The following is a 141846-nucleotide window of genomic DNA, read 5'->3' on the forward strand; positions in this document are numbered from 1 at the left end:
ATGATGAACTCTAAAACCAGATCAGCAACAACTTTAACTACAAGTTTAGAAATAAAGGGAAGGTTGGAGAGATCCGGGTCTGGGTCTGGGTCCGGGTCTGGGTGTAGGTCTAGGTCTAGGTCTGGGTCTAGGTCTAGGTCTAGGTCTGGGTCTGGTTCTGGGTCTAGGTCTGGGTCTAGGTCTGTGCCCTGGGTCAGGGTCTGGGTCCAGGTCTGAGTCTGTGCCCTGGGTCTAGGTCCAGATCTAGGTCTAGGTCTAGGTCTGGGTCTAGGTCTGGGTGTGAGACTGGGTCCAGATCTAGGTCTAGGTCTAGGTCTGGGTCTAGGTCTGGGTCTGGGTCTAGGTCTAGGTCTGTGCCCTGGGTCTGGGTCTAGGTCTATGTCTGGGTCTGGGTCCAGATCTAGGTCCGGGTCTAGGTCAGGGTCAGGGTCTAGGTGTAGGTCCAGGTCTTAGTCTAGGTCTGTGCCCTGGGTCTGGGTCTAGGTCTATGTCTGGGTCTAGGTCTAGGTCCAGGTCTAGGTCTGTGCCCTGGGTCTGGGTCTAGGTCTAGGTCCAGGTCTAGGTCTGTGCCCTGGGTCTGGGTCTAGGTCTAGGTCTGGGTCTAGGTCTAGGTCCAGGTCTAGGTCTGGATCTGGGTCTAGGTCTAGGTCTGAGTCTGGGTCCAGATCTAGGTCCAGATCTAGGTCTGGGTCTAGGTCCAGGTCTGAGTCTAGGGGGAGGTCCAGGTCTAGGTCTGTGCCCTGGGTCTGGGTCTAGGTCTAGGTCTGGGTCTAGGTCTAGGTCCAGGTCTAGGTCTAGGTCTAGGTCTAGGTCTGAGTCTGGGTCCAGATCTAGGTCCGGGTCTAGGTCAGGGTCAGGGTCTAGGTGTAGGTCCAGGTCTGAGTCTAGGTCTGTGCCCTGGGTCTGGGTCTAGGTCTATGTCTGGGTCTAGGTCTAGGTCTAGGTCTGTGCCCTGGGTCTGGGTCTAGGTCTAGGTCCAGGTCTAGGTCTGGGTCTGGGTCTAGGTCTAGGTCTGAGTCTGGGTCCAGATCTAGGTCTGGGTCTAGGTCCAGGTCTGAGTCTAGGTGTAGGTCCAGGTCTAGGTCTGTGCCCTGGGTCTAGATCAGGGTCTGGGTGTAGGTCTAGGTCTGAGTCTGGGTCCAGGTCTAGGTCTGGGTCCAGGTCCGGGTCCAGATCTAGGTCTGAGTCTAGGTGTAGGTCCAGGTCTGAGTCTGTGCCCTGGGTGAGTTCACAGTCAGTGTTTGTTTGTCCTCACACATGCCTCATATGTTTTTGTCTTGTAGTTCTCACCTCCCCCCCCCCCAGGTCTTTGTGGTGTTCTGAGCTCAAACCAACTCGTGGTCGCTCTGACCTTTCACTCAGCGCTATGAGGCTCTGAAGCTGAAGCTGGAAAACATCTGTGTTTTTACTCATCAGCACTTTGAGACAAAGTTTCTTTGTTGTAGAAACGTATGAGAACGAACTGGTTCCTCACGGTCCCTTTATAAAACAAACCTCCATCTTTAATCTCTACTGAACAGACTCCAGGAAGAAGAGAATATATCTGCACTGAACGTCTTTCTCTGTCCACCATGTGTCCACATGAATGTGTCCCTGTTGCTACGGAGACAAACTAACTTGTGGACATTGTCCAACCAGAGGAGAGCTGACGCTTCTTATTGAGAACAGTGTCTCCCAGTGAACAGTGGTTGCAGGAGTGGACACATATTAGCAGCAGCATTGGCAGCTTGTCTTTGTCTTGGTTTGTCTTGGTTTGTCTCCAGCTGTTAGCCGCGTTAGCCCAAGTGCTAGCAGAATCCCCGGCTAACGTATGCTTGGCTTGGTTCATGTGCTGTTTGAAGGACCAACGTGCTGTTTATGGGTTGGTTCTGCTGCCTGTCACTACTGTGAGCTCGATAAACAAAGTTGAAACCAAGCAACTGCTGCAGGAACTCGCCCCCCCCCCCCCCCCGCAGGGGCCCGAGGGCACTGAGGCAGAGACCCAGAGACCCAGAGACCCAGAGACCTGCCGGGAGCTGCTGCCTTCAAACGCTGCGTGTTGCAACGCTTCGATGTGTGAACGCGTTGTGGTTTAGAGGAGGCGTGTTACACAACAACGGCCCTGCACTGAACTTTAACATGAAACCGGGTCACAGCCCAGACCGGGAAACCAGGCCCAGACCTGCCATCTAGACCCAGACCAGATCCACCTGTAAACCAGACCTGGCTCTGTCTCTGGGCCTCAGGAGGATCCGATCAGACCAGAACCAGCACCGGTCAGATCCTTATTACAGTGTTAGATCAGAGAAGAAGGGAAACATTCACCAGGTTCAGGGGCATAACACAATACTACAAGTACTACCAATAATACTACTACCTTAATACTACAAGTACTACCAATAATACTACTACCAGCAATACTACAAGTTCTACCAATAATACTATTACCATAATAGTACTACCAGTTATATTACTATTACCACCATTAATACCACTACCAGTTACACTACAAGTACTACCAGTAATACTCCTACCAGTAGTAGTAGTAGTACTAATAATAGCAGTAGTGGTGTAGATCAGCCAGCCAGTGGAACCAGTCTGTGGCTGTGGACCTGTTGGTTTTGATGCCCCCCCCCCCCCCCCCGTCTAAATGATGCGTCTTTAATCCATCGATCTTCTCGTCTCATTGACACAAACCACTTCACTAAACTTCACTACTTTACGTTGTGATTGAAACAGGATGTGGTGCGGCTTCGTATTTCTTGTTTTCAGTTGATTTATTATTAAATGATGTGATGCAGGGAGGAGGTGAGGAGGTGGTGGTGGTGGTGGAGGTGGGGGGGGGGGGGGTGATGCTCTCCACCCGACCAGTCCTCTCTCACTATCAGTCAGCGCTTCACTCAGTTTCCTGTCAGCCCGACACCGAGGCTGTGGTTACCAGTGGAAAATGTCACTGGGCATTTCAAAGACAGACGGGGGGGGGGGGGGGGGGGGGGGAGGAGGGAGGAGGGAGGAGAGAGGAGAGAGGGAGGGGGAGGGAGGTACAAGAGGTGAGACAAGATGTTGATGCAGACGTAGAGTGGAGAGACATCGTCGTGAGTCCAGAGGACGAGGATGAGTTTCCTCTCTCAATGACCTTGTTCCAGAGTCTGTGAGGTAACGTTTACTTTACATCTTATTACTTTACTGAACTGATCCTGGTTAAACTTCAGACTTAGTGGAAGATCAGTGGAAAACGCTAGAAGTTTCCTGATCGAACACTGAACTCACCTCACTTCAACTTGACCCCTGTAGACTCACGGCAGCTTGGTTACTCCTCCTAACTACATGTACTTATATTTATTATACTGCTGTTTTACTTCGTCTGCATCCATGTGTCAATATATACATAGATTTATATGTAGAAGCATTTTCCATATTTTCTTACTTGAACTCTGCCCTGTTTGTTTGTAATGTATCTTTTTATATTCTTTATATTCTTATATTTTGTTCTTTAGTCCAGTCATATATGTGCTGTGTGTGTGATGCTGAATGTCTCTGCTGCTGTTAACAATCAGGAGGCAGATATTAACTTGTCTCATCTTATGACTCTGATCTATATCAGATCTAAACCTGATTAATAATTAATGATGTAACTCTACCAACATGACTCTGACTGAAGTGAAACACTGAATATCAAACTTTATTTGTATAGAACATTTCATCACACGCGCACTGAATAATGTTCATGTTTCATGTGTTCATCTATTGAATGGGTCAGAGGTTCTGGAGTCAGGGTTCTGGACTCAGGGTTCTGGAGTGAGAGGTTCTGGAGTCAGGGTTCTGGAGTCAGGGTTCTGGACTCAGGGTTCTAGACTCAGGGTTCTAGACTCAGGGGTTAACTCAGGTTTTGTGAATGAACCGTCTCGACGTTCTCATTGACTCATGTTCCTCCAGAGCGACGTTGACATGGCGTCCGTGAAGACGTTGTCCGTGAAGACGTTGTCCGTGAAGACGTTGTGTTGCGTCTTCGTCCTGATCGTCTCAGTCCACTCCCACAGACATCCACACGGTACGAACTGCAGACCCTGGACCACCCCTGTCCTCTGATGAAGACACAGGTCCTGACGTCTTCCTGCTTGTCTCTGCAGGACTCTCGTGTACCAGCGACCTGGTGGACACTGTGACCTGTACCTGGGACAACTCCTCCCTGGGTCCTGGAGACGACTGCTGGGTCTATGGGGTGAAGAGATTCTGGATCCAGTACGATCTGAGACACCTTGAACGGAGCTGCAGACTGAAGCCACACAGAGACACTCCGCTGGGCTGCAGTCTGGTCTTTGAAGGGAAGGTAAGTTTGACCCGTCCTCAGGACTCGTGGACAGAACCTGATACCTTTGTCTAAATGTAGACTCCAGGTCCTCGTTGGACCCCCTCACAGTCTGTCTCTGTTTCATCCAGAAGTTCCACCCCTATGAAGTGATGCCCAGTATCAGCATGAACTGCAGCGGGACGGTGGTGGGGCAGCTCCTGGACTACGACCCGTGGGAGCACAGTGAGCGCCCCCTATTGATCATCATCTGTTAGAGCGTTAGAGACATGGAGGGGGACATAAGTGTCCCTCTGTAGTAACTGGCTGGATGTTGTCTCTGTTTGTAGTTAAGATGAATCCTCCAGGAACTCCCAGCGTCAACAGCTCTGCCAACGACACCTGGGTCTCCTGGAGTCCAGGGGAACCCCTCTCCGAGTACCTCACCTCCTTGGACTTCCAGGTTCAGATCAAACAGACCCATCAGACCTGGGGGGTGAGACCTGCTCACATGTACATGACCCAGCTTCAACATTACTGTGCTGAGGCTGAGACACGTTTAAATGTTCTGTCTTCAGGAGGCCGTCACCATGCCCACGCAAGAACCACGGCTCAGGATACCGGAGTCAGAGCTGGAGGGGTGGCTGGAGGCCAGGGTCAGAGTCAGACCAGCAGAGCGTCACAAGAGCACCTGGAGCACCTGGAGCAACTGGAGCCCCTCAACGTCCTGGAGGACGGACCGGGACGACCGGTCAGGAGACCAAGGTACCAACAATCCAGTCTAAAGAAAACATAGACATGGAGTCCGGGTCCCAGACAGGAGGTCAGGACCTCAGGGGCCGGACCAGTAACCGCATAAGGAACGATGAAAACCTCCTGGCTGAGGAGCTGGGGGCCTCATTAGACCCTCTGGGGGCCGGCTAGGGCCCGGGGATCATACGTTTGACACCCCTGTTGTTTCTTTGAATCTGTGTTCTGATGTTCTGGATGGGCGGGTTCTTGTTCTCTGTCTTCTGGTTTCAGAGTCGGGTCTGGATCAGATGTCTCAGCTGGTCCTGGTGCTGGTGTTCGGCTTGTGTCTTTTCATGTGTGTGGTTCTGGTTCTGGACTGGAGCTGCAGGACCAGGGGGTGAGTTCTCCGTGTCCTGCCGTGGTTCTCAGGACGTTCTCCTGCCTCCTCTAACAGAACGTGTCTCCCTAGGGTCCTCAAAGGGAAACCAGTACCCAGCCCCTCAGAGTACTTCCACTCGGTCCATGGAGGAAACCTGAAGGTAAGAAGAACCAGCAGAACGCTTGTTCTCCAGACCAGGGAACCTGGGGCCGGGGGGCCTGTCACCACCACAGAAGATGTTCCATACGTTTGTTCTGCTAATTAACGCAGCTACGACTCAGATCGGGATTTGATGTATTTTGTTGTGTAAACGCCCAGTGAGTGCGCTACATGTTGTGTCGTCATGTCTTTAATATTCAGGTAAAGATACAGATTCTGAGGCTACTTCTTAGAAGTTGGACGTTTTTATTTGGCGGTTGTTCCTGCAGGTTCTGTTGAATCTGTTGAAAAGGCTGAAGTTTAGAGAACCTCTGGTCTAGTCTCTTAGACCTGCTGATGTTCTGGGTCCTAATCAGGGTCCAGATCTGGAACCAACGTTCTTCTTCCTCTTGTTTCCTAGATATGGTTGAATCCTCTGTCCGAGACGTTCTTCACGGCCCAGCCTTGTGAGCAGATCTCCCCGGTGGAGGTGTGTGATGTCTGGGATGTGTCCCCCGCCACCTCGCCCTCCTCCAGCTCCACCAGCGCCCTGCTCCACTTCCAGACCTTTGACTCCTCCTCCTCGTCCTTCTTCTCAAACATGGGTTATTTCATGTCCAGCTCAGCCCCGGTGGACCCTAGTCTGGCCTACTTCACCTACCAGGATGATTTCCACCACCCGTCGCCATCCCCCCGCCCCTCCCTCGATCCCTCCTTCAACCCCTCCTTCGATCCCTCCTTCGACCCCTCCTTCGATCCCTCCTTCGATCCCTACGAGAGTCTGAAGACGGAGCCTCGGAGCCCAGACTCTGGTTTCGGCCTCAGACAAGACGATAACAGCGATGAAGATGATAGGAGCTCTCCTTTGATCATCCTCCCTCTGCAGCTTCTTTCTCAAATGTGTCCCCCGTCCTTCCTTCCTCCCCCTCCCCCCCCTCCCAGCGTATCTCTGGTGTCTCCCGATGGTCGACAGGTGGAGGGACCCATGTCAGCGGTGGTGAGCCGAGCCTCGTCCATGCCCGTCAACCCTTGTCAAAGCGACTACCTGACTCTCAAAGAGCTGCAGACGACGTTCAGCAATAAATCCATCTGAAAGTCAAACTACAACTTTAGCCTTTAGCTTTAGCTGCTAACTGCTCCAACATGTGAACAGATTCATTAACATTAACGAGAAAAAAATCAGGGCTGGAAAACCAAAACTAGAAGATAAACGCTAAAAAGCTTCACGGTTATTTCTTTATAATGAGTTCAGGTCCTGAAAAGAAAGAAGTGACAGAACTTGGAGGGTTATTAACAGTTTTAATTAACAGCAGTTATTAGTAACAGTTATTATTAACAGCTATTAACGGTTATTGACCCGTCACAGTCTGATGCTTCACCGCTGACTCATAACTTTAACTGATCCTGGTTTTAGTTTCATTAGTGGAAACGTCTCTATAAGAACACAAGTTAAATTCCCACCGACTCATCTCGTACTAAATGAAACGTAAAATCTTTATTGAGCTTTGATTTTGTAAATAGTGACGAATACTTCGAATGAAGTGAATTAAAGCATTAAACCCACAGACTTCAGTCAGAGGCTTCGCTCTTTCTGTCGGTGCATTAAATGTTAAGGTTATCATGTTTCTAGACCACAGGAGTCAAACATAGACCTGTGGGCCAAAGATCGGCCTCTCAGACGGTCTAACCTGACAGCAAGTGAAACAATGACTGGAATTAATCACTGAAAATAGCTTCTATTACTAATTTATCCACTGGTTTATTCAGACAAGTGGACAGAACACAACACTGAGACCAGGACTAGACCCAGGACTAGACAGACCAGGACTAGACCCAGGACTAGACAGACCCAGGACCAGACAGACCCAGGACTAGGCCCACGAACTAGTCAGACCAGGACTAGACCCAGGACTAGACCCAGGACTAGACAGAGCCAGGACTAGACAGACCAGGACTAGACAGACCCAGGACTAGACCCAGGACTAGGCCCAGAACTAGTCAGACCAGGACTAGACCCAGGACTAGACCCAGGACTAGACAGACCCAGGACTAGACAGACCAGGACTAGACAGACCCAGGACTAGGCCCAGAACTAGTCAGACAGACCAGGACTAGACCCGGGACTAGACAGACCAGGACTAGACCCGGGACTAGACAGACCAGGACTAGACCCAGGACTAGACAGACCAGGACTAGACCCAGGACTAGACAGACCCAGGAATAGACAGACCCAGGAATAGACAGACCAGGACTAGACAGCAGACAGACATAAATCCAGGTTACTCTCATTTATATTAAGACATTTCATATTTTAAAGGATATTTTATTAAATCTAAACATTCTCTTCTCTAATCTCCTTGTTCTTCTTTGCCCTAAAGCTAAGTTCTAGTCTGGAGTTGTTGTTGCTTGTAGGTTATTAGTCTGTTGTCTTACTGGTCTGGTCCCCTCAAAATTAAATTCAAATGTGGAAACTAAGTGAGTTTGAGCCCTGGGTCTAGATCCATGTTACTGTGTTATCATGTTTGTAGCTTCATGTGTGTAGCTCTGGTTTCTGGTGTTTTTCCGTTGTGTACAGAGACCAAGCTAAATAAAAGCTCTGGTAGAAATGGGTCACCCTCTGACTTCCTGTGTGTTTGTGGGATGAGGGCGGGGGGTGTTTACGTGTCCTGTCAGGTGGTCCTGGTGGCGTCTGTAACACAGAGCATGTGTATTAGATTGTGGTTTGACATTTAACTCTGACACAACCAGCAGCATCCGCTCACCTCACACACTATTTACGATATTTAGCCATGGCAGTGAGAAACCACACGACACTTTCATTTCTACACAACCACGGGTTTATCATCACACGGGACGCTCTGGTGAACCTCTTCATCATCACACGGGACGCTCTGGTGAACCTCTTCATCATCGCACGGGACGCTCTGGTGAACCTCTTCATCATCGCACGGGACGCTCTGGTGAACCTCTTCATCATCGCACGGGACGATCTCATAAACCTCTTCATCATCACATGGGACGCTCTGGTGAACCTCTTCATCATCACGAAGGACGATCTCATAAACCTCTTCATCATCACATGGGACGCTCTGGTGAACCTCTTCATCATCACATGGGACTCTCTGATGAACCTCTTCATCATCACATGGGACTCTCTGATGAACCTCTTCATCATCACATGGGACTCTCTGATGAACCTCTTCATCATCACATGGGACTCTGATGAACCTCTTCATCATCACATGGGACTCTCTGATGAACCTCTTCATCATCACATGGGACTCTGATGAACCTCTTCATCATCACACGGGACGCTCTGGTGAACCTCTTCATCATCGCACGGGACGATCTCATAAACCTCTTCATCATCACAAGGGACACTCTGGTGAACCTCTTCATCATCGCACGGGACGCTCTGGTGAACCTCTTCATCATCGCACGGGACGATCTCATAAACCTCTTCATCATCACAAAGGACGATCTCATAAACCTCTTCATCATCACAAGGGACACTCTGGTGAACCTCTTCATCATCACATGGGACTCTCTGATGAACCTCTTCATCACAGAACCCTCTGGTGAACCTCTTCATCATCACATGGGACGCTCTGATGAACCTCTTCATCACCACGGGACGCTCTAGTGAACCTCTTCATCATCACAAGGGACCCTCTGGTGAACCTCTTCATCATCACATGGGACGCTCTGGTGAACCTCTTCATCACCTCTTCATTGTGTAATCCTAACCCTGGGAAGTGTGATGAGGTTCAGGTCTGATACGATGCTGATTGGTTGGTTTGTGTCCAGGTCGTTTAAAAGGATCCAGTTCCAGGATCCTCAGTCTCTACTTCTGTTCCCTGCTTTATTCTCGTTATGACCTGATTATCGGAGATGGGTGGATGAAGCCGTGTGAAGCGTCTCCTGATTGAACTGAATAAAGATTCAAAGCCTCAAACAGTTGCAGTGACATCTAGTGGTCACCCGCAGTTATAGCAGGAACAAACTGGCACCAGTCAAGTCTTCGGGAGCCGTGTCTTCGTTCTGACTCCGTCTCCGCACTAGTAAACATTTGAATATGTCGGCTGTTACTGTTTACTTTTTCAAAGTGAATAAATATTTTACAGGTTCAACGTTGACTCATTCCAATCTGTGTGTGCTGGATAAACACAATCTATTATCATTTTTATTATTATTATTATTATTATCTAGTTTCAGACTATTGATCAGCATATTTGTGAGAAATAAACTTGGAACAAATGAAGGAGATGTTGGTGACAGGAGGACGTCACTGAACTGCTGGTTCTTCAGATTATAGGAGCTTTGATCAGAAGTCAGGGTCAACATGGACACCCTGAGATCTGGTTCAGCCCCCCTTCCCACCCCCCCAGAGAGACTGGATCTCCTGTGACGTTCACGGTGACACGGTCCATCCCACCCACAGACATTATGTTAGTGGTCATAATGTTGTGGCTGATTGGAGTGTGTCATCCATATATAAGTATGGACATAAGTCATAAATATAAATATGAATAATAAATATATTTGTGTTGAGTTGTTCTTTGTTCTGAATGAATGAATGAATGAATGAGCCTGGAGGATGGCGTCAGCTGATTCCAGATTTTCAGTTTTTCAACCACTGATGTGAACTCAGATTATTTTTGTTTAAATTCTAGTTTTAGTTCCTCTGCTGCTTCTAGTTTCTACCCTCCTCCTCCTCCTCCTACTCCTCCTCCTCCTCCATTAACCTAATGGACAGTTATCATTGCTGGAGCTCTAGACAGGACGTCCTGTCTCTGACCTGGTCTGTGTCCATCCTGGGATGAAGCCCAGGAAACTGTTGAGGACTAAAACAAAGACTGAGAGTAAATCATTTTATTAACATTTAGCCCAGAGTCACATCCTCCTCCTCCTCCTCCTCCTACACACAAACAAACAAACTCACGTCTCTGGTCACATGGTTCCTACCTGTGCCGCTACGTTAGTTCTTAAAAGTGTTAAAAGTACTAGTATTACCCAGAATCCTCCACTCCAAAGACACGTCCCTGAGTCCTGAAGGAGACACAGGGTTCCTTTCATCACCTTCATCACCTTCATCACCTTCATCACTTCACTGGAGTCTGATCTCCTCCACCCGGAGTCCTATAAAACGTCTCTGTCCTCCATCATGTCCGAGGAGGAACCGCCACAGAGTCAGAACCTCCAGAACTGTCCTCAGAACCGTCTCCAAAACCTCCTCTAGAACCTCCAGAACCAGAGGGAGTGGTTACAGAAGAAAAGGAAGAAGAAGAAGAGGAAGTAGTTCACAGTTTGTGAAGTCCCCGGCTGAGGCTCCACCGTGGGCTGATGGGAGATGTTTGTGGTCCAGCACTGAAATCAGTCCATCAGGAACACGAGCCACCGCCTCAAGAACTGAAACCACAAGGGACGGAACCAGTTACGAGCGGGACGCGATGTACATGAAACAAGAAGCAGTGGCAGAGAGTTGGTGACTGAAGCCACCAGAGGGCGACAAACACAAGAACCTCTCAGCGTGTTTACATGCACAGTTTAATGGAGTTATGCTTTAAACTCTCCTTTCTGACCACGTCCTTGTCGCAGCGGGGAAAATAAGATAACCGACGGGAACATGTTCTCCTCCTCCACACTAGGGGGCGATATGTGTCTCTTCAGAGGGTTAATACCACGTTAATACAGCTCCTTTCTGGTTGACCTATTACATCATATAATAAACAAGAGTGATTCATGTGTGAGACCAACATTTAAACAACAACCAGACGGAGAATAGTTCAGTTCTCTTATTCTCCTACGTAATGTGGAGCTACTTCTGGTGCAGATAGATGGCGCTATCCCTCAGAAGGCTCTTTTTACCTTCTTCTTCTTCTTCTTCTGCGACCGGCTTTCTTCGATGTTTTTGTTCTGGGGTCACACGCCAGCGCAATTCCAGTCAGATTATCAGGACGTTTCAATCAGACAATGAGAACTTTTAGTCGGAGTAACGTGTTTACATGCGCTTAAGTTCTCCAGTTAGAGTCCGATTAAGGCAATAATTAGTTTTTTTCACGTGCAGGTAAACGCACTAACTGATGCCACCTGGTTATTTTCAGTTGAAACCAGGAACCGTTTTCCTAAAGATTCAAAGAGTTGGTCCTAAAAGGTTCCTAAGGAAGGTTCTGCAGTGAGATGTGCTGAGAGCAGGGAGGAGAACTTTAAGAGGCTTAGAGAGGAGAACATGGTGGAAAGAAGAGGAGGAGAGATATTCTCCTGGAGCAGGAATCCAACCCCTGAGACATTTTACCTGGTTAATACCACATGGATGAAGAGCAACAATGGTTTTAAAGTAGATCTGCTATTTATTTCTCTTCCTGGTCTCTAGAGTCCAGGCGTGGACCCTGGGACCTGGTCTCTAGAGTCCAGGCGTGGACCCTGGGACCTGGTCTCTAGAGTCCAAGCGTGGACCCTGGGACCTGGTCTCTACAGTCCAGGCGTGGACCCTGGGACCTGGTCTCTACAGTCCAGGCGTGGACCCTGGGACCTGGTCTCTAGAGTCCAGGCGTGGACCCTGGGACCTGGTCTCTAGAGTCCAGGCGTGGACCCTGGGACCTGGTCTCTAGAGTCCAGGCGTGGACCCTGGGACCTGGTCTCACCTGTTCAGTTGATGAGGAGTCCCGTGGAGCGTCCGTCCTCCTCCTTGATGTTCTTCAGGTTGTTTTCAGCCTCATCCACCGTCCTGCAGGAGACAGAGGACAGAACCCTTCAGACCAGATCCAGATCCAGATCCAGGTCTGGGGGGGTCAGAAAGGAGCAGAGTGTACGTACGTGAGGAAGTCTCTGACGTCCTCCATGGTCAGTTCTCCAGTCGAGTCCAGGGTGAGGTCCACACAGCTGAGGGGGGAGTCCAGGGGGGAGGACAGGAGGCTGGGGGGGGAGTCCAGGGGGGAGGACAGGAGGCTGGGGGGGTCCTCAGTTTGACCTATGGGGGAGGAAGGAAGAGAGGTCGCGTCTATTCATAAAAGACTCACTGGAAGTGTGTGTGTTAGTGTGTGTGTGTGTGTTGGTGTGTGTTGGTGTGTGTGTGTGTGTTACCCTGGGCCTGGTTCTGGTGTGTGTGTGTTGGTGTGTGTTAGTGTGTGTTAGTGTGTTGGTGTGTGTGTTGGTGTGTTAGTGTGTGTTGGTGTGTGTTACCCTGGGCCTGGTTCTGGTGTGTGTGTGTTGGTGTGTGTGTTAGTGTGTTGGTGTGTGTGTTGGTGTGTGTTACCCTGGGCCTGGTTCTGGTGTGTACCGTTGGTGTGTCTCGTGGTCTTCGTGGTGGAGCTGTAGACACAGAAACAGCAGAGTCATATATCAGAGAGAGTCTGTCCAACCAGGGAACAGAGCGTCTGATCTGTCCCTCTGTGCTGATTGGTTCTGATCTGTCCCTCTACGCTGATTGGTTCTGATCTGTCCCTCTACGCTGATTGGTTCTGATCTGTCCCTCTGTGCTGATTGGTTCTGAGCTGGTCACGTGTTTCATGGGCGCCATGTTGGATCCATCTAACCAATATTCACCCACAGAGAAGTGGCAACAACAGACAATAAAGTTGGATTAAAAGTTAAAATATGCCACAGTGCTCAGCCTACGGCTCCAGCACAGGATCAGGAAAACACGGAGGAAACTCCATCGTTTCCCCAGTGAACAAAAACAGAGAAAGTTATGGAGCAGAAGATTAAAAGGAAGAACCTCAGTACATTATTATGGCTAGCGTGCTAATGCTATAATGCTAATACTAAATAACAGTAAGACTAGTTTAATTTTCACTGCTTCTGAGTATTTATCATTTTAACTTTTAACGGTGATGGATGAACACGGAGGCTGAGGAGAAGGTAAACACAGCTCCATGACTGATGAGGTGATTTTACAGAATCATTTGAGATATTTAAAGGAAGGAGACGCTGGATATTTAAGTGAGGACCTTTTACATATTAATAACATTTATAGGAACGTTAATGGTGGAAATAAGACATTTATTTACACTGTAGAATCAAACCTCTGATGGAGCAAACATGGTTTGAGTTGGACAGACTCTCATATCCGGCTCTGAGAAACACTTTACTGTCTGAACCGGGTCTTGTTACCTGACAGGGGCGGCCTCCAGGGGGCGGTCCAGCTGAATGAAGCAGACCGGTTCCGTCAGGACTTTGGCAGAAAGAGAGAACCTCTGATACTCGGAAGGAGAGACCAGATAGAACCCTGGAGAGACAGAGACCAGAGACACTGTCCTGGTGGAGCTTCTTTAAATCAACGGTTCCTCTCCTCCTCCCCTCTCCTCCTCCTCCCCCCTCCTCCCCTCTCCTCCCCTCTCCTTCTCCTCCTCCTCCTCCCCTCTCCTCCTCCTCCTCCTCCTTCTCCTCCTCCCCCCTCCTCCTCCTCTCCTCCCCTCCTCCTCTCCCCCTCCTCTCCTCCTCCTCCTCCCCTCCTCCTCCTCCTCCTCCTCCTTCTCCTCCTTCTCCTCCTGCTCCTCCTCCCCCCTCCTCCCCCTCACCTTGTCCACTCCTGGTGAAGACACAGGAGGCGATCCCACTGATGTCCTCTTTGCGGATGCAGTCGTACCGGACCTGGACCCAGAGAGACGAGGAGGAGAAGTTAGAAACACTGACCCTGGTTCAGGTTCAGGTTCTGGTTCTGGTTCTGGATCTGGATCACCTGAGGCCTGAGGCCAGGTATGTTGAAGAGGTGCATGTCCCCCAGGTTGGTGAGGCAGACCAGGGTGTTCTCGCTGTAGTCCTCCTGGGAGCTGGATCTGAACTCCACCAGAGAAACCTTCCTGACCCGGCAGCCCTCATGAGCCGTCAGCTTGAACTTGGTCCTCGCACTCACCTTGGGCAGAGAGAACACCTGGGCAGGGAACACGGGTTCTTTAAAGGAACGGTTCCTTTTCATCTCTACACACGACATCATTGACGTTAAATTGTTCCTCCATCTCCAGCTGAGATACAGTAGCCCCCCCCCACCCACCTTCAGCTGCTCCTCGGAGGCGATGAGGACCGAGTGGGCGCTGCTCATATCTGCAGCGATGGCGAGGTCCTGGGACGCCTCGTACGGCTCCGGCAGCGGTTTCCCACGACCGTCCAGGACACAGATGGACACCACGGGAGCTCGGTGCATCAGCTGGATCTCTTTACCCAGGACCGCCTCCACGCTCAGCCCGCCGTCGCTGGCTCCGCCCCCCACGCCGGGCACCTCCAGGGCGTAGGCGTACACGCTGCCGGAGTTGGTCCCGGCCCAGAGCGTGGGGCCGTGGTGAGAACCTGGAGCAGGGACCAGAGTATCAGAGCATCCGTCATCATCCGTCCTGTTCTCTTCTCCGGGATTCATGAAGACGTTTCAGACCCGTTCACACATTCACACCAGATGAACACATTAACTCCACCATTACTGTGTTCATCTGGTCCTTGGATCATCAGACTCTAATGTAGAGTTTATTATCCAGTACAAAGTAGAACCTGGACCACAGGACCAGGTCCCAGGGAGAACTGGTCCCTGAGAGTCTCCCCTCTAACTCCTCTACCTGAACTAGTCCTGACTCTAGAGGACAGAGAACGTCCTGGACCTGTTGGGACTAGCCCAGTAACTCTTGGACCAGGCTCTGGTCTGGCTCAGCTCGGTCCAGGAACCCACCGTCTCTCAGGAAGGTGTCGGCGAAGCAGAGACACCGGACGACTCCGGACAAAGAGTCGTCTGCAGAACGAGGTTCGATCCTCCTCTGTACCGGGGCCACGTCCTCCTGCTCGGCCAGAGCAGCGTTGGCCTCCTGGACCTGAGGGACATTCACAGATACCAGAGATACCAGAGATACCAGAGATACCACAGATACCAGAGTTACACAGATATCACCACAGATATCACAGATACTGCAGATATCACAGATATCACAGATACCAGAGATACCACAGATACCACAGATATCACCACAGATACCAGAGATATCACAGATACCACAGATACCAGAGTTACACAGATATCACCACAGATATCACAGATATCACAGATACCAGAGATATCACCACAGATATCACAGATATCACCACAGATACCACAGATATCACAGATACCAGAGATATCACCACAGATATCACAGATATCACCACAGATACCACAGATACCACAGATACCACAGATACCAGAGATACCACAGATATCACCAGAGATATCACAGATATCAGAGATACCGAGGCCTGATAGTTAGTTGATAGTAGCTTCACAACAGCTACACAACAACAGCTACACAACAGCTACACAACAAGAAAGTTGTTGTGTAGCTGTTGTGTAGCTGTTGTGAAGCTGTTGTATATTGTTGTGTAGCTGTTGTGTAGCTGTTGTGTAGCTGTTGTGAGGCTGTTGTGAAGCTGTTGTATATTGTTGTGAAGCTGTTGTGTAGCTGTTGTGTAGCTGTTGTGAGGCTGTTGTGAAGCTGTTGCATATTGTTGTGAAGCTGTTGTGTAGCTGTTGTGAAGCTGTTGTGAAGCTGTTGTATATTGTTGTGTAGTTATTGTGTAGCTGTTGTGAGGCTGTTGTATATTGTTGTGTAGCTGTTGTGTACCTTGCTGGTGGGGGTACTGACGGCCCGTTTCTTCCCAGATACTCGGCTCTTGCGGATCCGTCTGAAACTCTGTCTCAGAGACTTCTTCAGGGACTTGACTCTGGACAGAGGCCCCTCCATGGCCAGCGAGTCGTTGGGGTGCAGGGTGATTAACAACACGACCATCAGTAAGCGGTGGGTGGGGGGGTTGACATGTTTAATGTGTGAAGTGTTAATAGAGTTTGTGACGTTGACATGTTAAGTGTGTAGCTGTGTAGACCCAGGGGTCTGACGGGGTTTCTGTCCCGAACCCTCTAGGCGACCTCTAAACCTACCGTCCAACAGACGTTTCTTCAGGATTTGACCGGATAGTCCAGTCGAGCCGTGGCTGGTCCAGACAGGACCGATCAGGTCCACTGGCTGCAGGTGCCAGGGTGACGGAGGCCGGAGGACCAGACCACATGTAGACCAGGCCAGACCAGGGGCTAGGAAGCCGGGGCGGCAGACCCAGGGACAGGACCCAGCAGGTACTGAGGCCGGGAGCACCAGACCGGCTAGACCGGGACCCTCCAGCCGTCGAAGGACCCTCCAGAACCTGTCCTGCAGCAGATCCACCACCGACACGTCCACCAGGTGGTCCGAACGCTCGTCACTCAGACCCAGAACCAGCACCTGGAGACAGAAGTCAACCAGCGGACTGTAATCGGGTTCAGACCCCACCTTTCAAACTCACCCCCCCGTCCTCCCCAGTCACCTGCCCCGCGGTCCCAGACACCACCAGCTTGTTGCTGTATTTGCACAGACTGATCTTCTGGATCCCGAGTCTGGGGTCGTCGCTGTACGGGTCGAAGCAGCCAACCTGCAAGACACACAGCACATCAAACCGGCTCTCACACAGGCCTCGGCCCGTTCGGTTCCTGGACAGGAAACAGTAGCCGACTGCAGGACACAGACACTCTAGTCTGCTCTAGTCTACTCTGTTCTACTCTAGTCTGCTCTGTTCTACTTTAGTCTACTCTAGTCTACTCTAGTCTACTCTGTTCTACTCTAGTCTGCTCTGTTCTACTCTAGTCTGCTCTGTTCTACTCTAGTCTGCTCTGTTCTACTTTAGTCTGCTCTCGTCTACTCTGTTCTACTCTAGTCTGCTCTGTTCTACTCTGTTCTACTCTAGTCTACTCTGTTCTACTCTAGTCTACTCTGTTCTACTCTAGTCTACTCTGTTCTACTCTAGTCTACTCTGTTCTACTCTAGTCTACTCTGTTCTACTCTAGTCTACTCTAGTCTACTCTGTTCTACTCTAGTCTACTCTAGTCTACTCTAGTCTACTCTGTTCTACTCTGTTCTACTATAGTCTACTCTAGTCTGCTCTGTTCTACTCTAGTCTGCTCTGTTCTACTCTAGTCTACTCTAGTCTACTCTGTTCTACTCTGTTCTACTCTAGTCTACTCTGTTCTACTCTGTTCTACTCTAGTCTACTCTGTTCTACTTTAGTCTACTCTAGTCTACTCTGTTCTACTCTGTTCTACTCTAGTCTACTCTGTTCTACTTTAGTCTACTCTAGTCTACTCTGTTCTACTCTAGTCTGCTCTGTTCTACTCTGTTCTACTCTGTTCTACTCTAGTCTACTCTGTTCTACTTTAGTCTACTCTAGTCTACTCTAGTCTACTCTGTTCTACTCTGTTCTACTCTAGTCTACTCTGTTCTACTTTAGTCTACTCTAGTCTACTCTGTTCTACTTTAGTCTACTCTAGTCTACTTTAGTCATTACTCTGTTCTACTTTAGTCTGCTCTGTTCTACTCTAGTCTGCTCTGTTCTACTCTAGTCTACTCTGTTCTACTCTAGTCTACTCTGTTCTACTTTAGTCTACTCTGTTCTACTCTGTTCTACTCTGTTCTACTCTAGTCTACTCTGTTCTACTCTAGTCTACTCTGTTCTACTCTGTTCTACTCTGTTCTACTTTAGTCTACTCTAGTCTACTCTGTTCTACTCTAGTCTACTCTGTTCTACTCTAGTCTACTCTGTTCTACTCTAGTCTGCTCTGTTCTACTCTAGTCTGCTCTGTTCTACTTTAGTCTGCTCTCGTCTACTCTGTTCTACTCTGTTCTACTCTAGTCTACTCTGTTCTACTCTAGTCTACTCTGTTCTACTCTGTTCTACTCTAGTCTACTCTGTTCTACTCTAGTCTACTCTGTTCTACTCTAGTCTGCTCTGTTCTACTTTAGTCTACTCTAGTCTACTCTGTTCTACTCTAGTCTGCTCTGTTCTACTTTAGTCTACTCTGTTCTACTCTAGTCTGCTCTGTTCTACTCTAGTCTACTCTAGTCTACTCTGTTCTACTCTAGTCTACTCTAGTCTACTCTAGTCTACTCTGTTCTACTCTGTTCTACTCTAGTCTACTCTGTTCTACTCTAGTCTGCTCTGTTCTACTCTAGTCTACTCTGTTCTACTCTGTTCTACTCTGTTCTACTCTAGTCTACTCTGGTCTACTCTGTTCTACTCTAGTCTCTGTCTACTCTAGTTCTACTCTGTTCACTCTAGTCTACTCTGTTACTCTAGTATTTCTCTATCTGCTCTCTAGTTCTACCTGTTCTACTCAGTTACTCTGTTCTATCTAGTCTACTGTTTACTCTGACTCTGAGTTTCTCTAGTCTATTTTAATCTACTACTCTGCTCTAGTGCTCTGTTCTCAGCTTATGTACCAGGAAGGAGCAGCTCTCGTTGGCTGGATTCCTGCTCCGTCCAATCATTCAGTGTTTGGAGAATATCTCTCCTCCTCTTCTTTCCACCATGTTCTCCTCTCTAAGCCTCTTAAAGTTCTCCTCCCTGCTCTCAGCACATCTCACTGCAGAACCTTCTTCAGGAACCTTTCCTCTCTACCTCCATCTAGGAACAACTCTGAGAAAACACCAGGGTTCTAGTTGAATGTTCTGGGCGTCTGTCCTGTAGGAGCAGCTCTTTGAGTCTTTAGGAATACGGGTTCTGAACACGTTTCATCCAGATCATCCTGATTTAAGGCCATGGATGTTTGCTTTAAACCAGACGCTTTAGTCGAGTGTATCTACGACGAACAAGAAGCTTTTACTTCTAAAACCTTCTGAATATTTGGTCTGAAACTCTTTCCTCCTCCTCTCACACATGCTCGGTGAACATTAATCTCTCCCTCTCTCTGGAGGAATTCAGACTCTCTGATGGGAGGCTGTGTCTCGATAAAACAACGAGTAGTGGAAGTCGGTCACAGAGAGGGAGTGGGCTGAGGTTCAGGTCTGGTTTTCATTACAGAGGAGAAAAAAGGGAAACGCTCCTCATCCCATGTGAGGCTGCATTCCTGAACATGCAGCTCTGTTACCACAGGATCCACCAGGAAACGCTGAGGGCTGAATAATGTGCAGAGGAGGAGGAGGAGGAGGAGGAGGAGGAGGAGGAGGGAGAGAAACTCCTCGTCTATGTCTTCTCTGAATGTTCATCCAAAACCAAACTGGATCAGTTCATTTAGAACCCCTGTCCTCTACGTTCTTATCTACTACTGGTCATGTAGCTCTGGGCTACTCCTGTGTAGCATGTTAGCTGCATGCTAGCTGCATGCTAACCCTCCTCCTCCATCTTCTTGTGGAGCTCCATGAACTACATGTGTAGTCCTGGTCTCATTGACCTGCCCAGGATTCCTCTCATACCCTCAAAGGTCCTGGATCATCATCACATTCTACATCTGGTATCTACTCAGGAAGATGGAGCCCTACATATGAGCTGGTTCTAGTTCTGGTTCTGCTTCTGGTCCTTGTTCTCGTTCTCGTTCTTGTTCTTGTTCTCGTTCTTGTTCTTGTTCTCGTTCTTGTTCTCGTTCTTGTTCTGGTCCTAGTCCTGGTTCTGGTTCCTTCCTGTTAAAGGAAGTTCTTCCTTCCTGCTGCTCTGGAGGGTTCAGACCAGATTTTGCGGAGCGTCCTGAGACAGTTTGTGTTGTTGATGCTTTATAAATAAAACTGATTTGAAGTGAACTGAACCAGGAAGAATAAAGATTCCATATATAATAATGAACAACATGGAGGCATCTGCTGCTGGAAGCTGAGCTGTGGTTCAGCTGGATAAAGGAGGGGAACACCATTAAAGAGTTGAAGGCCAAACACATGAAACCCATCAGGATCCAGATGTGAAGCTCCAGGAGAAAGAGGCAGAGTTTAACTCCTCACCTTCCTGAAGGGAGGCCATTCGTCCTCCTGCTGCAGGTCGGGGTCGTCGCTAGGGTCCCGGGGGTCGTCGCTAGGGTCACAGTCGGTGTGGAAGACGTTGGCTGTGCTGAGTTTGTAGACGGGAGTCAGGGCGACACCGGACGCGTCCCAGAAACGCACCGTCCCGTCCTCATGTCTGAAAACACACAACCACACACACACACACACACACATGATCTGACGGCTCTGAGCTAACAGGCTAACGCTAGCTTAGGAGGTTAGAACCAGATAACAGTTAAACGTCTACTTCTAATTTTTGTATCCAGACCCAGATGAATCAACCACCACAATAACTTCATGTGGCAATAAAAGACAAATGTGAATGTGACCGACTGTCTGTCTCAGTCTGTTGTGGGTTGTTGTGACACTGACTGTCTCAGTCTGTTGTGGGTTGTTGTGACACTGCCTGTCTGAGTCTGCTTTTATAAACGTCTATTGTGTGATTTGTGAGGCCTTAAATTCTTCTGTGTTTGTGTTGCTGCTCTGGGACTACAACTGAAACTTAACATTTGTGCTAAGTCCAGCTCATTTTGATGTGTGTTAGTGTGTGTGTTTGTTAGTGTGTGTGTGTGTGTGTGTAAGTGTGTGCAGATACCCCGTCAGCAGCAGCTCTTGTAGTTTGGGTGGAGCAGCCAGATTCCTTCCTCCACATATCGGCCAACTCTGCAGAGACAGACGAGACAGTTCAGCTGTGAGGGCCTGATTCACTAAGATCACAAATAGGGGCTGCTAAATGCTAAATGCTAAATGCTAAATGGCTAAATTGTGTGTGCAGCCTGATAGATTACGCTTGGTGATCTACGGTTTCGCACATAACTGACAACAGGTGCAAACATGGTGGAGGCTGCTCTATTTAAACGTTTAAATGAGGATTTAACCAGAGAGAACGTGGGAGAACAGACTGGACGAAAGCACTAAATGAATCTGAAGCCGTGGAACTGGAGGCAAATAAACACTTAGGCAAAGACATGTGAACATAACCAGGAGAAAGGCAACATGGGAGGATATCTGAGACAAGACGACATCAGAGGAAGAACAGAGGAAAGAACGTCTCCTAATAAAACTCAGCAAAATGTAGAAATCACTTATTATAGTTACAGCTTTGATTCACTGGACTTTAAATACGTGATGAGACTTTGGAATAAATCCTGCTTCTCTACACACATACTACTACTATTACTACTATTACTACTACTAATTACTACCACTTCTACTCTACACACATCCTACCACCACTACCACCACAGGTGGTGAAGTGAAGGTGTGCGGACTCAGAGAACAGGGGGTTCTGACGGACCCTGGTGGTGGTCTGGCCGCCCTGCTGGGCTCTGCCGGCCTGGACCAGCCTCTCCCAGAGCTTTGAGGGGACGCTGGAGATGTGGCAGGAGCAGGTGATGGCTGAGGAGTGGAGAGGAGCCAGGTAAGGAGTGGGCATCGTGGGCCAGCCGGGGGTCAGCAGGTCCACCACCACCAGCTCCTCCTCCAGCAGCACCACCACCGCAGACGGCTCATCGAACTCTGTGAGGAGGACAGGGAGGAGGTCATCCACCCGTTCACCTGTTCATCCGTTCATCTGTTCAACCATCCATCCATCCGTTCATCTGTTCAACCATCCATCCATCCATCCATCCATTCACCCATCCATCCATCTGTTCATCTGTTCAACCATCCATCCATTCATCCGTCTATCTATTCATCTGTTCATCCATCCATCCCTCCTCCACCTGTCTCTGTGTTGATGCTGTGGATGGTGAAGAAGTCGATGACTCTGGAGGTGAAGTCCAGGGTAACGTGCTCCTTGTCCTGTTGGATGGTCAGACAGTGGCGGTCGCCATAGCTGGCTCTGGGCATCCCTCCACTGTACAGCAGCACCGGAGCCCTGCATACAATAAAATAAAATAAAATAAAATAAAATAAAATAAAATAAAATATCTACAGCAGCACCGGAGCCCTGAATACAATAAAATAAAATAAAGTAAAATAAAATAAAATAAAATAAAATAAAATAAAATAAAATAAAATAAAATATCTACAGCAGCACCGGAGCCTTGAATACAATAAAATAAAATACTATAAAATAAAATAATATAAGATAAAATAAAATATCTACAGCAGCACCGAAGCCCTGAATAAAATAAAATAAAATAAAATAAAATATGCCATGTTGGGGGCCATGTTGGCCAGATTGGGGCCTGTTGGCCAATTGGACCAAGTTGGGCCATGTTGGGCATGATGTCAGACTCACCTGACCTGGTTGTCTCACAGATCTTACAATGGCTTTAGAACGACCTGAATCACAAAACACATCGTCATCTCTGTACCAGTCTCAAGAACCCTCCTCAGACAGTTCTCACCGTAGGGGATTGTGGAGGACGCCGCCTGGTGGTTGTAGGTGTTGCCATTGGTAACCGTCCACACCGAGTAGCCGCCGTCACTATGGGAACAGACAAAAAGGTTCCCAGATCGTTCCCAGACCAGGCTCTCCAGCTGCTGTAGTTTCATCAAAACATCACAACAGGGCAACATGAGAAGCTTTAGAACACTAGAACACGAGACCATTAGAACACTAGAACATTAGAACACTAGAACATTAGACCATTAGAACACTAGATCATTACAACACTAAAACATTAGACCATTGGAACACTTTACCACTATAACACTATAACACTAGAACACTGGACTATTAGAACACAAGACCATTACAACATCAGACCATTAGAACATCAAACCATTAGACCAGAACATAAGCTTTAGAACACTAGACCATTATAACATCAGACCATTAGACCATTAGAACACTAGACCATTAGAACACCAGAACATTAGACCATTAGAACACTAGACTATTAGAACACTAGACTATTAGAACACTAGACCATTAGAACACTACAACACTAGATCATTAGAACACCAGAACATTAGACCATTCAAAGACTAGAGTATTAAACACTAGACCATTAGAGCACTATAACACTAGACCATTAGAACACCAGACTATTAGAACAGTAGTCCATTAGAACAGTATACCAATAGAACACTAGACCATTAGAACACTATACCACTACAACACTAGAACGCTAGACCATTACAACATCAGATCATTAGAACACTAGACCATTAGAACATTAGACCATTAGAACACTAAAACACTAGACCATTGGAACACTATACCACTATAAAACTAGAACACTAGACCATTAGAACACGAGACCATTACAACATCAGACCATTAGAACACTAGAAAACTAGAACACTAGACCATTAGAACACTAGACCATTACAACATCAGACCATTAGAACACTAGACTATTAGAACAATAGACCATTAGAACACTAGAACACCAGACCACTGGAACATTATAACAGTAGACCATTATAACATTAGACAATTAGATCATTCAAACACTAGACCATTAGAACACCAGAACATGAGAAGCTTTAGAACAGTAGACCATTAGAACATTAGACTATTAGAACACTAGACCATTAGAACACCAGACCATTAGAACAGTATACCACCAGAACACTATAACACTAGATCATTAGAACACTATACCACTAGGACACTATAATACTAGAACACTAGACCATTACAACATCAGACCATTAGAACACTATAACACTAGATCATTAGAACACCAGACTATTGGAACACTAGACCATTAGAACACTGTAACACTAGAACACTAGACCATGAGTACACTAGAATACTAGACCATTAGAACAATATAACACTAGACCATTAGATCATTCAGACACTAGACTATTATAACACCAGAACATGAGAAGCTTTAGAGCACTAGACCATTAGAACAACAGAACATCAGAACACTAGACCATTAGAACACCAGAACATGAGAAGCTTTAGAACACTAGACCATTAGAACATTAGACTATTAGAACATTAGACCATTAAAACACCAGAACATTAGAGAACTAGGACATGAGAACATGGGAAGCTTTAGAACTGTAGAACATGAGAACATGTACCTGCTTCCCCAGGAACATCTGTTCAGCTCGCCGGTGCTTCAGGTCCCAGAGAACCACCAGACCTCGGCTGTAGCCAATCAGAACCCTCCCTGGCTGCTGAGGATGTTCCTGCAGAGCCTCCACCGGCCCCAGAGACTTCCCACACCTGTACTCATCTGGAAGACTGGGCGTAACAGAACATGACCCGGTACCATCACCACCACGGGGAACCCAGAGGATAAATGAGCAGGAGCTAATGCTAATGCTAACGCTGATGTGGACAATCAGCTGATTAATTGGATTAATTAATTTGGGGTGGAGTCTCACCTCTGTGTGATCTGATCCTGGAGCAGCGTGTGGTCGTCCTTCAACAAGAGGCGGGGCATCTCCAGGAAGTAGACTCCTCCCCCTTCTGTCCCCACGCACAGGAGGTCACATGACCTCATCAGGAGGAGGACAGTGACCCGGGAGGCGCTGAGAGAACCGAAGACAAGTTAGGTACCTCAAACGCACCGTAGAGATTCCTGAACCCTGAACGCCCGTAGAGTATCTGACCTGAACGCCCGTAGATTCGTCCTGAAGCCGTAGAGATCCTGAACCCTGAAGCCGTAGAGATTCTGCTGCATAGAGATTCGAACCTGAACGCCGTTGAGATTACCTGTCTGAAACGCACCGTAGAGATTCCTGAACCCTGAACGCCCGTAGAGATTCCTGTTCCCTGAACGCCCCGTAGTGATTCCCGTTCCCTGAATGCCCCGTAGAGATTCCTGAACCCTGAACGCCCCGTAGTGATTCCCGTTCCCTGAACGCCCCGTAGTGATTCCCGTTCCCTGAATTCCCCGTAGAGATTCCTGAACCCTGAACGCCCCGTAGAGATTCCTGAACCCTGAACGCCCCGTAGAGATTCCTGAACCCTGAACGCCCCGTAGAGATTCCTGTTCCCTGAACGCCCCGTAGAGATTCCTGAACCCTGAACGCCCCGTAGAGATTCCTGAACCCTGAACGCCCCGTAGTGATTCCCGTTCCCTGAACGCCCCGTAGTGATTCCCGTTCCCTGAATGCCCCGTAGTGATTCCCGTTCCCTGAATGCCCCGTAGAGATTCCTGAACCCTGAACGCCACGTAGAGATTCCTGAACCCTGAACGCCCCGTAGAGATTAGAGATGTACCTGCAGCTCTCGATGCCGGGCCTCCCTGGGAGGCTGTAGGTCTCCGCCTCCTGCAGCGAGACCACGTCCTCTTTCCTGGCCCCGCCCACCTCCCTGGAAGGCGTGGCCACCAGTTCCCACAGGTGGATGGTGTTGTCATCCAGCAGGGACAGCAGACGCCCCTAATATCACACATTCACTCATTCATTGGTTCATTCAGGATCTGACCTGCATCCAGGAACTGTGAGTACAGCACAGACTCTGGACCGGATTCAGATGAGCTCCAACATGTGAGCCAACGGTTTGGCACCATAGACTCTACCCAGAATGCACCTGTCCTACTCCACTCACCTGTCCAGGCAGGAAGTGGATCTGAGTGACAGCCGTGGGGTCTCGGTGTCGTCCTGTGAACTCCACACCAGGAGCTCCATATCTGAGAGGACGTCGTCAAGGAAACATCGAACCAGTGACAACTACTTCCTGATCGGTTTCCATGGAGATCACATCTAATGATGTCATCAGATACGATGCGTTTACATCAAAGGAGGAAGAGGAGGGAGGAGGAGGAGGAGGAGCCAGTTTAATAAACCTTTCCTCTTCCTCTTTCCTTCCTCCTCCTCCTCTTCCTCTTCCTCCTTCCTTCCTCTTCCTCCTCCTCTTCCTCCTTCCTTCCTCCTCCTCCTCCTCTTCCTCATCTTCTTCCTCCCTCCCTCCCTCCTCCTCCTCCTCCTCCTCCTCCTCTTCCTCCTCCTCCTCTCTCCTCCTCTTCCTTCCCTCCTCCTCCTCCTCCTCCTCCTCTTCTTCCTCTTCCTCCTTCCTCCTTCCTCCTTCCTCTTCCTCCTCTTCCTCCTCCTCCTTCCTCCCTTCCTTCCTCCCTCCCTCCCTCCCTCCTCCTCTTCACTGAGTCATACAAAGCCTCGGTGTAATTGCCCAGTGATGCAGAGACAGAGCGTTAACGAGGATAAAGAGATTTCACGGTCTGAATACAGACAAACACAGGCCATTGTCCTCCACGAGGACAGAGCAGGACGGACAGGACGGACAGGACTAGATACAGAGCTCACTATTAGCCTGTCGCCAGGCTGATTAGTTCAGTCATGAACGCTGCTACGTTCACGTGAAGATCGCCCTCTGGTGGTGTGTTCTTGTCTTTACCTGGTTCTAACGATGGACGGATGGAACCCGGCGCTAGTTTACTGGGAACCCTCTGCACTTTAACGCTAAGAGAGACTGGACGGACCAACAGGATGCATCCTGGTTGATCTATACCTCATTTATTTAGAACTTTATTGGAAAACAGCTGTTTATATAAGTTGGTTTATGAAAACAAAGTCTAAAAGTAGAATGGATTATGGCCCATACATGAAATTAAGATGTAAGTGTGTTGCACTTTTTATTCCTAACACCAGGTGGAGCTACAGACTTGAACGAAGCAGCATATCTACAAAGCTCAGGGTCAGTCGGAAAAGAAGAAACACAAGATTGTAATATTCATCGATTATCGGTGGATAAATGAACATATCGTCATAGAAACCAGACGGTGACTTCATTAAACAATGTCTCCCATTTTATTCCTATTTAAACTGACTATCGACGGATCACTTTTAAAAATGTCTCATTCATCTTTTATTGAGTCAGTTCTAACTTTGTGGTGATTTTCTGGTCCAGGAACCGTAGCGTCACTAATAAAAATCAGCTGTATCTTCAAACTCTGCAGCATCTTGATGATGTTCATTCAGAGGTCAAAGGTCACCTCAGCTAAAACACATCACCCTCTGGATGCTGAGGTTCCTAAAAGGTTCGGGTTCTAAATTAGCTGTGGACGTGTCTGTGGGCTACATATATGGTCAAGATCACTCGCCTGATTTATTCATTTATTCCTTCAGTCTATGTAATGTCATCGAATCTAATTACAGATGAATAAATTAAATAAATTAAAATTCATGACAATTTTTAACAAACATTAGTTGATGTGTTAACAAACCCAATAATTTTACTGTTTAACATCCAGATCCTGTTTCTTTCCTCACCATCCTAAGAAGCAAGAAGAGAGAGTGACCCTCCAACGTTTTTGTCAAAAATAAAGTGGAAATCCATTAAGGGAGAGCTGCCCTCAGGGAAAAAAGGGTTACGGGTCCGAACCTTTGCAGAATACCAACGTTGTGGGGACGTATTGAGGGTAAGAACCGGTTCAGACCTAGTTTTAGGGCAAAGGGGGTCTGGGAGGGGCTTTATGTCAATGGATGACCTGTTTTGGCTCTGACCGATGGTCGCGATGATCCGAGCTGCTTCAGTCTGCAGCCACTGCTCATCCAAATGAGCTGGTCGCCTTGGAAACCGCTTGAAAAGCTCCTTTTATTAAGACTCGGCAACAAAGCTCTCACACACAGAGAGGGAGACTGGGGAGGAGGGTTAAACCAGGGCAGCATTCCTCTCCAGGAGATCTCCCCGAGCCCCAGAAACCAGCAACACCATCACTCAGTCAGGACTATTAATCTATCAAGCTGCTATCAATTCAGTCAGGATTATTAATCTATAAAGCTGCTATCGATTCAGTCAGGATTATTAATCTATAAAACTGCTATCGATTCAGTCAGGATTATTAATCTATGGCTCTGCTATCGATTCAGTCAGGATTATTAATCTATGGATCTGTTATTGATTCAGTCAGGATTATTAATTTATTAATCTATAAATCTGTTATCGATTCAGTCAGGATTATTAATCTATGGCTCTGTTATCGATTCAGTCAGGATTATTAATCTATAAATCTGTTATGGATTCAGGATTATTAATGTATTGCTCTGTTATCGATTCAGTCAGGATTATTAATCTATAAATCTGTTATCGATTCAGTCAGGATTATTAATCTATAAATCTGTGATTGATTCAGGATTATTAATCTATAAATCTGTGATTGATTCAGGATTATTAATCTATTGCTCTGTTATAGATTCACTCATTATATCCTCCCTAAAGTTTATCCGCTCTCTCCCTGGATTATTAACGTCTATGCTCTCTCTGAATTCGTAGGATTTAATGTTAATGTGCTCTGATCAGATCTAGTACAGGATTTATTAGACTATCAGAATAACCTGTTATGGATTTATTATATTAATTATTTGCTATTTTATCGTTTCAGCAGTGTATTATTGAATTTTAGCTCTGTGTATCGATTCATCATATTTTAAATTTTAATTGTTATCGAAACCAGAATTAACTCTAAAAGGATAGCTCTGTTATCATTCAGTCAGGATGATTAACTATAAAACTGGTTATGATTAGTAGATTTTTAGATGATAAATTGATTATGGATTAGGATATGAATGATGTTGTTATGAAGTCGAGAAGTATTAATTGATGAAATTGTGAGATACATTCAGGATTATTGATCGATGCATACTGTTTGGGTCAGGCCAGACACTGGCTATAAACTGTTTAAGTTCAGGATATAACTATAAATCTGTGATTAAATTCAGGTATAGAGCTCATCCATCAGTCAGATATTAATCATAAATCTTATCGATTCATCAGATATTAATCTATAATCTGTGATTATCAATTATTAATCTATAAATCTGTGATTAATTCAGGATTATTAATATTCTCTTTCATTCAAACACCCTCTATTCATCCCTCCCTCACCCTCCATTTATCTCACCCCCCCATCCCCAGTCCATCCATGTACCAGTCCTCTCTCATCTCTGAACTCTGATTCCACTGTATGAATTCGGCCCATCACCATAACATTATCCATGGTCATCGTCTCACACTCAACCTGGATCCAACTAAACCTATTTACTTTTACTTATATTAATTAATTCTATCTTATTAACCGTTCCATCATCTATCTATGCAGTCAACATGCATAACTGTGACCATAACTGTCTTAAGCCATATCTATCCATTTAATTCGAACCCACCCAATCCAGAATACCTTGAATCTAAAAGACACCTTTCCCATTTCATACTTCCAGTCATCAAGAATTCCACTAAATCAAATACATCCTCCTCCATCATCATATCCATCCATAACATCATCATCATCATCATCAGATGAAACCATGCATCAACTGATAGATCATGATCAAGATCATATCTACGCTCCTTCTTCATCCATCCATGCACTCCCATCGTCCAAGGCCAGAGCCACGGGCGCATGGGAAACCATGTCCATACCTAGTCAATCAAACCATAATCACATTCATATGAACCATCCATCTCACCACCAGTCCATCATCCATCCATCCATCCATCCAATCAACATCCATCCATCATCACATCCATCCATCCATCCATCCATCCATCCATCCATCCATCCATCCAACATCCATCCATCCATCCATCCATCCATCCATCCATCCATCCATCCATCCATCCATCCATCCAACCACACATCCATCCATCCAACCATCCAACCATCCATCCGTCCATCCACCCATCCATCCAAACATCCAACCATCCATCCAAACATCCAACCATCCAACCATCCAACCATCCATCCAACCATCCATCCATCCATCCATCCATCCATCCATCCATCCAACCATCCAACCATCCATCCGTCCATCCATCCATCCACCATCCATCCAATCAACCCTCCAACCTCCATCCATCCATCCATCCAGTCAAAAAACGACAAGTAAACAAGTTCAGGTTTTAGCAGAAAAAAACTTTAGATGAACTTAGATTCACATGTTAAAGATGAAACTTTCACCTCATTAATCCTTTATATGGATAGAAAACACATTTACTTGACTCTGTTAAGTCAGAGGAAAGTATCGATAATAAATTCAGATTTTCTTCCAACACAAAGTAAAAGATTAACTCAACCAGCAGCAAAGCAAATAGAATCATGAGTCCACACAGGTCAAACTCTAGGACGACGTCCCTACAGGGGACAGGCTCTCTTTATGGGGACATCCCTAGTTATAAAATTAATTTAAATTTAAATCAGATAACTGACAACTGATGAACTAGTGAACTTTAATCAATCATTCAACTAAAATTATTCACTTTCTTGACAGATCAGCACCAGAGAACTCAACTAACCAACCAACTAGCTAGTTAGCTAGCTAGCTAACTGGACCTGGGAACAGTTATCAGGTCCATCAGCTGATCAGAGACAAACACTTCAATTAATCAATCAACCAACTGCCTCCATCAATCAACCAATCAGCGAGTTCCTCCTGCAGCTGCTGATCGATACGTGTGATCAGACTTTGATGCTGAAACCTGACACCGTCCTCCAGGATCGATACAGGCAGCGTCAATCAATCACTGATAATCGATCAGCTGATCACATCTGAATCGATCTGGTGCATAAAGACAAACCCGTAGTTTGGAGTGAACGGGGAGGAGGGGGAGGAGGAGGAGAGGAGAGAGGAGCAGCGGAGCCTCCCTCCCCGCCTCCAGCCTCCTCTCGTCCCGTTACTTTTACCTTGTTGAAAGCGAACAGCTCCTGCTTGGTCTTCTCTCTCTGCGGGTCCGCTCCCTGCCGACGGAACCTGAACTTCATCATCTTGGAGCGGGGCAGGAGGGCAGGAGGGCAGGAGGGCAGGAGGGCAGGAGGAGTCCGGACCGGGGCACGGAGAGAGGACGACGAGGCGGAGAGGGACGACGCTACGCTTAAAGCTAGCGGACTAGCCCGCGGAGGCTCTCTGACCGCAGCCCCCCTCCCTCTTCCGGGTTCACACGGACCCCCGTTACCCTTCAGCCAATCACAGTCATGGACCCCCGTTTCCCCTCAACCAATGAGAGCCGAGGAGTCTGCGCTCAGACACGCCCATCCGCAGAGAGAGGCTTGTTTTGTAGTGCGGGTTACACCGACGGGACGTCCGAACACACCGCGCCCGTAAAGAGGAGGCAAGCGGCGAGTCCAGAACACAAAACGAAACACACCCTAATAAAAAGAAAAATAACAAGTAAACAAGTTCACGTTTTAACGGAAAACTTTAAGTGAACTTTACATTCACACTTTAAAGATAAAGGTCATTAAGTTTCACTCATTATCCTTCATATGGATAGAAAATACATTTACTGATGTATAGTTTTGCTCATAGGATTTTGTACAATATTTTATACTAGATACTATTATTTTAATTGCATGTTAATCTTTTATTTTTGTTTTATTTTCTCTTTATTTTTACTTGTAGTTCTCAGTTTTGACCAATAAACTCTGTCTAAGACTAATTTTACTTTAAAAATTAGTTTAAACCTTTTAAAAAAATTAACATTTTAATTCTCTGACATTAATTTTATTTTATTTTAATTTCAGGTACCACTGTTTACTTTCTATTAAACGTCCTCTTTGGAAATGAATACATCAATGTGTCTGTGAAGGTTCTCAGTCATCCAGGTCATGGTAATCCAAAAAAACGTTGAATAAGGTCAGCTGGACTTGTAGAATTTCTTGAAGACATTTCGCCACTCATCCGAGTAGCTTCTTCAGTTCTGATAAACTAGTGGGAAATTGAGGTTTAAATAGGAAAAACTCTGTGGGTAACACCCACCAGAAACTTGCTTGACCAGAAACTGGGGTCACTAATTACCATAATGGCTGATACTTACCTGTCCTTGAATGGGGGGAACTGTGTGCCTAGGCTACTTATCCTATGAATAGAGCTCTAACGAGGCTATTGTCCATGGGAACCTGGAGGCTCAATGTGTGAATGTTGTTGAAACTTCTTGGGGACAGAAGTCAAAACTGAATTATAAATAGTTGGTAAATTAAATCTCAGTCCACCTCCTCTGTTTAGAGAAGGTTTCTCCATTTTGACATAGATGGCTTCCTTAACTCCTCTCTCAAACCATCTGTCCTCTCTGGCCAGGACTTTGACGTTGTTATCCTCAAAGGAGTGTCCTTTGTCCTTCAGGTGGAGGTGGACTGCTGAGTCATTTCCTGATGAGCTGGCTCTCCTGTGTTGGGCCATGCGCTTGTGTATGGGTTGTTTGGTTTCCCCAATGTACAGGTCTGTACATTCCTCGCTACACTGAACCGCGTACACTACATTGCTCTGTTTCTGTCTAGGTGTTTTGTCCCTACAGAAACTGGTCCACCCCAAGGACAAAACACTACAAGCTACTCGGATGAGTGGCAAAACGTCTTCAAGAAATTCTACAAGTCCAGCTGACCTTATTCAACGTTTTTTTGGAATACATCAATGTTCAACGCGTTAATTTTTCTATAAAGAAGAATACAACACATCTGATGTTTATATCGCAAACTTTAATGTGCAGAGTTATTCTCTCTGTACAGGTTATAAAAACATTCACGGTACAAATGAATAATTAGTGCAAACAGCTCGTTGACGTGGCCTCAAACTTTATGTGCCATAATAATTTACTTTTTCTAGAATCTTGATTAAAAAAATAAAGGGAAAACTAATTTCTCAGTGATTTCCGATGAATAATTCTCTTTAATAACCAGTAGCTGCGTCAGGACAAGACACAGTGACTCAATGACTCTAAATGAGAATTAAATTACATCATGCTTCTAAAAAGCACGGTTAGCCTAAGTCTCAGGAGACCTGACAGATCTTAAAGGACCACAGTAGGATTCACCTTCACCTTTAAGGAAGAGCTGTTCTCTTATAGTCATTTAAAACCATCATGTTTCTCATCTGAAGCTCCACATGGTTTGCTCAGAGACAAAGCACAGACTCTGAATAAATACTTGGCAGCTGACCGGACAAACCTGTCAGGGACTGACTTCAACCAATCAGATCCATGAACCAGACTGTGAGCTAACGCAGAGGAACAGACAATTAATTAATTTTTCCAATGAAAGTATCTGCTATTGAGTTTCATACAATTTTAGAGTCGTGGATATAACACAACTCTGAGACCTGGAACCAAACACAACCTCCACTTCCTTTTCTTTAGAAATGTCTAGTTGTTTTGTACATGTTTTATAATAGTTCAGTTTGTTAAATGGAAACACTTTCATAATGTTCTTCTTTAACCTAAAACAAAGGGAAGCATTTGGAGTTGTCTTAATTTATAGGTTATTATTCAAACTGGTGTGAATGTGACCTCTGAACTAGAATGAGTTTAAATATTCAGTTAATTTATTAACATTTTAATTTAATGTCTGAGGTAAATTTTGATATTCAGCATACTTGTTCTTTGATTATGTCGTTACCTTTCCTACATTAATTTAGTCACCTGGGGATCGTCCCTATGTTCCCCGGGTCCTATGTTCCCCACTGTGACCGGGGAACATTGGACACTTTTTTAAAAAAAGGGTTAGGATTAGAGTGAGGGACACGGTTAGGATCCCGGGAACAAAGGTGTGCTCCCGCCACCTGTTAGCAGGCTAACTGTTAGCCTTGTGGCTGATGTTAACTCTTTTACGTTTATTGAAGGCTCTGGGAAGAGAAACCAAACCCCGAGTCTGCAGAGGACAGTCCCTACGGGCCGTAAACTGGGACTGGAGGAGCAGTGAATCCAACGCTCTGGTCCTTTAAACAGTTCTGCTCTAAGACGTTAATGACTGAGAAACACAAAGTAATGAACCAAAGAAAAAACTGACATGTCAGAGGCATGTTGTGAATGTGGAGGTAGATGCAGGTTAATTTAAAACCTATCAGAGTTACAGCAGGGTGATTTCACTCGGCGGCAGCGTGAGTCTCTTCTCTCTGACCGACAGCATGTTCTCCATGTGCATGGCCACCACTCTGCAGAGCTCCAGGCCCTGAAACACAACATGTATACACCTGGGTTTAACTGAGCTCATAGTCCAGCGCCTCCTGGTGGATCATTATTCATTATTCATTCATGGTGATTATCTTCAACAAGTTCTTTAAGACCAACTGATGCAATAAGGAGCTTCTCATTGCTTCTCACAGAAGATGATAGTCTGTCCAGAGCAGCCTGAGGGAAAAACTCCCTTTTAACAGGAAGAAACCTGGAGCAGAACCAGCTCATATGGAGGAACCATCTGCTGAAGACCAGCCGGGTAGAAACAGAGAAGATAGAGAGAGAAGAAGAACAGGAGAAACAAGGGGAGGACAACCGGGAAAAAAGGCTCCAATCTGATAGGGAGCAGCACAAAGACCTGAACCCCAGAGAGAATGTTTGGGATGAGCTGGAGACTCAGACTCTGACATCATCAATACAAGATCTGAACTAAAAACACTGGATGGAAGAAACCTGGAGACACTGGAGAAGCTTCTTATTGGATCAAAGCTGGAGGACCTCCGCCCACAGACTAGAGTGTGTGACTGTTACGTCAGGTTGTGTACATATACGCGTAGAAACTAAATTATATTCTGTATATAATAAACACACCTGCTCCAGCTGCAGCTGGATGACGCGTTGGTTCACCAGGTCTCCGATCATGATCTCCACGTACGGGTAACTGGAGCCGGACGTTGGCCTCTGGGTACGAGTTGACTGAACCTCCTTCAGAGGGAACCGCACCATGGCCTCCTGATCACAAACAGGGAACACACAGATTAAAGAATATAAAATATCTTCACAGCCTGGAAGCCAGACCCAGCTAACTCCGACCAAAACATACTGCAGCAGAGAACTGGTCTGGATTCTGGAGCTGGGAACTGACTGTGTTCCTGAGGTCCACTCTCCATCTGGACATTAGGATCAAACCAAAGAACCTCTTACCTCTTAAAGTGAATCTGGCTCCAAAATGCTACTGATTCACTACAGGAGGCAACGTTCACACAATTCAACCTTTGGACATTTTATTTCTCCTGGACATCATCACATTCTACCATTGAGCTCATTATACGATCCAGAGGAAGATGGAGATTTACACATGGAACTCCCCAGGACCCCAGCCACCAAGGCTACATGCTACATAGCAATGCTAAGCTACCAGCCACCAAGGCTACATGCTACATAGCAATGCTAAGCTAACAGCCACCAAGGGTATATGCTACATAGCAATGCCAAGCTAACAGCCACCAAGGGTATATGCTACATAGCAATGCTAAGCTAACTTTCACTACAACATGGCTGCATTACATTTTTCGTATGCAGGACCACCATTAGCCCACTAGACGGGGACAAAGGACCACAGGACCAAAGGACCACTGGGCTCAGATTCTATCAGTCCAGTCTCCATGTGGTTCATAGCTGATGTAGAATCATGTGGATAGACTCTAAATGACCCCAGGAGATAATAAAAACTAGATCAGTTACATGTGTTGTCACTTACTTTGGAATTTGATTGAATATAAAGACAGAAGAAGAAATTCTGAGATGCTGTTTGGCTGCTTGTTTTCTCAAATACATAAAATACACTGGGAGAGTAGTTTTTACAGTTTAAAGCCTGATGTTTAGAGACCCTGTTGTATGAAGTGAAGTGAAGCGAAGTGAAGCGAAGTGAAGCGAGGTGAAGCGAGGTGCAGCATGACGTACGTGGGTGTCCTTGTTGAGGAAGTGCAGTCCGTTGAGGTTGACGGCCAGGATGCAGGGAGTCTGAACTGAGGAGGAGCTGGAGCTCTGGATGTAGAAGAAGGAGGAGCCGAACATGGGGAAGGCACTGACCAGACCTGGAGGAGACGACATGTGTTACAGGTCTGGGGGAGACTCAGAGGAGGACGTGATGCTGGCTGGTCAGAGACAGCGTCTCACCCAGGAACTGTGCTCGGGCCTGATGGGGGTTCAGAGGCTGGACCTGCTGCATGTGCTGCATGGTCATGTTGACCCACGGCTGAGAACCCTGTTTACTGTAGAACTGAGGGGGGACGCACTCCTGCACCTCACGCCTGAACAGAGGAGACCAGGTCAATAAGAGGAGGTGACGGAGGTAAAGGTGGGGGTGGTGGGGTTGGTGGGGGTGGAGGGGTGGACCTACATGGTGGGCAGGTAGACCGTGTCCTTGGCACGATGCTGCAGAGCAGCCAGTCTGGATATCTGCTGCAGATGCTGCTCGCTGGCTTTACCCTGAGGAACCACACTGAGCAGAGCCTTCAGGTAGTCAGGCAACACCTGGACAACACACACACACACACACACCTGGGACCTAGGTCACATTTGGGGGGGGTACCTTGTGTGTGTACCTGGTATATACCTGGTGTATACCTGGTGTGTACCTGGTGTATACCTGGTGTGTGTACCTGGTGTGTGTACCTGGTGTGTGTACCTGGTATATACCTGGTGTGTGTACCTGTACCTGGTGTGTACCTGGTGTGTACCTGGTGTGTGTACCTGGTGTGTGTACCTGTACCTGGTGTGTACCTGGTATATACCTGGTGTGTGTACCTGGTGTGTGTACCTGGTGTGTGTACCTGGTGTGTGTACCTGGTGTGTACCTGGTATATACCTGGTGTGTGTACCTGGTGTGTACCTGGTGTGTGTACCTGGTTGTAGTGCATGGTGACGTAGAGCTCGTTGTCCAGTTTCAGGGCCAGACTCCAGATGACCCTCCTGAACCAGAGGCTGTAGTTGGGGTCGACCGGCTCGGCCTCGGTGGCGATGTCCAGGATGTACTCACGCTTGTTCAGGGGACGGACGTTCTGACCTGGGACCAGACCTCGTCTGTTTATCGTCTGGTTAAAGCCTGTCGGTGTTTGTGGTGCGGATCACCGTTACCTACCTCTGTGAGTTACCAAGAAGACGGCGTACTCGTCCAGAGCCTCCACCCTCTGGAACCCCATCTCGTAGCACAGCTCCTCGATGGCGTCCAGAGCGACCTGGAATCACAGCGTCCCGTCACAACCTTCCTTTCTACCTGTGGAGCTTGAAGCCGTTTGACTCACAGAGCAGGTCTTGATCTTCAGGTGCCTCTCGATGCCTCCGGGGAGCAGGAACAGCTGCCTCTTGGAGCTCCGCCCAGCCTGCACAGACAGCCAATCACAGCGCAGAGTCAGAGAACAGCTGTTACCGAGGGACAGCGCTGACTGGCTGAACGAGACACTCACCAACATGGCTTTCAGCTCCATGCTGTTAGGATACTGCACACGGCCGCCATATTGAAACGTCCTCCTCAGGTTCTGCTCACATGCACTGGCAATGCCTGGAAATATTACGTATATATACGATAAATAAATACGATAAATATATATATACATTTATATATATGATTAATAATTATGATAAATACTATATTGATATCCTGTCAATACCTGGAAATATTAGATATACTGTTTATGATCATTATGTACAATCAGATGAGTGTATGAGTGGATGAATTGATGAATGGGTGAGTGGATGGTTGGATGAGTGTATGAATGGATGAATGGATGAGTGGATGAATGGATGAGTGTATGAGTGGATGAGTGGATGGTTGGATGAGTGGATGAATGGATGAATGGATGAGTGGATGAATGGATGAATGGATGAGTGGATGAGTGGATGAATGGATGAATGTATGTGGATGATGGATGACATGGATAGTGGAGATGATACTGTTATGTATGATGAAATGGATGAGGGTGATGTATGAGTGGATGAATATTGATGAGGGTGAGTGGATGATGGTTGGATGAGTGGATGAATGGATAAATGGATGAATGGATGAATGGATGAGTGGATGAGTGGATGAATGGATGAGTGGATGAGTGGATGGTTGGATGAGTGGATAAGTGGATGGTTGGATTCGTGGATGGTTGGATGAATAGATGAGTGGATGAGTGTATGAATGGATGAGTACCCTGGTACTGTAGTCCAGGACTGGTTGAAGCTTCCTGCAGGAACTTGAGCAGAAACGGCTTCATGACGTCGGAGCAACGATGGAAAGATGTGATGATGTAGAGCAGCCTCCATCCTCTCTGACAGCTGTCCCTGAACGCACCACACACACTGACATCAGACTCCTCCCTCCTCCACCTCCTCCACCTCCTCCCTCCCCTCCCTGAGGTCTTACGGTTTGGAGCTGGTGTTGGCGGTGACTTGCTTCATGACCTGGCAGTAGGCTTCATCCTTCATCAGACCATGGTCATCACTCAACTACACCAACAAGAACAAATATGAGTCTATCTATCTATCTATCTATCTATCTATCTATCTATCTATCTATCTATCTATCTATCTATCTATCTATCTATCTATCTATCTATCTATCTATCTACCTACCTACCTACCTACCTACCTACCTACCAACCTACCTACCTACCTACCTACCTTCAGGATGCTGGTGACCAGGTCCTGTTCAGTCTGTCCCTTTAGAGGAGCGTCTCCCATGAACCTCATGATAGCTGGATTAAAACCATCAGATTAAATTAGATCAGATCAGAATAAATCAGATCTGATTAGATCAGATTAAATTAGATCAGATCAGAATAAATCAGATCTGATTAGATCAGATTTAATTAGATCAAATCAGATTAAATCAGACATGTAAATGTGCAGGTTATTCTCGTTTCACCCAGGAAGATGTCGGCTGCCACTCTGTTCATGCCGCTGTCTGAGAAGTGGATCAGAGACTCCTGGATGGGGGACTGGACAGACAAGGATTTACAGCTTCATTCTCCAGGAAACAAAAACCAAACTCAGGTCTCAACACATCACAATCACCTTGGAGAATTTAACCATGTCGGCGGGGTCCCGGCCCTCCTTCCCCTTCCTGGTCTTCTGGTCACTGAGGGGGAGACGCCAGGAGTCAGTCTGTGGTTCATCACATGACATTTTATTAAACCTGGTGTAGGAGGAGCCAGACCTTCTGAAGTACTTCCTGGCAAACTCAGTCATCAGATACTGGCCACTCTGCAGGGACGCCTGGTTCAGGTCTACACTCAGACTGTCCCCGTACGCCTCATTCACCACCTGGAACACAACACTAGAGGTCAGACACTACCAGGACCTGGAGACAATACCAGGACCAGGAGACACTATCAGGACCAGGCGACACTACCAGGACCTGGAGACACTATCAGGACCTGGAGATACTACCAGGACCTGAAAACAATACCAGGACCTGGAGACACTACCAGGACCTGGAGACACTACCAGGACCAGGAGACACTACCAGGACCTGGAGACACTACCAGGACCAGGACCAGGACCCACTACCAGGACCTGGAGACACTATCTGGACCTGGAGACACTATCAGGACCAGGACCCACTACCAGGACCTGGAGACACTAATGGGACCAGGACAGGACTATATAAGCACCGGTCTCTATGGTGGACCCTGGTCTCTATGGTGGACCCTGGTCTCTGTGGTGGACCCTGGTCTGCATGTGTATTCATCCATCAACCCCTGGACTAGACCTGGACACAGAGTTTCTAGAAAAACCACAAAGCTCACATGTTGTCCAAAGGTTCTAGTAAAACCAGAACCATTCTTAATAAACCCTATAACCTTGTACTGGTCTCGGTACCGGGGTCACGGGGTTCGTACCTCGGTGGAGAGCTCGAGCTCATGAGCAGCTACAGCTGAGCCCATCGCCACGGCAACAGCAGCAGAGGCAGCCACCCGCCCGTGGCGGTCTCGAGGCTCCAGACGCTCGGCCGGAAGAACCAGGAAGTCTGGAGCTGCCACGGGTCTGACGAGGTCCTTGGGAAACAGTCCGGACCTCCCGTACACGGCACCGAACCTCCAGCCTGCACGGACCAGGACAAGGACACCATCACTGGAGGAGCACGGACCCCTTACAGATTTTAAACTACATGTAGAGCTCAGGATGATGAAACCTACCAAACTCTGGAGTGTCTCTCCTCAGCTCCTCCAGCAGCATCACCTTCTTCCTCACCACACAGCCACAAAGGTTCCCTGAACACACACACCACAGATACCAGACACAACCACACTACCAGCAGGAGACCATCCAGACCAGACCAGACCAGACCAGGCCAGACCAGGCCAGGCCGGACCAGACCAGACCAGACCAGACCAGGCCAGGCCAGGCCAGGCCAGGCCAGACCGGACCAGACCGGACCAGACCAGACCAGACCGGACCGGACCAGACCAGACCAGACCAGACCATACCAGACCAGACTAGACCAGACCAGACCAGGCCAGGCCAGGCCAGGCCAGACCAGACCGGACCAGGCCAGACCAGGTCAGGCCAGGCCAGAGTTAAAGTCGAACTGTTATTTGGGGGAGCCCTCCTCTTTTTGTCTCCTGTGCCTTTTTAAAAAACCTAAATGTGTTGCTTATTGTTACTGTACTTGCATTATAGTGTGGAATATATTATTATATTATTGTTGTTATTGTTGTTTTGTTGTATTAAAATGTGCCAGATTAATGAAATGAAATGAGAATCAGTGAGTCTCACCGGCCTCCAGTCCGTCCATGTGCTGCAGTCTGATGATGTCTCCTTTATGGAAGCTGAGCACTGTCCTGTCCTCAGTGATGTAGTTCCTCACCGCCACCACGTACTCAGAGTCCTACATGGTGGACACACAGAGACTCAGAGAGGACCATGAAGCCTTCAGCCTTCAGCCTCGTCTGAACAGGTTGTAACCCTCAGACTGGACAATCAGACCCCATCAGATGTAAGATTAGCCCCCACAGTCCCCACCGAGGTCTCTGACCTTCTTGAGCTCCGTGAGGAAGAAGTCGATCATGTGTTTGACCTGAGGAGCTTTGGCAGAGAACAGGATGAGCTTCTCGTTGGTCAGGTTGAACTCCAGCATGTTCTTAGATGGAATGGACACAAACAGGATGTCGGAGTAGCTGCACAGGAAGTGATATGTCAAACCAGGAAGTCAAAGCAAATCATGGTCAAAGCAATCACCAAGATTGTTGGATAAGTTCCTTGATACCGAGCTCCATTCCTGTTATTCACATGTTTTTTTCTAAGAAAATAACCTTAACCAAGTTATATGTGGTCCATCATTATCCAGTTTAATAAATTACATGAAAAGATTAGAAAATTCCCTCTGGGAAATTTTGAAAGGGCTACGGGAGCTAATGCTGGAGGTACTGTCTTTGTCAACATGGGAATTAGCACACTTTGCCTACATTTAGCACAATTAGCTTATGGTTAGCACGGTTAGCTTCGCCCTGAGGCCCCATAGCCCTAATAAACTTGAGGTTTGGATCCCTTTGAAAAGGTAAAAATGACTTTGGATCTTTTGGAAAAACACAACTTGTGTATAAAATAAAAATGAAATAAAGTAGCCTGAGATTGACACATTATGTGGATGTCCCTGGTCTGAAAGGCTCACCTGTACGGCCTCAGCACTCTGAAGTAGTCTGAAGCCGTCGAGCTGCTCTTCACCATCTTCAGCAGCTTGATGCCTTTATGAGACACAGACAGGACCTGGACTCCTGTCCCCACGCTGCCCTGGAACCCACAAACACTCCGGTTAACAGCATCCCTCCCTCCCAAACACTAGGCGGCGCCTTGTCTTTAAAAACTAAAGAGGAAACACGCCGCTACTAAGAGGACCAATCACAGCTCTAGTTCTCTGTGTCGCTGCAGTGTGTCGTTACATTTCTGTGGAGGTTGACATCAGGCTACAATGCTAAGTTCTACATTAGCATAGCAGCTTTGCTGCAACTTAATGTGGACCCATAAACTGTGGGTAACCCTCACAGTGAGGAACTCACCGAGGCCGGGAAGAGGCGGGAGAAGTAGATCTCCCAGGAGTCTCTGGCCATGGCCACCACCTTCCTCTTTACTGTTTCATCCTGTGTTCCTGAAACCTGATCCACCTTGTTCTCCGCTGGCCGAGGAACAAAAGAGGAGTTACCAAAGACACCAGAGGAGGAGTTCTAACTCAGGGTAAAGGCAGTCATACCAAACAGGCCCTTCATCTTCTGCCTCTCCTCCTGCGTGATGCGAATACAAGCCTCGGAGAAGGTGTCATGGACGACCTGACGAATCATTTATTAAAGATGAAAGGTTGAATATTTACAGCTTCATGTGTTTCATCTGGAGATAAACTGACCTGTTTGAAGAGCAGGTCCAGGACCAGCGGGTTGTTGAACGTCTCCTTAGGGTAGAAAACCTGTCAGCAGATAAACATGGAGATATTAAGAGTATACAAACTAGAGCTGTCAAACCATTACAATGTGTAATCAGATTAAATCTCCTTCTTGTTTAATCTCTACTGATGATGAGCAAACGTGTTAATTTTAATTTAAGTAGAAACAGAATGTGATGACACATGAACAAACCTCTTTCCTCATGAAGAGTTTCCACTGGACGTTGGAGTAGGTGAAGTATTCATCACTGGTTCGACTGTGGAGCTGAGTCTGAGAGACCTCCTCCTCCACCGGCAGATCCCTATTCACTGAAATCACAGCTTCATCAGGACCTGGTCTTCATCAGGACCAGGTCTTCATCAGGACCAGGTCTACAGGAATACCTCACCCCATTGGGTCGTATTCTATCATATCAAATCATATCTCACAGTATCGTATTAGTATGATTAGTATTCTCATCTCATAGTTCACTGTATCTCATCTCGTCTCATGTGTTAAAGGTGTAGTAGTTTCCTGGTAGGTGACATGTGATGCGCTCACCTGGAGGAGGGGCGGGGCTCATGTCAGAGTCAGCGGGGCGGGGCTTGGTTGTCTTGGGGAACTTGACTCCGCCCTCTTCCTTACGTTGGGAGGACTGAGTCTTCTTCTGAGTCTGAGACATGAAAACATTTAGTTCATTTAGCTTGTGTGTGTGTGTGTGTGTGTGTGTGTGTGTGTGTGTGTGTGTGTGTGTTTTACCGGTTGTGGTGGGTTTGACATCTGATCTTTGAGGATCTCCATGGCTTCATCATGGGGGTCTGGCTTCTTCGTAAACATCTTCCCATCACTCTTCCTGCATTCACACACACACACACACACACACACACACAGACATTAGAACAGCTGGACAGTGAGAGTTGTGAGTATGAGTGTGTATAACTGTGTGTAGTGTAGGTGTGTTACCTCGGAGGTGGGGGGCCAGTAGGCGGCGCTGTAGCTGCAGGCTGGTGCTGTTTGATGATGTCCTTGATGTCGTGACTGGGCTCCATGCGCTCAGTGTTACTGACGCTGGATCGGACCACGTCATCAGGAGGGGGGGCGCGGCTCGGACCTGGAGCATGAGGCTCTGTTAGACCATTAAATGTGGGGTGGGTTAGGGGTTAGGGGTCAAGGGTTAGGGGGTGGGGGTCAGGGGGTGGGGGTGTGTGTGTGTGTGCATGTGTGCAGGGGCGGGGGGGTCTCCATACGTACTGATCTTCCTCTGAGATGCACCAGGACTCGGCCTGAACGACTCCTCCCTGTCTTTGTGCTGCAGGAAAGGTAAAAATTAATAATGGTTGATTTTTAAAAAAAGAAGTTTCATTTCATCTCAGGAAGGTGAGAAAGAGACATATGAGTTAATTCATTAATTAATGACCATTTATTGTTTGACCTGTTTAACTTATTACTACGTTACATCATGCATTGAATAAAAGTGACTTCCTCCTGTTAATTTTTTAATTTGTGATTGTTCCGTTGTTATTCAACTCATGATATTTAAGCTACTAACGAACTGAAGGAGCTTCTTCCATCTGCTGAATGTGCACTAATTATCCCTGGCTGTCTGTTCCCATCATGCACTTTATATTTTTAGATTTACACCAGCATAGTAGCCATGATCATTTTAATGGATTAGTTATTGAGTTTATTAAACTGTCTTAATTGGAACAGTTTTGAATGTTAATTATTTCATTGTTCTCTTTGAAGTGTTTTTACTCTAATGAAACAGTATTTCATTCTTTTGTTTTGCACAAGAAAGACAAATGAAAGAAATGAATGAAATGAAAATGAACTATATTACATCACCCATTTGAGAAACTGTGTCAGCATATAATTACAGACCCTTCTGACTTCCATTCTTTAGTATAAATAACTATATATATTCACACCAACAGCCTTTACAAGTTACTTTAACTTGTGTTTTCAAGGCAGCTATTTTATACGATAATTATTAGTCCCTGCACTATTTTGATGGCGATTAATATTTCTACTAATGAAGTGGCTTAAGCCCTTAAGTTTTAATACCAAGAACTCCTCATGTAAAGTTGATTTAAATGATAGAAATAAGTTCTAAGGAGAACCTTTAGAGCAGTGTGTTTGCTTACATGGGTGGGGGTGGGGGGTGAAGGTGGAGACCGTGGAGCTGGAGCTACAGGAGGGAAGGAGGACAACATCTGCTGCTGGATGGCCATGGCCTGCATGGTCATCTGCTGGGCCTGACCCACAAACACAGAGACAGAGCTGCCATTAAATAAATAAATAACATAAATAATATTAGACATTAGACATAAACTCACACAAATCTCTACAAAGACACAAAGAAACTCAATTATCACACTTGTATTGTTATTTTTCTCATCTCATCTATTTTAATCTCATCTCACCATTATTATCAGTAGTGTATTTGCATCAGGGGTCAGTAGGGCATGGCCCCACCAGAGGGGCGCTGCAAAACCAGGTCATTCAACCAGGAGTGGTTTAAGAGGAGAACCTGGTTTAATAGGGAGTTTGTCAAAAAGCAGCTGATGAGTCTAATTTAGAACAACCTCATGGAGCTGTCCACCTGTCTGTGGTGCTGAAATGTTTGGCTGTGGTGTGTTGTGTGTGGTGACTTTGGTGTTGATTGTTGTGTATTGAGTGTGCACTGTTCACGCCATGAGTCGTGCATTGTGTTTTTATTGTTTTCACATTATTGTTTTGATTGTGAATGTTTGATCTAGTGAAATCTTGAACACGGCCGTTTGGTGGTGCTGTTGATGCAATACGTCATCAGATCGGCACAGTGGAGTGGTGGTTAGCACTGATGCCTGTCAGCAAGAATGTCAGGGTTTGAGTCTGATTCAGGTCTTTCTGGAGGGAGTCTGGGTGTTGCGTGGTTTACTAGGGTACTCTGGCTTCAGTGTTTTTGTTGTGAGGGTGTTGATTACAGTATTTCTGGATTACACAGTAAGATTTTCCACCAGGATTTCCAAACCAAAATCGCCACTGATGATGATGATGATGATTATTATTATTATTATTATTATTATTATTATTATTATTATCATCATTATTATCAGGCATCATGCAGGTTTCAGAGAGAAGAGGAAGAGGCTCAGACCAGGATGATGGCCTGCTGGTTGATGATGGCCTGCTGCTGCTGGGTCAGAACCGTCTGCTCCGATCCTGCACAACACAGACGCTCCAGTAAATATGAGGATGGGGGGGGGGGGGGGGGTATGACAGATAAAATGCTTCTATAGCAGCCTCCTGGTTAAAGTCACAGGGAAAAATGTGAAAATCACAGCAAGAAAACAGGTGTGTTTGTTAAAAGATGGTCACTATGAAGACAGACAGAACTCTTATTTTAGGGCTGGGTGGTGAATGCAGGTTGAGGTTAATGGAGAGAAGGAGAGGAATAAAAGTATAAGAACACTGATACGAAGTCATATTTGAACGTTTTTGGAAAACAAGAAAAAAAAGATTTAGCACTTTAGCACACATCAATTTTTATTGATTTTGGAACAGTAAGTCAAAACATGAGTTAGGTAATTATTCTGTTAGGCCAACGATATGATGCATCTCCTCTGGATTGGTTTTTAAGTGTGTTTATTTATTTGACAATAAGTTGCAAAAAAAAGATCAGTGCCATTTATCATCAAAAGAGTTTCTCTCCTAAACACTTAATAATGAATAAAAATTAATACTTTATAACAAATATCTGCTGCTGAGTGAGGCTGCTGCTTTAAATTGCAAATGACCGTTTAGACCGTTAGACCGGATAGTTTTCATCTCAGATTAGATTCACCTCCAGACTCTATCACGACATCAGAAGGAATAAAAGTTAGCCATGCTAATAGCCACCTGGAGCCCGATAGAACAAGAGGAGCTGGCCCCGCCCACACACTGGAAGTGTTTATGTGAGGATAATAAAGTCAACCACGCCCACGCTACAGGCCACACCCATGCTACAGGCCACGCTCACGCTACATGCTGAAACACCACATCCTCTGACTGTACCTGGCACCCCTGTCATCACAGGTAAGCCTGGGAGCATAGACGTGGCTGGAAGCGAGGGCCCCCCCGGCAGGCCGGGGACAGCACTGACGTAGGGGTCCAGGGCAGGTGTTGGGGTGGCAGGGGGGCGAGTGGGTGATGGGGTGGGTGCTAGAGGAGTGGTGGTAGAGGAGGTCTGCTGGGGCCGGTTGTATTGGTGGAATTGTTCCTGGTCCTGGTCCTGGTTCTGGTCCTGGTCCTGGTGCTGCTGGTGGTGGTGGTGGTGGGAGGGGATTGGCATGGCTGGGACGGGGGGCATCATTCCTCCGGCTACTGGAAGAACCGGCACCGCTTTGGGACACGAGAACGGGGGGTTAGTCTGCAGCAGAGGCACTACTGAGATTCTGATCAGATGTCCAACTGTCCAACAGTTCACTGACCCAGACTGAGACACAAGGAAGACATTTAATGGACGGAGTCTTTGAGCAGAGGTTCAACTTCAAAGAATTTCACTCATAGAGACACATAGAGACACAGAGACATAGAGACACAGAGATATACAGAGACACACAGAGAGACATAAAGACACACAGAGACATATAGAGACATTTAATGTCGTCTCTCATCCACTGGTCCAGTATCAGAAGGAAGTTCAGTGACTCTAAAAGGGAAGCAGCTGAATTAATGACGTGTGGAGAGAAAGATGGAGGGATGAACGGAGAGGGAGAAGGTTTTACCTCCAGGATGTATTCCTGGTGGGTAAGGCCGGCTGGGGGCCGCACGACTCCCCCCTTCTCCTCCTCCTCCTTCTGTAACAACTATTCCTCCTCCTCCCTTCATCCTCGCTGACAGACTCCCAGTCTTCTCCATGTCCTGGGGGAGAAGGAGGGGGTGATTCAGTGGAGCACCAAGAACCAAACACTCCCCAGGAACTAAACTCTCTACAAGAACCAAACACTCCCCAGGAACTAAACTCTCTACAGGAACTAAACTCTTTACAGGAACCAAACACTCTCCAAGAACTAAACACTCCCAAGGAACTAAACTCTCTACAAGAACCAAACACTCCCCAGGAACTAAACTCTCTACAGGAACTAAACTCTTTACAGGAACCAAACACTCCCCAGGAACCAAACACTCCCCGGGAACTAAACACTCCCCAGGAACCAAGCACTCCCCGGGAACTAAACTCTCCCCAGGAACTAAACTCTCCCCAGGAACTAAACACTCCCCAGGAACTAAACACTCCCCAGGAACCAAACTCTCCCCAGGAAGCAGCGTACACACCGGATCCAACATGTCTGACCCACTGACCACGTTCAACAGGAACAAATGAAAGAAACAGAGATAGTCCAACGTGTCCTGGTCTGAGGGAATCAGCTGTCTGTCCTCTGTGAGTCTGTCCTCTCTGAGTCTGTCCTCTCTGAGTCTGTCCTCTGTGAGTCTGTCCTCTCTGAGTCTGTCCTCTCTGAAGTCTGTCCTCTGTGAGTCTGTCCTCTCTGAAGTCCGTCTTCTCTGAGTCTGTCCTCTCTGAGTCTGTCCTCTGTGAGTCTGTCCTCTCTGAAGTCCGTCCTCTCTGAGTCTGTCCTCTCTGAAGTCTCTCTGGTCACAGGCAGATAGAAACCTGATCCAGGCTGCTCCATTCATACAGAGGCAGCCGGTCACATGGTGCATCCATGTTAATATTTAATAAAGTATCCTTTAAAAACTTTCAGTTCCTTCATAGAAATAAGTGCATTGATGCTTAGTGTGTTGGGTACTGAAGGGAAGTGGGTTAAACATCCACCAGATCACATGGTGCAGAACAGCATTTATTACTGGATGCAGGGTAGTGATGTAATAATGGAAACTGAAGATTTCATCCCATGAAAAGCTGCGTTACAGGCTGAAAGATAAGGAGGAAGTTATATATGAAAATATGGAGATCTATGGCCATGATGTTGCTGTTGTTGCTGTTGTTGTTGTTGTATCTCATGTGTTTTCTGATGAAAACCAATAAATAGTGAATTTAAAAAAATCAGTTCAATCTGGGCTCATATCTGTCTGCTGGTTAGTCTTGGGTTTGTCTAGTCCTGGGTCTAGTCCTGGTGTGGTTAGTCCTGGGTTCTTGTCCTGGTGTGGTTAGTCCTGGGTCTAGTCCTGGTCTGGTTAGTCCTGGGTCTGCCTAGTTCTGGGTCTGGTTAGTTGGGTCTAGTCCTGGTGTGGTTAGTCCTGGGTCTAGTCTTGGGTCTGTCTAGTCCTGGGTCTAGTCCTGAGTCTGTCTAGTTCTGGGTCTAGTCCTGGGTCTAGTCCTGGTCTCAGTGTTGTGTTTTGTTGGGGGGATATGAGGGCATATAATAACAGGGGTAGACTGACTCACTGTGCTGCTGTCGGACAGAACCGGGTCAAACAGGCTGTCCAGGTAGCGGTCCATCCCTCTCTGAGTCTGACCGTCACTGAAGGCATCAGACTCTGATTGACACAGAGAAACAGAGGATTCACCTCCAGACAGAGACTCAGCCGATGGAAACACACCAAAGAACAATCGTCTCATCTCGTCTTGATACCTGTGGTCATTGAATTGGATTCTTAGAATTTATTGTTACTTCACTGTGATGCTGCAGTACTTCTTTTTATTCCTTGTGAACCAGAGAGATGCCGAACTGTATTTCATAGTTTTTAGTTTTTACTGGACAACGAAGACAGAATAACTTCCTGTCATCAGATGTTTTTATTTATTTTCTACTGTCCATTCATATCTTTGTAGATATATCTAGAGGACAGGTGTGGGAGTGGGTACGGTGGCTGTAGTAACTATAGAGAACAGGTGTGGGAGTGGGTACGGTGGATGTAGTGACTATAGAGGACAGGTGTGGGAGTGGGTACCATGGCTGTAGTAACTATAGAGGACAGGTGTGGGAGTGGGTACGGTGGCTGTAGTAACTATAGAGGACAGGTGTGGGAGTGGGTACCGTGGGTGTAGTAACTATAGAGGACAGGTGTGGGAGTGGGTACGGTGGCTGTAGTAACTATAGAGGACAGGTGTGGGAGTGGGTACCGTGGCTGTAGTAACTATAGAGGACAGGTGTGGGAGTGGGTACCATGGCTGTAGTTACTATAGAGGACAGGTGTGGGAGTGGGTACCATGGCTGTAGTAACTATAGAGGACAGGTATGGGAGTGGGTACGGTGGCCGTAGTAACTATGGAGGACAGGTGTGGGAGTGGGCACCATGGCTGTAATAACTATAGAGGACAGATGTGGGAGTGGGTACCGTGGGTGTAGTAACTATAGAGGACAGGTGTGGGAGTGGGTACGGTGGCTGTAGTAACTATAGAGGACAGGTGTGGGTGGGGTACGTGCTGTAGTATATAGGGACAGGTTGGAGTGGTACCGTGGGTGTAGTAACTATAGAGGACAGGTGTGGGAGTGGGTACGGTGGCTGTAGTGACTATAGAGGACAGGTGTGGGAGTGGGTACCGTGGCTGTAGTAACTATAGAGGACAGGTGTGGGAGTAGGTACGGTGGCTGTAGTAACTATAGAGGACAGGTGTGGGAGTGAATACCGTGGCTGTAGTAACTATAGAGGACAGGTGTGGGAGTAGGTACCGTGGCTGTGGTAACTATAGAGGACAGGTGTGGGAGTGAATACCGTGGCTGTAGTAACTATAGAGGACAGGTGTGGGAGTGAATACCGTGGCTGTAGTAACTATAGAGGACAGGTGTGGGAGTGAATACCGTGGCTCTAGTAACTATAGAGGACAGGTGTGGGAGTGTGAGTGTGTACCATGGCGTAGTAACTATAGAGGACAGGTGTGGGAGTGGGTACCGTGGCTGTAGTAACTATAGAGGACGGGTGTGGGAGTGGGTACCGTGGCTGTAGTAACTATAGAGGACAGGTGTGGGAGTGGGTACCATGGCTGTAGTAACTATAGAGGACAGGTGTGGGAGTGGGTACCGTGGCTGTAGTAACTATAGAGGACAGGTGTGGGAGTGTGTATGGTGGCTGTAGTAACTATAGAGGACAGGTGTGGGAGTGGGTACGGTGGCTGTAGTAACTATAGAGGACAGGTGTGGGAGTGGGTACGGTGGGTGTAGTAACTATAGAGGACAGGTGTGGGAGTGGGTACCGTGGCTGTAGTAACTATAGAGGACAGGTGTGGGAGTGGTGTTACCGTGGGACGTGTGGGTAACTATAGAGGACAGGTGTGGGAGTGTGTATGGTGGCTGTAGTAACTATAGAGGACAGGTGTGGGAGTGGGTACGGTGGCTGTGGTAACTATAGAGGACAGGTGTGGGAGTGTGTATGGTGGCTGTAGTAACTATAGAGGACAGGTGTGGGAGTGGGTACCGTGGCTGTAGTAACCATCAGAGTCGCGGAGGCTGTAGGCCGGTCTGCTGCCCACAGGAAGTTCCTCATCAGAGTCAAAACCAGCTCCAAACAGAGCGCTGAAGACCAGAGACCAGAGACCAGAGACCAGAGAGACCTGGTCACTCAGGAGACATGATCTGACCACAGAGACACTGATGGTGTGTGTTACAGTGTTTGTTATACAGCGAGTGTGTGTTATACAATGTGTGTGTTACAGTGTGTGTATTACAGTGAGTGTGTGTTATACAGTGTGTATGTTACAGTGTGTGTATTACAGTGAGTGTGTGTTACAGCGTGTTGCAGAATGAGTGTGTGTTATACAGTGTGTGTATTACAGTGTGTGTGTGTTACAGTGTGTGTATTACAGTGAGTGTGTGTTATACAGTGTGTGTGTGTTACAGTGTGTGTATTACAGTGAGTGTGTGTTACAGCGTGTGTTACAGTGTGTGTATTAAAGTGAGTGTGTGTTACAGTGTGTGTATTACAGTGAGTGTGTGTTACAGTATGTGTATTACAGTGAGTGTGTGTTACAGTGTGTGTATTACAGTGAGTGTGTGTTATACAGTGTGTGTGTTACAGTGTGTGTATTACAGTGAGTGTGTGTTACCGTGTGTGTGTTACAGTGTGTGTATTACAGTGAGTGTGTGTTACAGCGTGTTGCAGAGTGAGTGTGTGTTACAGTGTGTGTATTACAGTGAGTATGTGTTACAGCGTGTTGTAGAGTGAGTGTGTGTTACAGTGTGTGTATTACAGTGAGTGTGTGTTACAGTGTGTGTTACAGTGTGTGTATTACAGTGAGTGTATTACAGTGAGTGTGTGTTACAGCGTGTGTTACAGTGTGTGTATTACAGTGAGTGTGTGTTACAGTGTGTGTTACACTGCGTGTATTACAGTGAGTGTGTGTTACAGCGTGTTGCAGAGTGAGTGTGTGTTACACTGACAGGCTGGCGTTGGCTCTGACTCGGGTCGGGTCTTCTGTGCTGATGATGAAGTAACTCTTCTGTTTGGGGAACTCTGCAGGAAGCTCCAGGTCTGAGATGAGGTCCATGACGTAGTCATGTCCAGCTAACTCCACCCACTGACCGGGCTCCTTCATCAGGACTGAGCTCCCCCTCCACCACTCAGAAACTCCTCTACAGGGACACACATGTTAGTACTGACTCCTCAGGACCCACCGGAATCTCAGTCCAGTCATTGATCTAAGATCAGCACCTGTAACGCAGGACGTCTCCGGCTAAATCCTCCCCACTGGTCCAGGAATGAACGGGACACAGGAACGACCCCCCTGCACGAGAATGGGACCATCTCATCTCATCTCATCTCATCTCATCTCATCTCTGGACTGAAGTGAACCCAGGAGGGACCCTCCATCCCAGACATTAATGAATAAATAATAAAGCAGGAACCGACACCACGTCCAGTCAAACTGTGTTAAACGGTCATTTTAAAGGCCGGGAGCCTGAGCTCTGATCACCTGATCCCAGCTGATGATAAATAATCAATGCTCAGCTGTAACTGATCCCACTTTATAACAGACGGGGGCTGTAACTCTCACCATCAAAGCAGTGCACCCGCAGCACCATGTTAGCCTTCTTCCTATTGGCCGTCCACTCCAGCAGAGACAGTGGATAGGTCCGAGCGGTGTCGAGGGCGGAGCCTGAGCCCATCTGCACCTTCTGATTGGCCTGGATGAGTCTGTGTTGCAGCAGTGCCTGAGAGCCAGTGGGGGCGCTGTCTGACACAAACCTGGAGGGCAGAGGAGGTGGAGCTTTATAAAATTCATTGTTTGACATGAATCTAAAAAACAGGTGTCAAACATATGGCCTTGGGGCCAAAAGTGGTCACCAGAGGGTCTAATCGGGCCCGCTGCAAATTACATATTAGACTGTAATCTAACATCAATGAAAATAACATCTATCTCTAATTTATAGCACAGGACCAGACAGACCAGGACTAAACAGACGGGGACTGTAAACATTCTCTCATTTCCTCGTTCTTCTTTGTGCTAAAACTAATGTTAAAAGTCTGGTTCTGTATGTGGCCCCTGAACTAAAAGACTCTAAAAGATGTGAGTCCTCACTTCAGCAGATATTTGTCCATCTTGGCTGAGGGGGCGAAGCTGCAGAGACAGGCCAGCAGCAGCAACCAGCCTCGCTCTGCGTTCTCGGTGTTCACGTTCCTCCACACCTGGTTGACCACCTGAGCCAGGATCTCGTCTTGTAGCCCTGGACACAACAGGCCCCTGTGGACAATGTAGTTTCCAAACATGTTCTCCTGTGCCCCGTTCAGGTGTGGGTCCCCCATGAACCGCAGCACCTGAGGAACCAGAGGAACCAGAGGAAAGCTGAAAAAATAAACTAAACTAACAACAAATGGAATAATAATTCAATTTAACTCAACTAAATTAAATACAAAAAATAAAAAAAGAGAAAAACTACTGTAACTCAAAAAATAAAGATGTGTTTTATTAAACACAACAATGTAAAATGAAGAGGAAACTTATTGCAGCAGTCTTTGAGACCTGAGTCTGGTTTAAATTGTGAAAATAGACACTGGGACAAAGTTAAACTGATATTCTACCATGATGAAGAGCTCCAGAGCGTCAGCTCTCAGGTCGTCCTCTATTCGGGTCAGAGGTGACTCCAGAGGAGCCGTCAGCATCCCAAACTTTGGTTCCTATGGCGACAGAAGGTTCCTTCAAATTTAAAAGCAAACCAAAACCACTCTGAGGCGCAGAGAAGAAGTTTTGTGGTGATGCTCATCTCACCCTGAAGTAGATCTGGACGTAGCGGTAGAAAGGGTAGTTGTTGATGTCCAGAGGCAGAGGGAGCTGAGCCTCCTCCTGGATGTGAGGAGCCTGAAGCAGAGCCAGGCAGTCGGAGTGAAGCTGCCTCCTGACTGCACAGAGAACAGGAGGTCAGACACTTCGGGTTAGTCACAGTCCGGAGGAGGAGGTCTGGAAGAAGACTAGGAGGAAGACTAGGAGGAGGTCTGAGGTGAAGACTAGGAGGAAGAATGGGGGAAGTCTGGAGGAAGTCTGGGAGGGAATCTGGGGTGAAGACTAGGAGGAGGTCTGGAGGAAATGGATCATTATTTATACATGAGACTAATGATCTAAAGTAAATCATTATGTTAGGAAATTAAGCAATTAATAAATGAAATAGACACTTAAATGTTACAACAACAATATTTTTATACATTAATTAATGCCTAGATTTATTTTTCAGATTATTTTCAGTGCCTTTAAATTCATGCACACTTGTTTTATGAATCATTAAAGTCATACTGACCTGCTGCCGCCTGCAGCAAAGCTCCCAGCTCTGCAGGAATCACCAGGTGAGTGACGTTCACCACCTCCCTCTTAGTCAGCTCCTGAAACACACAAGAGATCAGCAGGGGCTAGACTGTAGGTCACAAACTCTACTTCTCATTGATTCATTCATTCATTCATCCATTCATCCATTCATTCATTCATCCATTCATGCCTAGCATGTGAATAAAGCTGGTCGTACCCTCTCTCTCCTCCTCCTCTCCTCCTCAGCTCTCCTCCGAGCTTCAAACTTCCTCTGGAAACAGAACGAGAAGCAGCATGAGTGAGACTTTTATTAATAAAGCCATTTATTACATTCATTAATCACATGTACCTTGATGTACTGCTTGCGATTGACGAACATGTGGACCAGAGAGCGGAACTTGACCAGACTCTTCCTCATCTTCAGGTAGTTCTTCCTGGAGGACGGCAGGTTGTCTCATTAAAAGGTTTCTGATGTACAGGACAGTTTATCTGGAGTCTCTCTGTTAGGAACTGATTCAGACCATGTGGGCGGGGCTTCATGTGGTCATGGACAGAAGAGGAACAGTAATTGGAACAGCAGCGTACTTGAGGACGCTCTCTATATGCATTCTGGGAATCAGATTCTGGAAACATGGACAGGCTAATGTGTCCTTCAGTAAAACCAGAACACATCCTGGTATCTGGACTGGATCAGATGGTTCTTTGACCTGGAAGAGAACTTGGACAGAGACTGAAGATGATGATCCAGGACACAGTAATAAACTACTAGATGCCTCTGATTGGCCAGAGGAGGATCCAGCTGAACTCTGGAGCAGGAGTCTGTCGTCACCAGGCTCTGGATCCTCATTTCAAAGCCCGACACCCACACTGATTAAAGTAGAACCTCCCCATGTAGATCAGAGATGACCCCTAGGGTCTGGGATGAGTGTGGGACAGCTCACCTGACCAGGAAGCCACGGGACCAAGCCTGAAAGCCGACGATCTTCCTGCGGAAGGCGACATAGCGATGCCTGACGAAGAACATACGAGTGTAGCGCTGCAGTGTGAGAGCGGCGAGTTCACGAGAACGTTCTCGTTTACACTCCAACAACTGGTAGACGTCCTCCTTCAGAAACAACTGCACATCACAGCCACATGTTACTGACTCCAGCTGCTTCAGGTCTGTTTCTCCAGTTTGTGAACGACTTGTGAATATTCTGACCTTTGTGACTCCGACGTGGAACATCCCTGGTCGTAGTGGACACAGTTTACTGAGTAGTATCACACAGCTCTCTCCGTTAGCTGCTGGGAGCTCCTGAAGGCCGACCAGAGACTTATACCTACACGGGATAGAACATCGATTTATACATATGAATGAAGTTAAACGTGTGACTCATGTTCATACACTGCCTGACCAATAAAAGCTGCACTCCACAGAATGTGGGCGAAGCTCCTCCCCTCTAGTCTGTGGGCGGAGCTCCTCCCCTCTAGTCTGTGGGTGGCGCTCCTCCCCTCTAGTCTGTGAGCAGAGCTCCTCCCCTCTAGTCTGTGGGCAGAGCTCCTCCCCTCTAGTCTGTGGGCGGAGCTCCTCCCCTGATCAAAGCTTCTCCAGCTCATCCCAAACATTATCTATGGGGTTCAGGATTTTGTGCTGCTCCCTAGCAGACTGGAGCCTTTTTTCCCGGTTGTCCTCCCTGATCAGTGGTTTTCTGTTCAGTCCCTTGAGTTCCCTTCACATTGTCCATGGTGTGAAATGCTCTTCCTTCCACTATTAAACACAGCCCTGAGTTCTACTGCTGCTTTTCTTCCAAACGTTTCTCCATCAATCAGGATTTATTTCTTCCTGGTAGAACATGGTTCTCCACTGTCCTTCCAGTCTGGAATAAAGGTCTTAAGCCAGTTTTAGTAGTTTCTAGATGTTTTCTCTGCTTGATGCAGCCAATGATTTGACCCTTCTCCACCAGACTAACATCTCCTCCACCAGACTAACATCTTCTCCACCAGACTAACACCTTCTCCACCAGGTTAACGTCTTCTCCACCAGACTAACACCTTCTCCACCAGATTAACGTCTTCTCCACCAGACTAACATCTTCTTCACCAGACTAACATCTCCTCCACCAGCAGACTAACATCTCCTCCACCAGACTAACATCTCCTCCACCACGGGATGTGGAGGAAATAAAAAGCTCCTCATTACATCAGTTGGTCTTAAATAACTTGTTGAAGATAATCACCATGAACTAATGATCCACCAGGAGCCTCTGGACTATGAGCTCAGTTAAGTCCAGGTGGAGGTTTTTTTTATTTTGGCCAGGTAAGTGTATATGTACATACAGAGCTCCTTAACAGTTTTCTTCGTAATATTAACTCAAAACTTTCAGAATAGAAATTACTTCTCCTTCTCACTTCTCCTTCACCTGAACAGGAAGACGTGGAACGGCATTCTGACGGGATATCCCTCTCTACGGATCCGGATGGTCTCCAGGACTCCAGAGTGTCTCAGCTGACTGGAGACCAGCTCGTCCTCAAACACGCCTGGTTGCTGAGGACGGATCATGAACACGTTACATATTATACTCTGTATATCTGCTCCGTATCTACATGACCTGCCTGCACTTTATTCATTCAGCTGATTAGGACATTTTAAATTCATGCATATACGATGTATAGTTCATATTTTATTATATTATATATATTATATTTCTGTGCACTGTGTGGAATTATTACGTTATATCTTTATTGTAGTACTTGTTTAACCACTGTCTGAAGCTACTAAAATAAAACAAATAAACTAAATAAGATCTTTATCTTACCTTCATATTATTTGGCTTAATGCAGCGAACAAAGAAAGGGTTGCAACTGAAAAGACGAAGGAGAGAAGGGAGAAGTCAGCCAGCAGCGGGTTGTCTAACGGTGTTCGGTGGACTGGTGACGTACCGCTCCATCTTCTCCACCAGCTCCAGCAGCGACTGCTGGAACTTACTGCTGACGGTGGAGGCCTGGTACCTCCTGGTGATGGTGCTGCTCTTCCTAACGTGAGCTCCTCTCTGCTGACCTACGACCTCCAGGTGAGCCAGGAAGAGGTTTGACACCATCTGCACACACATTTATTTAATCAGTGGCATGAGATCAGGTGTCAGAGTAAAGGGGGCTGGCGTGGGACCACCCTCTCACCTTGTTCTTACTCTGGATGAACAGGTCCAGGACCTCTTGTCGGACCTGATCGTAGTTCTTATCGAGGAACTTGCTGACCTGCATCAGTGACATCACAGACCTGTTAGTTCATCTTAGTTCACAGAGAAACTGATCAAAGTGACAGAGGAAGCTTCTGGTTGGACGGTGGAGGGTCAGAAAAAGTCATGTGATCATCTCGTCCCTTAGGAGTCATAGTCTGGAACCAAGAACCACATTTAGTACCTGGTCCCGCCTCCATTCCTGTATGAGCTGCATGTTATCGAATCCAGAACTAATGGGTTAAAAAACAGCTTCTTCTTTTAAATCCCTCACACATTCAGTAACCCCCATATTTAGATTTAGATTTATTCTCCAGTCCACCTACACTCGATGGGCACAAACACCATTTACTCTATAGTTCAATTGTTTACTGTTTTAAATGCTGCTCCCTTTTCCTCATTGTTCCAGTTACATTAATTTCTGTGCTACTGAGCGTTTTTATTGTATAGATTGTATTTATTGTGAATAGCTGCTATAGTTTCTATTTTCATTTATTGCTAAGGGCTGATAAACTGTATTCAGCTATTTTTCCGTCTTCTTCTTATTCTGATGGTTAAAACATGACTGTAAGCCAATCAGATTCCTTCTGTAACCAAGCCGCCGGCCAATAGGAAGCTGCCTTGTTTGTACCTGGTAGGTGACCCGACCAGCAAAGTGCTTGATGGTGAACTCTGGGAGGGGCATCTTTGGCTTCTGATAGAGCGGGTTGTTGCCGTGGTGATAGTGACACTTTTGGAGGAAGGTGTGGTCGGTTGCCTGGCAACACATGATGAGATTCTGAGCGACATGAACTAAGATTAAGAAAAACTTCATTTGTCCTGCAATGGGGAAAATGCAGTTTACAACAACATACAAGAGACAAGTAAAAATAACAAGATTATAAATGATCAATAATAAAATAAAACAGAACACAAAGATAAGTACTGGCATACTGGACCAGGAGGAACTGGGTTATGAGGTTGAACAGAGTAAATGTTGTTAAAAAGATGTGTTTCTTTCTTTCTGGGCTCCCTCCTCCTCCTCCTCACCTGGGGGAAGCTGCTCTGGTCATCCAGGATCCTCAGTATCCCATGAGGCTTAGCGGCGATCAGGTCGATGCAGGGCTGGTTGTCACTGAAGCTGATGTCCTGCCATGGGATCTGTTCCCGGCCGTACTCCTCCTGAACCCAAACACATTAGAAAAGACTGAAACACTGAAACATGAAACGTCTTCTCTAAACTACAAGACACCAACAGGACCTGGACAGACAAACTCCTCCTGAATCACGTCCACAACAACGTGAAAAAAACTGCATCTAAACACATTTAACACCTAGAAGAGTTTGTACGTGTACACTGGCCACTTTATTAGGTACACTAGTGTGAACAGCAACTGGTGTTCAGCTTTAGTTACTAGTGACTCGGACTGAGCTGGGTCAGTGGGCTATGCCATTCAGATTAGACTGGTTTCACTAGCGTACCTAATGAAGTGGCCAGGTGTGTGTGTGTCCCTGCAGGTGTGATGTGGACTCACCTGTTCCTCTCTGAATATGATCCTGTTGAAGAAGAACTGCAGGTACTCGTTTGCATAATTAATGCAAAGCTGCTCGAAGCTGTTGAAGGTCAGATCCTGTTCTCATACACACACGCACACGCACACGCACACGCACGCACGCACAAACACACACACACACACACACACACAGACAGACACACACACACACACACACACACACACACGTCTTAATAATGAGTTCTGTCGACTCATTGATAAGTTTCAACAAGTTTTGACTAAAAACATCGTTTAAGTCAACAAAGACTAAAGATATTTGTAATGTTGCTGTTTCTAAATGTTGAACCTGTAACATTATTAGAATTATTGCTTCTTTAGCAAGTTATTTACATTTTATTTTGAAAATGTTCATTGTTGTACATTGTCTACGACAAATAAAGGTGAATGAATGAACGAATGAATGAATGAACCCAAAAAAACACATGAAACAAAAATATGAGATTAAAATGAGCCACTTTTCCAGATCAGAGATTAAATGAGTCCAGAAGTGTTGAATGTGATGAGACTCAGGTCTTGGTTTAGTTTCTATAAATCAGGGATTTGTCTCATGTTTGTGTTGAAGTGTGTGATGGTAAAGGACAAAGGAGCTTTGTGAGGAGCTCAGAAGAAGAGTTGTTGTTGCTCATCAGGCTGGAAAAGGTTCCACAACCATCTCTAAAGAGTCTGGAAGCCACAGGTCCAGAAATGAATGAATGATGAATGTTGGTTGTTCTGAATCTGTAGGATGGTTCATCATTGATTTGAGGGGGAGGCTTTAAATGAATAATCATCAGACGTTACCTCGAAGCCGTAGATGTCCAGGATGGAGATGGAGAGTGTGTGTTGGCGAGGGTAAACCTGAGCGTTGATCCGTTCTGTTAACCAGTGGAAGAGCAGCGAGTACAGGATCTTGGCAACAGCATCTCTGGACAAAGATTCAGAATAAGGGGATGAGACTCGGGATGTTTCTATGGAAACGCCCCCCATAGTTTACCTGTGTCCTGTTACAAACATAGCTGTAGAGGCCATGCCCTCTGCTCTGACTGGGCTGCTGTTACATTTCAAATTGAAATTTAACTCTGAAATATCTTTAAGAGCAGAAAACCTCCAGATTCTGCCTCACAGTAGCTCACCTGGCATCGACAGCGCTCTCTACAGTCAGAGGGGTGTAGATCTTGTCCCTCATCGTCTCCTGAGGGAAAGAAGCAATGATCACTTCATTTTCATCTAAAGTTCACATTCATCGTTTCCTCTCTGAGATGCTCTGACCAGATAAATCTATCCAATCTATCGTTCGCTATTAATATTATTATAAATGAATGAATGAACTAAACTTCATCATCTTCAGTTTTTAATTTAATGATCAAATTTATTAAATTTCTTTTTGTTTTTAATTAGTTTGACAGAATCATCTCTTCTTCATCTTCATTCTTTCATCATAATATTATTATTTTAAAGAAGTTAAAGACGACGTCTGTTTCATTATCTGACTTTGAACCAGGAAAAAAATAAATAAAATGATATAAAATAAACTGGGTCCGTGACGTCTGGACATTCAGGGTTTTCTGTCTCAGTTTAGATTTAAAATAGTTTCACTGTGAATTACCTGGTGTTTTTAATGTCAGGTTTGTAAAGCCTAATAAACAAATCCAGTTTCACATTCTCGTTTCTCTGTGAATTAGTTTTATTTTTTTGTCTGATGAAACATCTTTAATAAACTCTACACGTCCGGTTGTCTTTGTTTCCATATGTATTTTAATTCTTATTTCATTTACTGGAGCAGGAAACGTTTGGTGAGTTAACTTTTAAAGACACTGCCGCTCCAAACTAAACTAAACTAAAAGAAACTTCCACTAATGCACAAACACCTTAAAATAAAGGAAAACATCTAAAAGCTGTTATTTAAAACCAAGATCTCTGTAGAGGTTTAACTTGTCCCACAGAACACAGGAGGAATTATACGTATCATCCTGACCGTGACTTTGAAGGTGACGGCTTTCTGGAGTCCCTCAGGTGAGATCTGCAGCAGCTCAGCCACCACCCTGATCTCCTGAGCACTCACCACCGACGCCACCTCCTGGCCGTCAGCCTGCAGTGCAACAGGAAAACACACCGAGGTGAAATAAAAGACTTCAGACACAGCGGGACGTGAGGAGGCCGCTGGGGAAATATAACCTCGTGTCTCTGGAAGTAGACGTTGCCCAGGTGCAGAATGGAAGAGAGGACTCTAAAGATGGCCGCCTGGTCCTCCAGGCTGAAGTGAAGGATTTCCATAGCAGAGAGCAGACGGAGGAAGTCCTCAGCATCGTTCTTTCCTGTTATCCCACAATCTCCTCCCTGTGTGGAGAGACAGAGACAGAGAGATGGGGGACAGGCCTGGATTTTGATCTGAAGAATAAAAGGAGACCGGTTGGTGGTTTGTTTATCGTCTACCTGGTTGAGGTAATAGTAGGTTTCAGCTCCCTGCAGATAGAAAGCCTGTTTCTGCTGCGAGGGAAGACCTGCCAGCATCTCGTAGAAGATATGATAGTTCCTCTCATCTTTGGCCTGAAGCACAAACTCACGTTCACCTCAACACGTCAAAACACAGAGATAACACGTTAGCGTCCAGACGTCTCACCTGGAAGACGATGCGGGACTTTTCCAGGAGATACTGAGAGGTTATGGCACCGCTGATCACGCCACTGCACACAGAGTAAACGCAGGAGACTCAGACGACAATCAGGTTTAAGAGGAGGAGAGGCAGGTCTGAGAGCTTGGTTCATACTCACTGCTCCAGAAACACCTCAATGTATTTCCCAAAGCGGCTGGAATTATCGTTCCTCACAGTTTTGGCATTTCCAAAGGATTCTAGCAGAGGAGCAGCCTCGAGTATCTACGGGCATGGACACAGAGAGTCAGTGTGAAAGAGCAGACCCATCCGTCACTTAGCGGTTAAAACACAGCAACCTGGGACAAAGATGTCAAATGTAACACATGCAGGGAGCCAGACTACCTCAATCTGCAGAGCCAGAGGAGAGCCATCAGAGACGGAACCAACACAGACTTTAATCTTCCTTTAAATGTCTGCAGGTGTTCACACCTGATACTAGAACCAGCCATGTTCACGTACCTGCTGAGCAAGGTTACACTTGTGATGAACGGCTGCTAGGTAGCGGAGGACTAGTTTGGTGGCCTCGGTCTTTCCAGATCCACTCTCTCCACTGAAACAGCAAAGAGACACGATGAAAAATTCCCACTGTTACAGACAGGAAGACACAGGAGGAAACTGGAAGTGAAACCTGACGGTGAGGAGGAAGAACTAGGAAGAACCAGGAAGAACCAGGACAGAGAACCAGGAAGAACCAGGAAAAACCAAGATGAACCAGGAAGAACCAGGACAGAGAACCAAGAGGAAGAACCAGGAAAAACCAGAAGAAGAATCTGGAAAAACCAAGAAGAACCATAAAGCAACAGAAGAAGAACCTGGAAAAACCAAGAAGAACCAGGACAAAGACCCAGGAAGAAGAACCTGGAAGAAGAACCACAACGAACCAGGACGAAGAACCAGGCAGAACCAGAACAAAGGACCAGAAAAAAAAACAGGATGAAGAATCATGACGAACCAGAAGAAGAACCACCAAAAACTAAGAAGAAGAACCATGCATCATGGGTTCCTCTGATGCTCTGTGAGGAGAACCAGAGACACAGATCACTTCATTCGTTTTGTTCTCCAGGCCCAGCTTCAGACCCTCGTGGTGGCAACCTTTCAAAGAGGCTGAAGTCTGATGGAGGTGACTCATGGTCCAAAAAATAAAGCACTCACAGAGATTCTGGATTCTTTTCTTCATCGATTATTTATTAGAAGATAAGACAGTAGATGAAGACGCATTCACTCATTCACGCGATTTGATACGTGAATTTTTTTGACCCCTGCATAATGAACACATATATGTTGACCACTTGGTGGCAGTGCAACAACATGTAAACAACATAAAACGCTTTCAATGGGGAACTTTTTCAAGTATCCTCTCAGCAGATACAAGCATCATAGGCATCTTTTTCTGGCCATCAGAAGCTTTTAATATTTGCTTCTTAGTTGCTCTGTTTCATTCTCCACCAGCTCCTGAGTGAATTATTTGGCTTTTCAGTGCATAAACAGTAAGTTTACCATGAGTTTAAAACAGTGCAGTGGAGCACAATCAAACTGCAACAATGAGCTGAAATACTTCAGATACTGTCTCTGTTCTCCCATGGTCAACGGGGTGGAAGATTAGTGGAAGTGAGGCAGGCAGATAACTCTCCAACAAAGAGCCAGCAAACCTCCCAGATACAAACTTAATTATGAGAGCAAATATAACCCTTAATATAATTAAAACATGTTAATTCCTCTTGTGAAGTTGGACATTCCAACATGGAGGTCTGTGGGGATTGACTTGCTTTAGGAGACAGCCTTTCTGGCCTTGCCTGACCATGTCTAAACCACGACAATGAACAATTTCAAGTCTCCAAAGTCAATCTCAGTTACAGAAGTTAAAAAAATAGAAAATAAAAAATAGTTGGAAAACTTGTGTGCTACTGCAGGTTTTGTGTCAGAAGGTTTTGTGTGGTGGTAGGATGCCTGTGTTTACCTCTGTAAACCAAACACATGCACGTTATGTTGGTTCTTTATTCTAAACTGTAGGTGTGACTGGTTGGATGTCTTTGTGATCGACCCCCTCCCACCCTCTAAAGGTCCTAGTTGCTAATGGCTAATGCCGGTCTAATTTGGAGCAGACCTTGTCACCTTCAGGGTCCTCAGACCTCAGGTTGGGAACTTTAGCTTTAAGCACAATAGTCAGTTTTGTAAGTGGTAAATGAGTGATTGTTCACTAAGTGTTTATTAATCAGATGAGTCCAGTATTTGATCCTCAGGCTGGAGGAGTGTTTGGTTTAAAGTGATCTGGTGAAGTGAGAGCAGACTAATCTCACATTAGGCAAAGCCTCAGTTCCACTTTTGTGTTAAACCATGTGAAACCGTCTCAGCTCAGACTGCCAGCAGCTCACCACTAAATGCTCTGTGTTTCACTGTGTTGTGAGGACAGAAACCTTCAGGAATACCAATGCTTGGGGGCATTTTTCTGGGTCAGAGAACATTTTAAAGGATAAAACGCGTTCAGACTCAGTTTTAGGGTACGGTCAGGATCATGGTTTGGGTTAGGAGATGTATTTTACCATCGGAACGTCCTCATAAACATAGAAAGAGGAGTTTATGTGTGCGTGTGTGTTCAGGGACACCGGTACCGTTACCAGTCCAGCATAAGGTTTCAGGTCTGAGGCCAGTTACACACACACACACCACACACACACACACACACACACCACTGAAACCGGACCCGGTCCTGGCCCAGACCTGGCTGGGCTTTCCTTACAGGTGTCTCCTTCTAGCTGTGGGTGTGTAGACATGTTTGTGTGTTTTATGGATGTAAAAGTGTGTGTGTGTGTGTGTGTGTGTGTGTGTGTATGTGTGTGTGTCCTCCTCCTGTGATTGACAGACAAGGTGTGAGAGAAGTGAGCGATGGATCAGTCTTGAGTTTGTCGGCAGGTAAACCACAGACGGACTCATGAATTTACAAAGACTGATCCAACGGTGGATGGAAACCTGACTGTTGAGAACGTCAACGTTAAACCTCTAAAGAGGATTCTAATGATACAGCACACATCAGCTGGAACCAAGCTTGAAGACGTGGGATGAATAAAGGATTATCTTATCTGATCTGTAGGTTGGGCACCGCCTGACAATTAATCCCTCTACATCACCTGGATCCTCCTCCAACCAATCAGAGACGTGTATGACTAATGTGACTCTTCTGTCCGTCACAAATTAGGAAAGACCAGGAAGTAGTAACTCATTAAAAACCTAAATTTTCAAGACCTTCAATCTGTTGGAATCACAAACGTCAGGACGAGAAGACTTGTCAGAAATAAATTAAAAAAGTCTAGATCTAGGATTTACTGGCACAAGTTGACACGCTACTGTTTGCTGAAAAGCACTGTGTGCACTCATGCTGCGAAGGGTGCTGTATAAATAAAGTTTTACTTACTTACCTACCCCCCCAACAAACCCATCATCATGATTTATCATTCACAGGGACTGGATCCATTAATCACCACTGTCCCAGTGTCCCAAAGGATCTGATTGGCCCAGCAGATCTTTACTGGAGCAGAATCAGACTCTTACTAAACAAAACATATGTAGGCTGACTGGAATGACTGAGAACCTTCACAGAAGTTCATCCAATGATTCACCTGAATGAGTCAAAGCTGCACCACGATGAAGCTGTGAGCTAATACATCCTACTGAGCCTCTTACCTGATTATTATGACCTGGTTGTGTTTGGCATCCATCACTTTGGAGTAAGCAGCGTTTGCTATGGCAAACAAATGCCTAGAGGAGGAGAAGAACTTTTAATCCACTGTAGTTAATTCATTTTCATTTTTATATAGAGAGTCATTATAAATCCAAATAGCCCCAAGACATTTCCTAGAACCCAGAGAAACTCACAGCACCGAGAACAAACTAACTAACTGAAAGAAAACTTTAGCAGCTCCCGTCTGAGCTGATAGTTGTTAATATGCTTCAAACTTTTCATTAATTTAAACATGAGTTACTTGTCCATGGTTTGATCCTGACTTACGGAGGGTTCTCTCCCATAGCCCGGCCCTTGTACAGCAGCACCAGGTCCGTCCCGTAGATGTTGTACATCCTGTATGGGTTGACAGACACCAGAATACTACCTATGTATGTCTGGAAAAAGAAGGAAGGGAAGGAAAGTCAAACAGAGATAGACATCTATCTGTGAAACTGACAACAGGCTGAGTTTATCAGATGCTTCATTTGGATACTTACGTAAATAATCTCTCGCTCAAACCTTTTCCTGATGTTCGTCAGAACGGCGGCTTCATGCATCTCCCTGGAAGAAAGCAGCATATGATTTAAGATGTTACAGAAGAGAGTGACTGCATTACAGTTTTTATTATGACTTACTCTTGAAATCATCAAGAGCATCTTTGACGCTAATGTTTGATTTAATGTTTTAACTACCAACTCTGGAGACTTCACAACATTATTTTTGAAAAAAGCTCTTTTATGTTGTTGCATTAATAAAACAATAAAACAAGCAGGAGCTGGTATGAGTTCTGTTTGGTGCCAGGTTTTATTTACCATGTGCACATTTAATATTGACAACCTCCAAAAAAATTAAAATAAAGAGCAGCCCTGTGATCTTTCGTGTCCCCTTATGGGGGCTCAGACCTCAGGTTGGGAACATCAGACAACACGTTTTCAGCTTGATCCAGGATTATATTTGAAATGTTTACTTACTCTAGCTGTGTCATGTCTTCCACACCATCTTCCTCTCGTTGGTCCCGGTGATCCATGGTGGCCATGCTTCTGATCGAGTACATCTAAAACAGTAACGATGAAGTAAATACACAGGTCTCTGCACTCATTACAGTGTGTACAGTACAAATAAATGTATATTCTCTCTTTGATAAATTATTCCATGGTTGATTGTGACCAAAACAACTTATTTGTGACCTACAACAAAACACCCTAAAATACAGGTGGACAGGTATGTGACTTAAGATTTATTACCTTGTCAAACCAGTTTCCCTGTGGTTCCCCCTCCCTGCTAAGATTCCACTCCCCCGGTTCATTCCCCAAGTGTCCCTGTCCCATCAGGCTCTGGGGGTCCAGAAGCTCCCCATCTCTATACATGGACCACTTATTGAGGTTCTGCACTGTCCCATGAGGTAGAACCCTCTCTGCCCCCCACACATCTACATCTTGCGTTCCAGCTCCAGAACCATGTGCCCAGTGCTGCCCAGGGCCAGGACCCTGCACCTGGGGTGATACTACAGCATAAGAGGGGAGATTGAAGGAGGCTCCCCGCAGGTTAGGGTTCTTCAAAGCACCAGAGAGGTTGAGTGAGCGCGGTTCTGGGGCGCTAGGGGCACCGAGTCGTGTCATTATATTACCATCAGGGAGGCGGTAGTTTGCCCCACGAAGGTTTGGGTTCTTGGTTAAAGCATTGGACAAGTCGAGGGTTCGGGGCGCAGAGGCGGGCTGAGGGCGGGTCATGAGAGTTCCGTCCGGCAAACGGTAACTGGCAGATTTGAGGTTCTGGTTGCGTAGAGCGTTGGAAAGGTCAAGGCCGCGCTGGTTGGAGGTATCAGCAGATCCCGGTTGCCTCAGTAGTGATGTGTTTGGGAGTTTGTAAGAGGCGCCGCGGACGTTGGTGTTCAACAAGGCACCAGAAAGGAGGCCAGAGGAGGTGTCAGGAGACGAAGGTTGAGGTTGGTTCTGTGAAAACAACGATGAACCTCCTGGGAGCTGAAACTTTGTCTTACGTAAGTTAGCGTTCATAAGGGCGCCTGATAGTCCTGGTGAAGAGATGACACTCTCAGAACTCTGTGCCTCCTCGCCTGGATGCATCAGAATGGTTCCGTCTGGTAATCGATAAGAAGCCTTGCGGACATTAGCATTGAGCATAGCAGAGGAGAGCATAGAAGAGGAAGGGGATGGTGCAGGGGCAGCCTCTGTCCTGGTTACCAGAGTGCCATCGGGCAAACGATATGTGGCCTGACGTAGACTCGGGTTCAGCAGAGCATTAGAGAGAGCAGAGGGTGACAGACTCCCCCCTCCACCACCAGTTTCTGCTGGAGGCTTAACCTGGCCCCTGGACATGGTCAAAGTGCCACCTGGAAGCTTGAACATGGATCCCTGGATCTGGGAGGTCCGTAGCCCACCAGAGAAAATGGAGTTACCTCTGCCACCTCCTTGCTGTGGCAGGGTGGAAGGAGGAGCAGGAGAGGGAGCCGACGTGGGGGAGAGATGTCGTGGAAAAGGTGATGTGAAGGAAGCATTACGTAGCTGAGAGTTTAGCATAGCAGAAGACAACTGTGAGGAGGAAAGGACAGAAGTAGCGGGGGGGGCTTCAGGGGGCGACAGAACATTTGTGTAGAGGCTGGCATTGCGTTGTAGAGGAGACGCGTAGGATGCACTTCGGAGTTGGGAGTTCTGCATCAAAGCACTGGACAAACCAATACGGCCATATGGGCTCACCACTTGGCTCTCCTGTACATTAGCTGATATCACCTCTTGAGTTCCAGGTATGGGGGAGGGGCTTCTTTGTAAAGGTGTGGTTTCAGTCACATTTTGTAGATAAGGGTTCTGGAGTCTGCGTCCCATGTTAGGTGATAAAGGTGCCTGCTGGGGGAGGTTTTGGGGGTAGACTGCATGTTGTGTTAGGGGGGAGGAGGGTCTTTGTAAAGGAGAGGGATAAGCACCGGTGGAATAAGGGCTTTGCGGAGGAAAGGGAGGGGAAAAGTGACTACCTACAACCTGAGAGTGTGGTAAAGCATTTGTAAGCATTGGCGATGGACCTGGCTCCATCATCGTGTAGTCGTACTGGGTGATGCTTTGCGATTGAGGGAGCCTGGGATGAGGTAGAGGAGGCTGAAAAGATGTTGGCCTCAGACTCTGCCGACTCATTGACCTGGGGGGCAAAGGAGAAGGTGGGTGAGAGAGAGGATGCATGGGGGAGGCTGAACGGGAGGGCACAGGAGATCGACGGTGGAGTGGTTGTGGAGATGGAGGTCTACTCTGCAGCCTACGCACTGACGGCTGGGGAGAAGGAGGACCACTCTGTTTCAAAGATGCCTGTGGATGAACAGGAGGCACTGCTCTGAATGACTGTCTGGACTGAAGGGAGGGCTGGCTTCTAGGCATTCGAACTAGTGGCTGCCCCCTACCCACGGGTCTGATGAAGCCTCCCTGAGGAGCACCAATTCGTTTGGACTCCCTTAACCCCGTAGGCCGGGACCCTGCCCTGGCTAACATGGGAGTTCCAGCTACAGCCCCAGAAGGAGGGGCAGGGCCACTATGGATGGAGGACCTGAATGGGGCCACTTGCTGAGTGACTGGGGGGCCATGTCTACTGCGTCGCTGTAAATAGGGATTAGCTGGGGAGGGTTTCACTGCCCCCATGGGAACATGACTTCGACCTCCAGGACCAACTCTCATCCTGCGAGTAGATGAGCGGGTGGGAAGGGGTCGACTGGTAACACGAGATGGGGAAGGAGAGGGAGGATGATGGGGAGAGGTGGGGCGGAAGGAGTGCAGGGGGGACTGAGACCTTTCAGGCTGAGGGGGGCTCTGCCTTTGTAGGGACGGTGAGGGTGAACGCCTCATCTTAGACATTTGTGTCCCTCCTTTGAACAGATGAGGCCTGGTAGGTGGCAGAGGAACTGCATCTGGAGGGGGTTGCTGTCTGAAAGAAAGTCTTGGGGAGGGAGGTGGGCTTCCTCTCCTCCTCATAGATCCTCGGGGAGAAGCTAGGGGGCTAGAAAGTGGGGACTGGGGTCGGACAGCTGAGGGAGGCCTGCGCAACCCCAATCCTGCCCTTCCTCTTGTCAGGGATGGCTGAGGCCTTATTGACATCCCCCTCCTCTGGTGTGGTGGGGAAGGCGGTGGGCTGGGTGGTCTTCGTCTGTCGACGGGGGAAGCCATTGATGTTTGATGAGGGACCCCCCGCTTCTGTAGACGAGGGGAAAAGTGGGAATCCGAGTGGATGCCTGTTTGGTAGTCCATGTGATGCGGGAAGCGGGGTGAAGTAGGTGCCACCGACCTCAGTGACCCCAGCCTCAGTGAGAGCTGTGGAGATGGAAGCGGACTCATACGTCGCATCGGCCTCGGTGAGGCCACTGGTGAATGCAGCGGTGAATGCATCAGCGGCTGCATTGGTGCCATCATTGGAGACATTTGCCCCATCTGGAATATCTGTGGTTCTTGTGGGAGGGGTGTTTGGTACATCTGTGGGGCAAACTGAGGTGGTGGAGGAGATTGGAACAAATGACTGGGAGTTACAGAGAGAGGAGGGTGAGAAGGTAACGGTTCCTGTTGGATGGTCATGGAGGCAGAGGAGGGGGTGTATCCAGGAATGATGGAGCTTTGCTGTTGGTTCATGGTGGCAGGGTAATGAGGCTGAGCAGGATGGTATGTGGGTGTTGGCTGCTCATATTGTACATCTGACACCATCTCCAGATTGTTGAGAGCCAGAGCTGGGGATGGGGGGTACATCATGGGGAAGGAGGGTTGAGACTGAACAGGAGGTGGTGGCAGGGTTTCCACCTCCAGTCGGTCTTTTCCAAACAGCATAACCTGGGGCCGGGGGACCCTGAACTGCTCTGCTGAAAATGCATCAGCTAGAGGATAAGAAAGCTGGTCGTGTCCATAAAGCTGTCCAGTCTCAGCCGGGTCCAGCCCAGTGTCCATGTAAACGGGCTGCTGGTAGGAGGAGTTATAAATAGGAACAGACTGAGTGTATCCCAACGCTGGGTCATTATACAGACCTGAAACAGCAGCATAGCCAGCACTCATCATCCCATTACCCATCCCATTAGCCATCACATGACCCATCCCATTACCCATCCCATTACCCATCACATGACCCATCCCATTACCCATCCCATGACCCATTACATGACCCATACCATTACCCATCCCATGACCCATTACATGACCCATGCCATTACCCATCCCATGACCCATCCCATCTGACAGACCATAATTAAATCCCATGTTGTGGTCAAAGTAGCCTTCATACAACATAGGGTCATATGGGTCATAGAAACCATCCATGGTATCACCATAGTAACCATATGGTTCTGGCTCCATGGCATACAGGATCCCATCATTACCATAGTAATACTCCAAGCCTTCCTCTCCATAGTAGTCATCATACTCATCAGCATAGTAGTCGTGAGGGTAGCCGTAGTAATCCACGTCATCCTCGTAGTAAAGATCATCATCATAGTAAAAATTGCCCTCGTCGTCATAGTAACCATACTCATCCTCCCACTCTTCATCATCATAGTAATCCATCTCCTCTCCATAAGGGTCGTAGGGGTCATAGGTTGTGGGATGTCTGTGGAAGCCTCTGAGGTAATCTTCCTCGTATCCATACTCATCATCATATTCATAGGCCTCATTGTAGTAATGTGTGTTCCTCCCTCTGGTTCCTCTGCTCGCCATCGAAAGGCCCTTCCTCCCCCGTCCTCCCGCCCGTCCACCCAGCCGTCCTTGGCTTTTAGACGTCAGGTACCTTCCTGTCAACCAGTTGGTTGCTGCAGCAATCCTTCCCACCATCCAGCTTTTACTCTTAAATCCTGCTGCTGTTTTCTTTTTTCCAAACATGCCTTTAAACTTCCCTCCTAGACCCTTTGCCTCCGTAGCCATCTTCCCCTGACCCCCTAGACCAGACAAATTGATTGTCTTTTTAGGTGGGGTTGCTTCTTTCTCATTTTTTTTACCAAACATGCCGAAGCCAGACAGCCCTGGCTTTTTGTCACCAGATGACTTCGCCCCAAATCCAGAGAAGAGTTTGCTGGTGCCTAGTAGCGGTTTACCATCTGCAGACGGTTTCTTTTTCTTGGAGAGTCGTAGGAAAAGGCGAGAGGTGCTCTTAAGGTTCCTCTTTGGTTTGGTTTTGTCTGGCTGCTTTGAGGGCATGCTGAAGGGAGAGGCCTTTCCTGTGATGCCAGACAGAGCTTTGGAAGCTCCTTTCAGTTGAGAACTTGCATCCAGCGTCTTCTGGGTCTTTGTCTTCTTCTGTCCCTCTGCAGCAAAGCCCATCATAGCTTTGGAGGCTCCTTTGATGTTGACGTCGCTCATCTTTTTCAGGTTCACTGCACTCATGCCTTTCTTCCCTTGTGCTTTCCCCTTCTCTTCGTCTCCGGATGGTGTTTTAGGAGACTTAAAGCCCTTCACAGCCATGGCCTTGGATGCACCTTTCAGAGCTGCTTTCCCTTTCCCTTTTTTAGTCACTACTTCTTCCTCGCTTTCCTGGCTTCCCTCTTCCTCAGTCTTCATTTCCTCTTCTTCCTCTGACTCTTCCTCTGACTCACTGACAGGCTTCTTTCCCTTTCCCTTCTTTCCATCATCTTTCCCCTTGCCCTTAGCTGGTGGCTCTTCACCCTTCTTCCCCCCTTTCTTGTCATCTTTCCCTCCCTTCTTATCGTCCTTTCCTCCCTTCTTTGGCTCCTCCGCCTTGCCTTTCTTGGCAGCAGATTTTGCGTCACCTTTTTTGGGTGGCATGATGTCTAATCGTTCTAAACAAAAGTGTGCTAAAGCAGATTAATGAGGATTTGCAGCAGCAGAATCGTCTCATCCACAACAATTTTCATGTCTCGTCTTTGTTGTCCTTCATCTGATCAGCTGCCGAGACACCTTTCAAACACACACTCAAGTCAGTTGTTGTATAACACACAGCGAGACAAACCAGAGTCCTTCAAAACACGATCTCGTAACGGAGTCGGAATCTCAGCCATCGGAGCTCACTCGCATTACAGTACGTCTTCAATCCTCCACGAGTGAGAGGCTGATGTCTGTGTGTGTGGAAAAGAAACAGGGTCTAAGAGTCTAAGGCTGGAAATAAAATAAAACAGCTGCAGATTTAATCTTAAACGTAGAAATTATGTCTCTCGGTTTTATGTCTCTCCGCTCCTTAAAAATATGATATCCACCAAGTCCAAGTAGTTTCTGGTTTGTAAATAACTTAAGTAACTTCCAGGGGTCATGAGCTGAATGAAAGACCCTGCTATGTCGGTGACAGACTCCCTGTAGTCCTTTGTGTGTCTTCTATTGTTAGTCCATCCTGTGAGTCCCACAGTGAATCCTCAACTTGGCCACCGCACTGACTTTGGCAGGACGTCCCCCAGGCAAGGAGAGATGATGTGATTGTGCCGGCGTAAGTCTCGGCCTTCGAGGGTGTCCTCTTCTTTGTGGTTGTATCCTCCCACGTCCACGTCAGCTTGCCTTTCTGACCTCCTGCAACCTCCCGCTCCTCTCTCTGGTTACTGAAACGTCCATGGTACCGGCCGCCTCAACCCGAGCCCTCAACATATCCTCCATGCATGTGTAGGCACATATGTATTATATGTCTGAGTGTATGTTGTGCATCAGAGTGAGGATCCCCAGTCAAGTTTGCAAAGGGCACCTTAATATACCGGCTATACTGCCTCGGGGTAACACTATCTGCTGGCTAGCTGCTGTATGAATAATGCAAGCTGGCTGAGCTGTTGCTAAACTGTGTCTGAGAGGCGAAGCCACACTGAGACTAAACACACACACCTGCAGCAGCAGCAGCAGCATTATCATCATCACAAAACCACGCACACCTGCACACGCTGGATGAAGGAAGCATCATTCAAGACGTCACTGTTTATGTTTGAATGCATTATTTAAATTAATTTACAGAAACTTAAATCTGAAGCTTTTTATCTCTGAGCATCATCAATAGTTCCTTCCTCTCTTCACCTCTGCAGTGGGCTGTAATACCAGCGTGTGCTGCAGGTGTGATGGCTGACATAAACTCATTGATGACGGCCTGGTTTTACAGGAGGTCATCGCAGTGGCAGATATGAATGTTTAATGGTGGCGCTGTGTTCTTCCTACGCAGTGAGGATAAAACATTCATCGCGTGCTCTTCTAAATATATCACACAGGGTCAACCCCGGCCGGCCTCGCCCCCGACCTATATATTATACATGCGGGTTAGCATCAGGGGTTAACAGCCACACACCATCACACAGCTGATGGAGGATAACAGCAACAGGTCTGAAAATACTTTTAACCTGAACACAAGCAAAACAAACAGCTGGTTTCAACTAACAGAGAGGAGAGAGAGATAATGGAGAGCGAGTGATGGAGGTGAGAGTCTCTTCATGTGTGTGACAACCAGTGACAACAACCTTTCAGCCGACGCAGTCAGCGACACGACGCTAATAAAAGAGTTCACCTGAGACACACACACCCGCACACACACACACACACACACACACACACAGACGTGATGTTGTCGTAGTGAAAAGGTGTTGGCTTTAGAGGAACAACTTAAAATAAATGAGAGCAACGTGTTGACCGTGAAGTTTGGATGATCAGCTGATCCTGGACACACAGAAACACTGTGAAGCAGTTTTAAGTCAGTCAAACTTATAATGATCATTTATAGTTTCAACTTGATTCTGTGAGTTAAAATGACTTTATGTCACATCACCCACTAAAGAAAACTCATTTTATTATCTAATGAATTCACACAAACAAGTTAAGATCAGCTTAACTAAATTCATACCAGCTGCCAGTTTAAGCTGAGAGCGGAGAGCGCTGGTGTTTTTGATTTCACCTTGATGACTAATTAACTTCAGACAGATTCATCTCACATCTTGTTTAATGAGGCGATTCAGAGAGGAAGACATTTTATCCACTAAAAACAGACACTTTGAGGTTGATTCCTTGTAGAGAAACAACTTCTGTTACACTGATGGTGCCAATATTTATCCTGACGAGTCTCGTTTCAAAGGTATCTCAGTGTCATAATAATAGTTCTAATTAAAAAGTACTTAAATGTAGGCAGCCTCATTATTTCCCAGTATTAAAATCACATCACTCTGTTCCTCCTCCTCAATCAAGTCTGGAGTCTGTGTATCAGACCTGTGGAGCTCCATAAACTACATCTGTCCCAGTCTTCATGTCCTCCTCCAGGTGTCCACTCCTACCTAGATGAACAATTCACCAACCAGCCCATGATTCCTGTTATACTCACAAACTGTCACAGATCATCAGCTATGTGTTATATTACTAGGTGAATATTATCCTACATGTTTCCTTCAGCTTGATGTTTGTATCTATGACAGAAGTTAGTTTATCTAGTTTCTCCTGCTCTTCTTCTCTCTCTATCTTCTCTGGTTCTACCCGGCTGGTCTTCAGCAGATGGTTCCTCCATATGAGCTGGTTCTGCTCCAGGTTTCTTCCTGTTAAAGGGAGTTTTTCCTTCAGGCTGCTCTGGAGGTTTCAGGCTGGTTTTGGTGAAGCGTCTTGAGACAATTTGTATTATTCTTTCATTCAATGTCTGTAGAAGCAATCTGCAGAGAATACTTTCAACAATATAGCCCTCGCTGCCTCTCCAGGACCAGGGAGATGCTCAGGGACCAGCTCCAGATCAGCCTGCCCCACTCCCATCTCCAGGAGGAGATTCAGCTCCACAACAAACTAAAGACTAAAACAGATTTTTTGAACCTTGATTTGTACAATATATTGAACTCATCCTGACTCAGTCTGCTCTTTAACTGTTTTTATTCTTGATCATATCAGATCTGGTTAGCTGGGTGAGCCTGTAATCAGCCTGTAATCAGCCTGTAATCAGCCTTCAGAGACGTTTGTAAATGAAGAGTAAAGAGCAGGATGGAGAGAGCAGGTGAGGCTGGAGGATGGGGAGGATGGACTCAGGTTTCCTAAACCCTAACGCTCCATTCAGGGTTTAACGTGGACGCCACATCAGCCTGGGACTGATCAAACTGCGACGTCTGGTTGGACTGAGCACTCCACATAAACCATCACTGTTTCAGATATTAAACAGAAGAGCTCAGAGTAGTTTGATATTCAGACTTTACATAAATGATCAGTAATAATGATCAGTAATGATGATCAGTAATAATGCTGTAATGAAAAGTAATTTCCCCCTGGAATCATTAACGTAATTCTGATTGTGATAAGATACAGAAGAGATGTGACAGCTATGGAAGGACCAGAAAGTCTAAGAATGGAAGTAATTATTTGAGTATGAGAGGTGATGACCAGTATGTCAGTGTTCTAATAAAAACACTAGAATAACTAATCTAAAGCTGGTAGACAAAGGGTTTGGAGGAGAGTTAATGGAGGAAGTGAGTTTAAGTAATATCAAATAAAATCCCCTTTTCTCTCCTGATCTCTGCTTTAAAATGATGTAGCTAAGACATGGATTCAGTTCAGTTCATATATATGATTTCTGTTGTGTCTAATCATCGTAATTTCTGTTATTATCTAGCCTTGAATAAACTGTCTGCAGCAACAACAACACACATTTCCCCACAGTGTTATGAATAAAGGCTAATTTCAATGTATTTTATTCATATAGAGCCACTAATAATCCTCTAAAACTACTCGAGAGCACTTTAGATTGACAGATATTTATACTAATAGTAATAATGAGATCAGAGCAGCTCACCTGGTCTCCTGCTGATCAGAGCTGAGTGTTTCTGTTCTGATTCATACAGACGAGACCAGACCACCGCTAACAACGTCTACACAAACGCTCACAATGGGCCTTTAGTGGTGAACATGAGCTGCTTCAGTAATTACCTGCACAGGTAAGAGCACAGGTACAACAGAGAGGACAGGTTCAGACTCTTTTCACATTAGTCCATGCATCAGAGCAGCTATTAGGTTTCTCCATGAATATGTGTGTAAACACTGAGGCTGCTCCATTAAGAGTTAGTGCTTACTGGCAATGATACACATTTAATCTAAGTTTATTTAACAGTTACTCTTTAATAAAAATATATTCTAGTTTCAATTTATGTAATTATTCATTTAATTTAAGTAGAAAAGCGTAGCTGAGCGTTGTGTAACACAGTGAGAGCATTAGATCCATGCACTCAAACAAAGCCTTTCTTTGTTCTGATATTCTCTCCATCTACGTCTCAGACACAAGTCAATCTGCTCTTTGTCTGACGGACGGAACCTGATCCAGCAAACAGACGTTTTATTTCTAGTTCAACTCTGACAACAAAGCAACGTTTAGGTGAGAGGTGAGATCAGCTGAGCGTATCCTCCGACTAGAAGCTGCATGTAATGATCAGACTGAGACAGCAGAGGACAGAAGAGACAAAGAAATCCTCTCAGTCATGTCTCCTAGGACTCTACTGTCTGCTCTCTGGACTAGTTTAATGAACGCTGTCTTTACATCAGCATCTGTAGAGGGCGCAGACATGATGCAAACTACATTTGAACCTTTTGGAGCTTTGTTAAAGCCTCGAGGCCTGGACTCCTCTAGTCCTCTGAAGGGTTGAGAGGTGGAGCCTCCATGGATCAGATTCATTGGTCCAGGACGTCCCACAGATGCTGGACTGGTTCTTCCTACCTGAATCCAAGATGGCGGCGCAGATAGACGCATGTCAAGTTAGTCAAAGTATTTTTGTCCATTCTTGTCACGTCTGCGAAGTCTGAAAGCACAAACAGCCGTGGGTTTCTGCTCGGCATTGGCAGAACCACTTAATGTCCGCTCATGTTGAGGAGATATGGAACTGCGTCACGAACCCCGACCCCTGCACCGCGCCTGCAGTGGAAGCTCCACGCAAGGTGAGTGAGGAAGCAGAAGAGGGGTAAGCGGGGAGGTGTCCCAACGTACTCTCACTGGACAACAAACTAGACCACACCAGACTGCTCCGCTCTACTCAAAGGACTGCGAGAGAGCGTTGTGTGCAGCTTTCCAGAAGGTGCTATACAGCTCGACCGGCTAACATGCTACCGAGCGGACAGAGGGAGGTAAGACCTGCAGCGGAGGGCTCTGTGTCTACGTCAATGGTGCCTGGTTTCCCGATGCTATCTTGGTCAGTAAACACTGAAAAAAAAAAAAAAAACGAATTACTGCCTTAATCGGACTATAACAGGAGAACTTAAGTGCATGTAAACACGTTACTCCGATTAAAATCAGAGTTCTCATTGTCCGATGGAGACGCCCAGATAATGCGATTGAATCGGAGTTTTCATCGGATAATGCGTGTGCGCATGCTCCACCACCGCTGCGCTGTCGCGTGACCCCAGAACAAACACATCCAAGAAGCTCATCACAGAAGAAGAAGAAGAGAAACGGAGCCGTCTGAGGGATAGCGCGGATCTTACCGAACATTACGTACGAGATTAAAAAATGTACTATTATCCGTCTGGTTCTTGTTTAAATGCCGGTCTGACACATGAACGACTCTTGTTTTTTATATCGCATAATAGGTCAACCGGAAATCGGGCCTAGTGTGAGATTTGAGTGAGATTTTCTTGCGCTGCATTTAAACTGGGACAAGGACTGTAGTCAGAAAGTAGAATTTTGAGCATAGCTCCATTAAGCTCTGCATGTAAACGCACTGACTGTTCCCCACTGCTGGAGTACATGGTTCTGAAGTGCCGGCTGTTCTATCTACTGAGAGAATTTACGGCCATTCTGCTGTGGCTGTTTATATTCTCCACAGCTCCAACAACAACAAGAGGAGCGAAGCACTGAATGAACTACATCAACACATCAGTGAGCAGCAGACAGCCCACCCAGATGCTTTCCTCATCCTGGCTGGGGATTTCAACCATGTTGACTCCAAATCTGTGCTTCCCAAATTATATCAGTATATTAACTTTCCAACATGAGGAAACAACACTCTGGACAATGTTTTTACCTCCCACAGAGGAGCCTACAAGGCCCTTCCCCTCCCCCACCACAGTGCCTCAGACCATCTCACTGTAATGCTAACGCCAGCATACACTAGTATGAGTGTGGCCAGAGTGGCGTTAGAGGCAATTCAAGACTGTTTCGCCTCCACAGACTGGGCCATGTTTAATCAAGCTGCCACCTACAACTCCACCACTGACCTCTGGGAGCACACAGAGACAGTAACTGCCTTCATCAGCAAGTGTATGGACGATGTCACCACCACTAAGTCCAGGAGGTCTACAGGTTACTGGACGTCTGGAACAATGCCTTCAGATCCAGGGATGAGGATGGGCTGAGGACAGCAAGGGCCAACTTCTCCCGTGGCATCAGAGAGGCCAAGAGGCAGCACTGCAGGAGGATCGGCCACAGCTTCAGCAACAGCAGAGACACCAGGAGTCTGTGGCGAGGAATGCAGACCATTACAGACTATAAGCCCTCTCCACAGACCTGTGACAGCTCCACCTCCCCGCTGAATGAGCTGAACAACTTCTTTGCTTGATTTGAGGCAGACAACAACACCCCTGCACACAAGACTCCACCCCCCAAGCTCCAGGCCCAGACAACATACCTGGTCGTGTATTGAGAGACTGTTCAGCTGAACTCACAGATGTCTTCACGGACATCTTCAACATCTCTCTGAGTCAGGCCGTTGTCTCCACCTGCTTCAAAGCCACCACCATCATTCTGATCCTGAAGAAGTCCTCTCCCTCCTGCTTCAACTCGCTCCCATCCTGATGAAGTGCTTCGAGCGGCCCTCACACACCTGGACACTATCTACAAAACTGGACCAGCTGGGGCTCAACACCTCGCTGTGCAACTGGCTGCTGGACTTCCTGACAGGGAGACCACAGACAGCAACACATCCGGCACCATCACCCTGAACACGGGGGCCTCTAACCCTAACCCTAACCCAGGGATGTGTTTTGAGCCCCCTCCTCTTCACCCTGCTGACCCACGACTGCACAGCAATGCACAACTCCAACCTCCTCATCAAGTTTGCAGATGATACGACTGTGGTGGGTCTCATCAGTAACGGGGATGAGACGGACTACAGGAGTGAGGTGACCACATCCTGCATTAAGACCCTCCAGAACACAGTGGGAGCAACTGAAAGGATAATCACTGCCTCTCTCCCATCCATGCAGGACATTTACACCCGGCTCAAGCGCAAAGCCCTCTGCATTGCTTGCTTGATACCATCCACCCGTCACACAGTTTCCTGAGTCTGCTGCCATCAGGGAAGAAACTGTGGACTCTGAGGACCAGAACCAGGACCAGCAGACTAAGGGACAGTTTCATCCACCAGGCTGTCAGGAAACCGAACTCTCTACCTACTCTGCCCCTGCCCCCCCCCCCCCCCCCCCCCCCCACTTCTCACCAACCCACACTAACCAAGGACTCTTCACAATCCTGTATTGTGTTGCACAGAATTGACAATAAAGTTGACTTGAGTTGACTTCCTCAAACCGGTCCTGAACCAGGGAGCATCATCCTGCTGAGAGGCTGGACATGGTCTACAGCGATGACTTATGGGTAATCTGTCTGTGGAGGTCCATCCAGGTGGATGTTTCTAGAAGACGGACCTCCCTTAAAAAAAAAAAAAAAAAAACCTGAGATCCACTAAGTGTTCTGACTCTGTTCTATCAGAACCACTGGGCTCAGACTCAGTGACCCTGGTTCTCCTCCTTCCTTAGACCACTAGTACTGATCCACTCCAGACCAGGATCATGGAGATGTTCTGACTCAGTGAACATAGTCAAATCCTTCCACTGGAACATTTCTCCAAAACCACAGAACCAGCGGTTATAATGTTATGGCTGATCATGCTAAAGAACCTGTATACTTCTAGAGTGTAAATCTTTTTAAAAGGTGCCTCTAGAAAACCACCTTGTAGCAACTCATAACATAATAATGTAATAATAATAACTTACTTAGTTAATGTACTTATTACGTTATGAGCCTTACTGGTTCCGCTCATTATGTAATAACAGCTCATAGTGTAATAATGGCTCATATTCTGATAAAACTGCTGCATTATCATCAGTTTTACCTCTGTCATTCCTGCAGGAGTGGAATGAAATGCTTTCAGGTCTGTCTCTCTGTCTGTCAGCAGGATCTCAGTTTCTCTAAAACGTAGTGGAGCAATGGTTGACTTAGACACCCTGTACCTCTGCCCCCAATACATAGATGTAACAAGGAAGAGAAGTCTGATTGGTCAAAACTGCACAGACTGACAGTGAACATGCACCAGAGGAAGAGGTCTGTGTTTGACTATGATTTGTTCATAGGTGGCGCGACAGTAATCAACTCAAACGTCGTCAGGAGAAGAAGGAAAATTGTGTAAATTAGGGAAGGATGGGGACTGCAGTTCCTTTAGCTTAAAGGAGCATTTTCTTTGTTAACTGTTGCTACAGTAAATACAGGAAACAATAAAAGGTGAACACTCTTTCCTTCCATACCACCTGATGAAGAACTTCTCGTTGCTGTTATATTATTGTTGGGCTTAATGCCAATAAAGACCTTTAAGCATTGGTTTCCTACTACTTACATTAAATACATGGTAGTAGCCTGTCAGGCCTGAGTGTAAACACAACCTGCCGTGAGACCCAAGTAAAAACATGAGTCCAAATAAATTTAACTAAACAATATGCATAAATAATACAAGACCTTAGATTATAGCTGAGAACAAAAACCAGGTCTTCCAGTTTCCTCCCACCCTCCAAAGACATGATTGATAGTTTGATTGGTGATTCTAATTTGTTGATGAGAGTCTGTGCTGTCTGGGGCTTTGTGCCCTCTATCTCAAAGGGTCAGACAAAAAAACATTCAGAAGACCCTGAATGGAGGGTTACCAGGGCCCCACCCTGGAGCCAGACATGGACCTGGGGCTTGTGGGCGAGTGCCTGGTGGCTGGGCCTTCACCCAAACTGGCTCTTGGAACATGGAACGTCACTTCTCTGGCAGGGAAGGCGCCAAAGTCAAAGAGGTCGGGTGTTATCTACTAGATATAGTTGGCCCCACCTCGACACATCGAGTCTGGAACCGAAGTCCTGGAGAGGGATTGGACCCTCTTCTTTGCTGGAGTTGCTCCATGTGAGGGTCAGAGGCCTTGGTGGGCTTTTTGCTTGCCCCAAAACTGCCTGCATGTTGAAGTTCTTCAAGGGCGGATGAAAGGGTCACTTCCCTGCACCTTTGGGTCGGGGTCCTGACTGATGTTTGCACATATGTACCAAAGAGCAGTTGAGAGTACCCACCCTTCCTGGAGGCCCTAGGACGGATGCTGGGGACTCCATTGTCCTGCTGGGGGACACTCATATGGGCAGTGACAGTAAGACCTGGAGGGGCGTGATCGGGAGGAACGGCCTGATCTGAACCTGGTGTTCAGTTATTGAACTTCTGTGTGAGTCACAGTTTGTCTATAACCAACACCATGTTCCAACATAAGGTTGTTCGTCAGTCCTCTCAGCACCATGACAGCCTAGGTCATAGGACAATGATTGACTTTATATTCGTATCATCCTCTGGTCACCACCTGGTGGTGAGTTGGATCAGATGTCAGACCTGGTAGGCCCACATGAATAGTAAGGGTCTGCTGAGAACACCTGGTGGAAGAACCTGTCAAGACCTGGTCTGTGAAGCTGGACCTGTTCTGTTTTCTTAGCTGTTCCTGGTGAGGGTGGGGCTGCTCCAGTTCTGCCCTGTCACTGGTTCTGTTCATAACTTTTATGGACCATGGTGAGCGAATGAATAATGTGTCCAATGCAAAGTGACTTTGTGTTTTTAATAAAGCTCTATATAAAACTGCTGCATTATCACAATGCAGCAGTTTTCTCACATTAGTGATTATTACACTATTAGCAGTTATTACACTGTGTTGCTACACAACCTACACTGATGCTAATAAAGGGAAGCTATACTGGTTAGCTGTGTTAGCTTAGCATCCAGCGGACTGGACTTGTCATCTATTTATCCCTGTGGTGTGTTATGAACAAACGAGGTGGTTTTAAACCGTTAGAGATCAACAGGAATGAATGTTTCTATCTGACTGGTTCATGTTTCCTTCATGTTTCAGCCTCTGAAGGAAACATGTGACTCTGATCCATTCAGGTTTGTGAACGGTTCATGTGTTCATCACATCCAAGAAAACACTAGAGAGATAATTAACAGTCCGTGAGATAAAAACATGTCGTATCTGGATTCAATTCTCTGCTCAACTCTTACTTAACTCTAATCCTCCAGGTGAAACGTGGACACTCAGCAGCATCAAGTGTCACATCAACCCTACCTCCACCTCCTCCTGTTCCTCCTCCTCCTGCTCCTCCTCCTCAGGTTTGTCCAGGCTCAACTCTGGTCCCACATCTCTGAGGCATCTCCAGGTCTGGCCCGTTCAGACGCCTCCAACTCAGTCTCTGGATCTGGGGCCTGAAGCCTCCCAGCCAGCCTCCACCCAGCCTCCACCCAGCCCCCATCCAGCCCCCTCTCCTACAGCCAACCTGCTGAATATTTAATGGAGCTATTGTGCTGCTGTTTCACAGACTGAATGTAGTGTTGAGTCTGAAAGAAACATGGTCAGCTGCAGGATGGAGGAGGAGGAGGGGAGGGGAGGGGTCAGAGGTCACAGCTGTTGTTAAAGAAGCTCTTTCTGTTTTTATCTGTTCTCATGTTAAATGACTGGTAACAAACTCAATAGGATATAACTTTATTTATAACTTTATGCTAGCAAGTTCAATTCATAAACAGTTGTAAACATCAGCTACTGACTCTCCAGGAACTAATCCAGGTTCCAGGTTCATTCTACAACTTCTACTGGTCATCACCTGGATGCTTCTTTTTGACACACGATGTCCTCCCACAGTTTTACAGCGTATGATAGAAACTATGATGATCGCTGCCCTCCAGTGGTCACTGTCAGGAACTACAGCCCACATCCCATAATACTGATCTTCATTGACTGTTTATCAGACTGATAATGAACACATATTATTACACAGACAGACTGACTGATGAATGGTCACTGCCCTCTGGTGGTCATGCACAGGAACTTCAGCAACACATAAAAATGACTCCAAGGGACGATTTAAAATATAACCAGGAAATATGCTGGGAAAAAAAAAGACTAACATGCTATTTAATACTACCTTAAAACTTGAGACCACCTTTAAAATAAAAATAATCTTCAACTTAAAACTGCCATAAAACATTAAACTGTCTTAGATTAAATTAAATTTAATACTACCTTAAAGATATAAAACATCTCTCTCCTCATGTGATAGATGGTTGTTGTGCCTGGTAACCATCATAAAGTCTCTGTACAAAAACAGCTTATAAGTTGAATAAACTGTAAAAACATCTGACAAACATGAAAAGATACACTATAAAAACAGATATGAGATATGCTGTAAAAATATAACCAGGAATTACACTGTATAAATAACTTACAATCAGGAGTTATGCTGTAGAAAATGCATACCATAAGATACGCGTGATCTGATGAAGATGAAGATCTAACGGAGTCTCTGGTCTGACTCTGAGGTTTTTCTTCGCTGTCGTTTCTAAACTCATCAGTTCCTCCTCATCTGACAAATCCACTAATCAAAGACACATGACGCAGATGCTGCTTTGATCCAATAAATGTGGATGAAGGAGGAGGAACATAACGAGGAGGTTTGTGGACTTGGTTTGTTGGAGCTCTGTGAAGAGTTGAAGTGCAGCTCTGTTGATGGTCTTAAATGGAGACCATGTGGATGAAGCTCTCCTCTCCACCTCCCAGTAACATGGTCCAGTCAGAGTCTGCTTCACCCTCTGGATCATCAGGACACAGCTCATCCTCTCACACCACCCACCCTCCTGGTTATCACCATGACTTCTTCCACCTGTAGAGAGGAGGAGAAAGAAGAGAGGAGGTGAAGGACTGTTTCCCTTCATCATCACATCCAGTAGAAAGAGCAGCAGGGACTTGAGTCCTGTTCAGAGCAGCAGTGGAGCAGCTGTGGAGCTCAGCCAGTTTCCTTTCAGCTTCATGTTAACGTGTTGGAGTGAACACACACAGACCTGCAGAGACTTTTAGCATCAAGTCTGTTTCCTCTGCACATTTCACTAAGAAACTGCTGAGAGTCCTGAACGCTTCATTACTGCACCAACACTTTAGTGATGGATTTACTGCTGCTCCATGGAAACAAAGATCAGCTGACTAAGAAACTCATGGTTACTAAATGTAATGCTGCTTCTGTGATGTGCAGGCTTCAGTCAGACTGATCTCAGAGCTGTGATCAGTTGTTGATCAGATGTGATGAATGACCACCACTGTCTCTATACATCTTGGAAGGCTGTCAGCTGGAATCCAGCTTTATTTCCTGGACACATCAACAACAGTCTTCACATCAACTCAAACACATGATCACAACAAGCTTCTGGCTCCTCTGACTGGCTGACTGTTGTCTCTCTGTCTTTCTGTCCAATCCTGAAGCCTGTCTCCATTCTCCTCTCACAGCTTCACTGAGAAGCTGCAGGTTTACAGGAAACACTGGATCTTTGATACTGTGTTTAGGACGATACTGATGAAAGCAGCATGGACTGACTGGAACCCTCTACTCACTTCAGAGTCTCCAGTTTATAGTCTGGGCTCTTCACAAGATCAAGAAGCTGCTTCACATCTGAATCCTTCAGGTTGTTGAATCTCACATTGAGTTGTTTCAGATGGGAGGGGTTGGACTTCAGAGCTGAGACCAGAGAATAACAGCTGGTCTTTGACAAACTGCAGCTCCACAACCTGAATAAAGAATAAAACATGAAATGATTGATGATCAGTCAGATGTGTTGAGGTCTGAAATGTGTCCTGATCAATGAGCTGTTGTCTAAAATGAGTAAAGTGACTTTGTCCTTGTGTTATTGTGGATCTTCATCATGTCAGCCTTCTACAGACATCATCCAAACGTCAGCACAACATTCAGACAACTATTGATGTCAACACAGATCAATAAGATGCTGCTGACCTCATTACAGGATCAATATCAATGATCAGACATTATCAGTCAAGTCACTTTGAAATAAACACAAAGCAAAGAAATCTTTGGACTTGATCAAGAAAACTTTGTCAAATGTGAGTTGAGAGGATCTTCTGGATCCAGATGTGACTCTTCAGCTCTAATCACAAACATTCATTGACTTCAACAACTAACAGTGGACGTTTTCTACACGTTCTGCTACAAAGACTTGGAGACAAGGAAACAGACAAGATGAACTAAAGGACATTTACAGATTGATGGAGGAACATGAATTAGATTCAGTTGCTGACTAAACATATCAGATCTACAACAGTAACAGACAGTGAACTCACTCCAGAATCTTCAGTCTACAGTCTGGACGCCTCAGAAAACCACACAGCTGCTTCACTCCTGAATCCTTCAGGCTGTTGTCACTCAGGTCCAGATATTTCAGATGGGAGGGGTTGGACTTCAGAGCTGGTCCCAGAGAATCACAGCTGATCTCTGACAAACTGCATTTCATCAACCTAAAAAAGGATAAAAGATGCGAGTTTACAGAGTTCCTGTTGAAATCATCCAGAGTTTCATCATGTGTTCAGAGCTGAATGTTCAGACAACATGCTGCTGCTTCAGTGGAGACATGGCTCCATCTCTACAGCACAACTAAAAACCCTCAGACATTTACAGCGGGTAAAATAAGTATTGAACACATCACAGTTTTTCATAGCAAACATATTTCTAAAGGTGCTATTGACATGAAATTTCCACCAGGTGTTGGTAACAACCCAAGTAATCCATACATAGAAAGAACCCAAAACAAATAAATTCACAAAAGAAGTTATGTGTAATTATGTAAAATAACAGAGGGAAAAGGTATTGAACACACTTGCTGATATGTATTTAATACTTTTTACAGAAGCCTTTGTTGGTAATGAAGCTTCACGACACCTCCTGTTGGAGAAACTAGTCGCATGCTGCTCAGGCCCATTCTTCCACACAAACAATCTTTAGATGTTGAAGGTTCCGTGGGCCTCTTCTATGAACTCAGATTTTTAGTTCTTTCCATAGATTGGATTGGATTCAGGTGGATTCCAGTCAGGTGATTGGCTGGGCCGTTCTAGCAGCTTTATTTTCTTTCTCTGAAGCCAGTGGAGAGTTTCCTTGGCTCTGTGTTTGGGATCAGTGTCTTGCTGAAATGTCCACCCTTGTTTCATCTTCATCATTCTGGTCGATGGCAGCAGATTTTTATCAACAGTGTCTCGGTACATTTTTCCATTCATCCTCCCTTCAGTTATATGAGGTTTACCAGTAGCATATGCAGAAAAACAGCCCCACACCATGATTTACCCACCTCCAAACTCCACTGTGTCAAGGTTCCATGTCTGTCCATGTCATGTTGTGTTGTGTTTCCTGTTTTATTTGGTTAAGTTCTGGTGTTCCTGTCTGTGTGCCTACTTGTTTCTTGATTGGTTATTGGTCTCAACTGTGTTGATTGTCCTCATGTGTCTCACCTGTGTCTTGTCATCCCTCAGTCCTCATGTGTATATGTAGACCTGCCTTTCCCTTTGTTCCTCGTCGCGTCGTTAATGTTACCTTCATGTCATCTTCCATTTTGCATGTGTCCATGTTTCCACGTTGTGTTGAAGATTTCTTTTGATTTTTGGATTTTGGTTTTCCTGCCGTGCGCAGCGCTTTTTGTTAATTATTAAATAACTTTTTGTTTGAGATCCTGCCTCATCAATTGCCCTGCATCTGGGTCCTCACCTACAACCTCCTAAACTCCCCGACATGACACACTGTCACTTTGGTGTTTTTGGGTTGATGTGCAGTGTATTTTATCCTCCAAACATGGTGTGTGTTATGGCATCCAAAGAGTTCCACTATGTACTCCCAGTATTTTACATGCTTGTCCAAATGTTGTGCATCGAACTTTAAACGAGCTTCAACATGCTTTTTCTTTCTTTCTGATAAGCGTGCATACATGCCATGGCCGTTGAGTGCATTGCTTATTGTGGATGGCTTATTGTTGTTGTCCATGTCCCCGATCCTGAGCTGGTCGGCGCACCGGTATTGATAGATGTCGGCATTTTTGTGCATCAAGCAGCTGATATATGCTCTCCTTTCGACCATATATCAAGGAGGCAGTGCACCTCTTCTGTGCCCCACATTGACCCAGGGCTCATTCTTGGTATAAAATAGAACCGAATGAATGAATGAAACGACCGATGACCAATCACAACATTTTTAGTAACTTTTTTGTTCCTGGTATACCAGTTAGCGATCGTTTGCACATTTTTGTTTTTTTCTTGTTTTTGCAGATGAAACTGTCGCTTATTTGTCCTTTGGACACCTGCGGCAAGTGGATTATATTAAGTTTGTTTAACTTAAGTTTTTCTTCGTTAGATTTGGAATTATCCTGAATTTTCATAACGTAAAGCCAGTTCAAGATCATTGGAAAGTGAAGTAGATATACTGACATTAACTCTGGATTTCAGTTTCTTTGGTGCACAACAAGAGTCTCTAAAGTACAGGACAGCCAGTTTAGTTAACACTTGTGCCTGTGGACGAACCACAGACATGAGCAAGATGTCCAATTTCATGACAAGACTTGGATGTTGCCTTAATAGCAGGGCACTGTGGAAGATTTGCTAAGTGTTTGTCTGAGCCACACCTGTAACAGGTGTCAGAGGGCATGTTCACAGTCTTGTTTAATCAAGGGTTCTGTTTGTGTTACTTTTTAGAACAGTGTGGACATGGCTGTATAACTTTCACTGGAGTACTGCTATCTGTTACCATTGTTGCTGCTTGGTGTACTGCAGATTCCAATGAGTAAAAAATCTGCTGTCCCTCGGTTCCCAAGTAATGGTCATTGATCCCCTGCATGCTTCAGGCCAGAGATTCCACATGGCATTAATCACCAACAAGTTGTTATTAACATGTGCATCCACTTATTCAAAGCCATCGTTTGTTCTTCAGGGCATGGTTAAAACATCCATAGCAAAAGACAAAAAACTAGGAAAAACACATAGGATGACTCGTCGCCAAAATGTGGAACCTAGCTAACAGACTAAACTCAAACTGAGCTGTTATCCCAACCATAAGGAAGTCAGTGCCCTTGACAGGAGCCTGATTTTTAGGATGACCCATAAGACTGAACCTCTTGAGGTCTCTGTGGGAAATCATTACAATCAGATGAGCTTTCATGTGTTCCACTCATCCCTCTCATTTTGGAATTTCCTTGGTTAAAAGATCACAGTCCACAGATGGACTAGGAAACGGGAAGGGTTGTGGGTTGGCCTAAAAGCTGTGACAAGGTGTGCTTTCTGCCTCAAAAAGAGAAGTCGGTGTATAATCTCTCTCTGCCAGTGTCGACGTTTCTGATAAACCTGATCTATCATCCATTTCACAGTGCTATCATGACCTGAAAAAGGTTTTTAGTAAGCCCCTCATTTCTCACAGACCCTACAATTGCCCTATTGATCTGGTCCTAGGTGCACCCATTCCTAAAGAGAGAATATACTAATTTCTGGCCCTAAAAAGCAGGCAATGGTCTCTCCAGCTGTGCATTGATTGTAGCCTGATAACATCACCATATCTCTCATGTCAACTGCCTTCCACCAGGTACAGCAAGACAAAGTTCTCCCCAAGCTAGACCTTTGCAATGCTTTTCAAGTCACTCAATGGCTTCTCAGTGGTCACTGTGGATACTTACTAATGCCTTTGGGTTGAGTAATGCACCTATGGGTTTTCAAGCCATGATTAATGACATTCTCAGACTTTCTGAATATATTTATTTTTCTATATTTGAATGATATTCTGATCCTTTCACCTGATTTAAAGACCCATGTAAGCCATGTTCATCAGGTCCTTCAGTGGTTCCTGTTCCCACTTGTCCATGGGCTGATATCTCCCTGGATTTCGTCATGGGGCTTCTGGTCTCAGAAGGTAAAACCATGGTTCTCACAGAGGTGGAATTCATATCAAGGTTCTGTAAAGGGTTTTGTGGTCTCATTGGTACCACAGTCAGCCTTACCTCTGCTATCAACCCAAGGCCAATTGTCCACCCACGCCATGGTTCAGTGCTTCCACCGCATTTGGGCTTCCACCTGGAAGGCCCTGCTCCACAGCGCCGAGCTGCTGACTAATGGTGTGGTGTCTTGTTTTTTCTTTTCCCATTGTGATTGTTTTCCATCCTCTAATTGTTTCCACCTTTTCCTTATTATTCCTAGTGAATATATGTTGTCTGTATGTCCCATAATCCTTTGCCAGTTCGTCTTGTCCTATCTTACTTTTACTAAAGGGTGATTTTTTGTTAACTTTGACATTCATTTTCTTATCGTCTTTCTAGCTCTTAAAGAGTGATTTTTGGTTATCCTAAGAAATACAAATCAGTAGGAAAACGAAATATTAAATATGGTTCATCCAAGTGCTGGACCAAACAGAAACTGAATATTACTGAATCAGAACTGACTGACCTCAGAGTCCCCAGTCTACAGTCTGGACTCTCCAGAAAACCACACAGCTGCTTCACTCCTGAATCCTTCAGGTTGTTTGAACTCAGGTCCAGATGTTTCAGATGGGAGGGGTTGGACTTCAGAGCTGGTCCCAGAGAATCACAACTGATCTTTGACAAACTGCAGCTCATCAACCTGAATAAAGAATAAAAGATGAAATGATTGATGATCAGTCAGATGTGTTGAGGTCTGAAATGTGTCCTGATCAATGAGCTGTTCTCTAAAATGAGTAGAGTGACTTTGTCCTTGTGTTATTGTGGATCTTCATCATGTCAGCCTTCTACAGACATCATCCAAACGTCAGCACAACATTCAGACAACTATTGATGTCAACACAGATCAATAAGATGCTGCTGAACTCATTACAGGATCAATATCAATGATCAGACATTATCAGTCAAGTCACTTTGAAACAAATGTGAGTTGAGAGGATCTTCTGGATCCAGATGTGACTCTTCAGCTCTAATCACAAACATTCATTGACTTCAACAACAGTGGACGTTTTCTACACGTTCTGCTACAAACACTTGGAGACAAGGAAACAGACAAGAAGAACTAAAGGACATTTACAGATTGTTGGAGGAATATGAATTAGATTCAGTTGGTGATTAAACATATCAGATCTACAACAGTAACAGACAGTGAACTCACTCCAGAGTTTCCAGTCTACAGTCTGGACTCTTCAGAAAACCACACAGCTGCTTCACTCCTGAATCCTTCAGACTGTTGTGACTCAGGTCCAGATGTTTCAGATGGGAGGGGTTGGACTTCAGAGCTGGTCCCAGAGAATCACAACTGATCTCTGACAAACTGCAGCTCCCTAATCTGAATAAAGAATAAAGGATGTGAGTTCACAAAGTTCCTGTTGAAATCATCCAGTTTCATCATGTGTTCAGAGCTGAAGGTTCAGAATGAACAAGTTTAAAACCTGGAAACTCCAAACAGGTGAATCCAACAGGAAGCAGCTTCAAACAGCCAAATAGAAGAAGAGAAGAAGAACTCTCATTAATATTAATGACAACATGCTGCTGCTTCAATGAAGACGTGGCTCCATCTCTACAAGCACAACTAAAACCCCTCAGACATTTATTTCACTTTCTACTCAAAGTTCAGAGAAGCTCAGATGAGAACGGGACATTTCTCATTTTTAAAAATCTTAAGATCCTTTTTTCACATATAATCAACATGTAAATCCATGTTTCATCAACCCTGTTACTAACACATCAAGTTCAGTGACTCAGATATTTAGGATATTTATTGAGGTTTAGTCATAAAGAGAATGAAACATGATGAAGCCATAGATGTAAATGTAAAGGGATTTAACTGATGACATGATGAATTCAGTTAGAATCTGTTTATCATGTTTGGCCTCAACAGCAGAAACTAAATCCTGATATTTTTCTGCTGGAACCCTTGAGTTCAGATAGTGGTGCCCTAACAACAGCAGCAGCAACAACACAACAATGAAGCTTCTCATCCAACATCATCCAATCACTAAACTGGTTCAACTCACTATATCTGCTATGGTTTAGCAAAGCCGAGTCCTACCCATCACCTGTGACCTGCGTTTCACTGTTGATGAGCAAACAGACTCCACTTAATGTGTTGATTAAACACCTTCAGCAGTTTCAACAATTCAACAACTTTTTGTGTCTTTCTTTGTCCACCATGTGTCCACATTAGTGTGTCCCTGTTGCTATGGAGACAAATTAACTTGTTGACATTGTCCAACGAGAGGAGAGCTGACCGCTTCTTATTTCAATGTTGCTGCAACTGAGAACAGTCTCTCCCAGTGAACAGTGGTTGCAGGAGTGTACACATATTTGAACACTTGGAAACAAGGAAACAGAAAAGATGAACTAAAGGACATTTACAGATTGATGGAGAGACCAGGAGGGACAGTAACAGACAGTGAACTGACCCCAGAGTCTCCAGTCTACAGTCTGGACGCCTCAGAAAACCACACAGCTGCTTCATTCCTGAATCCTTCAGGTTGTTGTCACTCAGGTCCAGATGTTTCAGATGGGAGGGGTTGGACTTCAAAGCTGAGACCAGAGAATCACAGCTGATCTCTGACAAACTGCAGCCACTCAACCTGAATAAAGAATAAAAGATGTAGATTAAATATCTGATAAGTAGATGTTTTCAGTCCTGATGGTGAGTTCAGGACTTTTCTGTTATTCAGTTTCCTGGGAACCCATCTCTCTTCCACCATAATAAAAATTAAAACCATCATCAGATAGTAGAGAACATGCCGGGCCAGTCCTCCCTGAATCTCTGAAGTCTCCTTCTAGAAATCCACCACGAGGAGACTCCGGTATTGAGCCTCACCTCTGGTACACCTATTCTCTATGTAGACTACAAGATACACATCTATTATAGCAAAGAGATATGAGACATTTATGACAGACCAGACTGGTTTTATTGTAGGACATTAAATGCAAGACAATATTAGGACTCTAATAATAATCAGCTCCATCCAAACAACAGACCAGAGCTATTTAGATGAGCCTTGATGTTTTTGATAGAATACATTGGAGCTTCTTGTATCTTAGACTGAATTAAATCCATTCAAACTATTTATTCAAAGTGTAAACCTAGAATAAGATCAATGGCATTCATGTCCTCTGTCTCCTGATCTGGAGGCTTCTTCTCTTTTCTTTGTTTCTTACATGAGTGCAGTCAAGTGAGAGGAGTAGTTCACCAGCTGTTAGTGATTCAAGCACCTCGGCTGTTTACAGTTAGGTCCATATAAATTCGGACAGTGACAAGTTATGGGCTGATATGAGCTGAAAGTGCAGAGTCTCAGCCACGCGCTGTGCCCCCCTGTAAAACTCCAGATGAAATTTCACAAATGAGTCTAGTTTTCATCACAGACAGTTAATGATCACAGAATAATACCTGAATCCCTGCGCTATGACTGATGCGTCTAGGAGTAGTTGACCTCCTGTGACAGGAGCTGTCACCCGCTGTTTAAATACTTAGAACAGAAGACATAATGTTTGATAATCAAATTAAGTCATTAACACTCGAAAAAGACGAGGAGGCCTAGTTTATGTCGTCTTGTCTGGAAAAGTGTAAATGTTCCCTTAACTGTCGCAGAAGGAGGAACATGGACATAACGTTACTCATACAGCCATCAAAAGTTCTGTCTGAAACTCTTTATCTGGGTGGGGGCCTGTGCCCCTGTAAAGCTGCATGCCTAGCAGCGCCCCTGCTCTCAGCTCTTTAAGATAAGATAAGATGTGTGCGGTTATACAGTCTGATGGCAGCGGGCACAAAGGAGCATCAACCACAGCTCATTGAGGCTGAGAGGGATTGTCTAATATTGCACAGATTTTGTCCTTCACCCTCCTCAGCCACTGTTTCCAAGAAGTCCCAGTTCAATACCTCCACCAAGCGGGCTTTCCTCACCAGTTTATTGAGTCTGTTGACCTCACCAGTCTTGGCCCCGCCCCGCCAGCACACCACAGCAAAGAAGATCAAGCTGGCAACCACAGACTGGTAGAAGGTCTTGAGGAGTCTACTACAGACGCAAAACAGGACCTCAGTCTCCTCAGGAAGAACATCCTGCTCTGTCCTTTCCTGTAGGGGGCGTCTGTATTATGAGACCAGTCCAGTTTATTGCTGATGTAGACCCCAAGGTACTTGTACGAGTCCACAATCTCCACCTCCTCACCCTGGATGGTGACTGGGACAGGACTCCTCCAGTTCCTCCTGTGGTCCTCCACATCTTCCTTACTCCTTAGCACCCCTGTGTTGCTTGTCAGGACCTCAGATGTGCATCCATCCACCCTGACATACTGCAGCTGTCCTGTGAGGTAGTCCAAAATCCAGGCAGCGATGTCAGGGTGAAGTTTCATGTCTAGTAGCTTGTCTCTCAGGAGGATGAATTGGATGCTGTTGAAGGCACTGGAGAAGTCAAAGAAAGTGACTCTCACAGTCCCCCCAGCTCCAGATGAGATAGGGAAGAAGAGATGTGAGGAAGATGACCGCATCCTCTACACCCATGTGCTGCCAGTAAGAAAACAGCAGGGGGTGCAGAAAAGCAGGCAGCAGATCCCTCAGGTGCAGTATTGGCAGCCTCTCAAATGACTTCATGACATGGGATGTTAATGCCACTGCCCTGTAGTCATTGGGAGCGCCAGCTCTCCTTCAACAGACCACAATTAACCGGACAATTGATTCAAAAGATATGTCTTCAACTTCTGAAGAAACCAGAACAGTTCTAGGACAGCATTCTTTGGACAGATGAAACTAAGATCAACAAGAATGATGGGAAGAAGTATGCAGAAGACTCCAAAGCAAACCACACCTTCTTTTTAACATGGTGGACACAGTATGATGGCATGAGCATGAAGGGCTTCCAATGGTATGGGGTCACTAGTGTTTTGCTGTGACAGAAGACAAAAGTAGTTGAATAAGTTCTAAAGCATGTAGGGATATACTTTCTGCTCAGATTCAGCCAAATGCAGCAAAGTTTACTGGACAGTGCTTCACAGTACAGAAGGACTATCACCCAACACGTGCAGCAAAAGCAACCCAGCAAGAATATTCTGCAATGGCTCAACCCAATCAAGCCTGCATTTTACTTACTTTAGACGAAAGATGTTTCAGGAAGAGTAACAAATGAGCAACAGCAAAAAGAGCAACAAATGGTTTAGGAACTAGCATCGTCTAGAAAGTATACCAAAGATTGATTACAGCTTCAATTCTCAGATAGTCAAATTTCACACAAATATATATCCATAAGGAATTCAACTTAAGTTCATCCAAACTAAGATTGTCATAAACATAAAAGTCAATTCTCAAGCAAAAAGTGACAAAATCAGGATGTATGTTCAGATCAACATCAGAGCAAAAAACGGGTCGACGTGTATTCCTGTTCACATCAAGCCGTGTCAAGCCGAGCCGATAAAATCATGTTTTTCGTTCCATGAAGGGGCTACATTATGCAAACTGCCGTGCGCAAAGCAATCTCCGGGTCACGTAGCCCAACCAATTAAATATTAAAATCAAATTCAGTCCTGTAGCCCTGGTCCGTTTTTCCATTTCGTATTTATGATCTGAGTCCAAAATTGACATATGAAAACCCAGGCATTTCTTCGTTTTTTGTCTGTGTTCGATTAAAAAACAAAAAACAAAATAATCCCTAACTTTTTCATTTTTTGATTGACAATTGAAAATAGAAAGAACGAATGATAGACGGATTTTTTTCGTTACCAGGGTCAAGAGGGATGACCAAACCTTTAAAAAAAACGGTTGATTTTCATTTTCTGTTTCTAAAAACAAAAAATAAAATTGTTGTAAGACAGGAACAAAAAAACGCTGGTCTTTTCATTTTGCTCGACCGAAAGTTGATATTTTCACAGTAAGAACAAGTATAACTAGACGGGTTTCTTGTGTAGGGCAAAAGCTGGTATCAATGTAGATGTAGATGCCATATTGTTTGTGAGTTCTCCCCGACACAATTGCAATAAAATGTCATTTCATTGAAAAATGACTTTGTCTTTCATTGCATCACAATTCAGAAAAACACTTGCTGAAATGTCCGTGAATTTCACTCAACAACCTGGTAAAGGTTGTGACGGTTGTTTCGGATGTTTTCAATATAAGGAACAGGGTCGTAATGCTAGTGAATGCTAACAAAGTCAAAGTAAAAAATGTTTACAACGAGGCTACTTTACGGCCTGCCAACATTAAACACGACACAGACATCAACCGCCACCAGAAACGCAACACAGACGTTAACAACCACTGGAAACATGACACAGTCGTCAACAACCACTGGAAACATGACACAGATGTCAACAACCACTGGAAACATGACACAGAAGTCAACAATCACTGGAAACATGACACAGACGTCAACAACCACTGGAAACATGACACAGAAGTCAACAATCACTGGAAACATGACACAGACGTCAACAACCACTGGAAACATGACACAGACGTCAACAACCACTGGAAACGTGACACAGACGTCAACAACCACTGGAAACGTGACACAGATGTCAACAACCACTGGAAACATGACACAGATGTCAACAACCACTGGAAACGTGACACAGTCATCAACAACCACTGGAAACGTGACACAGTCATCAACAACCACTGGAAACATGACACAGACGTCAACAACCACTGGAAACATGACACAGACGTCAACAACCACTGGAAACGAAACCATTGGAAACACAACACAGATATCAACAACCACTGGTAACGCGACACAAATGTCAACCACCACTGGAAACGTAACCACAGGAAACGCGACACAGACGTCTACAAACACTGGAAATGCGACAAAGACATCAAAAAATGCTGGAAATGCAACACAGACGTCAACAAACACTGGAAACGAGACACAGATGTCAACAACCACTGGAAACACGACACAGACGTTAACAATCACTGGAAATGCAAGACAGATGCCATACATGCCAAACATATAGGTTCACATTACAGGTCTGACCAGGGGTGTTGCTAAGCCTGCAGCTTTACAGGGGCACAGGCCCCCACCTGTGTCCTGCCCATGAGACAGGGAGTAAAGGCAAATCCTTATGATACCTGGGTGTACGTCACAGGGATCTAGGGTACATCCTGACGCTAGCTGCACATGCATGGCAGGGTAAGTCTCACACAGCAGATATTGTGACCTTATGATTTCACTTACTTTTACTAATAGATCTATCCATCGCACCAGTCTCACTTATGTTTGTTGGGGTCCGATTGTTGCCCAAGAAGCTACAATCGGTTTTGCTGATTCCAAACAGGCGCGGGGCTATCTGCCCATTCCACAGAGCTCAATCCTCTTCTCCTTAAACCGATCCTTTAATGTGCCACCTCCATTTCACTCATTTATTTAGCCTCTAATCCCAGTTCTAGTTTCTTTCCCTTCTTCTTTTTGTCTCACCTCTCACACTGTTTCTGCTTCAGCCTCCTTTACCCCCCTTTGTTCAAACTTCTATTTCTGCCCAGGTGTCTCTGATTTGTAAACTCCCCCCTCCCTCCTTATGAATGATGTCACTTCCTATCCACTTTACTTCTTGTGTCCTATCTTGCTACAGTAGTGTTAATTTGTCCAATTACATTTGAGCACTTGAAATGAGGAGACTCAAGAAAATTTGTAATTCCTAAACGTTTCACAGATCCTTTCACAGGATATTTTTGTTCAACCCCTTGAATTAAACCTGAAAGTCTGCACGTCCATTCTATCGTGGTTCTTTAATTTCAAATCTAATATGGTGGCATATTGTGTCACTGTCCAAATATACTGTATATTGTATTGGCCTCACTGTACTGCCAACATCTCATCACCACATCAGTAGATATGTTCAGACATTACTAAGTTCCTAAGTGTTTTGTGAATTTCAATCCTAATCATTTCTTTAGTGATACTTAATAGCAAGTTTCAGGTGCAGGACCACACCCCAACCGCGCTTCTTCCAGCTTAAATACCCGCCTCACCTTGTCCCCCTGTTTCGTTTTTGTATTCCACATGTGCGTTCATCAGAGCGACTCACAGCAGGGCAACTCCAGCTTTACTCGCCAGCACGCACTCCATCTCGCTGTCCCTGTCAGATGATGACCTATTCGCTTGAGCAGGAGGATCTATCCTGGGATTCGGCCAGGCGCCAGCATGCCTGGGATCCGGATCCATGTCTCCATCACTTCGGTCCCATACACGCCGGTTTCCACAACTCGGGTGCCGCACAACAGTGGGATGCAAGGACACCACTGACCAATATCCGCAGCCACATCATCTAGCTTCATCAGGGTGTCTGGCACCGGGATGCCAGGGCCACTGCTGCATTGCATTCCCTGCTGCATCAACCGGCTTTCGTCCCGGTGTCTATCACTGGGATGCCAAGGCCCCCGCTGCACAACATCTGCAGCCACATCAGCTAGCTTCATCGGGGTGTTACATACGTTCGTTCTATCGGGATCAAACCCAGACCATTAAGGTCCAGCTCAATAGTTTCTCATTCATGTCTAAGATATTTACTGGCAGCCCACGCCCAACTCAAATCACCCCCAGTTTACCTTACTCCTCAGAAGTCTTTCACAGCAAGTACCAACTTCAGATACTTTTCACCTTCCTCTAATCTTAGACACTTGTAGACCTGTGGTACTTCTCGAACAACGCCATCATTTTCAATGTGAAACGCTCCAAATCCAACCAATTCCGGACTGATTCCAGAGTTGTTGAGATTCCTGCTGTCCACACTGACTGTGAAGTGGTCTCTTCCTAACACAACTCCACTGTTGAGCTGACACTAATATGAAGCTTCAGCAGTCTGACTGATACTAATCAAAGTTCCTCTTTGAGTTCCTGTCCCTCCACTGCAGCTCAGCAGGAAACACTGTGGAAACACAAACTGATACTGACTGGATGTGCTGAAGAACAAGATGAGTTGAAGATCAACACAACACAACAACACTGTGGATGTTGTCCTCTATCTGGTCTGATTGGAGTCAGACTATAAGGGGATTTGTCCACAGACAGTATGGACAGAAAGAATGATTAGTGACACCAAGAACTCTGTTAATGTCAACACATGTGAAGACTGGACTTGATCTGGTTTATGATCAGACCCACCACCGATGACTGAGGAGATACCTGCTGATGTTCAGGAACATGATGCTCCTTCATTTCAACTCTTTCAGCTCCTTTACTTTCTGACAGTCCTGACAAGAGAACTCATCTAAACTGGATCTCCATTCTTCAGAAGCCTGAGAAGAAAAGAAATGAAAACTGACCTCAGAGACTCCAGTTTACAGTTTGGACTCTCCAGTCCAGCAGACAGATGCTTCACTCCTGAATCCTTCATGTTGTTGATACTCAGGTCCAAATATTTCAGATTAGAGGACTGGGAGCTGAGAACTGAAGACAGAGCTTCACAGCTTCTCTCTGAGAGGTTACAGTCACTCAGTCTGAAGAGACAATGACAAAAAACCCTTTAACCTTGTGACCAGCTGACAGGTTGTTGTATATTTATTGATGATGAACTTACAGAGCTTTGTTGGAGGCTTTGACCACTGGCAGCAGCCTCAGAAGAGCCTTCTCTGAAGCAGAGTATTTCTTCAGGTCAAACTCATCCAGATCTTTTCCTGATGACAGTAAGATGAAGACCAGAGCTGACCACTGAGAAGGAGACAGTTTATCTGTGGAGAGACGTCCTGATCTCAGGGACTGTTGGATCTCCTCCACTAGATAATTATCATTCAGTTCATTCAGACAGTGGAACAGATTGATGGTTCTCTCTGCAGATACATTCTCACTGATCTTCTCCTTGATGTACTGTACTGTTTCCTGATTGGTTTGTGAGCTACTTCCTGTCTGTGTCAGCAGGCCTTGTAGGAGAGTCTGATTGGTCTGCAGTGAAAGACCCAGGAGGAAGCGGAGGAACAAGTCCAGGTGTCCATTTTTACTCTGCAAGGCCTTGTCCACAGCACTCTGATGGAGACGTGTAAGATTTTTAAACAGTTTTGACCACTGAGATGTAGTTTGTTGTTCAACCAACAAGTTGACATCAGAGTTGACGGAGGTTAGATGGACATGAAGAGCAGCCAGAAACTCCTGAACGCTCAGATGGACGAAGCAGAACACCTTGTCCTGGTACAGGCCTCTCTCCTCTTTAAAAATCTGTGTGAACACTCCTGAGTACACTGAGGCTGTTGTGATATCGATGTCACACTCTGTCAGGTCTGATTCATAGAAGATAAGATTTTCTTTCTGCAGCTGATCAAAAGCCAGTTTTCCCAGAGACTCAATCATCTTCCTGCTCTTCCGACTCCAGTGTGGATCTGTCTCAGCTCCTCCATCATACTTGACCTTCTTGACTTTGGCCTGAACCACCAGGAAGTGGATGTACATCTCAGTCAGGGTCTTGGGCAGCTCTCCTCTCTTTCTGGTTTCCAACACATCCTCCAGAACTGTAGCAGTGATCCAGCAGAAGACTGGGATGTGACACATGATGTGGAGGCTTCGTGATGTCTTGATGTGGGAGATGATGCTGCTGGCCTGCTCCTCATCTCTGAACCTCTTCCTGAAGTACTCCTCCTTCTGGGGGTCAGTGAACCCTCTGACCTCTGTCACCATGTCAACACACTCAGGAGGGATCTGATTGGCTGCTGCAGGTCGTGTGGTTATCCAGAGGCGAGCAGAGGGAAGCAGTTTCCCCCTGATGAGGTTTGTCAGCAGCACATCCACTGAGGTGGACTCTGTAACATCAGTCAGGATCTCAGTCTTGTGGAAGTCCAGAGGAAGTCGACACTCATCCAGACCGTCAAAGATGAACACAACCTGGAAGTCTTCAAAGCTGCAGATTCCTGCTTCTTTGGTTTCAGTGAAGAAGTGATGAACAAGTTCCACCAAGCTGAACTTTCTCTCTTTCACCACATTCAGCTCTCTGAAAGTCAATGGAAATATGAAGAGGATGTCCTGGTTGGCTTTGTCTTCAGCCCAGTCCAGAGTGAACTTCTGTGTTAAGACTGTTTTCCCAACGCCAGCCACTCCCTTTGTCATCACTCTTCTGATTGGTTCATGTCTTCCAGGTGAGGCTTTAAAGAGGTCTTCTTGTCTGATGCTTGTTTCTGGTCTGTCTGGTTTCCTGGATGCTGATTCAATCTGTCTGACCTCATGTTCATCATTGACCTCTGCAGTCCCTCCCTCTGTGATGTAGAGCTCTGTGTAGATCTCATTCAGAAAGGCTGAGTTTCCAGCTTTAGCAATCCCCTCAAACACACACTGGAACTTCTTCTTCAGACTAGATTTAACTTTATGTCGACACTCTAGAACACGGCTACTTCCTGAATAAACAAACAAATAAAATGAATGAATAATCTCCCCAGTAAGTATTCCAACATGTCATTGCTCTTATTAGTAAATGTCCCATTTTCTCCAGCAGCTCCAATGTTTAGAGCAGTGGTTCCCAACCTGGAGAGATCACAGTGGGTGCGCCAAAACTTCTGATCTGAGCTCATCATAAGTTTTCACCTGTCTCACCTGTCATCAGTTATTAAAGAGTATTGCGTGTCTCCCTACATGTACAATATCCGTTGCTTAAAATATAAGCAAATATAATGTATAATATATTCGACTGCGATTTAAAAAAATTCAACATTTAGAAAAAAAAAATGTTGATGTGGGATATTGTCAGGTTGGAGCACTCAATCGAGTTTGCCTACCATTGGAATCAGAGTAAGTTGATTTCCCTCTCCAAACTAACATCACTAGCCAATCAGAAGTAGAGTGGGGGTAGATCTTGGGAAGTTTGGTTTAGATCCAGCTGCATCTGATGCTGCAGAGGCTGGCAGTTTTTCATTAAACCCACTGTTGTCAGAAGAGAATAAATTTATGAAGCTAGTAGAATGTGTCCTAACTGGAAATAAAGGACAAACTAACAGTAAAAATAATAATAATAACCAATATTAAGTGTCGGGATGTCGAGAAAAAAAGTTGGGAACCACTGGTTTATAGAAATCCTCTTACTGCTCTGCAGACAGCCAGCCAGCTCCTCCTGCTTCATTCTCCTCAGGAAGTTCACTGTCATCTTCAGGAATAAATCTCTGCTGCTCCTCCTCTGCTCTTCATCCTCACCCTCCAACACCTCCTCATCCTCCCTCTGACTCTCTGAGCATTCTGGGTAATCTGGACTCACAGACTTCTGGATCTTCTTCAGCTCCTTCCTCACAAAAGTCATGATGTTGTCCTCCAGCAGCTGGAACGCAAGACGATATGAATGACACAAGCAGACTGAAACCATGGAGACAAACATCAGATCCATGTTGGACACACTGACAATCCACTGGTCTATAAAGAGCAGCATGGACATGATGGAAAGTAGTTGTTGTACATGTACAGACCAGAAAGATGGAGTCCAGCTGTGTCTGATGCTGCTGGGTAGACTGACCACTGAGAACCTCTGAGCTCTGCTGGTGGACTCTGTGGACCAATCATCAACAATTAGCTCTCATCATGTCTGTCCACACAGAGACAAACACAAGTCCTTGGAGTCAAATGTTTTATTCAACACTGAGAATGATTATTAATGATGCCACCATGAATCATCACACCAGTCTCCATCTCTGTGCAGCTACAGTAGCTTCCTAAGGACTCTGCTGGTTCACCAGTTCAGTTGCTCCAGCTCTAACTGAGCTGTACAATCTCTAGGATGGAAAAGGTGTTGTTCACAGAAGCTGTGAAACAGTGTTATTTTTTAAATTTATTTTTTTTTGTCAATGATGATGATGACGAAAGTATTTCGTCGATACCCATTTTTGACATTATGATAAGGAGACAATGACTAGGTAAACATGGCTCTTTGATGACTAAAACGTGACGAGAAGGTTGCATTGACGAGACAAAACTGGATGTAAATGTTAGTGGGTGGTCTGTCAAGCGTTCAATATGCATGATATTTATGACTATTGTGCGTGTAATCTGACTGTCGAAAGCATCAATGCTGCTGCATCCTATCTTTGTTTGGCCACACGCACCACCATGTAGCGCACTTTCTGCACAACAAGCCTGCATACAGTCAGTCAATCACTAGTCACACACACAGACACGTAATTAAGTTTATTAATTCATTGTTGTTCCATATGATGTTATGCGACTATCCAACAATCAACAATTGTTGATAGTCGTTGTTGAAGTTTTCCACATGACTCTTTTGTACCGAGCTTGGGAGGAGTATGACAGGACAATCTAATCCTCATCCTAATCGCCCACGGAGCCAGAGGTTTGTTCACAGACTTGCAGTGAAGGAAACGTCAGCACCATCTGCTGACGTTCTTAAAATCCTTGAGTCAGACTTTAATGAGACAGGTTATGAAGATAAATATATGTTGTTGTGGTTATATATTGTTGTGAATATATATATTAACTGACTCTCTTAGTAACACTCGTGGGTCTCTATTATGGTTACGTTAAATAATCCACACGGACTGTAATAATCTGCGCACCTCAAGTGGACAATCTAATAGTCGAGCACCACTGTGGTGTGGACACCACTGCCACACTGCGTCCTTCTTAAGCAGCTGTCAATGAGGCCTCATTTGACACGTATTGTGCCAAGAACTTAGTCATTCCCAACAGGCGTTGGAGGCTTTGTTTATCCTCTGGGGGCAGCATGTCAATGATTGCCTTGATCTTTGAATCATCAGCCCTCTGTCCAGCTGAGGTGATTATGTGCCCCATATATTTTACAGTGTCCACCTTGCACTGTATTTTGTCCTTGTTGAACTTCACATTTGCTGCCTGCACAACTCTGAAGATGGCTCGTGCAGCTTAATCTGCAGCCAAAAGTACCTGCAAAGGTACTGCAGCCATGGATATGGCTTCTTCACCCCACCGACACAGATGTTCTACCTGTCAGTTATGATTCAAACCAGTGGTCTTATGAAAAAGCCTTTTAAAATCAAAATCCACAGGTTCAAGTTCAATTGGACTTATTGCCCACCACCTGAGCTTTGTGCACGAGCAGCAGACTAGCGGCCTGACTCACCGAATTCTCAATGACTCAACTCATGCTCTGTTCCAGCATTTGAGCTGTTGCCGTCTGGTCACAGGTTCCGCTGTCTGGCCTGTAAGACCCAGAGGAGGAGAGCAACCTTTGTCCCCAACGCTATTCTCCTGTTTGTTTGCCCACCCACTTTTGTGATTTAATTCTTTTTGTAATTTTATTCTCTTACTCTTATTTTTATGTAATGCCCTTCGCCCGCCTAATTGTCCTTCGGGGATAAATAACGTTTTTTCTGTTTGTGTTATTGATTCTAAACAACGACATGCCTGGTAGAGTTTGGTTCACTGGCAGAGAGACCTGTGCATATTGGAGCTGGACGTAATTTCAAATGACAAACACTGTAAACAATGTGATTTTACATCACCAACTCTGTATCAGTTACTCTAATGGTAATACAATATAATTCCTCTGAGTGTCACCTTTCATTGGAGACCAAGATTATGAACGTACGTTGAAGAATTCAAAAGTTATTGCCTATTTATTCACATTGTGTCCAAATGGCAGAGTTTGGAAACGCCTGCTTATACTCTTAGAAAAAAAGGTACAATAAACTCAGTTTTGGACATTTGTTTATGCAATTTGAACCAGAAGTAAGTGAGACTTTATTCTCTGATAATCTTGTGTTATCCAGATAATATCTGACCTCAGTTTCCTTGGAATGTATAAGATATAAAATAATTTAAAAAAAATGAATCAATAAAAGATTCAGTTGAACCCAACAATTTTTTATTTTTAAATGTGTGTCTACTTTGATTTCTCCAGCACTAAACCACTGTTTAAAACCACCGTGATTCTGACTTTTGTGATAGAAACGTCAGAGTCTTGGCATTAAAAAGAGACCAAGACCATGAATGAGCTCCAAAGTGTTCATGAACAGCATCCAATTATGTGTTCAACAATGTTTAGACATGATGTAGAGCAGATGTTAATCTGATGATTATAAGCTGATGATAGGTAACTGAACCTTCACTAATGTCTCATAGTAGAACCCAGATGATACGTTAAAGGTTAAAGGTTTCAGAAACATTATCATGTTGCAGATATTTTACCTCCCAGCAGCAGAGTGTTCATGTCTTCTGAAATTAATGGAGCGATCATGTGACCGATCACTCTTGATGGAAACACGGCCGTGGCCTGGACTGGTCCTGATGGAGAAGAAGAATCAGTTCAAGTCTGGTTAGACTGGTTGACTCCACAATTAATAAATGTGCACGACATTAATGATACTGAAGACAAATAAACTGGTTAATAAAACTTCTCTGGATCAATAAGAGTTTAAACACGAATCAGAAACATAGTGGAAACATTTTACCTCTCAGGAGCAGAGTGTTCATGTCTTCTAAAATTAATGGAGCGATCATGTGACCGATCACTCTTGATGGAAACACGGCTGTGGTCTGTACTGGTCCTGATGGAGAAGAAGAATCAGTTTTTAGCCGTCAGCCATAGAAGTGTTTGGAAATATGACCAACTATGAAGAAAAATGACCCATAAATCATCAACACAATGAATGATTCAGTCCACGATCATCAATCAAATATTTGAGCAGATGCTTCCTCTGAAGTTTCCACTTCTAGTTTAGTCTGGTGGCCATCTTCAGGATGCGAGTGTGTCAGGGTTAGACTGTGTCCTGTTAACATGCAAACTCACTCTCACACACAACATATCCACTTCCATTGAGCCCTTAACCTTCTGTTGGGTCGTATATGGGACGCCAGTAGTTTTTTTGAACAAATCAGAGCTCTGTACAGGAGTTGTGTTTGAGCAAATGCTACATGCAGTATGTGACTGGAAAGCTCATTTTCTTCTGATTTCATTGATATAAGCCATTATAGGATTCATCCAACACAGCTGACACAACCAACACAACCAACACGTTATGTTCAAAACAATAAAAATGCTGACCTTTTGATTGACACCTCATTGAACCAATTTGGAGCTACATTGTCTTGTCAACAGCCTTCAGAAGCCACTGAGAGTCAGCAATGGAAAGAAGCCCCTCCCCCTTCTTTAAGCCACAGACTGAGCCAATTGCAGCTAATTTAGCAGATAACTGGCATTTCATGTAGCCAATGAGCTGCTCTAAACAACGACATGCCTGGTAGAGTTTGGTTCACTGGCAGAGAGACCAGTGCATATTGGAGCTGGACGTCTGTGCATAATTTCAAATGACAAACACTGTAAACAATGTGATTTTACATCACCAACTCTGAATCAGTTACTCTAAGGGTAATAAAATATAATTCCTCTGAGTGTCACCTTTCAGTGGAGACCAAGATTATGAACGTACGTTGAAGCATTCAAAGGTTATGGCCTATTTATTCACATTGTGTCCAAATGGCAGAGTTTGGAAACGCCTGCTTAAACTGTTAGAAAAAAGGTACAATAAACTCAGTTTTGGACATTTGTTTATGCAATTTGAACCAGAAGTAAGTGAGACTTTATTCTCTGATAATCTGGTGTTATCCAGATAATATCTGACCTCAGTTTCCTTGGAATGTATAAGATATATATATATATATATATATAAAAATTAATAAATAAAAGATTCAGTTGAACCCAACAACTTTTTATTTTTAAATGTGTGTCTACTTTGATTTCTCCAGCACTAAAACACTGTTTAAAACCACCGTGATTCTGACTTTTGTGATAGAAACGTCAGAGTCTTGTCTTTAAAAAGAGACCAAGACCATGAATGAGCTCCAAAGTGTTCATGAACAGCATCCAATTATGTGTTCAACAATGTTTAGACATGATGTAGAGCAGATGTTAATCTGATGATTATTAACTGATGATAGATAACTGAACCTTCACTAATGTCTCATAGTAGAACCCAGATGATACGTTAAAGGTTAAAGGTTTCAGAAACATTATCATGTTGCAGATATTTTACCTCCCAGGAGCAGAGTGTTGATGTCTTTTAAAATGAATGGAGCCATCACGTGACCGATCACTCTTGAGGGAAACACGGCTGTGGCCTGGACTGGTCCTGATGGAGAAGAAGAATCAGTTCAAGTCTGGTTAGACTGGTTGACTCCACAATTAATAAATGTGCACGACATTAATGATACTGAAGACAAATAAACTGGTTAATAAAACTTCTCTGGATCAATAAGAGTTTAAACACGAATCAGAAACATAGTGGAAACATTTTACCTCTCAGGAGCAGAGTGTTCATGTCTTCTAAAATTAATGGAGCGATCATGTGACCGATCACTCTTGATGGAAACACGGCTGGGATCAAATGAATGACTGAAACCAGTCAACCCGTCCTGCAGACGTCTGACTCCCTCCTCTTTGTCCTCCCTCTGGTCCATGCTGCTGAATCCACATCAACTTTCTACCTTCATGTGCAGAGGAAACACAAACATCAGCTGATCCTCCACTGATTTGCTCTGATTCTGTCAGTTAAAGCTGCTGTAGTAACATCTTCTCCAGACATGACAGACAGAAACAGTTAGTGAACCCTAAACCTACGACAAACCAGACTCAGCGTTTATTCAGAGAGCTGAAGAAGAAGAAGAAGAAGAAGAAGAAGAAGAAGAAGAAGAAGAAGAAGAAGAAGAAGATGATTTGAGCTTGTATCATTAATATATCATTATGATGAACTTGTTGCTGGTTAAAGATCAGAATGAACCTGAATCTGATCTGAACATCTGCTGCTCAATTATTCTGCTCTGAGTCAGTTGGAATAAAATAAGAAGAATGACCTTTGATTCATTTCAAACTAACATTTAACAGATGTCACTAATAATGACTTCACTCTTTTAAATAAACAGGAACTGGAACCAATTTATGAATCATTTCTAACTGGAAACGTTTCTAATCTGATCACTGAGCTGAGACTCTTTAATGGACCTTAATGTTGTCATGTAATGAAGGGATTAAAGTGACGCACAACGTGCTGCATTCAAGAGTCAAATGTGAAACGTGTTTTTTTCATTTTCACTGATGTTGAGGAGCTGTAATCACACAAGTCACCTGTGTGTTTGTGTGTGTGGGAGAGAGTAGAGTGCATATGTGTGTGTGTGTAACTGTAATCACAAAGTTACCTGTGTTGTGTGTGTCAGGGGAGGAGTGTGTGTTGGTGTGTGTTGGTGTAACATAAATGTATGGGAGACAGGGATCAGATGTATTTGACAAGTTATTTGGTGTTTATGTTATATCTTCTGCCCAAACTTGAAAATGGCTTTTCCAACCACAGAGGAAAGCAATGGGACAAATCTGTTCCTCCTCTCAACTTTTATTTATCATGGGAGGAAATATTAGGTTGAAAACCTTCAGACAGAAACAGAAACAAATAGCCATCATCACTCTCAAACAAACGTCTTACACACTTTTTAAATGTTTTAGTAGTTTAACCAAATGTTTTAACTTTAACTTAACTGTTTAATCTGCTTTTAGTAACAAACATTTATCATTATACATAAATAATTTCGGTCAAATCAATTATAAATCTTATCAGTGTAATTTCAGTCATAGTTTATCCATACCAGTAGCCTCTTCACGGATTAGCCCAAGCTGAACAGTTGTCTGAAGCCACACTGAAGAAAAAATGATCTCACTGCCAAATGCAGGCAGGTGCCTTCAGTCCAGCTTTGAGGATTTTCCATTCCTCAGTAGGAAAGAGTACATTGCTCTGTTTTTCCTACAGGTATCAGAGTTTCTTTGGCGCTGACCACCTGAATTTTGACTTTTGACTCGGCTGTATTAACAGCAGAGACATCAGAGGACCACCTGATTAATGAATTGGTCTCAGCTGTGGCTCTGGCCTGAGGTGTCAGAGGTTACCACGGCAACCTGAGGTGGTTGCAGTGAGGACCATAGACATAATAAAGGGTAGACGCCACATCGACCGCTACTGCCGTTTGACACTGACGAGCCATGGGGCCGCCATGTTGGACCGGTCACCGGCTCCACTCAGTGTAATATGTTTGGCAGGCGAGTGAAGTGTCAGCGCATTTAACTGATTTAACTGATTTTTTCTTTTGTTTGTTTGTTTGTTTATTTTTTTGCTGCAAACGTCATACATGTAGCTATGATACAGGACACATGGTTTGGCGTATATTAATATTCATAGTTGGTTAAACAGTAATTGAATATTCTGATATATGATATATGTGATGTATAAAAGGTGTTTTGCAAAACACACTATGTTGTGTGTTTAATACATATATATAATGTGTATTCAATTACTGTTTTATTTATTTTCTCCCTCTTCACTGGTCTCACATTTGGGCTCACTGTGACAAAACGGTAGCTCCCATCAGAAAAACCAGCAGACCGTGGGCGTCATAAGACCTTCCTGAAGACTTTGATATGTTTTGATATGTTCTGTAAATATTTTAGAGACACATGCAAGTTTAAAACAGGGGTCCCTTCTGCTTCTCTCAGAAAATCTTTGCATTACAGTCAGTGGAGAACAGACAGGGACTGGACCGCAAACAGAGGCTCACAGTTTAAATTCTGTACGTCTCACTGCTTTGCCGAGCACATTGTGAGAGACAGAACACGTTTGTCTACAACTGTGGAAAAAATCATGTGTCTAGTGTGTAAATTGTGGCCAGGACGAGCGTGGAAAGAGAAATTTTTCAGACAATTTCAAACACCTTCCTCCACTCTAACTGATGATGTCACCCACTCTAGCGCGAACATTTCGTGCAATACACACTCAATATAAACTCAAAATATCTCCAAAAATGATCATGGTCATTGAACAGTGATTGATCAAAAACTATAAGACCTATCAAAACAACAAATAATACACCAATACACAAGGCTTATGTCTACAGTTTAAAGTTTAAATGAAGTCTCTAGGTGAAAGTTTGCCTGAGCAGTAATTGTTTGAAAAACTCCACAGATTTTTCTTTTTCGCTCTTTTTTTCGCACGTCCCATTCATTTCAATGCAAACATTTTCACATGTTTTTGCAACTTATGTCACAAATTTTTTTGTATTTTGTAGAGAAAGTAATAGGACACCAATCCCAATCAAACCACACATTTTGATGTATAACTTGCCAAACAACTCAAAGAGTTAAGGGACAAAAACGGGAGGAAGAGGAAAAATAAGAAGAAGAAACACACAGTATAACAATAGTGCCTCGATGTGTTGCTCAGTGGCACGAATTATGAACCCAATGGAACAGCTTCAGTTCATTCATTCACCCGGCTGCTTTCACACTGACTGGTTACGTTTCACATCTCTGATGAGCTTCTTTCCACACATATAGGTCTAAGGTTCATATCTGACCAAAGGAAAAACGTCACATCTATAGCTGTTAAGAGAGAGAATAAGAGACAGAGAGAGTTCATTCGTACTCATTCAACAAGAGAGAACCCAGAGAGAAAAACCAGCAACTGAAATGGAGTCAAATCTATATTATTTCAAAGTGGAGAAACCTTCTCTAAACAGAGGAGGTGGACTGAGCCTCCAGGCTCCCACCAACAACAGCCTCTTAGAGCTCTATTCATAGGGTAAGTTAGCCTAGGCACACAGTCCCCCCCAGACCGAGGCTGTAGAAGAAGAAGAGCAACATGTCTGTGAAGGTTCTCAGTCCTCCAGGTCATAGTTTATCCAAAAATAGTTTAAAAGGCCTCATTGAGTTTAGAGAAGATATTTCATCTGAGTGTCTTCTTAGGTTGTAAGGGACTGGAGGAAGCTGAAGGTTTAAATAGAAACTGTGTGGGTGGAGCCCATCAGAAACCTGCTCAACTTGTTTCAGACCAACCAGATTAAATGTGTTCAGACATGAAACACATGAACTAGGCTCTGGAACATTAGGACACATGATCAAAGTGTGTCCAACATTATACTGATGACTTCCAGACAATGACGTCAGTCTAACGCAGTTAGTGAGAGACTGGCTCAGTTCACTGCTGCCTGGATTTACTCAGGAAATACGTAAAGTCAGAGATTCTAAATATGAAAATGATCAACATGACTGGCTATGATTTGTCCTTATTCAATAAAGGAACTTCATGCTACTCGTTGAGTAACATGATTTTGTATTTCTATTTCTATGGGATGTGTATTTTATATATAGTCCATGGGAAACTAAACTATGCACTGACTGCAGAATCATCTAAAATGATTGCAATTAATGATGACAACTGTTTAAATAATGACGGTGGGTCTAGTTGAATGTGATAACAATGAAGTGGGCAGTGGAATAAATATTGGTTTCCATTTGTGGCGACTGAGATTAAATAGATCCTGGAACATACCCTGGTCTGGAGCTTCCTAGCTCCACACAATAAATCTCCACGGTAACTTATCAAACTGAAACTCAAGCTTTATTTATTTATATAGCACTTTTCATACTAAAAAGAAACCCAAAGTGCTTTACATAAAAAACAACAACAAACAAAACAAAAACAAGAAATTTTAAAAGACAAAACACACATACACACGACACATGCATACATACACGCAAGCACACAACATATACACAGGCACACACGTCCTCACTCACACCAGTATACACACTAAGAGTTATCAGGAAGACATGGCTTATGTCATAACATATCCCGCTTTTGTGCAATCAGATTATGGATAAATTCATCCAGGATAACCAACATATCCCACCTTAATCCCTTATCCTGGTTTTGTGCAACAGATCCCGAGGAGCAGACTGTAGGAAAACACAAGCAGGAGACAGGCTGCAAAAAATGACTTAAAACACCCTAAACCTTCAATACTACCATAGAGAGAAATGTAATAATGTAACACCTCTAATACCTTCAGTTCTTGGGGACTGGAGTGAAGTTAAAGTTTAAACAGGAAACTCTGAGGGTGGAACCCATTAGAACTCGCTGGACTAGTTTCTGTAAATAACTTATGTCATTTAACAGCTACATACTTACCTGTCATTGAGGTGGGGGAAGAGGAGGGGAGGGAGGGGGATTTGTGGAATTGATTTTATCACCATTACTTTACATGATGACCCCATGACCCTGAACTGTAGAAAGAAGCTGATCTGACAGTACTGGAGTAAAAGTACTTAGTTACTTTCACCTCTTTAGCTTCTAAAAGCAGAGACATTTTCTAGAGACAGTTTCAAAAGAAAAGAAAATCAGCTTAAATCATATTTATGAACCAAGACCCAAACAGACATTTGATCACAGCTGTTCTTTAGATTTAAATGTCGGATCAGTTTCATACTAGGCCTCATCCAGACTCTGGACTCTCAGCTCTGACTCAGTTTAAGATGAATTTATGGAGCTGCAGATTTCTGCTTCTTCTGTTGGAGCTGAGCTGCTGATGTTCAGCAAGAAAACATTAAAAACTGCTTCATTACCTTTAGACGAAGGTTGACACGGAGAGAAATACATCTGCGACACGATCCTTGAAACTAAACTGAAACCAGGAAACTACCTGTCAGGTATTTGGAGGAGGAGTCAACAGATTTAAAGTCTGAATATTTCTTCACATCAAACATTAACTGTTTTCTGTCAATGACTAAAAAGTAAATAAAGTGGGGTGGTGTTTAGCTCAATGAATAGAGCCCCCACCCCATGTGCTGAGGCTACAGTCCTTGTCGCAGGCAGCCCTGGTTTGAATCCTGCACCGGGCTCCCTTTCCATTAAAGCGGGATTTAAAGATATAGATGTGCTGTTGAATCAAGTCTTTGTGGAATCAGACTTGGTGATCAAGATGAAACATCTCTATTCCACTGCACATCATCCTGAGAGCCGGCAGGTCCATACAGTCCCAGGTCCCAAGTGTCTCTGTGAAAACACGCAACAAAATTTGTAGGACTATGTGAGCAATTTAAACTACAGCATGCTGATGAAATAGTCAGAGATAATCTGGAGGCAGTGCAGGTCAGGACGAAAGTTTGGTTTGACAAGCACAACAGAAGAAGACTTTTACCTGATCCCACCTCCAAAGACATGTTCGTTAGGCTGATTGGTGACTCTACCCCACCTCTCGCCTGGTGCCAGCTGGGATAGACTCCAGAAACCCCTGCAACTTTAGTGAGGATTAAGTGGTACAGAAGAAGACAATGAGAATGATGAGGCCCCAGAGGAGCTGTCCAGTGCTGAAGTGACCTCTCCTTGTGTTAACCTGGCAATAGAGAGGGTTCAGAGGAGCTGTCCAGTGCTGAAGTGACCTCTCCTTGTGTTAACCTGGCAGTAGAGAGGGTTCAGAGGAGCTGTCCAGTGCTGACTCACTGACTTTGCCCATTAGAACTCGCTGGACTTGTTTCTGTAAATAACGTATGTCATTTCACAGCTACATACTTACCTGTCATTGAGGTGGGGGAAGAGGAGGGGAGGGAGGGGGATTTGTGAAATAAATAGATCCTGGAACATACCCTGGTCTGGAGCTTCCTAGCTCCACACAATAAATCTCCACGGTAACTTATCAAACTGAAACTCAAGCTTTATTTATTTATATAGCACTTTTCATACTAAAAAGAAACCCAAAGTGCTTTACATAAAAAACAACAACAAACAAAACAAAAACAAGAAATTTTAAAAGACAAAACACACATACACACGACACATGCATACATACACGCAAGCACACAACATATACACAGGCACACACGTCCTCACTCACACCAGTATACACACTAAGAGTTATCAGGAAGACATGGCTTATGTCATAACATATCCCGCTTTTGTGCAATCAGATTATGGATAAATTCATCCAGGATAACCAACATATCCCACCTTAATCCCTTATCCTGGTTTTGTGCAACAGATCCCGGGGAGTAGACTGTAGGAAAACACAAGCAGGAGACAGGCTGCAAAAAATGACTTAAAACACCCTAAACCTTCAATACTACCATAAAGAGAAATGTAATAATGTAACACCTCTAATACCTTCAGTTCTTGGGGACTGGAGTGAAGTTAAAGTTTAAACAGGAAACTCTGAGGGTGGAACCCATTAGAACTCGCTGGACTTGTTTCTGTAAATAACTTATGTCATTTAACAGCTACATACTTTCCTGTCATTGAGGTGGGGGAAGAGGAGGGGAGGGAGGGGGATTTGTGGAATTTATTTTATCACCATTACTTTACATGATGACCCCATGACCCTGAACTGTAGAAAGAAGCTGATCTGACAGTACTGGAGTAAAAGTACTTAGTTACTTTCACCTCTTTAGCTTCTAAAAGCAGAGACATTTTCTAGAGACAGTTTCAAAAGAAAAGAAAATCAGCTAAAATCATATTTATGAACCAAGACCCAAACAGACATTTGATCACAGGTGATTAGATTTAAATGTCGGATCAGTTTCATACTAGGCCTCATCCAGACTCTGGACTCTCAGCTCTGACTCAGTTTAAGGTGACTTTATGGAGCTGCAGATTTCTGCTTCTTCTGTTGGAGCTGAGCTGCTGATGTTCAGCAAGAAAACATTAAAAACTGCTTCATTACCTTTAGACGAAGGTTGACACGGAGAGAAAAACATCTGCGACACGATCCTTGAAACTAAACTGAAACCAGGAAACTACCTGTCAGGTATTTGGAGGTGGAGTCAACAGATTTAAAGTCTGAATATTTGTTCACATCAAACATTAACTGTTTTCTGTCAATGACTAAAAAGTAAATAAAGTGGGGTGGTGTTTAGCTCAATGAATAGAGCCCCCACCCCATGTGCTGAGGCTACAGTCCTTGCTTTAGTTTGAATCCTGCACCGGGCTCCCTTTCCTTTAAAGCGGGATTTAAAGATATAGATGTGCTGTTGAATCAAGTCTTTGTGGAATCAGACTTGGTGATCAAGATGAAACATCTCTATTCCACTGCACATCATCCTGAGAGCCAGGGGCAGGTCCATGCAGTCCCAGGTCCCAAGTGTCTTTGTGAAAACACGCAACAAAACTTGTAGGACTATGTGAGCAATTTAAACTACAGCATGCAGATGAAATAGGCAGAGCTAATCTGGAGGCAGTGCAGGTCAGGACGAAAGTTTGGTTTGACAAGCACAACAGAAGAAGACTTTTACCTGATCCCACCTCCAAAGACATGCTCGTTAGGGCTGATTGGTGACTCTACCCCACCTCTCGCCTGGTGCCAGCTGGGATAGACTCCAGAAACCCCTGCAACTTTAGTGAGGATTAAGCGGTACAGAAGATGACAATGAGAATGATGAAGCCCCAGATGATCTGTCCAGTGCAGTGACCTCTCCTTGTGTTAACCTGGTAGTAGAGAGGGTTCAGAGGAGCTGTCCAGTGCTGACTCACTGACTTAAAGGGAATTTATGGGAAGTCTGGGAGTATGTGAGGGCTGTTCCATTGTCAGATCATTAACTCAACGAGTCAGTGAATGAGCCCTTAATGCCAATTACCCACAGTTCATAGCACTGTCAAGTCATATACGGGGGATATCGTCGGAATACCCGAAAGAAAAAGAACAGAACGAACAGTCTGCAAATATTAACATAGATTGTCACAACTGTGTGAAGTTTGTGATTATTGCAGTCTGATGATTTGGTCAGATCTGACCAGGTTGTTTACAAACGGGGAGAGAGCAACAAAAATGAAACCCATAAGACATAAGAAGAAGATTCATAAGATGCTAATTTCACAGGGCACAGAAATGCATGTGTTCATTGTTTAGAGGAAGTATTCACATTAGGAAGCTTTATAACAATTGTGTTTTGAAATGTGAAATATAAAACCAATGCATTATCAATATTATTATTATACTTTGTCCTTGTCACGGTAACATCATGAAAGGATGTGAAAGGAGGTGAGTATTTATGAGATCTGGAGCCCTTTAGACTCAGTCACTTAAAAGCTGATGTGACTTCAGTCAGAGAGGGTTCAGGGTTTGAGTCTTTAGGGAGCAGATTGGAACTGGGCCTATGTGTTAACGTGGCAGTAGAGAGGTTTCAGGGGAGCTGCAGCTAAACAACAAAAAACTACGACAGGTTTATAAACTTACTACTCTGCAGCAAAATGATGACCACGACATACAAAATGAACAAAATGACGAATAGGAGATACCAGACTGTAAGAAAGAAATGGATGATGTGTCTCCACTTCCTCTCATTGATTAAACTGAAGCTAGAATGAGGGGGAGGGTTTTAAATCCTCCGTCATACCACCGTAACCTTTAAATACTGCCTTAACACTTCCGAACTTTCACTGCCCTCTGGTGGCCACACAAAGGAACTGCAGCTAAAAACACACTAAAAAGTAACAGGGATAAACTGTATAAAAATACCATCAGAAAATAGGCTGTAAAAATAACATACATTTAAATAACTGTTCATCATCATGTTTATTCCGTGTCCATATATTTATGACAATGGAAATAAAAGAAAAAAGACTTGTTTTATGAACTTTATTCTCCAAAGTTCCCTCTGATTCGTCTTTATTAAACCAGGTTCAGGTGTGATCCGTCTCTCAGAGTCAGACAGAGAATAATGACGTTGGCTGATTTCTGTTCTGTCTCCAGTTTATTTCACTTCTTGACGATCTGGATGACGTCCTCATGCTCCATGATGTGCGTCAGGCCGACTCTCTGTGGACTGTACTTGGTGCTGGTTCCCTGAAACACAGACGCGGGAATCAGACGATTTTCACATCTGTGCTCTGATTGTCACAGGTCACAAAGAACAGCAGCAGCCTTTAAACCAGACGAAGCTTCACGGTTTCATCACGGTACAAATCATTAATGTCACATTTTAACAGTGTTTCTGTCAAACACCAGACAACATTTAACAGAGCAGAGTCACAATAGAAAAAGCATGAAGGGTCAAAGAGGAGCAGAAAACACCGGACAGGAGACAAATGGACGGATGGAGGGACGAGGGACCTTGTGTTCTGACCTGTGGAGCTCCATAAACTCCACCTGTTGTCATGATCTCAACTAATATTAATATTAGTTTAAGGAGAAGAATAATCAGATGACAGGAGGACTGAGTGGATCCACTTATTAGTTAAAATCTAAACCACACATTTATAATATTGTTTACATACAGAAAACACAGATGAACCCAAACCTGAGGCCTGAATCAGGAAGTAGCTCAACTTACCCGGTTTTACTCCAACTCATCCAGCTGAACTGATCCAGAACAATGATGATCTGGATCAGTGGCATCAGGAAGCTGGTTATTAACTCACTAACTGAACCAGGTTTGTGTTGTTGTGGGTTCTAACGCAGCAGAACCATCACAACCATGAGGCTGATCCACAAAGACTGATTCTCCTCAGATATGAAGAACAAAGTAAATCTCCTAGAAAAGTCAAACGCCGCGGCTGCATCGAAGAGACGCCATAAGACAAAGGACTTCAAATTAAATACATGTGTAAACTACACATCAGTGTTTCAGTTAGTTTCTATTTAACGCAGCCATGAATCCCAACCACTGAGCTGCAGAGATGAGTCACGTGTATTAGTGTCAAGCACATCACCTGCCTCCCTCAGTGTATCCAACTAGTTTGCCTTTGCTTTCATATAACTTCTTATATATAACTTGTAACTTGTATAACTGGAGTAAAAAGATAAAACATCATTCTATCATGTTACCTGGGCGACAATAAAGCTGTGACATCACATCAATACATCAGGTTGTTGTCCTGAATGAAATGATCCTGATTCTGAGCTGTGTTTGAGCTAAAACATCCTCTTCTTTGTGTGATTATCTCCTGAAGATGCGTTCGCGCCGTAACGCTCTTCTAGTGATTTGGGCTCCGATCTCAATCAGGTCTCAATGAAAGGACACGTGATTCTTTCCTGAACAGCTGATTGGCCGGTGGGTGGAGCCTTTTTATCGGATTCAGATAAATCCTGAAAGTTACCCTGACCTGAAGCAGGTCAGCTGTTCAGAGTGAGTTACCATGGTAACGTAGCTCCATAAGAATGAAACCAGAAGTTTCCTCCATGAGTCTGTGATCCTGCTCCATGATACAGGCCTCAGGTCATCAGGTGTGTTTAACTCCCAAACAGTCGGTACCTGGACTCATCCAGTCTGATGGATGAAGCCTGGAAACACTATACAAGATGCTAATGGAGATGCTAACAGCTAGCATGCTTCTAAAATCAGTGCTAAGTGTTAGCATCCGTTAGCAGATCGCTATGAAACCAGACTAAACTCTATGGATGACGACTAATGACAGGACAGAGGAAACTACACCTGAATGAATGTTTCATCAGGTCAAATCAAGTTAAACACGTCAGGAGTCAAAGTTCAGAAGTGGAGGAATCTGAGTGAATCATCTACTCAGAGAAACTCATTAGATTAAATAAATGATAAAATAAATGATCAAATGTGGAGACTCTTTCTGTCGTGGACCAGGTTCAGGCTCAGAGGTGGAGGACTCACCCAGACCAGGGCGTACTTGAACTGGCTGGCTAAGGTTCTGTGGATGCGATGGCACTGAGGGTCAAACAGAAAAGAAACGTTCAGACACTGAAAACGTCCACGTGTCCTGAAAATGTCCCCAGAGACAGAGCTTGACTCACCACATGTTCCACGCTGGCTCCTCTCCTCATGATGATGGCGTCATTAAAGTCTGGACGCTCTGAGACACGGAGGACAGGAAAGAGAAGAGACGAGAGTCAGAGGAGAGGATGGAGGGAGGGATGGAGGGAGGGGAGGGAGGGATGGAGGGAGTCAGAGGAGAGGATGGAGGGATGGAAGGAGGGAGGGAGGGATGGATGGAGGAGGGAGGGAGGGAGGGAGGGAGGGATGGATGGAGGGAGGGACGGAGGGAGGGATGGATGGAGGGATGGATGGAGGGAGGGACGGAGGGAGGGATGGATGGAGGGATTGAGGGAAGGAGGGAGGGAGGGAGGGAGGGAGGGGGGATGGATGGAGGGATTGAGGGAGGAAGGGAGGGAGGGAAGGATGGAGGGGGGAGGGATGGATGGATGGAGGGAGGTTATGGAGGGGGGGGGGGTGGATGGAGGGAGGGAGGGATGGAGAGAGAGAGGGAGGGAGGGATGGAGGGGTGGATGGATGGATGGAGAGGGGGGGGGGGGGGGGGTGTGTCTACCTCCTCTCTTCTTGGTGTAAATGCAGATCAGAGCCAGATATTCCCACAGCGTCTCCAGGAGATAATCCAGGTTCAGCTTCATCCCACAACTGAAACAATCACAGGTTAAAGTCAGGAGGTCACAGAGAAAGAGGAAAGAGGACGGAGACGGAGGGATGGAGAAAGAGAGACAGAGACAGAGAGATGGAGAGATGGAGAGACGGAGAGATGGAGACAGAGAGACGGAGAGACGGAGAGATGGAGAGACAGAGACAGAGACAGAGAGATGGAGAGACGGAGAGATGGAGAGACAGACAGAGAGATGGAGAGACAGAGACAGAGACAGAGAGATGGAGAGACAGAGAGACGGAGAGACAGAGAGACAGAGAGACGGAGAGACAGAGAGACAGAGAGACGGAGAGATGGAGAGACAGAGAGACTCAGAGACAGAGAGACGGAGAGACAGAGAGACAGAGAGACAGAGAGACGGAGAGACAGAGAGACAGAGAGACTCAGAGACAGAGAGACGGAGAGACAGAGAGACAGAGACAGAGACGGAGAGATGTAGAGACAGAGAGACAGAGAGACGGAGAGAAAGAGACAGAGAGACAGAGACAGAGAGACAGAGACAGAGAGACTCAGAGACAGAGAGATGTAGAGACAGAGAGACGTAGAGACAGAGAGACGGAGAGATTCAGAGACAGAGAGACAGAGAGACTCAGAGACAGAGGGACGGGGAGACGCCCGACCTGATGACCACGCTGTTGGGTCTACGCGCCAGTCGATCCACCTCCTCGATGGAGATCTGATCCACTTTGTTATAAACCTGAGAGGAGACACATTATCAGATAGAGTCGCTGTGTGAAGAGGAGGCGTTTCTGAGGAGACGCGTACGTAAAGACAGGGCATGTAGACTCTGTTCCCAACGATGACGTCGATGAACTCGTCCGGAGTGCTGTCCTCCCTGAAGAGCACCTCGGCGTTAAAGATCTCTGAGGAGGAGCAGGGTTAAAGGAGCAAACATGAGGAGACGTGAGGAGACGTGAGGACACGTGAGGAGACGTGAGGAGCTCAGGGCCACAGACAGGAAGGATACTGTACTCATGGAGGATGAGCTGGACCAGCTTCTCCGAGCACTGGGTCAGAGGAACCGTGGAGTTGTAGGAGAGGCCGCCGCCTTTTTTAGGCTGGAGGAGAAAAGACAGATTTAACATTTAAAAAGGTTTTAGAGCAAAGAGGAAGATTAGAAAAGAGACAAAGAGGAGCAGACAACACTGGAGAGACAAAGGTCTGTGAAGGTCTCAGTCATTCAGGTCATGGTTTAAAGAGGTTTTTTAAAAACAGGAGGTCCCCCTCCACCTGGAGGACAGGGGACGTCCACATCTGAACCAGAGGAGACAGACGTCTGAGAGCGTCCGTCTATGTCAGACTGGACAGAGGACGAGATAGAATCTAACATCTATTTACAATCCAGTCTGAACTTTAAGTCACTAGTCAAAGAATATGTTTTAAACAAAGAATAAAATGAAGCATTTAAAACTACAATTAATGATAAATAAAAAGGTGCAATAATAACATCGATTAGAAAAGAGAAATAAAGAATAGAAATAAACTGAAGTGAAAACTGAATTGAAATCAAAGCTGTTGTGCTGCTCAGTCACATTCTAGAAAAGCTGTGAAGATTAAATTTATCTCCCAATATTTCTCCTCAACAGTTCATCTGTGACCAGATGAGTTTCTACGAAGATTAAACTAATAAACATAACAATGATTTGTGTCCAGCTGCTTTTTCAGGGTTTGTTATTGGATGATGAAGATGATGATGATGATGATGATGAAGATGATGATGATGATGATGATGATGATGATGAACAGTGAAGCTCTACCTTGAAATAAATATTTGGTTTCGTCCTGTTCAGTCTGATTCCCACCGACTCCAGCTCCTTTTCTAGAAGTTCCCTGAGGAGAAAACGATGATGAGGATGAATAAGGTCACGATGGTGAGGTTGAAGTAGCTCCGCCCCCTCACTGACCTCTGGACGTCTCCTTTGGTGGCGTCCAGCATCATGATGACGACGTCTGCGGTCCGGGCCACAGCGATGACCTGCCGCCCTCTGCCCTTACCTGCAGACACGTTTACAGAGTCACCATCACACTGATACAGTCGGCGTTAAGCGCAGGGAGCTGAACAGACCTTGGGCGGCGCCTTCGATGATTCCTGGCAGATCCAGCAGCTGGATGTTGGCTCCTTTATACTGAAGACACCAGGTGACAGCGTTAGACACAAACTCTTGTCTAAAACGGGAGCTGTGACGCGAGGACGTACCTCTATGACTCCAGGTATACAGGTGAGGGTGGTGAACTCGTAGGAAGCAGCTTCACTGGCCGTCGACGTCATCAAACTGAGGAAGGTCGACTGAAAGACACGACACAATCAAACCGGCTCATCTGGCGCCGCGTTCAGACGAGGACACGTCTGCAGCCTCCGCGTCCACCTACCTTACCCACGGAGGGGAAACCAATGAGAGCAACCCGCGCGTCTCCTGACTTCATGACATCGAAGCCTTCGCCTTTGGCCCCCGCTGACTTGGACGGCTCCAGCAGCTGAGATCTGTATTTGGCTAGTTTGGCCTTGAGCAAACCCAGATGGTACTCGGTGGCTGCAGCCGTGCAAAGAACAAGAAACAAAGGATTAAACAGAGTCAGATCTATAAAACGTTCTCAGTCAGAACTAGAACCAGAACCAGAACTAGAACCAGAACCAGAACCAGAACCAGACCAGTGTATGAGGACGAGGTTCTGCCGGTCGTCTTCTTCTAAGACATTCAGGACTGCTCACTAACATGGAGGAGATGCTACTACTTCTTCTTCTACTGTTCTATTTCAGGTAGACGTGGTTCTCCAGTGTTGGATGTTTCATGTAAGCGCTTGTATCCGGTCTCCATGGAAACGGATCATCTTTGATCAGAATTGTTGTAGGAATATTGATCCCTGGTTAAACGTAGTTAATGATGACAGTTACAGGGAGACTTTCATTGGGTGTGAAAGTAAACCACGTCCCTCGGTGCAGGATGAGTCATGAAACACTTTAAACTCTAAAATAAAACAACCAATAAAGCAACTCTTAACAGATACAGACGCGTAGGAGATCTAAGAAAACATGTGAAACGTTGACTTTAGTTTCAAGTGTCTCAAACTTAAACAACCCGTTAACTAAGGTGTCAACTCCTCGAGTTTAATCAGCAGCACATCCACTGCAGACACCTAGCTGTTAGCCACCGTGTAGCTAGCACGTAGCTCATCCCTCTCTCACCTTTGTTTTTCTGTGTTCGAGAAATCTCTTTCTCTATCTCCGCTATCTTCTCCAGGATGCCCATGGTGCCGGTTCAGCTGAGCTCCGGGTGAGGTTCGGGTGAGCTCCAGCTGCTCTGAGGAGAACAGAGTGAGGACAGAAACGTGTCAGAGCGAGCTAGCTCTGTTGTTAGCAGACATGCTAACGTGTAACACAAACAGAAAACACTTAAATGAGATTTAAGTTAACGGATGCTGCAGCGAATTTAAATCTTTAAATTGTTTAACTGTGTGAATAAAAAAGGGACATTTACATGTGATCAAAGGACTAAACTCGGAAACCGGAAGTCAACATTCTATTTCCAGCAGGAAGTCGGTCCGTCTCTGTGAACGCTCCGTCGGAAACAGGAAACTCGGTGTTGTGGCCTGAGCGAAGAGGCGAGTAGGTAAAGAAATAAAGTAAGAAGTAAATATACATCCTCTGGGAGGAACCGGAGAGTGAGTAGAGAATAAAGATGAGTTCTCTGGGAGGAAGTGAAGAGTGAACAGAGAACAGAGATGAGTTCTCTGGGAGGAACCGGAGAGTGAGGTTTGAGCTCGGACTCAGGCCGTGGACACAGAGAACATGGCGGCGCCCACGGCTTCGGGAGGACCGTCAACCTCCAGTCACACCGGGGTCCAAGGTTTCCCGTTCCCAGCGGCCGTCAGGGCCCCGGACACCCCCGAGAAGGGGCCGCCGCAGCCCGGGGGGTCGGGCAAGAAGCCGTGCAGGGCCTGTACGGACTTTAAATCATGGATGAAGCTACAGAAAGACCAGACTCCTGCTGCACAGGTGACAGGAGGAGGGCAGAGGGTGGTGGTGGGGTATCAGGGACACTGTCACATGTCCGTCAAGCTTCTCTGTCCTCCAGGTCATAGTTTATATCCAGGAAGAGTTTAACGAGACATCTGGACAAGTCGCGTTTTGAGAAGACGTTTCCTCCGAGTAGCTTCTTCTCTTTTAATGAGTCATCAGCACGAAGCACAGACTGTGCCCACAAGAAGGAGGAAAAACACATCAAACAAACACTCAAGACGTGTGGACATTTCACCACTGGGACGGAGAGGAGGAGGAGCTGGTCCAGAGACTAACCCCCCAGACAGAACCAGACTGATGTAGAGTAATGAAACCAAACAACCATCCACCAGCTCATGGACCAACCCAGGAGATACACCTCCACCTGGAGGACGGAGGACGTCTCCTCTGAAGACACCAACGTCCAAATCTGGTCCAGAGGAGACAGATGGTGTGAGAGAGGAGGAGAGGAGGAGAGGAGTCCATCTGTGACCGGAGGAGGAGATAGAATCTGACGTCTATTTACAATCCAGTCTGAGCTTCTTCCCCGTTTAACCTGGAGCCTGGAGCCTGGGACTGATGATGGTCTAGACCGTTCATAGGACATGGTGATTTACAGAAACAAGTCATGCAACATGTGAAAGGCTCCGCCCACAGACTTTCTATTTAAACCTGTAAAAACTTCCCTCCAGTCCTTTAGAAGTGAAGAAGCTCCTCAGATGAAACGTCTTCTCTAAACCTCTTCTTGTCCAGTTTTCTTTCATAAAACACCTCCTGGAAACACTGACACCTGTTAAAGATCTGATCTGATATGAGGAGACACATGTAAACACCAGCTGACTGTCTCTGTGTCTTCTGATCCTGCAGGAGACCCCATCACAGACTCAGACGGACCCCCAGTGTCCTCTGGACAGGGAGGAGCTGGGCCGTAACACCTGGTCCTTCCTGCACACCATGGCGGCGTATTACCCCGACCAGCCGTCCCCCAGCCAGCAGCAGGAGATGGGACAGTTCATCCACCTGTTCTCCAAGTTCTTCCCCTGTGAGGAGTGTGCAGAGGACCTCAGGGGCAGGTAGGACCATGATGCACTGCTGCAGACACAAACGGGCTCAGGGGCCGAGTGTGATTCATCAGGACTTAATCCCTGGTCCTTAAAGATGATGAGTTAATAAAAGCTGAGGTGTGTGTTTCTTTCCTGTCGTCTCCACAGACTAAAAACCACCCGGCCGAACACCAGCAGCCGTCACGCTCTCTCTCAGTGGCTCTGCCGGCTTCACAACGACATCAACATCCGTCTGGGGAAGCCAGAGTTCGACTGCTCGCGGGTGGATGAGAGGTGGAGGGACGGATGGAGAGACGGATCCTGCGACTGAGGGACGAGAAGATTCCTCCTGTCGTCCTGTGTAGAAAGATGAAAGTCTGATCCGGTTTTGTTACGATCGCTGATAAAAGGAAAGAGGAATAAAAGTGTTCCTCTGAAACAGTGCAGAGTTTTAAACTGTTCATTTAGTTGATGTTGTTTCTTTGCTGTGTTTTGATGTATGAATCTCTGCAAAATGTTTTTCTCTTATAATTCTGATTAATTCTGTGAATAATTCATGCTGATAAATGTTTATATGAAGATGACTGCAGATGTGTGCGCTTGGTGTGGGAATGTATTTAAATTATTCATTGATGAAAGTTCAAATGATGTTGTCTTCTAATTACTGACAAAACTTGTTGATTATCCAGTTGTTAAATGACACTTTATACAATAATCAGGTAATAGATCAGTGGACTATAGAAAATCATTTATATTCTCATTAAGTTTTTGTGAAGGTGGAGACACAGACATTAAACCTGTTTGATTAATTGATCACTGACCTCTAGTGGCGGGAGGAATAAATTCACCATCCTAAAAATCATCAGATGTTAAAAACAGTGAAAATGAAACGGTTTTTATTACAGCAGAGAGTTAGAGATGAGATAATAGATGATTCTCACTGATCCCTCATGTTGACAAGATTAATATATTACAGAGAGCTACAGACTGTGTTAATGTTCATTAAGGTGTCTGATATGAATCAGTCAGTAACACGTCTGACTGTTGACCAGAGAGCTGAGGACCTAATAATCATATTATAATATGAAATTATATGTCTACATACAAATCTATATAACTATCAGTATATAAACCCTAAAATACTCATTTACTCTCACTTTTGTTTGACTTTAACCTTTTATAGTCTCACTTTGATTATACTATATAATACACAGCCTGTCCCCCCAAAATAATAATAAAAGCTCCACTGTAATATCCAGGGGGAGCTCCTCCCCTCTAGTCTGTGCGCGGAGCTCCTCCCCTCTAGTCTGTGCGCGGAGCTCCTCCCCTCTAGTCTGTGGGTTTAGCTCCTCCCCTCTAGTCTGTGGGCGGAGCTCCTCCCCTCTAGTCTGTGGGTTTAGCTCCTCCCCTCTAGTCTGTGGGTTAGCCCTTCCCCCTCTTAGTCCTGTTGTTTCAGCTCCTCCCCTCTAGTCTGTGGGCGGAGCTCCTCCCCTCTGGTCTGTGGAGCCCCTCCCCTCTAGTCTGTTGGCGGAGCTCCTCCCCTCTGGTCTGTGGAGCCCCTCCCCTCTAGTCTGTTGGCGGGGCCCCTCTCCTCTAGTCTGTGGGCGGAGCTCCTCCCCTCTGGTCTGTGGAGCCCCTCCCCTCTAGTCTGTTGGCGGAGCTCCTCCCCTCTGGTCTGTGGAGCCCCTCCCCTCTAGTCTGTTGGAGGAGCTCCTCCCCTCTGGTCTGTGGAGCCCCTCCCCTCTAGTCTGTTGGCAGGGCCCCTCTCCTCTAGTCTGTGGGCGGAGCTCCTCCCCTCTGGTCTGTGGAGCCCCTCCCCTCTAGTCTGTTGGCGGGGCCCCTCTCCTCTAGTCTGTGGGCGGAGCTCCTCCCCTCTGGTCTGTGGAGCCCCTCCCCTCTAGTCTGTTTAGTCTGTGGGCGGAGCCCCTCTCCTGTCAGAGTGTCAGAGTCTGAGTCTCCAGCTCATCCCAAACATTCTCTCTGGGTTCAGGTCTGGACTCTGGTCTGGTCACGTGATCTTCCTCCATGTCTCCAGGGTCTTTGTGCTGCTTCCTGTCAGATTGGGAGATTTTAGTAGTTTCTGCTTCAGTCTCCTTAGATGTTGTTATTAAATCCTGATGGGTTCTTGTTTTGTCCAGGCCATGTGATTTATATTAATTACTACTAGACTCATTTATTCTAGTTTTATATCTGAGCCTGAAGCGCGGCCACGACGCGGCCCGCACGTCAGCCTGGGCGGCCACGCGCCACACCGTGAACGCGCAGGACCCGTCCCTACAGCCGCGCGCAGCAGCAGCAGCAGCATCATCATCATCATCATCATCACCATCGTGCCGTGGAGCCGCGAGCGTGGACCCGAGAGAGAGAGAGGGAGTGAGAGAAAGAGAGAGAGAAGATGGACGGAGTGGGATCGTTCGGAGCGGGACGGGTCGGAACCACCGTGGACCCGATCACCTTCGCCAAGCAGCCGCAGACCATCCTCAGAGTGCTGTCCTGGGTGAGAGCGCGTTTTCACGGAGCCGTGTGGATGTGATTGTAGATGGATGGGGGAGGAGGGGGGAGGGGAGGGGGGTTGTGTTGACGTGTTGTCGTCGCTAATAGCTGCTGCTGATCAGGGTGTGAATGGAGACGTGATGTTTGTTCCTTTATTCTCTGAGGGCGGCCTCCTCCACCTCCTCCATCCTGTCTCGGTTCATTATATAACCTCCTTCCTCTCCTTCCTCTCCTTCCTCCCCTTCCTCCTCTCTCCTCCATATCCACTCTCATCGTTTTACTGATTTACCCTCAGCGGCCGTCGTCATCTCACCTGTGATTGGTCCGCATGCGTCTTTACGCGTCGCGCCCTGACGCATCGTGAAGCGCATCACCTCTGGGTGAAGGTCTCCTTTACAGAGACGCTGATCAGGGACGAGTCTGATTGGTCGGTTTAAATCTAATCATCTGATTAGGATCAGATCTACAGACATTAATGATCAGATCGGGTGTTTGCTCCATCTTCTCTGCCCACATGGACATAAAGGGAATCAAACCAGTGACCTCCTGGTCCCAAACCACTAGTCCAGAGCAGAGAACATGAAAGCTGAACATAGAGGAGCTGTGTGTGTGTTAATTCAGGTTTTAATCAGTTTAATCCCCAGGAAACAAGACTTTAAAGTTTTTATTTTTATAGATGAAAAGTTTTGGTTTGTAGAGATTAGTCCAGACATGTGATCAGTGTGAGCCCCCCCTCCCTCACATGACCCACACCCCCGCTGCATGTGTGTGTGTGTGTGTGTGTGTCACATGGCCCAGTTCTGCCACAGTGTGTCAGTCAGCTGATCCAGAACCCAGGGAGGAGTAAAGACTTCAAAGATGGCCGCTGTGTTTCCAGCCTGAGGACGTGGATGTGATTGTTGAGGAGCAGTGAAGCGTCGCTCCGTTCTGAGCGCGCTCAGAGAGGCCTTCATGTCTGATGTGCTTCCTCCTCAGATCTTCTCGCTGGTGGTGTTCGCCTCCATCGTGAACGAGGGCTACGTGAACCTGGGCAGCGAGCGCCTCCACTGCGTCTTCAACCAGAACTCAGACGCCTGTAACTACGGGGTGTTTGTGGGCCTGGTGGGGCTGCTCGCCTGCTCCTTCTTCTTCCTGCTCGACTACAAGTTCTCCTCCATCAGTTCGGTCAAAGACAGGAAGAAGGCCGTGATGCTGGAGATCGGCTTCTCAGGTGAGGAGGGGGAGGAGCCAGACCAGTTCCTCCCAGTGCCTCCTTTATGTCCTTTATTCGCCCCTAGAGACTAAAACAAGACTCGAACAAGATTCCACTCAATAAAGATCAACACGAGCTTCCAGGGAGGACGGCTGATGGTTACACACTGAAACACTAAAAGATTTAGCTGCATGAATATTACGGCATCAGGTTCAGATTTATTCATTCATTTTACAGCAGGAGACACACGGACAAAATCACAATAATCACAATGAAAGAAATAGAAATATTATGAATGAAACGTGGATCCAGTGAAGCGCAAATATAAACTGCATGAAGAGCATAGAACTAAAAAATGAGAGATAAAAACACCAACACTAAGTGAGATTTAGTGCAGGGAGTGAGTGAGGGACCATGGGGGGGTTAAACCTTTCAATGGTGACAGGGATGAGACTCTGACCCCTGGAACACATCAGCCTCAGATGGTGTTAAACTAAGAATCAAACTCGCTCCACCTGCTTCAGATCATGTTCCTCATCTCTAATAATAACCAGGAGCTTCCTCAGCTGGACAGAGCATGAAACCAGCAACGTGAAACCAGCTCGTCACTTCTAACAGGAACCAGGAGAGTTTCAGAAGTTAATTGTCTGTTTTTTTGCAGGTTTCTGGACCTTCCTCTACTTTGTGAGTTTCTGCTTCCTGGCCAATCAGTGGTCCAGAACCACCACAGAGGAACTGCCGCTCAACCAGGGGGCAGACGCCGCCCGGGCCGCCATCGCCTTCTCCTTCTTCTCCATCATCACCTGGGTAACAGAGACACAAAGAAACACTAGCAACACTCAGTCCACAGAGTACGAGGTAAAGCTAACGCAGCTACGCTTAACTAACAAACAACATAAAAACAATATAAATCCATCTTCATGGACCTCAGCCACATATTCTAAACCGGGTTCCTCTAAAGCTCTAAAGCTCTAAAGGTAGGAGCCTGGAGGAATCCTCTCCAGGTCAATCATGAAGCAGCAGCTCCTTCCAGATGGATCTGAGTTCTCGTCCCGTCTGTAGAGTCGAGTCCTGTTCCCCACGAGGTCTTTGGTCCAGGAACAAACCTCCACTCAAGAACCACAGCTAGAGACACTCATGAAAGGAACTTGACCTAGACTAGACCTCCCACATTAAACTGGGTTTAACTGCGTTTGGCTCAACTAAACCAAACTTACCGTCTTCATACTATGCTAAGCTAAGCTAGCTGCTGTTGGCTGCTGCCTCTTATTTCTGTATAAACATGTTGTCATGATGCATGTTGTCTTTCTGCAGGCTGTGTTAACAGTGGGGGCCAGTTTAATAGTGGGGGCCAGTTTAAAGGTGGGGGCCAGGTTAAAGGTGGGACAGTTTAAAGGTGGGGGCCGGGTTAACGGTGCGTGCTGTCTCTCTGCAGGCCGGGTTAAAGGTGGGGGCCAGTTTAAAGGTGGGGGCCAGGTTAAAGGTGGGGGCCAGGTTAACGGTGGGGGCCAGTTTAAAGGTGCGTGCTGTCTCTCTGCAGGCCAGGTTAAAGGTGGGGGCCAGTTTAACGGTGGGACAGTTTAACGGTGGGGGCCAGGTTAAAGGTGGGGGCCAGGTTAAAGGTGGGGGCCAGTTTACGGTGGGGGCCAGTTTAAAGGTGGGGGACAGGTTAAAGGTGGGGGCCGGGTTAACGGTGGGGGCCGGGTTAACGGTGGGGGCGGGGTTAACTGTGCTGTCTCTCTGCAGGCCGGGTTAACGGTTCGTGCCGTCCAGAAGTATCTGCTCGGTACAGACATGACTCTGTTCACCACTGAGCACATGGACGGAGGAGCCCCCACCCAGCCGTACCCCTCCAACTCACCTGGAGCCGGACCCACCGACACCACAGACACCTACCAGAGCCCCCCGTTCACCGAGAGCAACGCAGCGCCCACGTACCAGGTCCCCATCTACTAGAGCCCCCGGAGCCGAGGGCGGGAGCAGATGTTCCAGATGTTCATGTGTCGACCCGGGTTTAGACGCGGCCTCTGCTTCCCCGTTTCCTCCTCTGGTTCCCGCTGCCTCACCTCGTCCCGGGAGCACAGACCTGAGAACGCAGAGGAGGAAGAGCGGAGGCGGAGGCTCTCACGTACAGTACAGCACCTCGTCTTCTTGGTTTCATTCAAACACGGAGGTGAACGCTCACCTGCATGTTCCACGCTAGAGATGGATAAGTGCCATACTGTGTTCAGACAGTGACTTCATTTCCTCATGCTGTAAAGATGTTCCGTGACCAAGTGCAATATGTCACATTCTTCTAGGTTTCAGCTGTACTGTAGGTCGACCACACACCGTCTCACATCACACACCAGACTGTCGAGGTGTGGACCGCCCATCTGCTCCAGGTACGGGATCAGAGAAGGTCCAGGTGTGTGGTTTGAGACGGTGTCCTCTCATCCAGATGTTCTGGATCCATTCGGTTTGTGTTTACGTTTTCTGAAGCTGCCAAACTGCCCTGTGTTCTTACTGCTGATCACCTCCTCACGCGAGAGAGGCTACTGACCGCTAGCTGGCTAACGCGTTGAGGGGAGGGGGTTATGATTAGTTGCCATGGTGACGGGGTTGGGTGGATGTGGGTCACCTGATGTAGATAGTTGCCATGCCGACCATGTCAGTGTGTAGCGGTGTCTCCGTGTTGTAGTTCGGTGTGAACGGGTGAGTGTGTGTCCAGTTTTCGTGCCGCATTCAAGTTTAGAGGCAGAGGAGGAAATCACAACTTCCCCCACATGAAGTATTCTCTCAGATAAATGTGTAAGGAAATCTTAAAAGTATGAAGTGTTTTCTAAACCAAATCTTTGCCTGCTGATCAGACTTACCCCGACGATAATGCATGAATTGTTATATATTTAAGAGAATAAGAGTTTATAAATGTGGCGGCTCTTTGTTTCCTGGGACAGAGTTTTATTGAAGACGTTTCACCAGAGTAGAAGGTCTGAGCTGTAGCTCCACTCCTACAACAAAACCCCAGAAATGTTACATCACAGCAGCAGTTAACAGCTGTGACTGGTCTGAAATCACTTCCTCCCACAAACCATCAGACGTCGTCTCTCTGCAGTGATTCCGTGTTTATTACCTTCAACACAGCTGAACAGTCGCCCCCTAGAGGTTTAGTGGTGTAATGACTCCACATAGACCAGCTACAGGAGGATAAACAGTCCCAACTCTAACTGTGACAGTCGCCATCTGCATTAGTGTCTCCATCAGTGAAACGTATCTCATGTGACTCTAAAGGAACTAGTGGTTAGAGAAGCAGCTTTGGGACCATGAGGTCTCAGGTTTGATTCCCTCTCATGGATGGTCATCGACCACACGTTTGCTTTACTACTTGGTAGTTTGGGCTTCAAGAAGTAGATTATTATTATTGTTAGGGTTATTATTATTATTATTATTGGCCTGTGCTCAGTAGAAACAGTAGTTTAGACGATCATGACTCTGCACACTTGGAATGCATCATGGGATACCTGGCTGTACCAAGTCTACACAGGAAGAAGAAGAAGGAGAAGAAGAAGAAGACAGAACCTTCGGACTTGCCTATTCGGTAGTTCAGACCATAGACTCTAAATAAATATGGAACAGCTCTTCCACAGTGAAGTCACAGCTAGTAGAGCTCCCCCTGGTGGCTGGAGGCTGCAGTATAGGTCATAAGCTCCACCCCCTACATGTGGGCAGGGCAAAACTGTAAAAGACACATCAAATAATTTATTATATTTATATTATATTAAATAAGACTCTGGAGGATGCACAAATGCATTCTGGGATACCTGGCTAACCACAGCTACATTCAGCTCTAAATGATGCTGGAGATTTTAGGTTTTTACCAGGAACTTCTGTGGGTGGAGTCCACCTGAAGGTCACATGACTGGAGTCTGTTAACGAGCTGATTCTCATTAACAGACAGATGAACCTGGTTCTCGTCTCCCTCCTCGTTCAGTGGTTCTCTGCAGACTCCAGGTCCATCGTGGCGTCTCAGTCCATCTCCTCCGTCTCTGAAGAAACGTCTTCAACAAACCTCAGTGTGTCCAGAGTTTCAGATGAAACGTCACTGACTTCTGTCACATTAAAAGCTCTGATCAAATTAATCAAATTAAGGCAAATAAAAGGTTTTACTTGTTTCTCCAGAAATATTTAAGTGATGGACGTGTGTTTATTTCTTTACATTTAATTCTGCAGAACCGTCAGTTTGTGGTTAAATATTAGTTTGAACCTGAAGGAGGTGCAGAGGGTGGGACGCGTCTATTTCCTGGAGTTAAAGGACTACATCGATTACGTCCCGCTACTGATCAGCCATAACATAATGACCCCTTGGTTCTCTGGAGTTAATGTTAAAAGAAAGATAAATGTTCCAGTGGAAGGATTTTACTCTGTCATCTCTGTGGTCTGCAGTGGACCAGAACCAGAGTCTGAACACTCGGACTAGTCACTGATTAAAGCTCAGACCTGGAGGAAGGTGGTTCTGATCGGATGGATCCTTATTGTTGCCATGGAGCAGTTCTTCCAGGCCCTGGAGCTGGGTTTCCAGAACATCATTAATGAGCTCATCAGTGTGGGTGGTTGTAATGTTGTGGCTGATCAGGACATGCGGACGGTGGGCGTGGTCCTTTAAGTCCTCGGTGTGAAGCCAGTGTTGGGTTCTGTCGGTTCTTCTTGTTCTCAGTGCTTGAGTCAGTGTTCTAGATGAAATAATAACGCTGTGTGTCTCGTGCTCCGGCCCACGTTCACCACCGTGGTATTGATCGATTGTTATTGAAGTGTGATGCTGTCTGGGCTCCGGTTTGTCCTGTACTACTGAAAAGAATAAAAAATACCAGTGATGACTAAAGTAGAGTGCACTCTTTGTCCTGTGGTTCTGAAAGGAGCCGGACGCGATCAGGTCATAAACGCTGAGGTTCAATAAACTGCATGAATCTAATGTAAACTGAGTTGTTTGTGTCTCTGTCCAGGACCTGAATGTTTCTGAAATCTCTCTAATAAAGACGAGATCATGTTTTAGATCCATCTGTTTCTGGCATTAATGTGTGAGAGGTTTCAGAACAACAGAAGAAGAAACACAGGAAGAGAGACAGCTGACTAAAAACTAAAAGTTAAAACTGGAAATCCTCCTTCTTTATTCTGCTTCCTCTTTATTTGTGTCCTTCTTCTTCTTTTCCATTTCCAGTAGATTTGATGCTTCACATCATCAGAACCACTTTGTTCATAAAGTTTATAAGTAGGGGTGTAAGGATTCGTGTTAACGATACGATTCAAGGATACGATCGGAGACGATTCAGTAACGTTTTATCCAAAAACTAAACCAGACTGACTGAGATAAACACCTGAGCAGGTTCTAGGTCAAAGTGACCGGGGGCCGAGGAGGCGCCAGTGTTTTATCAGGGGGAACATATAAGGACAAAACAGGGCAATATTTAAGCGTTCAAAGCGTTTAGTATATTTAAAGCCAAAACTAAATACGTGAAGTATTAATACAATAAGACAAACATTCTCTGTCTCAATAAACCATGTTTGTCTTTTTTGTAAAATAAGATTTGTTTTTGCATAAAATAAAACTTTTATCTGCACAATGACACTTTTAATCTCAGCGTGTAGCAACACGCAGTTCTTTTTCAAAACGATATTAGATCGATGTATGTGGTCTGGAAGGCCAACGTGCCGAGCACAGATCGATGTAGTTGGATCGTAGGAAAATAAATGGATTCATCGACGTAGTGGATGATTCGTTACAGCCCAGGTCATAAGTGTTTTAATGAAAACTACAGCCTGTATGTAAAGATGGATGGAGAAGCTCCTTCGCCTGTCAAAGCTAGTACAGCTCCCCCTGGTGGCTGCAGGCTGCAGTGGAGGTCATAAGCTCCACCCTCCTCCATGTTAGTGGGCGGGACTTGGGCCGAACAAAAACACTAAAATACACAACAAATGTTTTCTTTTCAAAGATGGTTTCAGTCATTTCAGGTAGTTAATAATGTTGATGAATGTTTGAGACAAGTTCTTGGAAAACTCTCGCTTTAGTTCCTTATTTAACGCTACAGAAACAGGACGTGACGTAATGGTGACCACCAGTTGTCATGCCAACCGCTCTGTAGAGAGGAGCTGTGGGACTGTGAGAGTTGGAAAAACTATTCTTAAAATAAGTTCAGTGTATAATCCAACATTTCCTTGTAGCTGGTGGAGGTGGAGCAGAGCGTAGGATTAATTAAACCAAAACACCAGCGAGTCTGGAGGAAGTGGTCAAACTTACGCTGTTTTTCTGGGGACACAGGCGACGCCATCTTGTGAGTGGGCGGAGCCACAGTATTGATGCCCCGCCCACATGCCCAGGGAAATAGCATCAGAAATAGCGTTGACCAATGACAGGAAGAGGAGACGTGGTGTCATATTCATACACAGTCTATGGTTTGAACACATAAATCTGATCACATGGTTTTAGTTATCGTAACCTAATTATAATCTGTTCGCTCTGACTCACGGCTCAGAGGTTCTGACCCTCCAGAGGACAAGCTACAGAAAATGAATGAATAATTACAACCTTGTGGGGTTTAAACCCTGAAAGAGTGAATAAAATGTATAAAAAGCTTCAGTGGAAAATAAAATCACACAGTGTGAACGGGAACATGAATTTTATTGGACACAGACTAAAGCTGCTGTTTGATGGTTGAACCGACGCTACAGTTCGTTCTCTCTGAGCTCAGGGTCCTGAGACGCCGCTCTGACTTTAATAAGAACTCATTTTAAAGTATTAAAACATAATCTGCTGATTCTGATAAGGACTCAATAATTAACGGCCGACGTCAGCTGATAGTAAATAAAATTACAGTGAAATAAATACGGCGCTGTAACTGTTTATTGTGTGTTTTAATGGAGCAGCCGGACTGTGGAGAGGCTAGCTGATGATTCGGCTGATGGACTGCAGGGAGGGGAACTCCTCGCTCTCCCTGATGTGCAAGGTCTTGTGGGAATTGAAGTCTTTGGGGGCCAGTACCTGTCTACAGGTGGGGCACACGTGGCAGTCGAGCTCGGCGGCCGTGTTGGCGGGCGAGGCCGGCGTCTGCCAGGCGCTCTTCTTGTTCCTGCTCTTCTTTCCTCCTCCCGACTGCCTCTCCAGGGCCTTGCAGTCTCCGTGGGCCGTCAGCAGCTCCTGCTGCTTCCCGGTGTCCGGCAGCAGGACCAGCAGCTCGTTGAAGATGCGGTTGAAGTCGTCTCCGAGCAGGTCCTTGCAGCTGCGGTGGTACTGAGCGGCCGAGATCACTCCCTGAGGAGGAACATGACAACTCATTTCAGACGTTTGATTGGTCGCTAGTGGTTCCTACTTAAACCTGCAGATAAGCAGCTCATTTGACTATAACTGGTTTAATAAGTATCATCTTTGAGCTCAAAAACATGGACTGGAATTATAATATTTTTATCAGGATTTTTATTGTTACCACCACAAATTCATTGGATAAATCTTTTAGCCGATATCTTTCATCCCGAGGACGAGAGCAGCGTGAGCACTAAATATAAAACAACATATGTGAATCTTTTAATGCTACTGGAGATCTACATGGTTTAGTTTAAGAGAGAGACACGCTAGCTGTTAGCATCTCCATTAAACGTTGTCTCCCAGGTTCAGACTAAACTCTCCAGAATAGTCCCGGTTGGTTGGAGGATCTTCTCCACAGAAACGTAAACATGCACAGTTCCTGGTTCGTACCTGTCTGAACTGAGCAGAGTAGTTTTTGAACTGGTTGAACTTGGACTCATCGTTGTGGAGGTACTTCCTGATGGACTGGATCAGCTCCAGGTTCCTCTGGTGGAAGTCCTCTGGAACCAGGTAACCGCTGCTCGACACCTTCGGAGGCCTGAGAGATAAAACCCCCTGAGTACAAAACCAGGTCGAATGAGAGAGAAGTGAGTTAGAGAAGAGAGACCAGCTCACAGGTTGGCTGCAGAGGGGGAAGGCTCCACCACGTTGCTGTTGAGGGGGATTCCAGTGAAACCAGGCGGAGGTTTAGGACCGGAGACGCCCAGACCAGGAGGAGGTGGAGGCATGACGGCGGCGGGGGGAGGAGGAGTGGAGGACTTCACTGGGAAAGACGTCTTGAAGCCTGAGAGAAGAATGAACTGATTTAGAGAACGAGATGCTAACCGCTAAACTGCTCCTCAGACAACTTCCTACACAGGGAGTAAAACCTGAAAACAGGGACAGAAGATACTTATGGACTTCGTCCCTTCGTCCCTTCGTCCCTTGGTTCTGTACCTGGGGGAGGTTTCTTGGTTGTGAGGGCAGGAAACTCTTCCTCTTGTTCGAGTGTTGGCTCTGTGTTGGGATGAGGGTTAACCACAGCGCTCTCTTTGCTAACGGCTGGTGGTTTCTCCGCGTAGCCGTTAGCCAGTGTGCCTGTAGGTGGCGCCGTGGCGGCGCTGGGCGGCGGTTTGTTCCACGTTTTCTCAGGGACGTTCTCCTTCTGCGCTGCCGTCTCCACTGAGAGGGAATTCCCCGGCGATGGCGACGATGCAGACGCGGAGGCAGCAGCTGTGTTCTTCTGTTTCTTCTTCTTGCTGGTTTTAGAGGCAGGGGGGTCGGCGCTGGGGGGCGGGGCCGAGCAGCTGGGGGTGGAGGGGGAGGGTTTTTTGTTGCCTCCCTTCCCGGTGAGAAGGGAGGAGATGTCCAACAAGTTGGGCACCGAGCGGAACTCCTGCTGCGTCAGTCCTCCTCCGTCATCATCGGACAGAGGAGGAGAACGACTGGACGCCGCTTTCTCCCCGACTTTCTTCCTCCTCCGGGAAGAGGAGGTGGTGGAGGAGGAGAGGAGCTGGGGGCCGGAGGAGGAGAGGGGAGGTGGAGGTCTGGAGGAGGGAGGAGGCTGAGCGGCGGGTTTGGCTGCAGGAGTGTGGTTGGACCAAGCGGATCTGGAGGCGGCGTCTGCTGCAGGTCTGTGGGGTTTTATTCTGGAGACCAGAGCGGGGAAGTCTTCTTCCTGGAAAGAGGACGTCTTCCTCGGGGGGGCGGAGTACGCCGGCGTCATGGTGGTCGGAGCTGCAGCGGTGGACAGACTCGGGAAGTCGTCCTCCTTCAGAGCGGCTGTAGCTGCTGGAGGAGGAGCTGGTTTCACCCTGCACAGAACACACCAATAAAAACCTTCAGCAACAGGACAGACAGCATGAGGACAACAGTCAGACAGCATGAGGACAACAGGACAGACTGCATGAGGACAACACGTCAGACAGCATGAGGACAACAGGACAGACTGCATGAGGACAACACGTCAGACTGCATGAGGACAACACGTCAGACAGCATGAGGACAACAGGACAGACTGCATGAGGACAACACGTCAGACAGCATGAGGACAACAGGACAGACTGCATGAGGACAACAGGACAGACTGCATGAGGACAACAGGACAGACTGCATGAGGACAACAGGACAGGCAGCATGAGGACAACAGGACAGACTGCATGAGGACAACACGTCAGACTGCATGAGGACAACAGGACAGACAGCATGAGGACAACAGGACAGACTGCATGAGGACAACAGGACAGACTGCATGAGGACAACAGGACAGGCAGCATGAGGACAACACGTCAGGCAGCATGAGGACAACAGGACAGACAGCATGAGGACAACAGGACAGACTGCATGAGGACAACAGGACAGACAGCATGAGGACAACAGGACAGACTGCATGAGGACAACACGTCAGACTGTAGGGGCAGGACAGACAGCGGTGGCCCAGACGCTGAGGAAATCGTTCGTTCACCGGGATTGAGCTTGCATTGTTGGTGACGAGGAGGAACAAATGAGTTGACAGGGAAGTCTCTAAGGAATTAAGTTCTGGCTTTGTTCTGACTGTTAAGGAAGGTTTATGATGGGTTTAAAGGGTTTCAGTTTCCTGGTTTTCTGGGTTCCTGTGATGGTCCGTCTTTCTCGGTTCTCTCGGTTCTCTCGGTTCTCTCGGTTCTCTCGGTTCTCTCAGTCCTCTCGGCCCTCTCGGTTCTCTCGGCCCTCTCGGTTCTCTCGGTTCTCTCGGTTCTCTCGGTTCTCTCGGTCCTGATGTGTTTGGGAGCGCTCCTCTCCTGCAGCGACGCTCTCTCCTCCTGCCTGTGCTTAATCATGGACGCCCTCAGAGCTGCCTCCACCTGTCGGTCCTCCTCCTCTCTGGACACAACACGCACACCAGTCAACAACCCATAACCACTGCGTTTCCATGGAGACAAGGAAACTAAACACAACGAGATTCCATCCAGATCCCTGTAGAACTTAAATAAAGAAGAGGAGCATCACATCTACTGGAAATAGAAGAAACAGGAGGAGAGTAAAAAGAAATGATGGAGGGAAGGAGGAGAAAATGAAGGAGAAGGAACAGAAGAAGATGATAAACAAGTTGAAGAAGAAGAAAGTAGGAGAAGATGATGGAGGGGAAGGAGGAAATAGAACAGGGGAAGAGGAAGATGAAGTGGAGATGAAGGAGGACTCACCTCGAGTACCTCCAGCTCTTCTGTCCTCCCTGAGGCCTCCCTCGTCCTCCTCGGTTGTGTCGTACCTCCTCGTAGTCGTCTCCCGTCACCAGACCTGAAGACATTTAGAATTAATTAACCAGATCACATTCAGTTCACGGATCAACAACAACAACACTGCGTCTAGAACCCGACCATCGTTCCTCCGCTGCTGGTTCCTCGGGGCGTAGTTGAACTGCAGGTCGATGTGTCGGTTCTGTCGGGCCTCGGCCCGGTTCTTGCTGTGCGCTGCAGCCTTGTGGGCCTTGTAGTCGATCTCGGTGCGGAATGCATGCGTGAACTGTTCGGAGGCGCAGCGGCCTTCCTCACACAGGTAGTGGCTCTCTTTGAAGTGCTCGCTCAGGTACCGGTAGTCGCTGCAGGATCCGACACAAACATCAGCGTCACTTCACGCTTCACCTGAACCCGAACCACCGGACGGAGACGAGTCCTCACCTGTAGTATTCCTGAGAGCCGTCTGCGTCACAGAAGTGGCAGAAGTAGTGGTCCCTGCGCAGGTGTTTCAGCAGCTCGTCGTTGTCCAGGTAGCGGTCGTCGCAGAACTTGCAGAGCGGGTGTCCTCGGTGGCTCGTGTCGTCCGGGTCTCCGTGCGCTCGGTGCCGCGCCAGCTCCTTCCGGTTATACCACTTCCTCTCGTGGGAGAAGATCTGGAGGGAAACGAGGCATTTAAAGACTGTTCGCCCTCACAGTGCCGCTCTGCTTCCCCGAGATAACACCAGGAATCAGCAGCATCATTTCAGAAACAGATAGTATTCAATGTGTTTGTGACGTCCTGAGTAGATTAATTAGGAAAAAGGAAAACAGACGGACAGATGAATAGATGGACAGATTTTATGCTACAAAAGATTCTTCAATAATAGCTTAACTGCTTGTGTACTTTACTGTTTCATTTGATATTTGGGTTTTGGTTGTGTTCTGCACGTTGTATATCAAACACTCACACCATAACATCTTAAAATGATCCACTGCAGTTTTTATTTTAAAAGGAAAAACCATAAGTAAGAGGGCAGTGTTTTAATTTAGTTTCTTAAATTGAAGTTTCATCTGGCTCGACCCAAGCAGAATTCACATCATCTTTATATGAGGTTTGTGTTTGGATTTTGTTTGGATGGGATATTAAATGTCAGATTGTTATGTATATATGTTGAAGGATCCTGTTATTTATGAATCATCTGTTAATCAGCCTGTTAAATCGACCCCCTGCTTGTCGTTCTGATCTGTTTGGTGCTGATGAGCAGCTCCTTGAATGACTGATGATTCTCCCGTATTCAGTTCAGTTCGTTATGTTCAATCTTCAATAAATAAAAAACGATTCCTACCCTCTGTTTTTATGGGGTCAGAGGGAATCACTGGTCTACAGGCTCCTGGTCGTTTACCTTGAGATGCTTTGTGCAGAGTTTGCAGCAGAAGAGCTCGTGCTGCTTCCTCATGTGCTGCTCCAGCTCCTCGAACCTGGAGAAAACCTTCGGCTCTGAACAGCGGACACAGACCGACAGCAGCAGATGTCTGAGAAAGACACAGATCGGTAAGAAGTTCAGTCACACTGAAGAAGACAAAGGTTTCACTGTGTCAGTGTAATTAATTCTATGATTAACTGTAAGAACACAGAGCGGAATAATCACAGGAAGATAAGGACGGAGGTGTGAGGGGGTTCTTGTCATTGTAGTTTCAAAAAACAAAGCTGTAGAAACGTTCAGCCCTGAATGACTAGTGGGGAATAAACTGCTGAGGTTTATCTGTGGGTGGTGTCCACCTGAAGGTCACATGACCAGAGTCTGTTAATGACATGGAACTTAGGACCTGGAGCCGCAAACAAGACGACACTTTGGTGAAATGTCTTTGAGAAACCAAACCACTTCATATGTCTTTGCTTGAGATTCGTTTTCCTGGATCTAACAGCGCAGCACCTGGAACCACTCGGTTTGTGTCATGACTTGACACTTTTAAATGTTTTAATCAACAAATTCAGATTCAGGTCTGCAGATAATAACACAGTCACAAAGAGCGGGGTCATCCAGCACCTGTACTGACTGTAGATCTTCTCATCGCCGAAATAGATGTCGTGCTTCTTGTCACAGGGGAACTGCTGATAGGGCAGAGCCTGATAGGCCTCCAGCTTCTTCACAAACACCACCTGAGAACCACAAAGCAGTGGGAGCATGAGGACGGAGGAAACACAACAACGAGCTGGAAGAGCAAAGGGTTTATGTGTTGGACATGAAATCTTTCACTGCATCCAGACACTAACCCCCAGACACTAGCCCCACCCCATCCCACCCACACCCACCCCACCCCACCCGCGTTGACAGCGAGTCTAACTTGTGTAGGAGTGTTGTGTTATCATGACCATCTTCACAGCTTAAGATGTCTCCTTTCTTTCACCTGTACAGATGTTCTACAATTAGCAGTCATAAATTAACACACTGGGCAATAAAGCTACATTTATAATCTTAGTAATTATATTACATTACCAATTTTAGAAAATGTAACTACCATTTCATGCTGTATACAGAAAATGTCTCTACAGTTCTATTTTGCTCTCTATATATATAAATATATATTTTTTGTATGTTCTTTCAAATGTGTTATTGTTTTTTGTATTTATTCTGGTCTAATTCCGCACTATTGTGAAAAGGAAATGTTCTATACGTGGGATGAATAAATAATGTCTCGTGTCTTAAATGTCTTCTGTCTCGTGTCTTATATGTGTTATCTAACTCTGAAGTTGACAAGCTAAACTTAGCTTAGCCACTCTAACGATAGATTAGCCATGCTAATGACAGTCAAGATAAAAAGTATTCTGAGCAATTACTTGTTGATATTTCAATTTTGTACCTGTTTATAATGAATCCTACTGAAAAACTGTCGTGAAATAAATATTTGTTTTCTAAAACAACACAACCAGGAGGTCGCGGCCTAGATAGCTCCATCCCCGGGCTCGAGTAGCAGATGAAGCCGCACCTTGTCGAGCTCCTCCCGGCAGACGGCGCAGTACTTCTGGTCGCACAGCACCCGCATTTTGGTGGAGCAGCGGTAACAAACCGGGTGGTCGCATTTTCCTAAGGCGAAGATGTCGACGTCTTGGCAGCACAGGACGCAGTTCTTCTCGGTGTCTTTAGTTGTAGCCGGGTCCATGTCGTGAAAAAGGCACAAGTCAAGCTAGGGTCCACCCGTAGAGCTCCGCCGCTGAACCGCTTACGTAACGACGTAATGACGGAAGTCCCGTTAACGACTCCTGGTAGATCTGTATAGTATGAGGATAGACCAGCAGCGGTGTCCGCTGCGGAGTTTAAGGCCCATCCATTTGTTTTAGAGATCAGCGCAGGCCGCTATCCACGTGTATAGCACGGAGCTACTGTAGTCGTATACACGTATGCACAATACATACATAATACATATATGTAATACATAATTATATTATATATATATGATATACCCCATCATCAATATAATTAATATACTCATTATATTATACGATAGAATATTAAACAACATACAATATATATGTATATACTCACTTGTCACTTTATTAGGAACACCTGTTCAATTGCTCGTTAACACAAATAGCTAATCAGCCAATCAATGCAATTCAATGCATGTATTCATCAAGAGGTGATCAAGACAACTTGCTGAAGTTAAAACCGAGCATCAGAATTGAAAAGAAAGGGGATTTAAGTGACTTTGAACGTGGTCTGGTTGTTGGAGCCAGACGGGCTGGTCTGACACTCCTGTCAGCTAAGAACAGGAAACTGAGACAGTTCACACAGAACACTGGACAATAGAAGAAGGAAAAACGTTGCCTGGTCTGACGAGTCTCGATTTCAGCAGCAACTGTGTGATGTTATCATGTCAATATGGACCAAAACCTCTGAGGAATGTTTCCAACACCTTGTTGAAAGTAAGACACCAAGAATTAAGGCAGCTCTGAAGGCAAAAGGGGTCCAACCTTTTACTAGCAGGGTGTACCTAATACCTACACCTAATACCTACACCTACATACAAATCTATATAACTATCAGCACAGAAACCCTAATATATTCTCACTTCTCTTTGACTTTAACCTTTTATACTCTCTCTATGTATTATAATACACCACAGTCATAGCAGACCATGGTTCTCCACGATCCTTCCAGTCTGGAATAAAGGTCTTAAGCCAGTTTTAGTAGTTTCTAGATGTTTCCTCTGTTTGATGCAGCCAATGATTTGACCCTTCTCCACCAGACTAACATCTCCTCCTCCACCAGACTAACATCTCCTCCACCAGACTAACATCTCCTCCTCCAGACTAACATCTCCTCCTCCAGACTAACATCTCCTCCACCAGACTAACATCTCCTCCTCCACCAGACTAACATCTCCTCCTCCAGACTAACATCTCCTCCACCAGACTAACATCTCTACCTCCTCCACCAGACTAACATCTCCTCCACCAGACTAACATCTCCTCCTCCACCAGACTAACATCTCCTCCACCAGACTAACATCTCCTCCACCAGACTAACATCTCCTCCTCCAAACCCGACTAACATCTCTCC

General features: G+C 45.8%; 7 protein-coding genes and 1 long non-coding RNA gene across 8 annotated transcripts; 3 read left to right on the forward strand and 5 right to left on the reverse strand.

The window, feature by feature from the left end:
* The first annotated feature begins 3029 nt into the window (after positions 1-3029).
* il2rb (interleukin 2 receptor, beta) lies at positions 3030-7387 on the forward strand. Its single transcript, XM_047570937.1, has 9 exons — positions 3030-3135; positions 3916-4030; positions 4110-4309; positions 4420-4513; positions 4618-4763; positions 4846-5032; positions 5291-5396; positions 5469-5538; positions 5938-7387. The coding sequence occupies exons 2-9, from the start codon at positions 3928-3930 to the stop codon at positions 6607-6609; spliced, it is 1578 nt and encodes a 525-aa protein (XP_047426893.1). The 5' UTR covers positions 3030-3135; positions 3916-3927; the 3' UTR covers positions 6610-7387.
* Positions 7388-10373: 2986 nt separating this feature from the next.
* On the reverse strand, positions 10374-31446 carry llgl1 (LLGL scribble cell polarity complex component 1). The gene is made up of 22 exons (XM_047571809.1): positions 30719-31446; positions 25767-25863; positions 25437-25597; positions 24596-24742; positions 24290-24452; positions 22602-22786; positions 22021-22175; positions 21594-21814; positions 20892-20959; positions 20258-20432; positions 16827-16931; positions 16408-16744; positions 16094-16242; positions 15172-15310; positions 14509-14801; positions 14197-14388; positions 14036-14108; positions 13629-13743; positions 12772-12827; positions 12333-12486; positions 12161-12243; positions 10374-10925 (listed from the first exon to the last, which is right to left on the reverse strand). The coding sequence occupies exons 1-21, from the start codon at positions 30934-30936 to the stop codon at positions 12165-12167; spliced, it is 3282 nt and encodes a 1093-aa protein (XP_047427765.1). The 5' UTR covers positions 30937-31446; the 3' UTR covers positions 10374-10925; positions 12161-12164.
* Positions 31447-32633: 1187 nt separating this feature from the next.
* Positions 32634-66069, reverse strand: myo15aa (myosin XVAa). Its single transcript, XM_047571326.1, has 62 exons — positions 65987-66069; positions 65513-65576; positions 65301-65410; positions 64976-65050; positions 61757-61847; positions 61416-61519; positions 61265-61328; positions 61078-61191; positions 60820-60981; positions 60620-60733; positions 59778-59836; positions 59446-59569; positions 58627-58722; positions 58142-58273; positions 57744-57869; positions 57054-57131; positions 56817-56974; positions 56693-56738; positions 56297-56421; positions 55099-55216; positions 54839-55014; positions 54247-54331; positions 54115-54168; positions 53893-53974; positions 53370-53500; positions 53183-53278; positions 52683-52918; positions 52158-52348; positions 51815-51887; positions 51544-51735; positions 50582-50679; positions 48612-48703; positions 46990-47125; positions 45378-45442; positions 44383-44493; positions 43490-43547; positions 43202-43349; positions 42998-43091; positions 42800-42911; positions 42452-42567; positions 42223-42282; positions 42073-42148; positions 41882-41997; positions 41497-41615; positions 40861-41002; positions 40602-40713; positions 40022-40096; positions 39725-39927; positions 38898-39146; positions 38749-38821; positions 38505-38578; positions 38248-38330; positions 38035-38165; positions 37304-37398; positions 37142-37219; positions 36979-37075; positions 36743-36903; positions 36238-36371; positions 36015-36148; positions 35799-35932; positions 34707-34847; positions 32634-34110 (listed from the first exon to the last, which is right to left on the reverse strand). The coding sequence occupies exons 1-62, from the start codon at positions 66067-66069 to the stop codon at positions 34009-34011; spliced, it is 6978 nt and encodes a 2325-aa protein (XP_047427282.1). The 3' UTR covers positions 32634-34008.
* Positions 66070-82640: 16571 nt separating this feature from the next.
* Positions 82641-84612, reverse strand: LOC124997552. Its single transcript, XR_007110983.1, has 2 exons — positions 84553-84612; positions 82641-83830 (listed from the first exon to the last, which is right to left on the reverse strand). It is a non-coding gene; the product is annotated as an uncharacterized LOC124997552 (long non-coding RNA).
* Positions 84613-115206: 30594 nt separating this feature from the next.
* drg2 (developmentally regulated GTP binding protein 2) lies at positions 115207-121661 on the reverse strand. The gene is made up of 14 exons (XM_047571297.1): positions 121530-121661; positions 121238-121352; positions 120424-120584; positions 120251-120340; positions 120119-120179; positions 119958-120048; positions 119811-119883; positions 119021-119111; positions 118819-118916; positions 118674-118750; positions 117946-118034; positions 117413-117471; positions 117273-117326; positions 115207-115495 (listed from the first exon to the last, which is right to left on the reverse strand). Exons 2-14 carry the CDS (start codon positions 121299-121301, stop codon positions 115409-115411), a joined length of 1095 nt encoding a protein of 364 aa, XP_047427253.1. The 5' UTR covers positions 121302-121352; positions 121530-121661; the 3' UTR covers positions 115207-115408.
* A 165-nt stretch (positions 121662-121826) lies between these two features.
* gfer (growth factor, augmenter of liver regeneration (ERV1 homolog, S. cerevisiae)) lies at positions 121827-123906 on the forward strand. Its single transcript, XM_047571317.1, has 3 exons — positions 121827-122047; positions 122918-123123; positions 123262-123906. Exons 1-3 carry the CDS (start codon positions 121841-121843, stop codon positions 123422-123424), a joined length of 576 nt encoding a protein of 191 aa, XP_047427273.1. The 5' UTR covers positions 121827-121840; the 3' UTR covers positions 123425-123906.
* A 1351-nt stretch (positions 123907-125257) lies between these two features.
* Positions 125258-131806, forward strand: syngr3a (synaptogyrin 3a). Its single transcript, XM_047571314.1, has 4 exons — positions 125258-125590; positions 126562-126796; positions 127440-127585; positions 128525-131806. The coding sequence occupies exons 1-4, from the start codon at positions 125489-125491 to the stop codon at positions 128732-128734; spliced, it is 693 nt and encodes a 230-aa protein (XP_047427270.1). The 5' UTR covers positions 125258-125488; the 3' UTR covers positions 128735-131806.
* Positions 131807-133411: 1605 nt separating this feature from the next.
* Positions 133412-140512, reverse strand: znf598 (zinc finger protein 598). Its single transcript, XM_047571812.1, has 11 exons — positions 140273-140512; positions 139333-139445; positions 138688-138817; positions 137747-137958; positions 137447-137667; positions 137273-137366; positions 136711-136952; positions 135048-136058; positions 134727-134895; positions 134502-134649; positions 133412-134060 (listed from the first exon to the last, which is right to left on the reverse strand). The coding sequence occupies exons 1-11, from the start codon at positions 140444-140446 to the stop codon at positions 133692-133694; spliced, it is 2883 nt and encodes a 960-aa protein (XP_047427768.1). The 5' UTR covers positions 140447-140512; the 3' UTR covers positions 133412-133691.
* Positions 140513-141846: the final 1334 nt, after the last annotated feature.

Source organism: Mugil cephalus, chromosome 20 (assembly GCF_022458985.1).
Source record: "Mugil cephalus isolate CIBA_MC_2020 chromosome 20, CIBA_Mcephalus_1.1, whole genome shotgun sequence".
Lineage (NCBI taxonomy): Eukaryota > Metazoa > Chordata > Actinopteri > Mugiliformes > Mugilidae > Mugil > Mugil cephalus.

Excerpts from the sequence above, each read along its gene's own strand:
- il2rb (XM_047570937.1), top strand. The coding sequence starts at position 3,928 with ATGGCGTCCGTGAAGACGTTGTCCGTGAAGACGTTGTCCGTGAAGACG. Across the intron at positions 4,031-4,109 it reads CTCCCACAGACATCCACACG|GACTCTCGTGTACCAGCGAC; the intron begins GTACGAACTGCA and ends TTGTCTCTGCAG. Across the intron at positions 4,514-4,617 it reads CTACGACCCGTGGGAGCACA|TTAAGATGAATCCTCCAGGA; the intron begins GTGAGCGCCCCC and ends CTCTGTTTGTAG.
- llgl1 (XM_047571809.1), bottom strand. The coding sequence starts at position 30,936 with ATGATGAAGTTCAGGTTCCGTCGGCAGGGAGCGGACCCGCAGAGAGAG. Across the intron at positions 25,598-25,766 it reads TCCACTTCCTGCCTGGACAG|GGGCGTCTGCTGTCCCTGCT; the intron begins GTGAGTGGAGTA and ends GTGTGATATTAG. Across the intron at positions 16,243-16,407 it reads GAAGAAACGTCTGTTGGACG|TCACCCTGCACCCCAACGAC; the intron begins GTAGGTTTAGAG and ends TCGTGTTGTTAA.
- myo15aa (XM_047571326.1), bottom strand. The coding sequence starts at position 66,069 with ATGTACTCGATCAGAAGCATGGCCACCATGGATCACCGGGACCAACGA. Across the intron at positions 41,616-41,881 it reads CCCGCCTCTTCCCGGCCTCG|GGCAGCGTGGGGACAGGAGT; the intron begins GTGAGTTCCTCA and ends TGTGGGTTCCAG. Across the intron at positions 39,147-39,724 it reads AGCTCGAGCTCTCCACCGAG|GTGGTGAATGAGGCGTACGG; the intron begins GTACGAACCCCG and ends GTTGTGTTCCAG.
- drg2 (XM_047571297.1), bottom strand. The coding sequence starts at position 121,301 with ATGGGCATCCTGGAGAAGATAGCGGAGATAGAGAAAGAGATTTCTCGA. Across the intron at positions 120,180-120,250 it reads GTATACCTGGAGTCATAGAG|TATAAAGGAGCCAACATCCA; the intron begins GTACGTCCTCGC and ends TGGTGTCTTCAG. Across the intron at positions 118,751-118,818 it reads TCTACATGCCCTGTCTTTAC|GTTTATAACAAAGTGGATCA; the intron begins GTACGCGTCTCC and ends GTCTCCTCTCAG.
- gfer (XM_047571317.1), top strand. The coding sequence starts at position 121,841 with ATGGCGGCGCCCACGGCTTCGGGAGGACCGTCAACCTCCAGTCACACC. Across the intron at positions 122,048-122,917 it reads ACCAGACTCCTGCTGCACAG|GAGACCCCATCACAGACTCA; the intron begins GTGACAGGAGGA and ends CTGATCCTGCAG. Across the intron at positions 123,124-123,261 it reads GCAGAGGACCTCAGGGGCAG|ACTAAAAACCACCCGGCCGA; the intron begins GTAGGACCATGA and ends TCGTCTCCACAG.
- syngr3a (XM_047571314.1), top strand. The coding sequence starts at position 125,489 with ATGGACGGAGTGGGATCGTTCGGAGCGGGACGGGTCGGAACCACCGTG. Across the intron at positions 125,591-126,561 it reads TCCTCAGAGTGCTGTCCTGG|ATCTTCTCGCTGGTGGTGTT; the intron begins GTGAGAGCGCGT and ends CTTCCTCCTCAG. Across the intron at positions 126,797-127,439 it reads GCTGGAGATCGGCTTCTCAG|GTTTCTGGACCTTCCTCTAC; the intron begins GTGAGGAGGGGG and ends GTTTTTTTGCAG.
- znf598 (XM_047571812.1), bottom strand. The coding sequence starts at position 140,446 with ATGGACCCGGCTACAACTAAAGACACCGAGAAGAACTGCGTCCTGTGC. Across the intron at positions 138,818-139,332 it reads AAGATCTACAGTCAGTACAG|ACATCTGCTGCTGTCGGTCT; the intron begins GTGCTGGATGAC and ends TGTCTTTCTCAG. Across the intron at positions 136,059-136,710 it reads GAGAACCGAGAAAGACGGAC|GACGTGTTGTCCTCATGCAG; the intron begins CATCACAGGAAC and ends CTCATGCAGTCT.